The sequence below is a fragment of the Neopelma chrysocephalum genome, unplaced genomic scaffold (genome assembly GCF_003984885.1).
Source record: "Neopelma chrysocephalum unplaced genomic scaffold, ASM398488v2 Primary Assembly neopelma1_42b, whole genome shotgun sequence".
NCBI classification, from domain to species: domain Eukaryota; kingdom Metazoa; phylum Chordata; class Aves; order Passeriformes; family Pipridae; genus Neopelma; species Neopelma chrysocephalum.
Window position 1 is genome coordinate 5,349,116 of NW_020897701.1, and position 144,179 is coordinate 5,493,294.

The 144,179-nt window shown below is 38.7% G+C and overlaps 1 protein-coding gene across 1 annotated transcript; it reads left to right on the forward strand.

Annotated features, from left to right (window-relative positions):
- Positions 1-30,661: 30,661 nt before the first annotated feature.
- On the forward strand, positions 30,662-32,224 carry LOC113964655 (collagen alpha-1(XXV) chain-like). The gene is made up of 2 exons (XM_027677164.1): positions 30,662-31,474; positions 32,024-32,224. Exons 1-2 carry the CDS (start codon positions 31,082-31,084, stop codon positions 32,222-32,224), a joined length of 594 nt encoding a protein of 197 aa, XP_027532965.1. The 5' UTR covers positions 30,662-31,081.
- The last annotated feature ends 111,955 nt before the right edge of the window (positions 32,225-144,179 follow it).

Genomic DNA, 144,179 nt, shown 5'->3' on the forward strand with positions numbered 1-144,179 from the left:
AAGAAATTGGTTGGAAGTTTGTGCTGTTTTCTTGCTGTTCCACCTTCCAGACCCAGCTGGAAGGTCTGCCATCAAAACTTCATCCTGGATTATATCAGTTTCTGGTTGCTTTTTGGGGGAAAGGAAAGGGGATGATCTTAAAACACATATACACTTTGCAAACAGATGGAAGACTGGGTCCTGCTACACGCAGCACAAGGTCTACTTTAGGCACAAGTTGCTGATATTACTTTGCCATAAAGTGGGTGCAGATGTTGTTGGTGAGCAGAGGAACGTTGGAAACCTTTCAAAGGAAATGCATTTAAGGATGGATTTGAAGGAGGAAGTGGTGCGAGCTTTTCACGTGAGAAGTTATGATGAAATGTTTATACTTGATCTATAAATGACAGGACAACATTCAGAACAGTCTCACCAAGCAAATCACAGGATATCCGATCTGCAAGTGTCAAGCCTGAAAAGTCCCTTGGCTGCTTGTGAGAATTTCACAGTGAATTCTTACAAAAGTTAATCTTAAATGTGTGTCCTCCTTTGGAAGGAGGATTAACAGTGCTCCTAGGAGTATCAAAGTTGAAGACGTACTTGAAGCCTTTTCTAAGAAATTAATTTCAAAGATAGCACTGGGGAAATGGAGACCCTTTAATGTGCAGATGATGGTGTTTTCAGTGCCCATCAGAGCAATCAGGAGCTTCTCGGAGCTGAGTTTGGACAATTTTCCTTTGCCTTGTAGGACTATGACAGCACCACTTTATCCTTTCCAAAAAAAGCATCTTTCCCTAGTGATTAATTTGCAAAAGAAAAATACATGGGCTGATTGAAGGAGTGAAATAAAATGTAAGAGGAAGTAAGGAATTGGAACAGTAAACTAGAGACTCTGGTCAAATCCATTCTTCCCAACTCTGCCATTCTTCACTGTTTACTTTAACTGCAACCCACCACAAAGTTCAGCTCGGTGTGTATAAATTATAGGGAGTCTCTTCTCTATTTTTAATACACAGATGTATCTAAACATATTTTCACAGTAAAGGGGGAATTTGGTCTTAACAAATGCTCTTAACATTAATGGAACCCCTGCTTCTCTGCCCTTTAGTTGCCTTGAGATTCTCCAGATGGGGCCAGATCCTTGTCTCCTATCAGTTTTCTACTGACCATTTAGCCAAGTGAGTTACTGCAGGCTCATGCAAACAGGAGAACTGCAGAACTGGGCCTTTTGGTTTTCTGCATGTACCCCACTGTGTTGACGATTAGTCTTTTTAAAGTCAAGAGAGATGAGATAAGAGCAGTAAGCTCTGTTAACACAGCCAAGCCGTGTATGGACTTTGGGTGATCCACTCCTCTTAAATCACTGCCTGATTCCTTCAATTACTCAAAAGCCAAACCCAGAAACTAATCTATCTATGGCCAAAATATTTTTGTTCCTAAAAAAGCCAGACAGTGAGCTCCATATGCAGATTTGGGGCACTTTTTGCTGTTATGATTTTAAGGTGATGTCTTCTGAGTAGCTGCTATTTCTCATTGCTGTCAGAGCAGACTAGTAGTTCAGTCTGTTGCTGCTGGCACTGTTCCTTGTTGCAGAAATAGTTTATTTGTATAGGTTTCCGATTCTTCATATGTAGGAGAGCTAATGCATTTTATTCATTCTTCTTCTGGCTGAAGGTGGCCAGTTCTCATTCTCCTTTTATAGTCTGCATGTAGTTAACAGCTACCAACTGCTCTCACGGAATGAGGATGAGGATTTGTAGTAATTCTCTCCTCTATTACCACAAAGAGCTTGCTGAGTCTGTGCCAGGTTCTTCAGAGCTACCCCACTGTGATCCCATCACTTGTGTTTCAGATCCTTCGGTCCCTCCTTCGCTATGTAATTCTATGCACTTGCTTTCTGGCGAGCTCTCTCATCAACATGATACCAAGGAGTGAAGCTATCACCCTTCACACTAGGGTTTTTTATGGAGAGTTGAAAGAGGCTTTCCTGATTTGGCAGGCCAGCATCTAAAAAGTGGGAATGTTGGCAACTTGCTCCTGGATTGGGTATTCTGAGGAAAGTAGCTTCATCTTGCTCTTAATTTTTATGCCTTTTACAGTCACACGTGTATGGAGTTTTACCTCTTTTCTTGGTGGAATAGATTAAGAACTGTTGATTAGACAGAGACTGCACCCGAGTTGGTTGAAAAACAGAGGTCAAGATTTTTAGAACGTTTAGGAAGATGAATAAGCAGCATGCTTCCTTCGTAATTGTCTTAGCTGCTAGAGCACAGAATGTATGTCATTTGGGCCATTTATTCTCATTCCCAAGTATGACCTTTTGAGCTAATTTTAGGTACTTCTGAAAAAAAATCTTGGCCAACTGTCAACAACATAATCAACAAGCAGAGAAGTTACTTCTAAGTAGACCACCCTGAAATAGTTCTGCTTTTGCTGGCAATTTATACCATTTCCTGCTGGATCTCTCCCTTGAGCAGAATATCCGGTTGGATTTATTGTGGCTTCACCACAAATATGGTAGCAAAGTTTCCTCTAAATTTTCTCGGGAGGAAGGAATCAGATGCAAATGAGGAAATAAGGTGTTACAGATATCATACAGCTTGTTCATAACCTTCTTTTGAAAGAAAACATTTTCCACCATCTTTGAGCCCTACTTTTTGGATTCTTTATCCTTCAGGATAGCCAAACTCTGCTAGGGGAAGCTATTCAATAAGAATATATAACATATATTCTGGCCCTGCACAAAATGGGAAGGCAGTGTATCTCGGTTGCAGTGGAAAAAAAATATGCTTTTAGAAGATATTTACACTTCTGTGCTACAACTGGGAGCTGCTCACCTTCTTTTATGAAAGACAAAAGAGCACTGAACTCCTAACCAACCCACAGGATGGCTCTTAGTACAGATGTTTCTGATGCTTTAGAGCAGGGGTACTCCAATGGGGCACTCTGGCATGGGTGAGGATTTTAAGCACAGTTTGCCCAGATCTCACTGAGGTTTCAAACTGACGTGGGAAATTTTTTGCTATTATTGGTATTTATTGCCAGACCTTACAGGTCTCCCAGGGGGCAGCTGCAGTTCACTGCCTCAGTCCCCAGCTGTGGAGATGACATGTTCTAATTTTCCAGGAACCAATCCTTAGTAAAACTAGACAGCTGGCCTTGAGCTCCTCTGTTTTGGGACTCTTCTTGTGGGTGAGTGTTAGAAATGTACCAATATTAGTTTCTCAGGGATCATGAAGAGTTTTACCATTTTGTTAAAAGGTGATAGGTTTTGTAGATTAGGTCCTGAAATATAAATTTAAACTCTACCTTCCACAAGGTTTTAAACAGCGGTGGACTATTTGCTTTTTGATGAGTATCATGCAGAGGCATTAGTATTAAGTGTTGAGGCTGATTACTGCTGGATAGGAAGTCTATATTAAAGGAAACCTGTGATGGAAAAGTTAAGTGTCAGATGACTGGTATTTGGTGCTGGCGCTGAAGTAATAATTAATGAAAAAAAGTGGGTATACAAAGAAAGCTATAATAAGTCCCATGATAATGAAGTTTAGTACTAGTATTGTGCATATGCATACATTATGCTCCATGAGCTTCTAGAGCTGACACAACCACTCACAGACAGAAAAAAACTCCACTAGTCGAATGTGAGGATTTACTTTCAGTACTGATAGAAATTGGACTTAAGGTGCAAAATGCATGTACATGGGAAAACAGTGTTATTTGCACTAAATATTTTTACAGTAGTGCATGTGAAAAAATAATGACTTTGTGCTGTAAGGATAGGTGAGTTTAATAGGAAAATCACGCAAAACATTGCCTTCAATTAAATTGGTCTTCCAGACCCATGTACAACTTATTTTGTTAACTGCTTTTTAACTTTTTTCTAGCCTCTGACTAAATAAGAACCCATTTTGGTATCTTTTGAATCCACAAAGCATCAAATTTGAATTTACTTCACAATTTCATCTTTCTTTTCTACTGATTTACAGCTTAGTTATAAGTAGCAAACCCATTCTTGTCACTATTTATTTCAGTTCAATATTGCGGTGCATGTTTCAGGTTCCCACTACTCTTGCCACTCTACATGAAGAAAACAGACAACAATCTTTGCAGGAGTGCATATCCCAGTGTAGAATACTTCTGCTAATGTGATTCAGGTGCATATATCCATATGACAGTGTAATAGGAAGGGAAGGCATTCTGTTGGCTGATGGTTTTTGCTGGCTTGGTGAGACTGCAGTGGTTTCCCACTTTGTTAAATTCTTAGCTGGTGTTTGAAAGGAATGCAAACTCATCATTCCAGAGGTTATAGGAGAAAAAGAGAAAACTGAATTGTGTCATAATGAATGGCAGTGCAAGCAGCAGGGTGAACTACTGAGGCACAAACTCGTGTCAAGTCAGCAGACACATTGGGCTGAGGCAGTATTTTAGATTCACAGTTGGCTACAGATTATTTGAGAGCCTTGCTCCAAAGACTGGAAATGCCAAGAGGCCCCTGAATGAAATGCATTTGGAGAAGAAGAACTGTTCAGAATACTGGTCGCTGTTGGGATCAAGGATATGTTATTAGCAGGTCACTGCTTCATTTTCTGGTATAGACAATTGCTCTTTTGGAGGCATTTCTATTCCTATTTCCCCTAGGACCACAATTTTGCCTTAAAGAAGGGTTACTGTGTGCACAGTTTTAAATCTAAGAAAGAGCAAAATACATTGAAATTGTAGACCTGTTAGAAGGAATCATCTATTTCTTATTTTCAAGGAGTTGGGCTCATTTAGGTGAGATCTACATTTGTTTTGTGAAGCTAGGAATGAGATGGGTTTAGACATACTATATTTTGGTTAATTTCTTTCTGAAAGATCAATTCTACCATCTTTAGATATGTATTGTATGGAGTAGATTTAATTAATGTAATAAATTAATTTAGATTTCAAATTGTTATCATGTTCTTGCATTGAGAATAAATTGGAGAAATGCATTAATCAGTATTAATTTTCTGTCTCTAGCACTGTAGGTAGCTATAATACAATGCTGGGACAATGGTTATTTCCCTGAAGTTTCTTGAGATCCCATGGCTGCATTGTAATCTCCTCAAGGTTTAACATGCATTTACTAACAGCATAAGTTCTAGCCACAAAGCATATGATTAAAAAGTGCTGAAAGAAATGTTGATATTTAATTTCCTTTACATTAGCATTGGCATTCTAAAAAGAAATAAGACTTAAGAGTTCAGAAACTGAACAAGCAAAAGGAAGAGCTGGGGAAAAGCCTCAATTTTCTACCGTGCATTTGATTTTACTTCAGGGAATGTGATTTACTTATGTGTGAGTAGTGAGGAGGCAGTGGTACTTCTCTCTGAGGATCCTAGAGTAATTGTGCCCTGCTCCTGGGTATGCCATTGCCAGACAAGTCAGTGGCAAACTCATTGCATTTCTTTTCTCTGAATTCTCTCCAGTTGCGGTCTGAAGCAAGCTTGGCTAAGCAATAGGCAATATGATATCCACATATGTAGCCAAAGCAGTAAAAGCTGGTAGGAATGAGTTAATACAGCATGAGTGAATAATGTAGGTGAAATTGAGGTCTCTGTTTTGTGATGCCTGTCAAAGTTGACAGTGGCAGCTAAATCTTAGCTGCCCCAGCAAGCTGACCTGCCTTTTTTTTTAAAGGCTCTTGCTCCTGTAGCAGAAGTGATGGAGCAGGAGATGTACCTGCTCCTCAGCAGCAGTGCACTGCTCAGTATTTTAACATAAACTAAAATCAGTAGTGCTTTAGGTTGATATATTGAGTTGTGCCCTGCGGTGTCAGTGGAGCTGACGTGTTGCCTGCTATGCTGTCTCTGCCATTGGGGCAGCAAGTTTTGACCAAGTGACAGAGAGGATTTAAGGGGTAGCAAACTTTCTGAATGTCATTGCTATACACGCTGGGAATTGTGTACCGTATTACTAAACTGGGAAAATGTAAACTGGTGGGAAAAAGAGGAATATAATTGCACAAAATCCCTATTAGTGCCATATTAGAATATTATGGCAGTGTTATATTTTCACAAGGTTCCTGCTATCTTTGACTTTGGACTGTAATTTAACAGCTTGAAATCCTATAGCGGAATTCCATTTGAATTTTGGTTTCCAAAGTCACCTGGCAAGGCTATTAATTTACCACACTCTTTGCCATTTGTTTGACTTCATCATAAGTGTTCACAGCATTTTGCAAGGATACCAAATGCAGGTCCTAGATCCAAAGGGATTATTATCCAACAGTCAGACCATGACATAGAATTAAATCAAGGGATGGATGCAAGACTTTTTCAACAACATAGTAGACAGCTTGCCACAACCGCATTATCTGAATGAGAAATGTTGTGGCTGCAGAGGATCTCAGGTGAGCTCAGGAAGGAATGAGCTGACCTTTCCAAACTACAGACGTTCAGCAATGGATTAACCATTTCAAGAAATCCATCTGAAGACCCATTGTCTGAGAGCTGCAGAAAAAAGAGAGGGCCCCAGAGCCTGAGCAGAGACAAAAGATGACAAAAATATGGCTCACATTTTTTGTACCCATGCTTCACAAAGCTTTAGGGATCCCAGAAGTTGAAGGCTCCACAAGAGAATAAGCACTGTTCTTCCTTCAGACTCGAATTAGTACAGAAAGGACTTCCTCCTTGCAATCATTCCCATGATAGTGAGTCTCCACTTTTGGTCAGTGGAGACATAGATGAACAAGCAAATAAGGTTAGGTAGGACAGCGAGAGTGAAACTCAAACTGCAAAGAATCATATTGCCTTGTCTAAGGGCATTAACAACCGTAACGCTTAATGCTTAAGCATGGGATTTATTTTGCGTTTCTTGGAGGTGTACAGAGATCTTAGCAGTGCCCTTTTCTGCATTTGAAATTGAACAAAATGAAACTAAATGCAGAATACTTGAGATCCAGTTCAAAATGTAGACTGGGGTTAGTGTGGGAAAGCTAAATATAGACAGTGTCTCTAATCAGAGTTGGAAGGCCAGGAGTGGAGCAGTGTGGCACACAAGATGCAGAAAGATATTCAATTAACCTTAATTCAAGTTCAAGGTTTCAGTCTGTGCTGCTTTGCTGGCTGAGAGTGTGCGTCAAAGTACCCATGATATTTTGGTGAGGGCATTGCTATCTGTTGAGATTTTCAGAGCCCACATCTAAAATCTATTTTTAGACTTCAGCTCTTAAAGGAGGAAAAAAAAGGGCAAGCTAGGATAATTTTCTAACAAAGTTTTAGAAAAATATTCATTGCTGGGCTGACAACGTTAATGGCCAGTTATGGATGAGCTACAAACCCCAGAAAATGAGGCTTATAAAGGAAACTGCAATTCAACCATGTAACGATAGCATTGCAGATGGGATATGGTAACACACAGCCATTCCTTGCCTGACAGAACTGGCTGTCTCAGAGTTCTGAGGGATTTACCCACTCTACCCATCTTCTCTGAGCTGGAAGGGAATCAACAAATATCTTCTTAGATGCTAAACATCAAAAATGTCAGCATATTGAGTAGTATCGTGGCTAATTTCAGGCCCGGAAATAGGAGAAGTACATTTGGAATAGACTGTAAATAGTTGCAAACTGTAGAATAGGTTGCTAGGAGAGAGGAAAGAATCAGCACTTCACTGGCTTAAACCATGCCCATAAAAAAGGGACAGATGTTTCCTATTGGAGCATCCCCTTATAAAACAGCTTCATCCCTGCAAAGCAGCACACTGGAGCTTCTATATATAACTGCAGCACAACACACCATAGCTGGGGGTTTATAGAAGCTTGTTTATTTGTAAAACATTAAGGGTAAAATCAGATAGCTAAGAGCAGGTGGGATGTCTCTTGATAAGCACCCAATATTTCCAAGCACACTTCTTTTTTCTGCCTTCACAGAAGATGCTGTTGCATTCCTGTAGCCAGTGATGGTTGTCAGTTTTGATTGCTACTTTTTGCATTTATGGAAAAGCATCCAGAAGGTTGAGATTTAGGCCATCCAAGGCCAGATAATTGAGGGCTAATGTAGTCTCCATATCCTTAAGTCTGTTTCCATGCACAAGTGCATTATGGTGTTTCATTACCAGATCATATAACAGTGTGATGTGACAATGTGACATAGTATTCAGCAAAACAGGAAATGTTGAGAAACTTTTCTGTGTTATTCACATCAGCAGCTTTCAATAATAAAAGTGACATGCTCTCCATGATGGAATAAGTACAGATGCATTAGTATTCCTCATAGAGCATCACTCTTGTCATTATGGTAATGACAGACTTTGCGTGCTTAACCTATCACTTATAAAAAGAGTATGTTTGTTTCTATGGAACCAGATTGTTCTCCTCCCACATGTACTCAAGTAAGTGAGACAATTCCAGGATTAAGGGTCTCAGTAATGTCAGTAGGATTAAAGCAAACATTTTTTCAGAAGTGACTGGGATTTGCTAAAAGCCTCTTTCTTTAAAGTGTTATTTTTGATGCATTCCAACAAGCACAGTTTTCACTAGGTTCATCACATACTGCAGTGCCTCAGCTGCAAAATCTGGATCCAGATTCATAGCTGGACCAAAATCTCAGGTCTTCTGCCCTTCACAGAGACAAAAGAAATTGTTTTATGACAGCCGGACTCCCTAGAAGTAGGAATAAATATCGGGACATCAGGACTCCCCTTCCAGATATGGTCTCAGGTACATCATTTTACTCGTATTTCCATTTCACCATTTCCAACAAAGAGGTAAATAAACTTTGGTATGTGGTGAAAGGGAATCATATCTATAGGATACCTGAAACATATTAGCATATCTATATTCAAAGACATATTTGATGATATAAAATATTACACCACAGAAAAAAAATTTTCCCTGAGGATACCTTCCCACCTTTATAAAAAAGTCCAGGCTTATCTGTTTCACAAGCATCCCCATTCAATGCTTGTTAAGGATTTCTGTCTACCACGTTGCATAGGCAGCCCAGTCCCAGAGGCATCAGAATTTGGAAATGCTTTCCCTGACTGTAGTTGGCTTGAAGTGCCCCTTGCTGAAAAAGCACTGCTGTGTAATCAGCAGGGGCAGGCAGGATGGTGTTCGCCAGGGTGTGAATTCGCAGCGCATTAGCTGCTCTCCATTAACTCCCATAGTAAATGTGTCATTGTGCTCACAAGAGCATTCTTAGTACCAGATTAAGGCTATCCACACAGGAAGCTAGTGTGGAGTAGCTAGGGCTGTATAAATTCACACCTTAGCTTAGTTGGCACTAAATCTCCCCCTGTAGGCAAGCCTGTTGTCTATCCACCTACTTAACTTGTGTAGCTTGAAATGCTGCTTTTTCTCAGTTGCCTAATTTCTGGATACATCTTCCTTTTTTTTCCTCGAAAGTCATTTGTTGCATGCTACCCCCCAGGCAAACTTTCAGTTCCTGCAGCTGCTCTCACGTGTGGCACCAATGGCCTCTGAGCTCTCAGCACTAGGTTGGAAAATGCGGATGATGTAGGCTGAATCCTCAACTTAGACCCACTGCCATATTTCCAACTGCTGTTGGTATTCCCTCTGTGGCCATCCTTCTCCATCCTCCATAGCCAACTTCATCCTCATCTGCCTCCTCTGCAGGCATTTGTAGCTGACTTGCATTAGAGCTGGGTGGGAAAGGCAAATCTTAATGCAAACTAAGCATGAACTCACTGACTTACCCCATATTCTGGGAGCAATGCAAATCTTAATGCAAACTAAGCATGAACTCACTGATTTACCCCATATTCTGGGAGCAATGCAAATCTTAATGCAAACTAAGCATGAACTCACTGACTTACCCCATATTCTGGGAGCAATGTGCTCAGGAGACCATGTGGAACTGTGCCTAAGCAGAGCTGTTATCATTTACTTACTTTTTTACAATAAGCTTAACAATTCTAAATTGTTTGAACACCTTTGGCTGGGTGTAAAGCTATCCATTGTAACACAAAAATGCTAAAAACTTCCCTTTAGCACCTGCTCTGCCTCACTGCTCACTTTTATGCTGTTGCTCAGGCTTGATGCCTGTTGGTTGTAAGCTGCTTGGGACAGGATTGATGTCCTTTATACTTCATCAAGGTCTAGGAGAATGGGGGACCCCTATCCTGTTACACGGGGGCACAGCTACAGTACAAGTGATGGTGATTGTGATTACAGCTGACAACTGAAATAAATGGCACTCTGCAAACCTTGTCCACTTCAGCTGCTTTAATATGAAGGGCAGAGAATACAACCATGATCCCAATGTTGAAAGCTAGGATGAAACTGGTAGTGTTACAGTTGTATTTTCCCTCCCTTTTTTACAACCAGATTATACATCTTATTGAGAATATTTTCCTGCATGTTTTGTGTTATGCTTTTGCACTCAATGGTGAAGGAATGCAAGAGCAAGCATAGCTTTTCTACACTTTCTGTCTTTCCCCCTTGCTAAAGTATGTGGGACTCGATGTCTAATCCATACAGTTTCTAGGGCAGGCTACTCAAAGAGAATACGCCATTATTAATAGAAGACATCACCGAAATGCTTGAACAATGCCCCATTGTGAGAATGGAGAGAGGTTGTTGATGGTTCAGCTCCAAGCCTTCAATTCCCTCTGCTAACCCCACAGCTGACCCAGGGGAACCTTTTCTCCTTTCCTGCTACCCCTCTCTCTTCTTGAAGAGTCTTTGTTGCCTTTCTGTTAAAAAGGGTCCTTGGTGTACTCATTTGCATGGTGATTTGCACTTCCAGCTCACAGCTAATCGATAGTGAGGATATTGCTTGAGTTCCAGAAATAAACAGCAAGGGTCCTTAAATATTATATTCAAAGATATGCTTTGCAGAGGAGAAAGAAGACTGTTCCACATCTGCTCTCAGCTTCTGCACTGTACCTCTTTCAAACACAGGATTATTAATGCAGTAAGTGGGAAATTCTTCTCAAAATCCTCTCTGAAAGCTTGATGAGGTGTGTGCCCACTTCCCTGTAACTCAGGCAGGATTCTAACTTTTTATCACAAGGCCATCAAAAATAACAGATTTTAGGGGAAGTTGGAATCATTGCTGGGAAGTCTTATTGCTCCACAACCACAGATGGAAGGCTCTTTAAGATGGACACCTTGTACTGATTTCCTTGCTGAAAACCTTCCTAAATGCAGATTTTGGCTTCCTACCCAGACCTTTGAAGAAATTGCTCTTATAAAATCTCTCCTCCCTTCCCTGAGAGTTTTCTCTCCTCCCTTCCCTGAGAGTTTTCTCTCTTCCCTTCCCTGAGAGTTTTCTCCCCTCCCAAGCTACCAGTGTCTCAATGCAAGTAAGTTTAGCCAGGACGTTTAGCAGAGCAGATATTCCGAAGAGAGTGCACCTAATTCTCACTTTTGACTCTGCAAGCCTGTACTCAGGCAGTAAAATTACAAGCTGCCTTAGTCAGATGCAGCTTTTAAACAACCAAGTGAAAAGTGTGTGTGTGATGATTCCTAGTTTCTGGTTAGGTCAAAGTAAGTAAGATTTATGACGGTCTTAATTTTTAATTTCCACATTTCAAGTAAACACTTATTACTAGTTTTGTACACAACATGATAAGTAAGTGTGTTTCTGAGCTCCAACAACTTTAACTTCTTTGATAATATTGGCTATTTATTTATTTTTAAAATAAGTATAAGTAGATTAACTACTGCCAATCTGAATGTTTGGATATATTGATTTGACAGGTTAATATTGACCCCTTGTCTTGGTCAATATTTGCCTAAGAGGATATTAAATCTTAGTGTCTGTTACAAATGTCAGTATATATAATGTAACTAGAACAGAAGAAAATTGTAATGCTAGAAGTTTTATTAACCGATAATGAAAGTTTGGTAAAACTAATTATTTTCAGGTTAAAGTCAAATTAATCAAACCACTGGGCTGCTTTTCTAAGAGTGGTCAAGCATCTTGACCTGCAATTTAGAGATGCTTAGTTTCAATTTATCTAAGTTTAATAAAGGAAAGCATGGGGGCAGAATGGGAAAACTCAGACAAGATGTTTGATTTATAGTTAAATAAAATATTTTGTTTAACCACAGATTAATATATTTGTTTGGATGTAGGAGAAAAGCCCACTGAAGGAACAAAGAGAAAACCACAATTCTTTTCCTCTCATTTTAGCTAAGAAACAGCAAAAGTAATGCTCTGAGGAGTGCTTGTTACTGCATTTGTTAAATTTCACTGAACATATCAGGTAATTTCTCTGCATTATGGTAGTCTAATTTAGATTTTAAGAAACTGGGGGAAAAAAAGACAGACAAACATTCATCTCCAGGGAGGAAACAACTGATTCAGCTGCAGCCAGCTGTTTTCATACATTTAACAGAGTACATTCCTCCAGAGCTCCCACACTGCTGACCTATAAGAGGTAAGTGCAAGGAGCTTCTTGACGTGTTATCTTTCCAGGCTAGACACAAGGCTGTTAACAACATGAAAAAGGGAAATAGTTTCCCTTGTTCTCATTGCTGGAAGACTCATTTTCCTCCTTCTAACAGTTTTCTCACAGCTCTGCCACGTAATAAAAAAGGAGATGACACTGATCCCCATCACACATTCCTCCCATTTCTCTGGACATAGGTATTTAACAAAAAGGAATGTTCCTCTAAAGTTTTGCCTAACTCTTCTCTGAATTACTGCAGGACGGCTCATGCCATTCCTCAGCTGTTGTCTTGTTTACATAGCATGGTTTAAATGGACATTCCCATCATGGGACATATGGAGCATGGATGTTACATACTGCATTCTAGAATAAGGCTAGTTAAATCCCACTTTTATGGCTTGAGTTTTTAAGTCCCTGTGAGACTTTGCTGCAGGAGACTGACAGGAGGGACAGGTGTATCGTGGTTTCAGCCTGGTGACAAGTTTTCACATTCAGCTGCATTCTTCCAGCAGCAAAGGGCCGAGCAGCTGGCAGCCCCCAAGCCTCCTTGCCTCTGTGGGAATGCCTGTGGCAGGGAGAAGAATGTGCTGTGTCCCTCACCCCATCACGCAGCCGCATTGCAACGCAGGCATGGCTGCTGATGATCCTGCTTGTCAGGTGAGGCCTCCCTTGGACACAGCTCCAGTTACCCTTATTTACCCTGAATGTGGTCCTGACTTCCTTACCTGGAGAGATGCTAAGCACTTTCAGGCAATGAGCAGATCTCATAACCAAGAATATGCAAAAATTATGGTTTCCTGAAATCAGATCTCTTTTTGGGAACAGAAGAATTTTCCAGTCTTGAAATTGGATGGAGACTAGACATAGTCATGTTCCCTTGCTTGCTTAAACAGAGATTTTTACAGGAATGAATTACACCAGTTTTTGCAGGATATAGTGTTGAGAGGGCCCTTTTGAAGCCCATTCTGCCTATGAGTGAGGTTACTCCATTAAGTGAGCATTCCTAGATGCAGACACCCTTTATGTGCCTATATTAGGAAGCTCTTTTGAGGAATAGGTGTATTACACAACTGAGAAAGTCCAAAAGCAAATAAAGACTGGGGTTCTATTGACTGCATTGCAGCTAGGGCAACTAGTTTGGACTCACAGGCTGAATTACACTTCGTACTACATGGATGCGTAAGGGAGGAAAGTACATCCTCCCCACTCCCTCTCTCTCCCTCATGTTTCATCCCTCATAGTCTGCAGAAATGTTTCTTCATAGCTCAAGGGGAGGAGTTGGCACTGCTGGCCAGGATGAGACATTTCTGTAAAAGCATAAAGTCAGAAATCAGCAGGCTAGCCATATATACCGGCTGCACTGCCAAAGCAGACATAGAGAGGGCTCCCTGCACTGCACTTCCCCCAGCTTTCACCTGGGCTGTCCCTCCTTCTCTTGTGCATATTTGTGATGCTATGGCAGTGAACAGGATGAAGTGTTGCACCAAATTCCTATCCTAACTATTCAGGCTACAAACCCAGCCATAGGAAAAGTAGCCAAGAAAAAGCAGAAACCAGTCACCTTCTTTGGTTGTAAAAGAGGAATGGTGTGAGAATCCAGGGTGAAGTTCCAGCCCCAGACCCCATCACATGGGCTATAGCCAGCAGGCAAACACTATTCAGTCTTTCCTTGCAAGATATGTTACAGGTACTTCTGAATATGAGCTATTTCCTCTTTTTTGTTTTCACCTTTGAAGGTCACTGTAAGGGTGAGCTGCGTCATTGCACAACTCAGGAAGGCAGGTGCTACAATTGCCTAGTCTTAAAAATCAGTCAAGAGCATTTGCTCTTTTGCAAGGAGAGCAAGCATCTGGAATCTTTTTTCTTTCACAGTAATCTCATTTGCTGTGAAATGATTGAATTCAGATTCCTGAATTTTCCTTGAAGACTATCTGTAAGTACCAGACAGCTGATCTGCAGCAATCTAGAGGGTGAGGGATATATAAATCTCCTTCATTTGTGGCCACCTTCCTCCCACTCTCCTCCAAAATCATATTCTCTCCCTCCCAAGAGGAGCAGCAGTGACTGATGCATCCATCCAGTGGCAGGGAGGACAATGCAGGTCTGAAGCTGTGATGTTGCTTGGTAACCACCTGCTGAGAGCACCAAAGAGCCAGGCACTGTAGCCCGTGGTGTCTCATCTCTCAGACAAAGAGGTGCCTCACAGCTGGCCCTGAGGATCAGCAGTGCTCAAAGTGGGCCCCTCCTGCGCAGCAGTTACCTGCTGGGCCATCTGGTCATAGCATTTGAGGAGTTTGGCTCCTTTTCTCATCTCTGCAATTGATGTTGTGCCCTTCACACATGGCTTTGGAACAGTCTGAGCGCAAACCTCTTCTGCACAAATGGATAAGGACCTGACCCTGCATCCTCAACACCATGGCAAAAGGGCTCAATGGCTCAAGAACTCATTTATTTATGAAAATATTCCTATTTGGTTACATTTATCATATAACTTTTCATGGGACTCTGTTATGTGCTATACTTAAAATACATTTTGGGATTCTGACATATTTGGATTTGGTCAGATGTGGTGCTTGGCTCCAGATCAGAATATCACTTACATTAAGTCTAGTTGTGGTATGAAACCCTAGACTAGGATTTGTATTCAAACTAAACAATACTAGAATCCTGCAAGCAGTTCCTGTAAGAGCTCGTCTATATTTGGTGGCTACCTGAGCAGCTGAGGCTTTAAATAAAGCCAGTACTGCTTGCTCAACTTTTACCAGCATAATCAGCAGTCTTGTTAAAAAGAAAAAAGAAATCATGTTTTGTTTGAAACCTAACTGGAATACAGGTTTTTCCCTAAAAAAAAAAAAAAAAAAAAAAAAAAAAAAAGGAAAATTTGGCCACAGACTTGGGTTCATATCCTGGAATTAAATGAATTTTTCTTTCTAAGACTTTCCTTTCTCTATGATTTTCTTAGCGATGAATAGGCCAACAACTTAAGGGGAAGAAGAAACATGACCAAAGCAACATGAGTATCATGTATCTGATGGTGTTGAACACTGATACCAAATTTATAACTGTGCACATTACTGGCTTAAAACTCAGAATAAAAATCCAAACCAGAATCAGAATGTAGCAGAACATTTATTTTGGCACATTAAACTTGGAGGCACATATTTAGAACAGCTTGCAAAGGAAGAGTCACACCTTTAAAAAACAAAATGAAGCCTGTGCTCACACCTCACGTGTGAAAACTGGACCTAAAAGTAACATAACGGTTTCACTACGTTAAGCATACTACAGCATATGGAGCTATCAAGAACTTCCTTAGTTCCTGGAACCTCCAACCCATTTAAGACCTGTTCCTTGATGTGGTCCCTGCAAAGATCCAGGGCAGGACCACGGGTGCTCCTGACACAACACTGACACTGTATAGGCTTCAGGGGCTTCATCCACAGCCACATCACCCTATTTTGTTCCAGCAGGGTGGTGTCCAGCCTCTTGCATCCAGACTGCCAACCTGAACATGGTAGTGGAGGGTAATCAGACAATTCATTGAAAAGCACACTCCTGGTCTAAGCTAGGCTGTTAACTATGCCCAGCCTGATGCAGTAGCAGCTGCTTAGCACCTCTTATTGTTGCTCTAGGCAGGGGCATTGCTGAAAAGTGCCCCTTTCCCTTTCTACCTCTCTGTTGGTGATCTGGTAACACAGTAAAAACAACTGATTCCTGCCTTCTCTCTGTATGCTCAGTGCCACTGTACATCCTGTCATGTTAGTGGAGCTCTGCATGTGCCTACAAAGTACAGCAGGCAGTATGGAAATGGTCTGTGCTATTTTTGACAATTACACCATTTTATTTAATAGTGCACTGACTAAAGACTCTCTTGGATGCTGTAGATAATCCCCCCATATTCCAGTCAGGTAAATGAGGAGTCGTCATCTTGTTTCCTCTTGGTTCTCTTCCCCTGCGAGTGCCACTGCCTGTGCAGATACATGGGAGAAATGGTCCACACGCTCCCTGCTCAGTGCTACTGCAAGGGGCCCCATGCCTGTGGGGCCAGAGGGGAGATTCCTTCCCACACTGAGGTCCTCACGCTGGCCAACAGGTCAGCCATGACATGGCTCTGCATAACGTTAAGACACACCCAACCCCCCTCTGCTTCCTGATGTTCAAGAAGAGTCTGCCTGCCTAAGTGTCTACCTTAGAAGGTAAGTCACCTGTTTCATCAATGGGAAAGCACAAATCTGCCAGGTCTTCATAAAAAAAGTAATGACTGGCTCTAAATATTTGAAGTACACAAACCCAATTTATTTTAAAATTCACTTATGCTCTGAGCCTTTAGTATTCACATTTTCAAACTCTTCTGAGATCTGGAAGGCAAGAACTCATCTCTCTGTCTTTCTCCCTTCTGAAGGAGCTGCCACCTGCGGTGCTTGCAGAGAAGGACCAGGGGGAAAGTGTTTCACTCTGAGACATTCCCAAATTGCTGGCTACACAGCCCTACTCAACAGCTAAAGAAAGCACACACAGAAGGAAAGTAAAGACATAAATGAAGCCCACGGAGGAAGCCCATGATATGAATGACTGTGGTATCTTTGACTTCAAGAGAAATAGCAGAGGCCAGGGGCAAGTCAGTGTATTGGCCTACAGTGATGGCTCACAAAGCTACTTCCAGAGTCAGTTTTCTGTGGGCTGCCACTCTACATGTGCAAATGGCTGAGGTGCATGGGTGCTGCTGTGCCCTGTTTGCTGCAGAAGAGCTGCCTGTGGCAGAGCAACCAGCCAGGGGCAGCCCTGCAGCAAACAGCTGCGGCAGTTTCAAAGCGAATGTGAGCCAAAGCTCTTACTTTGTTGGTGCTCACAAAGCCACTGTTAACAGGAGAGGATAAAAAAAAAACAGACTAAGAAGCAAACAGTAATGTGGTAATTTTCCCCTTAGCACAGGGACTATTACTGGTGTTAGGGATGTGTATGGCTCACACAGCCCCTTTATTATGCACACATTTTAAGTGCAACCTTGCATGATAAGGTCCTTGTTCTCTCACCCTCTCCTGCTGTAAGTTTTCCAGATGGAATGATACTTTCTTTAAGCTCTCCTTCATTACACTATCAGCTGCTTCTCTCACCTGGGAAATAAAGGTTAATTGGCCCTGTGCAATTACCAATTCATATCACAGGCACACGAGTTAGCCAAGATTAACTAACAATCATTGCAAAAACGGCAATGATTAAGCTAGAGATGCCGTATAATCCTCACACAAAGCTAAAAATTGTGACCAGCATACTACCCAGGTAACTGTAAACTGTGAAGTCATACAGACGTCTTTGGAAGCTACCTACAGGCAATTAAAGTCATATATGATAAATTGCAACATCTTCAAAATCTCAAGTATTAAGTGCCTTCATTCTGAGATTTCTACGCTATGGCTAATATATCCCCAGATCATTTTCTTTAAAACTAAACTGCATTCAAGTGATCTGTCCTCCTCTGCCTTGATATTCTGTTTCACTTTGTTAGCAATTAGAACTATAGAAAAGACATCTTTAGTCCAGAACTGATTTCCAACTCATTTAACAGTTCATTGTTGTATAATGGAAAAACAATTGAATCAGAGGCTGAAGCTAAATGGTTCATCTGAGTACAGAAATGCTGTTTATTATTTTGGAGATGTGTAGAAATGGCACTTGCTAACTCAGGCTACCATTTCAAGAAGAAAACAGCACAAGAAGCTGGGTATTAACTCCTAATTCTGCCTGCCACAAGCAGCATCACTGCTGATGGACTGAGACTGAACTTCATAGGAAAACACTTCCTTTCCAAAATGGACTGACATGAAGCCATCTACTCCAACAGGGCTGCCCAACCCTACAACCCACAGCACTTCTCCATCAGTGCTAGAGCTGTAACTTGTGAAGTACTTAAGGATGAAAGATACTGTGAAAAAAAAAAGGTTGTATTTTTTGAGCTTAAAGAAGGCTAATAAATAAGTAAGTCTTTATGGTAGTCTTAGAACATCATATGGCTTCGGGCAAATACATGTTCCTTTTCAGATCAAAACAGAGGAGAAATAGTTTTGGTCTCTGAATGGAAATGGGTTTAGACAGGAAGCAAACAGCATCTCTTAAATGGAAGTAAAAAAGAAAACAGCACAAAGAGCCATATGCCTGTCTTCCTTGAGAATCCTCAACAAGGGAAGGAGGGAGTCTTGTTAGAAGGGTGAGATGCAGTCTATGCTTGTGTAGACAGGGAAATAATAACTTCAAGAGGTGAGAAATGTCAAAGAAATAAAATAGGTATGGTAAAAGAGGTGTTAAAGAGGATTATTTTCCCTCAATATATTCCCTGAAATCCTATTTAATATTAATGAGACTTGAATACACAGCTCATGGGGAAAGAACAGTGATCTTTGTGGGCTTAAATAGGATCTTACAAAATTCAGATAAGCACAAGACATAGCCAAAACAAGTTGCTTGAGTTCTAAAAAAATGCAGACTTCAGATGCACAGAATAAGCCATTGGTAAAACAAAGTAAGACCAATAAAACAGATAAAATAAAGAGATAGTTGGTGTGAGAGCCATACCCTAAACTCAGGTAACTTCCTTGTCTTTGGTAGATCTTATTGACCTGTAGCAATGGTATTAGATATGTAACCCATGAGGAGCTCCTGCCAGCAGGTAACTGCAAACACATACACATTTTCAGCTGCACAGCACTCTAAAGAGTGTTCCTTCCCCTTTTTGCTATGCCATGTGATAAATCCTATGATGAAATACACCTTCTTGCATGATGTTTCATATAGCCACCATCAAAATAACTCAAGAGACAGCATTGAAAATATTTGTACTGAGCTACAATTCCTCTGTAAGTGTTTAGGAAGATGTAGCAGGTCAGTCTTCAATGGGTGTTTGGTGGTAGAGCTCTGTGGAAACCTACTGAGCTGGGATGGGGTGGCATTGCAGCAGCAGTCAGAAAGGGGACAAAGTGCTGGAAAGAAGTATGCTGTCTCTAAAGCGGGAAGATGAGACAAGCTTTTAACTGGAGGAGAATCACAGGAACCACAAGAAGAAACAATGAAGGTGGGACATAAACACAGAGGGTGATTAATTTCAGGGAGTCCTAGCTCCTGACTGTAATAAATCAATACATGTTAGCATCAAGTATGGAAGAAGCAACATTCTGACAGACACCTCAGGAAAGCTGATTGCTCCAGCATGCCCCAATTCACAGGGGTATGAATGGCAGCACTGGAAGGGCTACAGAAGTAAACCTGCCCATAGCTTATGTGCATTTCTTTGTCAATATATCTTTTCGAATCAGTATCTAGTGGGGAAAAAAACCAACAAAACCCAAACAAACCAGCCTCCAGATGAAATCACTGAGAAGCAGAGCAGGAGTTTGGTTATGGTGAGCATGGAGGAGCAACTAGCCTGCATCACAGCTACCTAACAAAGAGGCTACAAAGACCTTCAGACCCTCACATTGGTCCAGGAAGCTTTACATTATGGTTGTAGTTCATGAAGTTTAACAGCTCATTTATGGTATGGTTTCAGAACTCTTCACTCTTTTATAAGTGTATGGGACTTTTCCTATAAACATGGATTGAGAAGGCGGCTTTGGAGTATTTTTTACACATTGTAATCACATACAGGAATGCTATCACTTGCAAAAAAAATTATATTCCCTCTCTCTACGTGTGTGTACATATCTATATCTCTATCTATATATATATATCCCCCATTTTATTTTAAGCATATGGGCTGATATTCCTGTGGGTAAATCACCTATAAATTAGTTCCAGAACAGACACATTAATAGAGACTCGAGTAACTAAAATGTAAAGTACAGCTGAGGAAACCTTGGCAGCAAATATTTGAGCATTGCCAGAAAAAGTAGATTCCCACCTGACAGCCAAATTTCATTACCCTTTTGATGAGCAGTATTACCAGTTTGATTTGGTCTTAGTAACTTTTAAGTCTTTCTTACCTTCTGGAGATTAAGGTATTGTTGCCTGCAGTCATAACACCTAGAACTGTGATGCTGTCAGGTTACAGTGGTTCAGTCAGGGTCAGCTGGTCTTGATGCCCAGATGGGGCATTTCCCAGACACCCATGGGGGGTTGCAATGAGGCCCATCAGGAGGAGCACACATGCCAGCCTGCCAGCACTGTTTCTGTGTGCACCACTGCTACCATGCTTGTGCCATCTTTTCCCATGTGGCAGAAAACAGACAGGTGCTTGCTCAAACCCACTAAAGATTCCAGGAGGCATTTTATAGAGGAAGGAATTATAGATGCCTATTTGCTGGTTTCCTGAGGGAAGCTGCTTTGATGCCGGATTTTATATTCATCATGAAGATCATTGGAAAAGGTATCTTCACTTCCTTTCCGATCTGTTTTGCAAAGCATCTGCTATGTTTCATGCAGGCTACAGCTGATTTCTTTGGAAGGGAGCGATTCCTACATAGGATTTACACATGACAGCAGCAGGCAGAGAGAGCACTGAGGGGCAGGCTTAATCCTCAGCTGTGCTCCAGCTGATATCAAAGAGCTTTTATATTTAATAAGTCTCAAGTACTTACAATATCACAGAGGACAGACAAGTATAGAAAAATACAGCAGAACCAAACTATCCTCAAGGGCAAGATGAAACAGAAAACTAAGAGTCCAAGATTTCTTAAATGAGTAGAGGTCTACATTCAATAAAAATGAAAAATTATACACAAATCATCCTGTTGTTTCAGGAGGATAGTTTATCTAAATATGATGTCAGGCAAAAACCACTGGAACACTGATGTTGGGTAGGTATGTGTCAGAAAGCAGACATACAAGTAAGCACCCCGAGAGAGGACTTCTCCCCAAACCTTTTTTTTCCTCTCTGTTTCATCCAGGAGAGCAAACCCCCAAAAGAATAGAACCCTCTCCAGAGAGCCTTTCTGTGCTCTGCAACTCTGGTCACCCACCTGGCATTCCACATCAAGCAGAAAATACTTCAGCTGCAGTGATGAAAAACATTCCCTTTCCCGCCCCACTGGGGGAGTGCTGCTCCCAAAGCCCACTGGGGAAATGCTGCTCCCAAAGGCCCCTGGGGTTTGTTTCTGTCCTCTAACACAAAGACTGTTTTAATTTTAGACTTGAGCTGTCATTAACCAGAAACATCAGAAAGACATGTTTTCAGAGACATGTTTCAACCAACCCAGAACAAATCTCACAGCTGGAAGACACTCTTCCTTAAGTCCATATAACACTTTCTTGATACAAGACATTCCCAGCGCCATGTGCAGGGCAGTCTCTCCACATGCAAGAGGCACCCTCCTCATCTTGAGATCTATCAAGCCCAGAGAAGATATCTTCATCCTGTCCTCCAGCTAGCTGGTAAAACATAGCTTTAAAGTTCCTATATCTCCTCCCAGTCCCTGTATATATAAATATCTTTTGTGTCACCATTATAGATCTTTTATGCCCTTCCCCTTTTTCATCCATAGTGCTACCATCCCACCATCAAAGCATGTCCATTCTCTTCTCTCAGTCCTACCTCTGCTTCATCAAGAAAGAGCATTTAGGAGCATTGTCCTCAACTATAAAAGACCATAATAAATTCCCTTTATTCATATTTCCCACATTGTTGCTTTCTGCAGTGTTAATGCAAGGTTACCCTTCTCCTCCAGCTTTCTCCTTTATCAACCCTCACCATTATACACATTTGCTGTCGACCTCATATGACTGGTTGCCAATATATTCCTGCTCACCTATAAAGACAGTGTCTCTCACAACTCCCCTAGAGACTGAGACAGAGAGAGCATTTAATGCATATGTAACTTGCAGTTGACTGTTTTTGACAGTGCAGTCTTGGAAAGTTAAAGGAGCAGGAAACTTTGTTTTGATGTTTAAGCAGACATCTATAATGCAGCAGCGCAATTTTCTGGAAAGCGTACATGTGGAGGGCTCTGGGTGAGGAAGAAGCATAGCGGGGCTGTGGAAAATGGAAGCTCTGCAGAAGAGATCCAGGACTAGGGAGCATGAATAATACTAAGGATGGTAAATTAAGAGGTTACCTGGTAGTCCCTTTCTCCCTTATGTCAGTACTCACTGGGTTTGATCTCCATAGCCAGCATTATCATCAAAGACTTAAATTTTCTTACAGGCACAGAAAGTAGGGAAGACAAAACAGCTTGACTTTACCTTTGGCATAAAAATAATACAAGTAGTGTAAAGAATATGACAGCTACAATAAGTCTATGACAGTAATTTAAAGAATCTGAGTCCCTGAAGGTTTCAGTAAAGTCTCTGGCAGCTGGCGGCCTGACGGAGCTGAGATGATGCAGACACAAGGCTGGGACCTGTAATCCCAAGCAGCCGGGCTATTTTATTATGCTTATTCACATGAATACTTGTGAAATCTACAGATCTATGGATTCTTTAGCTGATAATGTCTCCTGACTGGCTTCCTTATCTCTCTACTCATGGCAAGGAAAAATGTCCTAAATGTTCATGATAAGACACTTTTCTGACCACCAGCTTAATTTTTAGCTCTGCAACTCTCTGAGGCTGTGCTCAGACACCTTAGATCCATAATTTTCATAATGACAACCTAATTTTTGTCCAGATATTGCACGTATCTTACCCCATTTTCCTTCCCTGATAATTTCACATGGAAGAGATTACAGTGCTGTTCATAGATGAAAAGACATGTGAAAGAGACCTTTAACACTGACTTTTGGAACCAGCCTCAATGGTTGACCATCCCTTTCCCTAAAAACCATCCTTTTGAAGCCTTTACAATTGTGCAGCCTTAAGGAATTGAGCTTTTTTTCCCCCTTTCTCTCTGTAGGGAGAACAAGAAGCCTAGAGAGTCAAAAAGCCAGGAGCTCTGAAAAGCCTGCAGACATCTACATGTGCTCCCACTCTGCAGAGTGGCAGATTGAAGCCTATTTTGCAAAGAGAGGGAAAGTGACAGCTGAAAGATAAAACATGGGGATAAAAGGTTTGAGAAAAGGATGTCCCCTAAAAAAAATCTGAAAAATAAGTGAAATCCATAATACACACTTCTTTTGCACCTCACAGTAACCCTGTTGTGTAGGTTTTGTCATGTACTTACAGGCAGCTTAAAATGTACTTCGTTCTGATCCAGAGAATCTAAACAGTTGTTCTGCAGACATAGATAAGCCTTTAAGAGAAGGGTTTTCTGTTTGTTGGTTGTTTTTTGGCATGGGTTTTGTGCTGGTTTTTCCCCCCATACCTTGGGTGTGATGCAATTGGGCATTTTTATCTTCCTAGAATCTGAGCATGATCAGGAAGGAAAGATTTTTCTTTGGAAAATTTGCATGAACAAGCAACAATTTCCCAGAAAGCTTCAGTTTTGTTCTTCAGAAGGGGATTAAAATCTTCAGCTGCTAATGGCATAGCATTTTGAAAACGGACTTGAATAACTGTGGAGGGGACCAACTGATAGAGTTAGTCATATTAGAGATTAACTCAGAAGAAAATGCAAGAAGTAACAAAATTGTGATTTCTGTTGATCCAAATTTTACCTGTTTGAATTTTTTGTATTTTCTCCAGAATCTATCTTTAGCAGTGGCTGAATTCTGTTTGTCCTCAGAAGACTAGGAAAAATTTGTCTGAGATAAATAATCTTTTATTAAAAAAACATACGCTTAGTTTTTATCAACATCTCATTGAATTCTGTGACACAGGAAAACAAATCTGAAATTAAAATTAGTTTTCAGACTTCCCTTTCAAGATACAATAGCTTTGAGAGTGATGACAAAGCATTTGGATAACTGACTTTTTTGCAATTTGCTGAATGATGTGACACTTTTTTCCTGTGATGTGACTGACTGGGGAGGTAGTAATGAGCATTTAGACATCTGTTCCCACATCTAACTGAAATAATGAGAGATTCAACAACTGATTGGAAAAGACAAATCTCCTGAGCCCACCATTGCCTTCTTCAGGCCTAGCAGCATAAAATAGAAACATCAAGTGGATCAAAGAATCACTAATAGCATCAAGAAGGGAAGCTGAAGGTAACTGAAGGTAACTGGACATCCTGATAAGGATAGGATAGGATCTTAGTAATTTGGTTAAACAGGGAGAAGGACATGGCCTTGAGCAGAACTGTGTATGACAGTGTAAAGTGAGGCACTGATACTCACATATGCAGTGCGTATAAGAAGAAATTTTATTCCAGATAAATTACTGGGAATATACTAATTCCAAATTGGGGAAAGAAAATCACCAGACTTAATCTATTTTTGAGTCACTAGGAGGACACCGTTCACTGAACCAAGGGAAGAACTCCTGAGGCAACTAACTCCCTTTTTTATAGTCCAGAGATTTTTCTTCTGCTTGCTTCCAGTCTCCTTTCTTTTAATCTGGTAATCAAACCTTTCTCCTTCTGTCTTCTGCCTTTTCTGATTCCTAATTGTTTGTTCCACAATAATGTTGTCCATTTTTGACCCACAATGTCTGTAGATTTCAGAAGCTTCAGCCTCTTAAGTATGTAAATCATTGGCAGTGCTTATAGAAATGTTAGTTTATCTACATTATAATGATCCTATGATTGCCAATGTCCTGCACTGTCCTGTAGGACCTTTACATTTCTAGTAACTTTGTGTTGGGGCAGAAAAATGTCCTCAGAGTTACTGCTGCCTTTTTCAGAGGTGGTTTCCATTGAATTCTCTCAGCAGTACACTCTTTATTGTAATAATTTCTCTGAGAAATATAATCACTTCTTGAAAATAACTGCTTCTACTACAAGAAATTTCGAATTAACAAGATGAAGGAAATTTTCCTGCTGTATAATTAGATTTTTGTGCTGGATCCTACATCTTGACTTTCATGTTGGCATTTTTATATCCTTCAAATCAGCACATGTTAAAGTTTACTTCCATGACTAATCTTATTGATTTGGATCAGACTACACACATGAGTGAAGTTACATGTTAATATAGGACTTTGCAGGCTCAGAAACTCTTAGTCCAAGCTTTGTCCTCCCAGCCTTTCACCACAACTCATGAATTCCACTGGTGTTCATTCATATACAAATAAACAAACCAGGGAACCAAGGGATATTAATTGGCCTGGAGCCAGGGCAAGGATATCTTTTCTTTCAGTCTGAAGTTCTCAAGTCTGGTCTCTGTGTCCTATTTCTGATGACTGCTCTCCCTTCAGTGAAATTCTTCCCAAGCATCAGCTTCATTTTAAAGCAAGTATTTGAAGCTATGAAAAAGGTAAGGTAGTTGGTTTATTTGTTATGAAGTGTTTTGTAATACATTCACATGAAAAATACTCGTGAATTTTAGTAAGAATGACATACAGGGTCTGAACTTTGTGGTGACTCAGTCTTAGGTCTAGCAGAGCTGGTTTCATCATGTTGAAAAAGGAAATCCTGTGAAATATATTAAAATCCAGATGCAAAGGGTTTTTTTATCTTTTTATTTTTAATATCAGGTTTGCCAAAATACCAGTAAGGTTATGGAACTAATAAACTAAATCCTATGCTCATGTGACTCAATTACCTCTAGTCTGAAGATAAGTCGGACTTAAAATTCAAATATATGAAGTGTTTGTGCAGTAGATGTGAAATGAGTATATCTAAGTATTAAATCACAAGCAAGTGTTATCCATCTGCTAAGTATATTAATGTACTGCATCATGTATACTGTAATGTGCTTATATTAAATTTAAAGTGACAGAAGGCAATCAATTTGGGTATTTGAAAGTGAAAGCCTTTTCCAACTTTCTTCCCAAAACAGTGAAGTAAGTTGTTTTTCTGGTGACTCTGTGCTATCTTGGCAAATATTATGAGCAGCTCAGTGAGAAATATCATACTACCTAACCTGCCAGAGAGCTGAGAAGTGAGGCAAGTTACAGAAGTGCTGGATTCTGCTTCTACCTTGCATTTTACCAGTATAAGTATATAAACTCTGAGTAAAATCTCATTTAGGGTGCAAGATGCACTCTAATTCAAAGGTCGAACTGAGTAGGAGAGAGATGAATGAAGGAAGAAGTAGAATGCAGATGCAATTCAAGTCCACATATAATGAATAATATATAAGCTCTGTTTGAAAGCGGGAACCTTTGCAAAAGAACGGTTTGCATAACCATTATTAACCATTCAAGCATTTATCTTTGTGTGTGTCACCTCAGTTCTAACACTTAAGTTAGAATCCTACTTGTATTTATTCTCTGTCTTCTGTCTTTCCTGATCATATATGCAAAATATATCACAAACTGAACATGGCTCGTTGTTTCAGGAGATGAGTGCTTGTTTTTCACTGATCTGTTTTTGCATAATTTTAATCACAAGTTTATGTTGTATCTGGTAAAGAAATCCAGTAGTCGACTGTGCTTTGGTCAGCCAGAATATAGCATGCTGTAGACATAAAAATATGGAAAGAACTCCAGACACTAGCTCTGTCTGATGGAAAATTGTTATCTGCAAACACCATCCACATCCTCAAACACAGACCTATGAAATGCAAACAGTAGCATCTTGTGTCAATACCTTTGGCTGGTCATGCACAAGATCTGCTGAAATGTGGCCTTTAGAGATTTGAATCTTCAAAGTGAGAACACTCCCCTCCTGGTGGGAAGCGTGGCCGCCTCAGGTCTGTGTGCATGAGCACTTCAGCAGACCTTACTTAAAATTCTCCTCCTTTTGCTACTATTGGAGTTGGAGTGCTGTAGATCTGCCATTTCTTATACTCTACCTGTACATGCTAATGGCCAGTTCAAAACACCTGGTGTACAGTTCTTATTTCAAGCTGCTATATTCTGGCTATCAGATACAAAATAGGCTTTTAAAGCATTTTAAGTGTTTTGTAACCTGAACTTGCATGGTATATCATCTTAAACGTGACCAGCAACATCTGAGATACAGTTCCTTATTGCAAGCAGTTAAATTACTGCTTACCCATATGAACTGCCATCTGGTTTACTCCCGGAGTAGGAGTTTAACTCCTTAAACCAAGTTACCCTCTCTAATTCAAAACCTATAAATCTTCACCAATAAAAAAGGTAAAAAATAGTGGGGTTTTTTAAGAGACAGAGAGAGAGAGGGAAAAAAAAAGAAGAAACCCAGTTCTTTCATTGCATGGATAGCATTCTCCAAAGTGCTACAGCAATCTGGTTTTAATCTTAGTTATGATCCTAAGTAGATGCCTTCTTGACTCTGGCATCATCATGGCTGCAAAATAAGAAGCAGGCTCACTGGCAGTGAACATATGCCTGTCCTGGATTCGCTCTGCCTCCCGCTTGTGGAAAGCTGGCAAAAGCAGCAATGCTGTGTCTTAACAATTTTTTATCCAGTTTTTTGTGTTTATGGGACAAGCTTACTGCATAGCTGCTGGTTGTCCACTTGATGGTATCAAGTAACAAAGCACAGGAGGGTATGGCTGCTTAATGCTCTCTATTCGGGCAGACGTGACCGGAGATTTTTATAACAGGTAAAACAGCTGTGTTATGTTCTTCACCTACACAAACAACTCCTGTGCTAGATTTAATCAGACTGTGCATAATTCAGCTTGCTGCTCAGATTCCACAGTCCAGTCTAGTCTATTCTGGACCAACCTTGCTGTGAAGTGGACAAATAATGCCTCCATCAGGAAAATCACCATGGTTTTTCTGTAAGAAGAGCACATTATTAATTTGCATTTTCAAAGACTTTCTGTTATCTATTTCTGTGTGAAAACACATTAGGAAAAAAGCTACTGGAGATAATTTGTTCTCAAATTCTGTCACTATCAAATAATTTTTAAGCATTTTAATAAACTTTTATCTGACATCTTTCCCAGAACCAAGCTTTAGCAAAAAAGAAAAATGTAACTGTAAGCTGAAGCAAGGAGGAAGACTTGGCACTGCTCTTTTTCCTCTCACTTTCCTCCATCATGTTTCTCTTTGTCTGAGGATATGTGTGAGCAGACACGCGCACACACAAGAATGAACCTCGTCTTTTTCAGAAGTGAGACAAGGTAGGGCTAACATTTCTCCCAAGTGTGTAGAGGTATAGCTACCCATTGTGAAAAAACCATGAAATTTCTTGGATATTTTAGAGTTGTGCTTTTCTGATTTGTCCTGGACAGGATAAAAAAGGTTTCTTATCATACCTTTTCAGAAAAAGAAACATCTAGTATGAGATTTGTTATTCACTAGGATAACAGCTTTGCATTGTGTCCCACAGAAACATGGTGATCTGGCTCCTTTGGCAATCTTTATGATGTCAAGTACATGTAAATCTAATGTAGGAAGGGACTTGCTGTCTCAGGCTATTTAATTTCTGATGTAGAATATGCCTTGTCCAAAACAAACGGCATGATGCGGGGACAGAAAGATGCTTGGGCAGAAAGACTGCATCATTTGGCCAAGCAAAACATTGAGCCAGGTCACACTGACCTATGGTTTTCTGGGCCCCATATGGGGCACTAAAGCAGCCAGAGGATGTCCATACCTGCCCTGAAATAACAAGAGCTGATCTCGGGAGGAAATTTCACCCTGGCCTAGATGGGGCAGCACCCACTTGCATACCATGCAGGCAGCAGCAGCGGGGTGTGGGCAGCCATCCTGCCCCTGGCGGCCCCTCACTAACCCCCAGCATAAAATGACAATCATATCCTGAGGGTTTGCAGTGTTACTTTGCTGGATGTCACCTCGAGCAGGGCTGAGTAATGGTGCTGGCTACTAACAGCAGGGGGTAATGTGAAGTGCTGGAGCTGGCGCCGATGGCTTCCAGCGCCTCGCGAGCCGCCAGCCACTACGAAGCAGCCTGGGCACTGCTCATACCATACTCGGGGAGCCCATGCTACACGCCAAATAAGAGCATGTGGGTAGTATTTGTTTTCTTCTGTCAGTTTATTAATTCCAAATATTATTTCATCTTCTGATTGCCAACAGATAGTCTGTGAGCAAGTCCTTGTTTTGAAAAGCGCAGTTGTTATTCACAAGTCCTGATCATAAGGTATGTGCTGCTTGGGGGAATTTGTTTGCAAACTGTTCATTGCAACTATTAACTGTTTATTGTGAAGAAACTATCACCTAGGGCTATGTAATCACAATTTCTTCTCCCCGATTAGAGTCCACAAAACTTTTTGTTTAGAAAGAAGAGAAAAATTATGAAGAGTAAGTGACTAGCTGTGAACTTCTGGTACACTCTATTCAAAGTTCAAGTAAGTATAATGAAACCCACAAAGCTTTTTGGATCCACATCTTCATGGCATTTGTGACTGCTTGAACACTTGGGAAACAATAGGTAATAAAACTGCACAAATATGACTCCATAAGGAAACTTGATTCATAGTACAAACTAATACTTTTAGTCTTGTTTGAGAAGTGCCATAGTTGGACAAGTCTCTTTTTCATCTCGTGAATCCTGTAAGTAGTCAGTATTCACATGATGCCAACTAGGGTGAACTACACGTTTCTTTGATGTCTGGTCCTGCTTTGAGAAGTTCCCCTGGTTTGAAAAGCGTACTGAGCACAAGAGATGTCACACAAAAGTGCTACGTAGGAGATGCACTGTGGTAATGCCAAGATGAGAACCAAACTACAGCAGGTCAATGCAGCATTTGGAATCTTGATAAGAGGCAGACGGGGAAGGACCAGAAACCAATAAGCTTCCCATCAGGCCATGCGTGCAGTTCCTTGGATGTTAGTGGTTCCTTTCTATTCAACCAAACCAGAAACAATGAAAACTGGCCAGTATGCATGGAAAAGTGAAGAAGCAACTGGGTAAATAAACAAGCAGAAAGAAAACTGGCTAAAATTAAACATTCGCCATACAATGGGGAGTTAGTGCATACTGCTCCCTTGGAAGCGAGCCGTTGAATCGGGTGCCTGCGCGCTCGCCGGGAGCCGGGCTGCTGAGTTACACACGTTTATCCTCCGCGCTCTAAAAAAAGAACGGGACGACAGGGAGCTCCCGTGTTTTATGCCCGCACCGTGGGCATTGACAGCCCGGCCATAAACCGCCGTAAATTAGCCCGGTGTTCCAGAGCTTCCCCCGGCGGGGCCGGGCGCCCCTTGCAGCCCCTTCCCTGGTGCCGCCCGCCATGGGCACCCCCTCCCGCCCCCAGAATCTCGGCGCCCCTCGCCCTCAACATCTCTGAGCCTGGTGCTCCGCGCTCCGCACACACATTAGGCACGGCGAGCCCCCCGCGCTGCCCAGGCAAGCCCTGTGCCTAGGTGAATAAATTATGCTGATGAGGGCGGGAGGTGGGCCGGCGGGCGGGGGCGGCTCCGCGGCTGACAGCGGGGCAGCGCGGGCCGCCTGCGGGCTTCCCCGCCTGGCGCGGCGCGGCTGCTGGGCGCCGGCAGGCAGGTGGAGGGGCAGCAACAAGTCCGCCGGCGGCGGGGAGGAGAGCGGGAGCGATTCCCGCCCCGCGCCTGAAAACCTCTCTGACAAGTGGCAAACCGCTAGCAGAGCACGCTGCTCCTCCGGAGGGCGGGTGGAAGCCGCGGGGGCTCACCCCGCACCCAGCCCTGCTGCCGGCTTTTGGCTCTTCGCCACCTCCCCCCCCCCCTCCCGCCGCCGCCCCCGCTGCGGGGTGAGTCGCGACCCGCTGCCGGGCGGGGTGCGGTGCGGACTGCGGTGCGCGCTGCCTCTCCGCCTTGAAAGTGTGTGAGCCCCTCGCGGGCTCTTCTTCTACTTACCGCATTTTTTTTTTTGGTGTTATTTATTTTCTCGTACTTTTTTGCCTTATTTTTGTTGCCGCTGTTTGTAAACTAATTGCCTCTATGGGGGGCGGAGGGAAGGAAATCAAAGCTGCCGCAGCTGAAGGGTGTGCGAGCACGCTGGGGAAGAGCCGAGGAGCCGCAGGACGGGATGGCAGCGGGAAGCCCGGCGGCAGCGGGAAGCCCGGCCTGGGGAAGCCTGGCTGCGGCGGGGAGCGCTGCCCGCGGCGGGCCGGGCCGCTCGGCTCGGCGCTGGCTGCGCTCCTCTCAGCGCTGGCCGCGGCCTCCTGCGTCTACCTGGGGGTGCGGACCAGCGACCTCCAGGCCAGGGTCGCGGCCATCGAAGGCGCCCGAGGGAGCTTTTCTGCCGCCGCCCCGCTCCCGCCGCTGCCTGGCTTTTCCCTGGAGCAGCTGAACGCGATGATGCAGGAGAAAGTGGAGCGACTTCTCGCCCAGGTGTGCGGGACGGGGGTGGCCGCTCTCGGGCGGTGTGCGCGTGCCGGGGATGGGAGATGCTGTGTGCGGGGCGGCGGGAGGCCGGAGCGAGCTGCTCGGGCGGGAGATGGCGGGGAAAGCGGCGAAAGTGAGCCCGCATCCCCTGGGGGCGGCGGGGCCGGGGCAGAGGCGGGCCGGGGGGCGCTCCAGGCTGCTGGAGCGGGCAGGATGGGGTGTCGCGGGGGACCCCTGCGTACGACACCGGCGCTTTGCTCATCTGTAACTTGCCGCCGTCCCCGCGATTTTGGACCGCGCGTGTCGAGAAGGCGAAAAGGCGGGGGCCACTTGCGGCGGCAGTGGGAGAGAGTCGGAGGTGTCGGGCTTGGTTTTGTTGTTGTCGGGGTGGTGAAGTCAGTGAGACACCTTAGGCCGAGTCCAAGCGGAGAAGCCATCGCTGGCTGCGTAGCCTACGGAATAGCGGTACATCCCAGCTTGCGGCCGCGGTCGGGAGCGCTGGTTGTGGCGGAGCTTGCTCGCCGAGTGCCCTCATGTTGCTTCTCTCGCCCACAGAAATCGTACGAGCACTTGGCAAAAATACGAGTAGCTAGAGAAGCGGCTCCAGAGTGCAACTGCCCACCAGGTAACAGGCACAGCTTGGAAATCTCTCTCAGGCTTGTAACTCTGCGGTATTTGGTGTTCCAGGTTTTTCGAATACAGATCCGGGGAATGCCTCTTCAGTCAACAGCAGTTCCTTGGGTGGAAAAGGTGTAAAGCCCAGAATAATTTGTTTGCACCACGGCACCGGGTTGAAATTAGTGCTACTTAAAAACCCCAGTTAGGCTGGATGTTGCCAAACAATAAAACTTTTGAAGAAGTTATTGATCTACTTTAGCGAGTTGAACTATATTTTGTCTTAAAGGGGGTAGTACTGAATCAAGGCATTGTGTGCTCAACTTGGGAAGTAGAACAAAAGTCCCTAGGAAAAATAGTAACCAATTTATAACATGGATTGAAGTAGATGAAGAGTCTGTTGCAAGTTAGCAGTAATATATATTAAGAGCTTTTTCAGTCTCATTTTTCTGTAGTCTTGATTGAAAGCGGTTTCCTTAGGAAGGAATTGCAGGTTTCTTACTGAGTGTTTAGAACTGTGTGTGTTTATGCAACCAGAGATGTTGCTTGACTTTGGAAATGGGCCCTCCTAATACAGCAATCAAGTGTTCATACATTCACACTGTAATGTTTCCTGTGTTTTTTGTGCTCCTTTTTGATAGACTGATAACTGTCAATGTTGCTTTAGATTTATAAACTTCTAATATGTACCAAAGTTCAACTAGCAGCTTAAAAATTAAGAAAATAATGCCGGTGTTTCACAGGGTGATGCAGGAATGCCAGCATCCCCTGTGTGATGAAGAACACTAGATGAAGAGTATGCTTTAAATATCCTGTCACTCTGTATGAAAAACAATCTCCTTTACAGGTGGAATATCGACTTTCAACAGGACTTAAGCTGATTATGCTTGCCAGAAGGATGTGAGATAGTACTGTGTATATCACGAAGGAGCTCTTCAAGTTTAGGATTTAATTCCTGCTAAACTCATCAGTCTGAAAGGACTACTGAATCTCAGTGCTAAAACTGCTTGCAGTGGTTGGTACAGTATTTTGCTGATGATACAGCTGAGAATAGAGTATTTACTGGCTGGTATAGGAGTTGCCATGGCTATCATGAAAAGGACAATATGTATGACTAGGTGTGTTTTAAAAGGGTGCATAGAATTACTCTACTCCCAGCTAGTTTTGGTAAGGAACATTGGTTTCCTGCCATACTATATATATTTTTCCCCTTTAAGGCTACCATAAGCAAACTGCGTTGACCTTATTTTTTCTGTTGTTTAACTGCAATAAATTACAAGATTCAAGTTTGTGCACTGAAAATGAGGGTTACTCATCACGTTGTTTGCAGAGATGTATTCTGTGAGCCAGAAATGTTGTTGAATTAGATGCTTAGCTCTTCCCCTTCTTCCTTGTTTAAATCCATCTGTTATGATGTTTTCACTTACTGTTTTCCTACTAGAAGTCAATATCTACCCTTTTATTGTTGGTGTTATGCACTGCTTTACTTCCCCACTACCACTAGAGCTCCACATTATACCAATTTTTATCTGACCTTTTTTCTTAAGAATTGTGTTTTATCAAATAAATAATGAGCAACAGAATATTTCTCACATGCATTGTATTTTGACTTTCACGTAGCAAGGATTTTTAAAGTGATTTGGGAAACATTTTCAAGGGAGCAAGTTTTGTAAGACCAGGAAAACATATGAATCATTATAAAATGAAAAGAATAAAATGCAGGGAGGAGGGATTAGAAATGTGATACGGAGCTTTTCACCTCTCAGTAGCTGTTTCAGTTTGGAAGCAAGTTTTGTAGTGACTGAAAGATGTTGCCATATGGTAGCCTCGTTTTGCACAGCTTAAAATGAGTTGATGCTCTCATGCTTGTTGCCAGTGGACAGGTGTCTACCTCAAAATGGCATCGTCTTGGGAGCCTTGTCTGAGATCAAGGGCTGACTGGCACCACCACCTGAGTACAGTGCCTTCCTGATGGCAGGCATTAGGCAGAGCAGGAGGGGACAGGGTGAATAAATTGTTGTTTTTGCATTTTGTTCACTTTGTTAGAATTCCTTTTTTGACTGCACAGGATGGGCTTTTGTTTTCATCCTTAATGCTGCTACTACAGATTGGACTACTGTGTTCAAAAAGGCATTTGGGTTAATAAGAAAAGTATCATGGAAACCCAGTGGTTTTTCTGTTGCCTGCTATTTGCAAAGCCAAAGAGTACATTGCCTCTTTACTTCCCCACATTGGTTCCCTTTTGCTGCTTTATTCTGCTCAGCTTCTGCATTTCTTTCCTGGGTTTGTGTAATACATGTGTGTTAGTGAAGAATTTGGAAGGACTTGACAGTAGAGAAGTGATTTTTTTGAAAAGTCACAGTGCTATGAGAAAAGGTCGCTACTCAATGGCCACCAAGACAGTTTCCAGCATCCTGCTTTTTAAAGAAAAATAAAGATTATTTAAAAGGAGGTTACATTGTTCTCTACCTAAAGAAGATAAGGAAATTCAATCTGCAGACAGGAGGGTGAGAATGTGGCCTTTGGTTAAGGATTAAAGTTATGCAGCTGGCATAGTTCTCATTAGCTTAAGATGTTCATCCCCTTGCGACTCTCCATGGTAGGAACCTGCACATTCAAAGGGAAGTGGGGTTGAATGGCTCAGATACCAATGGGAGCCAAATTCACAAGCTCGTAGCTTGCAGAGTGGTCCACATGCAGCTTCTTTTAATTCAACAGTAGCCTTGAGTTTTATCTGTAGTGACGAGTGATCACTTTTCTCATTAAAAACTTCATTTTCACTAAATAGGATTTTTCTAATTCTTGTTTTCTATTTTCTTATAAAAGAAACGTGAGGTGATGTTAGAGTTTTGATTTTAATGTTGCAGGACTAAAACCAGATACCAAAGATTTTGTAAATATTTAAAAAATTACAATAGCAGGCATTCTTTCTCTTCTTAAAGCAGAGTAATAAAGTTTGAAAAGTAAATTTGTGCTGACATTCCTCCTAAATTACCTCAGCTCTAATAAGAGTGCCAGCATAAATCTCATGCTTGAAACTGGTGCTGGAGTCACTGCTGATAGTTGGCCTTCTGCACATGGGACTAGGGGGGGCAAATTGAGTGGCTAAAATTATTTTAAGCATAATAAATTAATTATCCTTTGCCAGATGTATTTTTTATTGTAAAGTAATATTTCTCTACTGTAAAAGATGAACAGAAAACATAGGTGTGTAGGTGATTATTTCATACTTTTAAATCTTCCTTTAAATGGCTGTGGGAGCATAATCAGCCCTTATGAGGAACAGTCAAGCACCATGGTGGATACTTCTTACCAAGTGCCAAGAATTACACAGTTGTGGAAAGAGTAACTCCTACAGAAAGCACAGGGATACTCCCCACTCAGTAGAGTTTTAAGAATTTTTTTTAATTATAGGTTCTTCAGATTTTCTCTTTCCAACATCATTCACGTTTATACCTAGGATGTAGAATTCAACAGAAATGAACATATGCTTGCATGTTTTAGTGATCTGATCTTTTATATGTATTGTAAAGGTCAAGTTCTGATACTTGTGGTCATGGGCCATGATGTCTCATTGTGTAAGCGATCCTCAGAGCCTGCTCTTGGAGTCAGATAATGTTGGCAGGAGTCAAATCTATTAGTAAAAGAAGTTCAGGCTTGGTCAGCAGGAAGGCTGTCAGGTGATTATATACATTTCTGCATGTCCCTTTTGGCCAGTGGCCAGTTTTAGGAAGCAATTACATTTCTTTTTCCTCTTCCCTTTTGAGGAAGACTTTTATAATTAATTTATTCCTTAAAAACCTGAGTTTTTAAAATTCTGTATTAACAAAATATAAGTTACATAACATAAGAGATGTCTTTTAACTCTAACTATACAAGACACTGTGTACATATTTTCACTATAGCTTGCACGTAAATTTATGGGGCTTGTAGGCTTTGAGGTTTGCTTTAGGTTTTTTTTTTTTTTCCTTCCCAGAACATTAGCTGAATTTCAGTGCTTGGTACCTGTCAAGGTTGACCACAAATGTGCTTTTGTTTTTCATTAGTGCCACAGGTAATGTTTCTTCCATTGTTCTTTCTCTTGTATTTTTCCCTTCAAGAAATGTGTATTTTTCTTGTGACTTCAGTGCCTTCACAGACCCCTTCCCCTTCTGTGGCTTCAAACCCTTTCCAGGCACAGCCACTGTCATCATTCTTTCTTAGCCAGCTATTTTGTGCTGTTTTTGTAATCATGTCATCTTGATTCTCTTGTTCCAGTCTTAAAGAGCTTTATGGTTTGGCATTTGAAGTACCTCCTATTTCACTATGCAATTTGCTGCTATCAGGTTATAAAGCTTGTTTCAGTGTAGTTGTGTGCATACAAACCTGTTCATTCAGCAGATAAAATGCCATAAGCCAGGGTTTTTTTTGGGGAATATAGAATAGCAGTTGGTCTTATTCTGGTTATAGTAGTTTTAGTGGGAAAACTGTGTTCTACAGCTACAGTTCTTCAGTAAGATGATGAATCTGCTATATGTATTTTGATAGCAACATGGAGGGCAAAAGTCAGTGTATTAGCATCACAGTACTATTTTTGTCGTCTTAAGCATCTAATGTTTGTTTTGACATGCAATGGAAGTACAATTTAGGCACTCTTTCTTATTGCCACATGTTCCATAGGGACTGTTCCCTGGAGCATTTCAATTAGTGAGGCTGAAAGAATGGAGGAAAAATCAATTTTGCGGATTAAAAGAATCCTGAAGTAGGTATCAGCAGGGTATTACTTTTTAATTTTTTTTTTATTATGCTTACAGTGAAGCAGTTCTGTAAAGACTGAAGAAGCAAAGAAAAGAGAAGCTGACTTAAGTGTTTACCAGTAGTGAGACCCAAAAGAAATTGCAGATAGGTATAGAAAGTATCCAAAGTGGTTTATTCCTGTTACTTAAAATTTCAGAGTGTGCTATCTGAACCTAGCTCCCAGCACTACTTATTTCTGCCATGTCTGTATCCTCTATTTGCTGAATGCAGTTTTCAGCTCTAATTTTGTAATTTTTGTGACAGGTCTCCGAGTTCTCCTTTCATACCTTCACTGGCTTGATATTTTTCAGTTCCTAAATCGAGATGTTTATTGATGTGCAGCAGCATGCAACCTTCTGGGTAGTCTGTTGTCTTCTTTGGATGACTGATTAAAGATACTGTTTTGTCCTCACAAAATAGCTAAATATATTTTATTGGCTAAGATGTGACCTTTTAATTCCCTTCCCTCGGGTAAGGAGGTAGGGTGTGCAGCATGATGAATGAAACATAAAGGGGCTCAAAAGAGAACTGATTGACAGCAGACTGCACTAGATTTCTGTCTTTTGTTATATTATTGATCTTAACAGTGTTGTAGCAAAGGTTGATTTGACTGCAAAAGTGTTATTAACAAAAGGTTTTTCTAAGTCTTGACTTGCATAAATTGTAACTTGGCAGTTTTTGTCAACCAAGGCATATTAAAATGAAGGTTTGATTATCTGCATTAATTGTTCTTATATTATGTGAGATTAATATTATATGTGTTCTTATACTTCCTTGTATGTGGCAGTGGTCCTTCTCAAACTGCTGAAGTGTCAAAGCAGTTCAAGTACTGTGAGTGTTGCAGTGGGAGAAGTGGCCATTAAGCCCACTTTTGGAACAATGCTTCTAGTGTGTGTTGCTGCTTTTTTTTTCTTGTTCTTGTTTTCTTTCTTAAATTGTGAAATATATGCATATTTCCTTAAAGATTCTTTAAAGGTTATATAGCTGAGTTCTGTTTAGCAATACTTTACTCCCTGTCCCTTTCCTTAAAGGTTAGTGGATTCTTGGGAATGTATTGCCAGAAGAACAGCAACGATATACCTGCATTACAGCAGGTAATCATCCTCTTTCTCACTCCTTTCTAAATTTATTGGCTGCAGCTTACCTGTCTATTTTGTCTATACTTAGCACAGTAAAAATCAGCTAAATTTGAAAACAGCATGACTGACAGAAGCTGTTTTTAAAGGGCTTTTTAGGTTACCAGATAAAATGTATAATTAATATGTTCAAGTTACGAACCCTGTGAAACCATCCATCTTGCTTTATTGCATGCAGAACTTGAGCCATGTTGCAAACTGCCGCCTCTTTAGAAAGGCTAGCCTACACAGAGCACCTTTCCCTTGCATTGTTTCAGTTGATTTCCTAAGTCAGCCAGAAAAAAGGAAATCTGATGGCTTACTTAGGTCTATTAATAAGAAATAAGAAGGCATAGAATACTAGAGGTGGGAAGAAACATTTTTGACTCTATACAATTAAAGCTGCAGGGTGCAGTTACATGTCTGATACAGACACTAGTGAACACGATGCTGCAGGTTTGTTTTTTGGAAGCTTGTGGACTATCCTGTTTTTACGGGTTAGACTTAAAGTAGAGCGGTGCCTGCTTACATTCATCTGCTTGGGTCTTTTAATGAGATTAAGTTCAGCAGAAGCAGCTGTTTGTGAGAGATAATAAAAATAAATGTTAGGACAAATTTTCAGAAGAGAACGCCCAACTTGAAAGTGCAAGATTGGTATATACTTTTCATGTAAATACAGCTTATTTTTTGCCTCTGTAGACTTGAACAACCTTAGAAATGATGGTCAGGTTGATACTTTAGGAAATCATCTTATGCATGCTGAAGCAAACGTATCTAGGCCATTATTGTCAAGTATTTCCTTCCATGTGGTTCACAACTGCAGTGTCTAGTCATTCACGGCTCAACAAGTTGTTTGATTTGGCTTTATTTTGTGATTAAGTGCTGCAGCCAAATAGTCTCCTCAGTTAAAAATGTTCTGCTCTGTAAATAGGTAAACACATAGTGCAAGAAACTGCTAGTGCATAGATGTGCCTAAGCTAAAATAATCTACTGTTGAAATGTTTCCATAAGTTGCCTAGTTTTTAGCAGACAGGCTACAATTTCCTTATTTGTGAAGCAAACCACTTGTCCCGTCCATCGTGTTCATGAAGAAAACCTGATCATTGTGCTCTCCTTAAAACAGATTTTAAAATATGTTGAGGGACAGTTTTATCTATGATGCACACTATAAAATTTATCCTATCTGCTCTTCTGTCTTTGTGGTTTTTTTTTTTTGTTTGTTTGTTTTTTTTTTTCGTTTTTGGTTTTTTTTTTTTATGTGCAAATGTATGCTCATAGGAGCAGGCATTTACATGTAGCTGTAAATATTGCATGCATGTTTGTAGAGAACTGGTTTTTATTGTGCTTGGAAAGCTTTGAAACAGATGATGATGCCTAGAGAGCTTTTTGAAGAAATATGAAGTTAGTATATACCTGTGTAAATCTTTTTACTGGATTAGAAATATATGTTCTTGTGATTATCAAAGATATGATGATGGCCACTTGTAGGGCAAAGAAACAATAAATGGAGTGAAGAAAGAGTGTAATAACAGACCTGATAAAACTGAGATGTTACTTTTATGTTAGAATGTTCTGAAAATTAATATAGTGATTTCAGAGACTTGCTTAGGCATACTCAACCAAAAAGCAATGAAGCTTTTAAGCAATAATATTTTGTCCTATGCTGTCTTAAAAATTGATCGAGAAGTTGACAAATGTGAAGAAAGTAGGGTTTTTTCGTGAGGAAATAAATGGAGGTCTGTTAAAATCAGTGCTTTTAGTTTGGTCTGTCTTAGGCATTAGAATTATCATCTTAGTTTTGTTTGTTCATGAGTATCATCTTGCAATTATTGTATTGGGCAAGTATATGAGAAGATTTCTTGAATAATTTGTGTAGGGTTTTTTGGGTTCTTAGGAGTTTAAAGTTGGCGTTTTAGGAAAATGACTTACAGGGTTTTTTCATAGATTTTTACCTTTGCTGATATATCTTGTTTGGGTTTACAATGGAGAGGGATCACAGATTAACAGGTTCTTTGGGAGGTTGAAAAGGAGACTGTACATGGAATAATTATGGACTTAAGTCTCTCTAAGTAGCTTCCCCTCCTCTTCTGTGACTCTTCCACAAGCTCAGCTGAGGAAATGTTGAGGAGAAGGGTATCAAATGATCTTTCTCTTTGATCCTTCATCCTCTTTTTAATGCAGTACATTGGACTGTATAACATAGCAGTATGATGGTTTTCATAGTTTGTCACACTCTCCCCTATCTTGGACGCACAATAAGCTGCCTGCCAAGTCATGGTGACATATCATAGAACATAGCTCACTGTAGCAAGAAAAACCTGCATAAAGCCAGGTGGCTAATCCATTGCTTTCCGCTGACTGAAATAATGGGCTTGTGGAAGGTACTACTTCAGTCCATTGATACCTGGATACTTCCTATGATAAGCAAAGATTTGGGGGAGGGAAGTGTTTTATTTTCTCTCTTTTTTTTTTTTTTTTTTAATGCAGAATGAAATAGCTGATGAACTTGGCTCTTCCTACCCTTTTAAATAATTTTATTATTCTTAGGAGTAAGGGGCTGTAGAGTGAGAGCTGCAAATATCAGGTAAGGAAGACTGTAGAGAATAAGTAGTTTTAAGACCTTTGCTGTTCTGCTATTTGCAGTTTATATCATCTTAAGACTCTACCCCGGCTTATTTTATTTCCCATTTGAGTATTTTCAGTATTCCTTCTCTGAATATAATAGCACAGAAAAAAGTCATACCAGAAGTATATGTTAGAGGTTTGGCTTATGAATTAGGTTTCTTCGATAAGCATAATCTCATTCTCAGTACACTGTGCTTAAGGTTATGCTGGAAAACTACTATTTAAAAGATCTTTTCTAAAATTGTTGGGGGAAGAGGGGTGTGTGCGTGTGTGGTTGAGAAACACAGAAGAAATTTTGAAACCAGGCAAATATATTGAAAATTGGAGACCAAAATTTCTTATCAGAGAAGACAGCAGCAGTGACAGATTTGTCAGATTTGTATGCATATCTGAAAGCAGAACAGCATCCTGTAACTTGAAGGACACTACATAAACTCTCTGAAAAGATATTTATGTGGTCAAGGTAGAGTCTGTAAGAGGAAGAACACAGCTGGCTACAGACTAAAGCCTTGCTTGTGCTGGTAGTACTAGTTGTGTTGCTAGGAAATGATGTAAGGTTTCTTATATATCAGTGCTTCAGCTGGATGACAGTAGGGTCTTCACAGAGGACTGCTGTGCTGAAAGTCAAAGTGTATAAACTTAAGTTGAGGAGGTATTTCCTTTAGCTGGTATCTCTAATAACTCTTAATAATATGAGAACCAGCTGCTTGAAGGCACTTCTCTTCATCTCCACCCTGTGCCTTACTCTCTGAGTAAGCTCCTGTTCCGATTCTCTTGATCTTCTTAGAGGAAGTCTTGATACCTGAGCATAAGGATATGGCTGCAGGGGATTAAAAGGATAAACTCCATGACCTGTGTAATAATATTCTCTTCTCCAGTCACAGAGTTTGCATCCACATGATGCCCAGTGGCATCGCTAATACTGTCCAGTGTTGGCTGGAGACTCTCTGTACTGTCAACTCTTCTGGAGCTTTTTATCAAACGCTCCTTTAATGTTTTCAGCACCACTCCTATTCTACTGGTTACTGCCAGCTGAAGGAAGACACATGTTGAGTACTGTCACTTCAGCTTGACATAGAGATGATTAGTGTACTATTGCTTTCATACCCTTCGCTTTTCAGACAGGATAGCCTTCTCAAACTTCTGTAAAAATACTTTCTAACTCGTAATTTGGTCCTTGTACCAGGAGATGGGCTCTGTGCATGCAGACTCACGTGTAGACCAAAGTGGGGTCGTTGTTAAGGTGGTCCTTATGGCAGTGTGAGCTTGAACTCTGCTTTTATTTGTTCTCTGTCCTGGTGGATGGTTGGTAGCGGATGGTTTGTGTGAGCTCGGGGAATGGCTTTAGTTGGCACTTAAAATGCAGTGGTATCAGAGAAATGCATAATGATGTTTGCTGTAGCTGTCCATGTGTGTTTATGAAGAAGTCACAGTTCAGTAAGGATCATCTTGAATATCTTTCCCAAGTGGTTCCTGTGAGTAGGCATGCAGAATACTGATGAACCAGAGAGGCTGAAAGATGCAGTGGTATGGCATCAGTTTAAAATGAACCAGTGCTTAGACAGCCATTGTCAATACTTACTTGGAGTTGGTGTCTTTGTAATGATGACAACTGTGTTTGTAGAAGGCTGGAAAGGTTTCTCTATGTGAAGATGAAGTGTTTTTCCAGTGCAGCAAGCGTGTAAGTGCACTGTATTTCTTTAGCGTAGGGAGACTAGTAAAGAGAGATTAGTAGTTAAATCTGACAGTTGCGGATTTCACTTTAGGACAGTTTTTCATAATTTCTTAGTTTGATTTCTGGGCTGAGCCATGTCCCAATGTGTGATAGGAGGACTTTCTTTTAACACATTCAATTAAGAGGCTGCACATAAACTGTTAGAGTGGCCAGTTAAAAAGAAGTGTGAGCCTTGAAAACTGAACCACCAGCAGTAATGGAGAAATAGAGCAACACTGAAATCCTCACTTTTTTTTCATCTCTTAAAATTGATTTGCTGCTACAAGGTGGTATTTCAATGTATTTGAAACAACTCCAGTCCATTTTAGGATAATAAGGAGAAACTAATCTATTTTCAATGTGTATTATAACAACTGGAACACTCTGGGAACATTCTGGAAAAAGCTCTCTCATGGTAAGTTTAAAGGAATGCACCTTAGAGGAAATATTGTGCTTAATGAATTACAGCAGGGGCAACTAAGTAACAGTTCTGTATTGTGACTGTATTCCATTACAGCACTGTAAAGGTGGGATAGAATGTCTTCATATTTGAGTTCTTGCATCTGTAAAAGAGAATGGATGTAAGGACATTAACCAAAGTCTACAAAAGACAAAGTATTCATAATTTTGCATAAAGTTACTGTTTTGAGGAACAGAACTTGCTTGCCTCTGCTTTCTAATTTTGGTGATCAGCTCTCTGTCCTCCATTTTGATCCATACTAGAGGACATATTCAGCTGGAATCATCATGTGTGAACGTAGTTGCCAAAACGTAAACTTGCAATTATAGAAACCTTTTGGGAACTTCTTTAAAGTATGTTTTAGTTTTAAAAACAGTCCCTGAAGATTCTTCTTAATTGCACAGGTGGGCAGTGTCAGCTCTAATCAACTATAGATAGAAGTAGCCACTTCTGCCACCACGATTTGGGATATCTGAACATTATTTTACTTTTAAATGAAGGTATGTGAAAGGAACTTTTAACTGGAACTCTGACTAACAATAATTAGACCTGATACATGCATATATATTACTTCAGGCACATTAATAATCCTGAGTATTTTAACTGAAATCTGTAGTTACTCTGGAATCTGAGAGCTAAGTGTGACTTCAGTGTTGGTTTTTTCCCACTTATTTTTTTCCCTTTGGGTCCTTGTGCATGCCTGTTTATATGTGCAGCCATTACCATCTACTTTAGCTTTGATATATAGTTCTCTTCCATCATACAAATGCTATTTTTTATCCATTTACCGTTCAACTTATTGTTTATTCTTTCTGGTCTTTGAGCAAGAACATTATGTCTTTATCTATTTCTAGGAATACAGAATTAGTTTTATAATACTGTAAGAGTATTGGCTGCACTTGGGGACAATCTGAACAGTAAAAATTATTAAATGTATTTATCTTCCATGGAGAAGTTACATACTCTTGCATGTCGATTCATAGTTTGCAGACCAATGAGTATTTTTCTGAGGATTGTTGATTCTTTAGAAGTTATTAGATAAGACTACTAAAAATCTTACAGAAGTGTTCAGAACATCATTTCTGAGGGATAGGGAAAAAAAGACCCATATATACAGCTGGACCTTCATCTTAATTTCCTTACCAACATGACTGAAGTCTGCATATGCATGCGTGTTTCTACTCAAATAGATTTTCATACTCTGACAAAACATGATCCCTCAGTTCAAGTCAGTCTGTTCTTTTAACTCTGTGAACTAGGTCTCCCATTCTCCACTTTCCTGAGGCTGTGCTTAAAAAGTCATTATTTGCTTAACCCAAATGTTCCCTTTCTTTTCATCAAGCTGAACAATTTAAGTGACAGCAGCAGCTTCTGGTAAGTCTTGCCCCTGAGACCTTTCACTGTTCTGGTCAGCCTCCTCAGGACACTCGAATGGTCTGATGTCCTTCTGCTAAGGTGCACCAAACTGCACACAGTCCTCAAGGTGAGGCCCCACCAGTGCAGTGTTGAGTGGGACAATTGTTTCCCTCATTTGGCTGGCGATGCTGTGCTTGGTGCACCCCAGGTTACTGTTGGCTCTTTTGGCTGCCAGGACTCACTGTCGACTTGTATTCTAATTGCCATCAACTCAGACTCTTTGATCTTTCTGCAGGCCTTCTCTCCAGCCTCTTGTGCCCCAGTTTGCATGTATAACCAGAATTACCCTGTCCCGGATGGAGAATCTCACACTTGCTCTTGTTAAATTTTCAGCTCTCTGGTCCATCCAGATCTCTCTGTAAGGCCTCTCTGCCCTTGACGGAGTCCACATATCTTCCTTGTTTAGTATCACCAGCAAACTTAATGTACATTTGATTCCTGCATACAGATAAATTGTAAAAACATCAAAGAACACTGGCCCTAAAATTAAACCCTGGGGAACTTCTCTGGTGACTGACCAATGACTGATGTGACCCCATTTACTAAAACTCTTGACTGACTCATCAGCCAGTTGCTCACACAGTGTATTATGGACTTGTCTATCTGTTTCATGGCTCAGCTTCGCGAACGAAGATTTGGGAAGGGCTCAACCCACGTTTGTTACAAGTGTGTTGATGGCTAAAAAGGCCAATACGAGACAGGCACGTCTGGTTAACTCGTCTGTCTATATGCTGGATATTTTGTCCAGAAGGACAAGTGAGAGACAGTATCAAAACCTTTGTTAAAATCCCAACCCACCACATCTCCTGGGTTCCCTTGGTTAATTACATGGGTGACCTTGTCATAAAATAAAATTAAGTTGGTTTATCAGTACTTTACCTCATGAACTTGTGCTGGCTGTGACCAGTGACTGCATTGTGTCTTACATGTTTTTTCAATAACTCTCAGAAATAATTACTCTCCGTAATTTTATTGGGCACTAAAACAAGACTGACAGGCCTGTCATTACCAGGGTCTTCCTTACAATCACTCTTGAATATTGGGACAATTTATGCCAACTTCAGCCAACTGGGACTTCTCCAGACTCCCAAGACTGTTAGAAAATAATGGAGAGAAGTTCCACAATGATATCAACCAGCTCTTGGAACACCCTGAGAGGAAGGCACCATAGATTTATAAGCATCGAGTTGAAGCAGCAAGCATCAAACAAGTTCAGGTGGCTGGGAGTTTATTAACCCCCCAGTTATGATTTTCTTTCTTGGAAACTGGGACTCCAGAGACCATCATTAGTGTTGAAGTGAAGGCAGCATTATACATCTCCACTTTGTCTGTATCCCTATTTGTCAGGTGACTGACCTCATCAAAGTAATGGACCAACGCTGTCTCTGGTCCTACTTTTGCTGTAAACATATTTTAAAAACATATTTTTAAAATGTCCTTTTTATCCCTCACAGTGCTGGCCAACCTGAATGCTAGTCAAGCTTTGGCTGCAAGAGCTTTCTCCCTGCACTGGTGTACAGCACCTCTGTAGTCCCCCTGTGTTGCTTGTAGTTGTTTCCGATGTCCATACACTTCCCTTCGAGAAAAAGATCTGTGCTGAGCCAAGCTGCTGAAGTTGTCTTCAGTGTACTTCAGGAGTATGGTAGCAGAGGGTACAATACCTCAGCCTGTGTTGTTCAAGAAATATCCATAGTCAGAAGAAAATCTAGTTGTCAAAGACTGAGATAAGTAAGGAGGAATACACCATAGTAGAGAGGTACCTGGTTTCTTCATAGAGTTAATGAAGAAGAATTAAGAACTGACACAGTCCTAAGAGGAAGAATAGTCAAAGAAGCTTCTAACGCTTTTCCATACAGCTTTTCTCTGCAGCATCTGGGAAAGGTTACTTTAGGGTGCATTTTGGTATTCTAGGAGTTATCTCAGTGCTTATTGCTCAATCTGAGCAGTGGATGACAACAGGATATGTTGAAGTGTGAACTGATGAAAGGGCTCTTCAAAGCTTAGCAAATGCAGTCATATCAAGAAGGAATAAAGACTAATACGTCTGTGGGGTGTCATGTCTGAAGCACATCTAAGATGTGTACTTGTCTAAGATATCTGGATTTAGTGTTTTAAGGGATAGATTAGCTGGAGACTTGAACAGTGGCACAAGGTGGGGTAAGTGTCCCTTTTTTCTGGAGTGTCTCCTAGATGATGCATATAGGCAAGTAATCGTTGCACATCCTCAGCTTCTGAAAAATGGTGAGCAGGGAGAAGGTACAGCCTGCATGTTGTCCTTCTGATAGAGGGTGTTACTGTGCTATGTGGTGCTGACAAGGGATTTATAGAAAGATGAAGTGGGAACTAGTAGTAAGTTACTCTCTAACCAAGGCACTAACTGTAACTCTTCCAATTCTACATTACTCTCTTCTGGTCTGACAGTAAGACTACACAAGCAGAAGCATGAAAATAGTTCATGTGCTGGCTTCCTTTGTGTTGAAAGCAGTGTTCCTTGAAACCCAAAGGAACTGTCGCACTCTGTGTGCTATATATTAGAACATGTTAAATTGTCAAGACCAATGGTCTGTAGAGAAATTGATGTTGGGGTCCTAAAGGTGTATGGGTGGACTTGAATGATTTCAAAAGCAGTTATTATCCCTCCTTGTTTGATCATGTTGCTGTGAGTGCTTTCTCTCTGTTTAATTTCCTGCTCGTGTAGAGCAGGAAGGACAGCAACTAGGGCCTGAACTCTGATCCCTTCTGTAGATTGGCATTGTGCTAGAAGCAAACTTTAATTATAGTCCCAGATTTTTTTTTCCCCAGAAATGTAGTTTATATGTTTGGCTTAGTTATCTGGTGATCACATATTGCCATAATGTTTGTCTTTTAAAGTGTGGGACTTGACAGAAAAAGAGTGGTGGATGCAATATTATCATATTGTTATTAATCATACTTTGAGATGAACTGGAATTGTTTAACTTAGTTACTAATAACAGCACTTGGATAGGGACTAATGCAGCCAAAATTTTTCTGACTCTTTTGGAAAATTCCTGCAAGTTCTAAAGAACGTTAGCTCTCAGATGAAGACAGCTTTCCCCTCAAATTGCCATCTCCAGCAACACTGTTTAAAGAACACTGAAGGTAATCAGAGAGAGAATGTTGGGGCATTTGAAAGATGACGAAGAGGGGTACTCATAGCTCTGTATTGAATTGTGTTCGGACACACATCTTTTTGTTAGTCTGTGATTCATCAGCTCAGTCTAAACCCTATGAAGCTGCTGAGTAAAGTGGCTCAAACATGACTTTTGGTGACAGATAGCCATCAGTATAAAGTCTGCGAGGAATTTATAGTGATCTGTGAGGAGAGGTTCATGCAGGTCCTTTCCATGGCAAATGAACAGGTGGCTTTCTCCACTAGAGATCATATGTAATACGCAGTAACAGCAGCCCTTGACTCCACACCAAGTGAGACTGCATGGCTGCTTCATGATGGGAGCATACACTTTTCATAGGTACAGCAAAGGGACATTTACTTATTGCTACTTTCCTTTTAGCTGCTTTGTTGAGAGAATAAGACTGCTCTTTTGTGAAATAAAATAGACTTTTTAATAAAAAGCTTCATAAAGGATGACGTATAAATATATACCTTCTAAATAACTGACCCCTGTTTTCTTTCTGAAATGCAATCAGAAGGAAGGCTAGAACCAGTAGTTCCAAATCTCAGATGTTTGTGTTTTGATAAAATAAATTATTTTTTTATTTGTGCTGTCAGATGATCGAACTGAGTAAAATGACATTTTTTTTCCACAGAGGAAGTTAATTACATACTCTTTCATTAGCAAAGAAGGTACATAAATTAATTTTCCTAAACATGCTGCAAAATACAACTACTAATGTACTGATTAGCAGCTGGCAGCTCATATTTATTTGCATTCATTGACTATGCTGCTTTTTACCTTTCAGTTAATTTTCAGTTGAGTACTAAATATGATCTTATGGCATTAGTCTTTCTAGAGTCTAAAAATGCTTCTTGGTTTAACTATGGGGAGAAAGAATTGATTCCTTACTCTGCTGTCAGCTAAGAGCAGTTACAGAAAAATGGGGTGGAAGTCAGTAGTATTTTTATGCCTACATGACATACAAGTCAGTATGATTTTTTTTCTTTTTATTTTCCACAAGTGGAACATCTCTTATTGGGGTCAGACACAGTATTTTCTAGTGATAATACGTTAATATTGCTTTTATTTGCCCACTCGCTGTGTGCATTGGGAGTATGAGTAAATACAAATCCTGCTGGTCTACTTAGTTGCCAACAACTGAACACATTTAATGGACATAATGATTAAAAATTTTTCCCAAAAGATGAACTGTTGGATCAAAGTGTACTTAGGCGTGTTTTTAGCAATAAGTTCTCTTTCTAAACTGTTCTCATATTTAGTATATTTTTCAGTGATTACTGTTCAAAAACTTGGAATTTTGGTGAGGATATATGATAGTGTATTATAGATAATCCATTTTTTTTCTTAAAAATATCACTGAATAGACTATCGATGGAAATTTTTTTAAACAGAACTACTAGCAAAAATCTTATACCTTTGGAACTCATACAACTTTTATAAAAAATTTGGAACTTGAAAAATCTTACAACCTTATTTCCTAAGAAAGGTGATGGAAAACCACAGAAAATTTGTCTGTGAACAAATACCTCTCTTGATTTTTATGAAGTGAAACTTTAAGAAAAACCCAAACAAACCAAACCCGAGAAACCCCCTATTTTTACTAGAAAGATTTTCATTAAAAATTTGATAGATGTCTGAGTGAAACAGGAGATTGACTATAGGCAAAAAAAGTGTCCCTCTGTGCTGTACAGCATTACTAAATCCTTGTGGTCTTACAGGATGTCAAGGGAGCGGAGGCATAGAATTAATATGGAATCCAAAGTGATTTTTCTCTGGAGACATGGTCTCTTATTATTTGATTTGGTAGAAATATTTTAATTTGACTTCAGTGAGACCTAGATAAAGTTTCAGTATTTCATATAATGGAATAATTTACAGGATTCTTGGAATATACTGCAGTCATTGAAAAATATTGGCCTTTATTTATTGATGGTGTCTTTTGCTTTTTTGTTGTTGGATGGATGCATGTAGATGTACAGGAATTATCTTACTGATGAATCCAGCATTAAGATTTTATGCATTTAATGCCTGGTGACAGAGTAGTACTCATACTGAAATACTTTATTTTGAAGGGCTGTAAATCTGCTTTGCACAGTATACAAGATCTGGGTTGTTACTGGGCTTGATTTCGAGTACGCTGCACTTACTCAAAACCCCTTATACTGTTACTACAATATTTAACAGCTTAAAGTAGCTCAGTGCCTTGTTCTTCCTGGTGTACCTGTGGTACTCTACCACTACTACACTTGTTAGACTGACCTAAATTTTGAATTTGAAACTGTATTTGTTTAAGCCAATTATAGTTCAGATATATGGGAAAAAAGCAACTTCGAAAAAGTGATTTCTGTGTCTTCCATACATGAGTCTTGTTTGCAGATGAGAGGGGTTTTTTTCTTTCTATTTGGCAGCACTGCAGCTCATGCTAACAAGTGAAAACCAAAGCTATATTCAGTGTAGTTCCCTTCTCCCTGCCTCCCACCAGGAATCACTTTCAATATTAACACTTTTGAAGTAGTGCTTCTGATGAAACAGGAGGCAGAACAAGCCATTTGCACTTCTGCTGTTTATTTGGATTCTAGGGGGATTCTTCTTTGCGTGTAGAGATGGCTGTTGAGATGTAAGGATATATAGGCAATTAAGAAAGCCTTGTTTAATAAAGTGAGACATTTCTAACTTACTTTCTTCTTTTCCATTAAAATAATGATTGGACTGCATTTTCTAGGATGAAGGTGCAAGTTCCCCAAACAGATGTATATTGCTGTTGGCTGGATGTGTTAATAGGGTAGGTATTACATGTATATGAGGTGTTAGGTCCTTAGCTACTTTTTTGCCTGTGTAGCCATACAAATATATTGGTGCACTCCTGTCCAATTTTGGCATTAAGAATTTAGATTAGCACTTAAATCTCCACTTGTCACATGCAAATTTTTGGGGTTTATAGTCAATCCCAAGCTAAGTGAGAAATTACAAAGAGCATGCACATATATCAGAACAGTCTATCTATATGAAATGGTTCTTTCTCTCGTTAAGGTATCACTTACAGAATTTTGTCGTGTTCTGGGAAGCATTTAAATGCAGACATGGCTCATATGAGGAGAGTCCAAGCACAGCTACCACCAACATCAGAAGAAAGCCTGTAGGTAGAAGGGAGTTTGAATACTGATGTGGTTTAGATTAGAACAGACACAACTGAGGGGAGGAGTAAGGTTTCAAAGACTTAAAAGGAAACTACAAAAAAAAAAAAAAAAGAAGGAAAAGTAAGTGGTGTGATTATTTCTTGTTGTCCCTGCCGAAGGCACTGTAAGCAGTGGAACTGATTGTATTTGATGGCTAATAGCATCTCTATCACAAGATGTCTTTAAGGACAGACTTTTAAATATCTGTCAGGGGTGATACAGATAACTTTTGCCTTTACTTTATGGAAATAGACTAGTTGATCTTTGGAAATTACTTCCAGTGTTGCTTCTCAGTTTTTCAGATCTTAAACACCCTGCAAGTTAAATATGGTTTCATTTGGATATCATTGCTTCATCAGTTCCTTTCACACATGCTACTTTTTAGAACCCCAGGATTGGTTCTCTGCCGTCTTTATGCTTGAATTCAATTTAAAAGATAGACTACCTGTAGATATAGATGATATCAAAAATGTATATTTTTATTTCCTCCCACATTCAGAAGGGAGAGAGAAAACTCAAAAGGTGCTTGTACTGCTTGTGTATGAGAGAAAGGTTCCAAGGAGGCAAGAGATTTTGGCAGTACTCTTTTCATAGAATGGTAGTATTGAAATCTTGCAGTCAGATGATTTTATTTCAAGAAATTCATAGCTTTTAAAGTTCAGGGGTAATTTTATGAATTGCCAAGATAAAACTTGAAAAATAAACTCTGCTGCTAACTCAGTTGGGGGGGGAAGGGAGCTGCTTTCGGACGTATATTTGTTTTAGTAGCATAGTAAGTAAATTTTTACAGACCTGCTTGCCAGTGTTCAATTTCTTTCTATTCGGCCTGTGTGTGGTTTTTTGGGTAAGAATTTTTACTTTGGTTTCAGTGAGGCTGTGTGTTTCTTCAGTGATATTTTTACACACAAGTCAAGCAAATAGAGCTCTAATAAGTACTTGGTTGGTAAGTTGTTCAGTTAAAAAAGCAAACATGCCACAGGAGATATGACAGCAAGTTAATTTTCATAGTGTTTGTCTCTAGTGTGCTGTTGCTGACTCAATATGTTATGGTAGTGTTTAGAGGAACTGTATAAAGTTATTTCTTTTTTTTAATTATTTCTTTTTTGGCAAGGTGTGTACTGAAAATGTGATTGCTGATATGGGAGATGTACTTCTAAAATAGCCAGTAAAAGATGATAATAGGAGTTAGGATACAATATATCTCTGAATCCTCCATGCTTCTGAAAGTGTTAGGAAATGTGTTACGGGAACACTTGAACAAGCCATCCTTTTATGTATGTATAGAACGTGGAATGGGTATGCTGTATTTCTTTATTCCTCTTTCCCCACAAACCTTCTTTACGTCTTTTGTTCTTCACAAATTAATTTAGGTAATTGGGAATTTTCCTGCAAGATTCAACAGAATCTGAGTCTGATGTGTTTTTCCTCATTTCTCCCCATGTCCTCCCTAAACTTTTAAATAAAGTTGGCATGGTTAGCTAACTGCTGGAATGGTGGATGAATGCTCCTTAGGTTCAGGAAAACTGAGGGCCTCACAGCAAGGGGAACCTCTATTTGGTTTGAGTCAAAGTTTGATCAAGCTTGGTGCTTTCAGTGCCTTTTATGAAAAAAGCTTGCAGTCAAAAACATAGTACTGTTGGCATCGTTTCTGTGTATATGAGGTGGCAGCAGTGATTAAACAAACATGACTTTAAAGTGTGCCTGAATTCTAAAAACTGACTTGTAAATCAACGCCTCCACTGACTGTTTATTCCGTATGTGTATGAAGACATGAAGTATAACAGACTTAAATAGACTTAAGAGACAAAAAATATGATTATTCCTAGTCCTGTCAGCATCAGAGTAAGCCAGCTACTGTTTTTCCTTACACATCATCAGAATTGTTTTATGAGTTACAAAGCTAATCGTTCTTACCTGTGCTAACCCTCATAAGCTTGTGTTGCAGAGGTCTTTGCTAATGAAATGACTGATACATTTGGACTTACACAAGCTTTATCATAACAATGTGCATGAAATAACAATGATTTTGTCTGGTGTTGTGAGTTTTAAAATAGGTTATAGACTGTGGGGGGGGTTGTGTTTGGTTTCTTTTTTTTGTTTTGTTTTTCTTAATAACATCTGTACATATACTGCTATATTTTTTGGCCAGTAGCAAATCTGCAGAAAGACATAAACTGGATACAAATGTATATATGTGTCAGTCAGAAACAAAAAATGGAAAACATCACTGTTGGCTGTGAACACCCAGTAAATTTTCACCAAAACACGCCTGCAACCTCCAGTATTTTCTTCTTGGAGTGATGTTCAGGTAGAGGTGATGTCTTTAGTGGTGTGCACTTAAAGCTTAGCGTCTAAACTGGTATCTAACATTATGCTTTAAAATAACTTTCACCTGAACTAAGCAGTTTAGAGGTGGTTGCTGACTGCTAAAACTTGCTATTTGTCAATCAGCCAGCACATATTTTTGAGAAATTGTACTTAAATTGTTGCTTCAAACTCTAGGGATCGGGATATCCCTATAAATCAAATAAGCACTGTTGTGTGCACATATAAAATGAAGCATTAAAACCAGTGTCTTAACAATAGTCGCATTTCAGACCTGGAAAATATATTTGGGGATTTCATTAACAATCTGCAATTTGAAAGCTGGATGCCAGTTTGTAGACTAGCCTTTCTATTTTGAGAGTCTGATAAGAATGATAGTTTGAACTTTTTTGTTGCTAATGATTATGCCATTGTTATTTATGCTTGTAAATGAAGGTTTTAAAGATGAAAAGAGATGAAGCTTCAGAGGCAGCTTCTGGGACTTCATCCTCAGAGGAGTAAATCCAAGATTGGGGGTGGGTCCTTGCAGGACCCTGCTGTTCCTCTCATGGGTTTGGTTTGCTTTTCAAAGGAGACAACTGTATATATTACATTAATTAATATATTTTAATAAGAGGAACAGTATTCCCACTAGTTCCTCTGAATTAAAACCCTTCATGGTAACCTTGGACAAAAGAAATGCTGTAAATGTTTTTATTACAAGTGATTTTGTGCAGATTTTATGCGGTTTTCTTTACCTCTCTTTCTCTTAAAAGTAAGATTAACATTTCTGCAAGAGAAGGCCTCCGTTTAGCCTCATTAAGTTTGCTTTTTGGCCTTGGTACCCCTGTGGTGATGGGAAACTTGTCTGTAGTCTTTGGGGGATTTGTTAGTGTGAAGGGGAAAAGAGGAAATGCCTTTGTGATCTAGATTCATTCAAATGGGAAGGTGGCTATTTCTCTTCTATGAAAGTGCAAAGGCGCATAAAAATTGCTTGAATGTATCAGTGAGGGGCTGATTCTTGTAACCAGTGGATTATAACGTATCCTTAAAATTTAAGCAATTTAACTTCTTAAATGAGTGATGTAAAGGCATATCTTATAGCAGCACTTGTTATTTTTCTATGATCTTAGAAATATGGGTCTAAAATAAGGAACTTCTTAATTATGTTGTAGCAATTTCAAAAAAGTAAGTAATGATTTTCATTAAATTGCTTTGAGAGGGTTTTGTAACTGTCAGCAGTTTTGGTGTGGTTTTGGTGTTTGTTTTGTTTTGTTTTTCTCTATATAAAGAGCATATTGTTGATATGAATTTGAAAGATTTTAAAGAATGCAGCAGTTACTTTATCACTTAAAAGTGAAACAGTTTCTCACATAACTAGTGTGCTGCAAAGGAAACTTTCATGTCATCAGAAATTTTTTGGGTTAGGAAATCTTGGTTGGTGTCACTAAATAGTCTCCTAACCTCAGTAAATATAATTGGCAAAAAACTGCTAAGGGAAGTTTTGAAAGAGCAGTCCTAACTGCTTGTAAAGGTAGGACTGTCTTCCTAGGAGACAGATGGTGTATTTTCAAACACAGTACTGAATTCTGTTACCATTCTGATTTCAGTTTACATTACTAGGCAGTTCTTAAGGTGCTATGTAGAATAGATAACAACAGAGACCAACAAGTGATATATAGGTATAGTTTTATGGACAGTGTGTTTATTCCTTTTAATATTACCATAGTGCTAAAACCAAGATTTTGTTGCCCCAAGGAAATAGGAAGACGAGTGAAGGGAGAGGCAGTCTCTGTTCCTGACATTTGACAATTTCAGTGTGAAGAGGAAAAGCTAAGTTCAATACAAACTCAGGAGAACAATATGTAAACAGTGTGGCAATATTAGTTGATTTAGAATCATAGAATGGTTTGTGTTGGAAGGGCCCTTAAAGATGCTCTAGTTCCAATCTCACTGCCATGGATAGGGACACCTCTCCAAAGACCAGGTTGACTTGGAGCCCATCCAAACTGACCTTGAACACATAGAGGGATGGGGCATCCAGAGCTTGTCTGGGCAGTCTGTTCCAGTTCTTCACCACCCTCACAGTGAATAATTTTTCCCTAATATTTAATCTAAACCTACTCTCTTTCAGTTTGAAGCCATTCCCCCTTGCTCTGTCACTACATGCTCTTGTAAAAACTCCCTTTCCATCTTTCTTGTAGGCTCCCTTCAGATAATGGAATGCTGCAACTAGGTTACCCCAAAAGCTTCTTTTCCAGGCTGAACAAACCCAATGCTCTTAGCCTTTCCTCATAGGAGAGGTGCTCCATCCTCCTAATCAATTTGTTGACCCTCTTTTGGACTTGCTCCAACAGGTCAGTGTCCTTCCTGTGCTGAGGACAGTCAGTTGATCAAATTAGCAGCATAAGTGCTATGAAGTTCTTTTATTTGGTTACTTTGTCTTTGTAGCAGCAAAGTAAAGGGTTTGTCTTTTTAAGTAGGACTTTAAGAAAGATAATAAGGAAGCAGACCTTTGAAAATATCTTACAAAATGGCAGGATGGATGAAGCTGTTTTAAAGGGTGCTGTTTTGAAAATCAGAAATAGTGAAAGTGGGCAGACACTGCTGTTTGTTCTTTTGGTGTTGAGACTGATGTTTTGGAGGTGGGATTATTTGGAATGTGGAGGAACTTGGTTGGTAAGCACTGATCCATTAGAGAAAGGAGTGCCGACAGAGAGAGGGAGAGACAAGAGACTTAGGCATAACATTCCATACAGGTCCTCATATATGCCTTGAATCCAGGATGATGTGCAAACTATGCTCCTGAGTGACCAAGAATTTATAGACTGCTTTTGAATTGGGAGACGTGGAGGGAAGTCTTGTGATGAAGGATCAGGATGTCTGTTTTTATTCTGAGTTAAGAGATAAGAGATAGCTAGGTAGATGCTAAATGTTATCCCTGGACGCTGATATGACTTCAGTATGGAAATCTCCATCTTGGTCATACTGTTGAATTGGAAGAGTTGGAAACAACTTGGAGAATATTCATGGAGGTAGAAATAGTAAGGAGCAAAGAAAGAAAACAGAGGCTCCCTCAGCCAGCCTGGCTTTAGGTGATACAAATATTTCAGCATCCTTTGAACTGAACCTTGTTCTTGAAAGTTGCCTACCTGTAACAGGTGGGTGCTTTACCCAGTTTCATGGGTTTGGTTTGTACAACTTCTATGTTTTCCAAATACTCATTTGGAAATGAGTATTTGGAAATACTCATTTTATCCAGTATTTTAATTGGATATAATAAAGTTACTACTTTCTGTATAACTTCTAATTCTTCTGAAATGCTACATGGGCAATCATTATAATGCAAGTAGGAGAACTGGGATTTTAAATATTGAGAGATGGTTGGATTTCTGAAGCTGTTCTGGAGCCTGCTTCTCACTGACTTAATTGAAAAGGGTACTAGGTGCTGAAATCAATGTAAGTGCAAGTCCTTACAGTGATCATGTGTGTCAAACATACTATCAACCTGCACTTCAGGAAGTCTTCCATCATCCCCATATCACCATTGGTGAATCAGAGCTCAAATCAGTCCAACAGTTTAATTACCTAGGCAGCCTCATCTCCTCGGAGAGATAGACAACAAGTTAGCCAAGGCATACAGTGCTTTCAGAAAACTCCACAGAAGAGTGTGACGAAACAAACACTTGAAGAGAAGTACAAAGATCAGTGTTTACAGAGCCATTGTGCTGTCTGCTCTTTTATATGGATCCAAATCATGGATCATCTACTGCCACCACCTGCGTCTCGTGGAGAGCTTCCATCAACGCTGTCTCCGTACAATCCTAAACATCCACTGGTCAGATTATGTGACTAATACGTCTGTTTTGAACAAGCAGCAATCACAGCTATCGAGGCCATGTTGCTGAGAACACAGCTGCGTTGGGCAGGGCACGTCTCCAGGATGAAGGACCACCGCCTCCCTAAGATCCTGCTTTATGGTGAACTTGCCACTGGCTGCCGCAAGAGAGGAGCCCCGAAGAGAAGATACAAGGACTCCCTGAAACAACATCTCAGCCTTGGCCATATTGATCACCATAACTGGTCTGCTCTAGCCTCCAATCGGGAGGTCTGGAGACACACTATCTATAACGCTGCTGATGCTTTTGAGAAAGCACACAGGATCACTCTTGAGGAGAAAAGGCAATGCAGAAAGAATCATGTCTTGCAGAATATACCACCTAAGGAGTCTTTCTGCTGTGCCTTTTGCAACTGGACATGTCTATCTCATATTGGCCGTTTTAACCACCAGCGTGCTTGTAACAAATGTGGGTAGAGCCCTTCCCAGATCTTCCTTCATGAAGCCTAGCCATGATGATGATGATGATGGCAAACACATACAAAGCATTTAAGTGTGTGTGTTTGTTAAACTAGAGGCAAGACATAAGAGACAAGTATCTGTTTTTTCACCAAATATATGAAAAGCACACTCACGGTTACCCTCATTAGTCTTATGCATGACTGAAAATTGCTATTCCTTTGGCAGTGATACTGTGCCTGTAGCACAGCCCAGTTGTACCAGACTTAATGACAGAAACATCAAGCCAAGAGCATTTAGTCTGGACTCTGAGTATTTTGGACTCTTTCACTTCCAAAATATTAGAATTGTTTGTGAAGGCAAACAAAAAATAGCTGCACGGATAGAGCATGGTTAGGCCTTAAAAATTCTGGTTATTTAATTCAGGTACTAGCATGTAATCAGGCTCTGCTGAGTAAATCTCAGCTCTCTCCATCTTAGTGACACTGTTCAAATTGAAAATGTCAAAAATGTCACCATCTGAGCATAATGCATGAACATGAAACTTTAATTACATTTCTTAAAAAATGAGTTTACAAATGATCAGATTTGCTTGGAATTATGATGAAGTCTTATTGCTGTTCAAGACCATAATGAATCATCAATTTGTTTGCTGAATATTCACACATACTTCATGCAACACAGACAACATGATTTGCTGTGAAACAATAGAAGACATTTATTATTTGAAGATAGAATGCACTTCGGAGGCTGAGACACAGTGATGCATAGGCACATGACTTCAAACCAGTATTTCAAGGCCTGATTCTGTAGAACAGTTGCACAAGAAGAAAGATTTGGGTTTGGGGGTTTTTCTTTTCTGTTTTTGAAGGGTGCAAATATGGCTGAGCTTTGCAGCAGAACTGCAGTACACTTACTCCTTAAATTTGAACTGTAGTGTTCTCAGAGAAGGGTGGAATAAGAGGATTTGAAAAAACTATAAAGAGTTGCCCACCCCCTGCAGACCTCAGATCCTGCATTTATTGCAAGAAGTATTAAAAGCCTCTAAAAAGCACTTTTTGTATGAGAATGAAGTTGCTGTAAGACCTTTTGTGAAGATTTATGTCAGCATGTTGGGTTTTTTTTCTTGGCTAGGAACTGTCTGACAGTTTAAACTCACCAATTTCAGTCTAAATCTGAGTTTGGCAAACCTTCTTTGATGAAGAATGTGATTTGATTTCTGAGGTGAATTTCGGAGAATTTGAGCCAATGTGTATTTTTAGCACAATATGGTATTTGCAGCTGAGATTTTTTGTTTGTTCAAGCTGGAGTTTGAATCCAAACTCTGGGATTGGACCATAGCACATTAACTCACCCCAATCTGAAACAAATCAGCGCAATTATAAGGAACTGACATGATTATAGAAAAAACAAAAGACCCAAAACCAATACAGAATTTTTAGAAGGTCTTACTGGCATTTCATTACACCTAAAGTGTGTGGTAGCTTCTGATACTATTTTGGGAGAATTTTCCTGAATTTGCTTTACAAGAGTATTTTCATTTCCATGAACAAAATGTGTCTGAGTTATTTTCATCCTGTGAGATGAGAAGTTGATGTTTTCAGTGGGGGTAGTAGGGAGAGACTGCTGTGAATAAAGCCTAACAAATGAAGATAAGCTAAAAGGGAAAGATTGTGACAATGACTTGTCTTGTGCTTTGTGAACATTCAGTTTCATTCTGCTTAACGTTTAAAATTGATCATGATAGTAAGAAAGTTTAAGGTGCTGTTTTTTCTGAATTTTGACTGATTTTCCTTGGTGTAGTGATAATTCCAGTGCAAGGGTCATCGCAGGTTTCTCATACCTCTTGAAGTGCCTCAACGTAACCAGTGCTTTTGAGAATGTTCCTCCACAACTTGTGTGTTTGCTTTAAAATAACTGAATGTATTGCAGGAAAACTGTTTGCTTTATGTCACTGTCATGAATGTGATGAAAGGTCCTGTAGAAGTACCCAACTGCATACACAGAAAACCTTCCTCAGCTAATACAGTTACCTTAAAACAGAATGATGCACTTGGAGTAGTGTTTCAGTGAACCAGACATGTTCCATGTAGGACTATTTCATTGGTCCCAGTTCTGGAATGAATCTTTCTCAAAAGTAGGATGTGTTAATGGTAAATCCCTCTGTGTGTGTATCTGTCTGATATGGTTGCTAAACTTGATATTGTTTATAGATAAAAATGCTGCTTGTGAATAAAAAGGAAAACTCGTATTACTGTAAGCAATTCCATATAAAACTCACAGGTTGTAAAGCATATCAACAGGCTGCACATCTAATCTGGTGTCATTGCTACCTGATGCAATAGTTTGTCTCTCATAGAATATTAATTACGATATTAACTCAGGTGCATGAAATTCATGGGCATATGTTGCATTTTCAAGTCTTAGGTTGTTTTTCTGAGCGATGATGAAAAGCAGGTAAACATGCCTCTGCTCAGCCAAATTTATCCGTAATGGTCTTTTGGCTGGAAAGGAAAATGTGTTAAAGTTGAATCTTATATACAATTATGGGTATGATTGGGTGTAAAATGAGGACACTCAAAGTTAATGGGAGGGGTGGGGATACAATCACAGTACCTGCTCAAAAGAAAAAAGATAAAAGCCAAACTTAAATAAGTTTTTTTTTACCTCCTTCTGCATAACTGCTCCTGACCATTTGCTATAGTACTGCTACTGACTGATGGGATTGCAGAAGGTCACTAAGTGATCTGATTTTGCAGAAATGCCCAGAAATGAAGAGGTGCTATCCTTTTTTGTGTTTGTGTATGTGTTTCTGTACTGCCTGCTAGTGAAGAATAGTTCTGTTATTCCTCTGAAGTTATGTGAACTTTGGAAGGAGAAAAAAAGTCCACTACTGGCAATATTTTTTTGGAACAGTATGTCTGTGCAGTAAGTGGATTTGCTGTGATTCTTATTGCCCATACTAATACTATAGCTTTTCTACTGGTTCCAGATGTGTAAAACACAATATGGAGTGGGAGGAGGAAAAAGTATAATGAAAAACTTCTGGATTTCCGTATCATAGACAATTGCTGTAATTTTGCAAAGCAAGCTTATGGAAGTTCATATAATATTTAATGGAAATGCAGTTATTTTATTAGATCTCCTCAAAGAATATAGAGGAAAAAAAAAGCTAATTCTGGACCCTCATTTGGGCCATGTGAGTACTACTAGACAGTTGCCCATAAAAACAGCTTGCTTCATATATAAAAAAGAAGAGATAGATCGTAGGTGAGAAATTGTTGTACTGTGGGTGGAAACTCACCTGAAAGGATTCCTGAACTATGAAACCATAGAGAAAGCTGATGACAGTTATTCTCCTTCCCTTCATGCCCAGTTCTCCTTGTGAAACCAGAGTTCACTAGACTCTGCTCTAAAAAAGAGATGATTATCTTAATTCTTAACTGATTGCAGGTAACTGCTAATTGTTCCTGATGCACAGAAAGGTGCAAATGTTTGTGCTGTTGTCTCTACATCTGTAACTTTGGAATATTGCCATGTGTGTCGACGGCATTAGTCTGTTAATTTGCCAGAGTCTAAAATTGAGCCAAATATACATGCTTCAGGAAAACTGTTGATCAGCAGTTTAAATATTTAGATTAACCCGTGCCTTCTGATAAAACAAGACAAACTCATTAGTTTCCACAGCGGTCAGGCTTAGCTTCAAGAAAATTCAATTGTACATTTCACTAACTAAAAGCTAAATTGAGTTGTAGAAACAGCTATAGCATTTCATCAAACATGTGGAGAGCTGGGAAAAAAATTACTTTTTAAATCTTAAAATCCCTGAGAATCATGTGCTTTCTTTCCTAGTCTTTGAAGATAGATCTACTTAGGTTTTAGATAAAGTTTTAATAAAATATAATTAATAATATCTTTTTAATAAAATAATTAGATACAAAAAGTATCTTATATGAACTCCTCAGCTTGTTTATTCGTGTAGGATCATAACTGTATAATCGAGTTAGCCACTGCATGTGTGTTTTACATTGTAGAATAACATTTCATATTGTTAATTGGGGAAGGGGAAAAAGTGTCTTTTTGATTTGTGTAACTGCAGGTGCATGTTAATAGCTTTAAAATGCTAAAACAGAACTTGAAAGTGTTCTTAATGATAAGGTGATTTCCTTTTTAATTGCATTTCAGACAGAGGGCAAAAGTTTGTCTTTGAGTTGAATTGTGAGGCAGCTTTCAAATTAGGTTTAAATAAATGTCACTTCTGAAATGACAGATGACAGGACTCTGTTTATCATTATTTAGGCAAATGAGGCTGGCTTAGTGACACAAATCTTAATATTGGATTTATAGGGGATAATGCAAAAAACCTCAAGTGACACTATGAAAAAAATGATAGTTAATAGTATAAAACTGCAAAAGTTGACTTGCTTAGAAAATAATTTGCCTGTAAATGAGATGCTTTTTTTCCTTGAAATATGTGTCTTGAGATGTTTCAGTGATCAAACAGACTTTCAAAATACTTTAACCTAGCAAATGAGGGAGCTGGATAAAGGGTGCCTTTCAGATTAGTTTGTGTGAGATGTTTCCTACCTTTACTTTGACAAAAAAGAGGGACCTATAGGAGGTAATGCTTTCATCACTTCAAACACATTATTATTCTAACCATCTCAGGTAATACATGTGCTCTTAAAACTGAGTCTTGGGAAAAAATACGTAATTTTTTTACACTTTTTGTAAATAATGTAGCATACAGTAAAATAGCCATAGTTTGTCTTCATTAGCATTCTGTGTGTTAAGCATGAATTTCACTGTATTGACTAACATGACTCCAGGGAATTTCCTTTATACTTGTTGGTTTTACACTTCAAAAGTGATTGGAGTCCCAAAACCATTTCAGAAAGCAAAGTGGCTGTCAGCATCCTCTCTGAAGAGGAGAAATGAAGCTCCTTGTTGTAAGAGGTGGTGTGGGCGTGCAGAGGGTAGGGGAGACACAAATTAAAAAATAAATTGAAATTATATCTTAATATCAGGGGTTGGATGTTATATTTGAATGCTCTGGGTACTGCCAAGCAGTTATTTCAATACATTTTTTATGACATACACCACAATAGGTTTTGAGATGTATGAATTTTCTGTAAGGTTTTGTAGGAAATTGCTTTAGGGATGTGGCTAAAGTAGATTGAGTTATGTTGGTATGGCCAGGTCCTTCACTTTGCAAATGTAAAATTTCAACCCTGATAATGAAAAGAATATCCAGCTACATAAAACACACCTAATGCAATAATTAAAAAACGTGCTTACTTTTAAACATTTTAATTTCACTTCTAAACTCTCTCTCCTGTTTTCTTTCTATATTCTTTGTGGGAGATGAGAAAGAGGTGTTACTTCTGGTAGCTTGTTGCATAACCTTTCCGTGAAAAATAATTTTCCCATCAAGTTCCTTGCCCTCATAGAAAAATCTACTGTAGAGAAAAACAGAGACTTCAACTCTTGGAAGGAAATGGGCAGTCTTGCCATGAAGGAATGAATGAGGGTGTTCGAGTCATCAAAGGGCACTTAAAGACAGTCTCTAAGTCACCAGCAAAACAAAGCCATTCTTTGGATCTTGGGGGTTGTGGGAGTCTGAATTTCAGGTACCACTGCTAGGGGTCTCAAGTGGAAAAGTTGTCTGCTTTTAAGAAAGGAAAAAAAAAAATAAAATTTGTGCTGTAATTGGACATCAAAGATTGGCTGAATACCTTTACTAAAAGATTGTGTTTCCATGAAAAATCAGTAGGTAGTATATGGATTGTGTGTATTGCAGAAATATATTTTATAGTTTATTATGAGTGAATTCATTTGCATCAGTTTGAAGTGCACGTAGCAGAACAATCTAGACAGCACAACATCATTTAAGAGCACTGACCTGTAATTTTTTTTTTTCATGGGAAGGAGGATTGAGGAAAAATCATTAAGCAGGACAGTCATTACCAAGGCTATCATCTGATTAGTGCTGAATTATCAGATATTAGTATTTGAGGTCACATCTCCATTTTCAGAGAGTAAAAGCATCCAAAAATCCAGTAAGTATTTGGCAAAGTAAATGAGAAACAGTTTATCTTAGATGTTTAGTTGGAAATTTTTAGTGGGGTACAAGTGCGCTTACAAGAATATTAAAAAAAAAAACTTGAAGAATGGCTTAAGTTAAAGGCTGGACTGAAAACTAAATAATGTTTTTCATGCAAATGCATGTGGGGAAGCAGTTTGTTGCTGAGCATTACAAGAGAGTTATTGGGATGAAGAGACTAAAGAATTCCCAGGGTATTGGATATGGGTACAAGTTGTATGTCTGTTTATTTCTGTACTCCAGAAGTGCCATAAATTTGTTGCAGGTTTAATGGGGTTTTGTGTAGCCTTTTCTCGACCTCTGTAGCAGGAAGGACTTGGAGATTTTTCTTAACTATACATGTGTGGGTTCTTCTTCTCTGCAACTTTTCCCCTTTTGTTTTCTAATTTTCTGTTCACACATCCATTTTTGTGTAATGGAGTTGTAGAAACAATTACTACAGAAGCATATTACTTGGTGTATTTTTTTTTTAGTGATGCTCAAAGAAAATATTGATAAAACAGAGTTCTGTTTTTGACTGGCTGATGGACTTTGACTGAAGTAGAATTACACTGCAGGGGAATGAATTAGGGGTAGAAAGTTTAAATGAGAGTGTGACAACACGTACAGATTTGTGTGTCAACTCAGTATTTTCCATTCCTTTTGATGGAGTTTTTTTCCTATTCTTTCCAAGGGTCCAGGCAAAGCAGCTGTTTTATGGTTTGTATTTAGGATAGTTTATTAAACCAGTCAAGCTTGCTTTTTGTACACAGACCCAGACATCTGCCACATCTTTCTCTCTCTGTCTCTCTCTCCCGTGTGTTATGGAAATCATTTACCAAAGAAAGCTAGGTCTTTGTGCCTCCTGAAGCCATTTAATAGTCTTCTTGGCAATGATGAGCAAACCTGTGGCCATCTTTGGTAAGTATATGAGGATTTCCGTGCGGATGTATTTAAACCTACACTTCATGTTGGTGTATGTTACCTTAAGGATAATTGGAACTATCTGTGTGTACAGGCATACTGGATCATATTGTATTAAGGTTGTGTAAGTCCAAATAGTGTTTCTATTTGTGTGTGGGGTTTTTTTGTTTTGTTTTGTTTTGGGTGTTTGTTTTTTTTTTAAGAGCTATGTTCTAAGCAAAGGGTGCAAACAGAAAATGGGGGGGGAGTGGGACATAGGACCTCAGAAACATGTAAAAGAAGAGTGGTCCTTGGGGAGCATCATGATGCCTTGTTGTCATACCCCACATAAAAAGGTATGAAGGGAAAGTCACTGGGGACCAAGAAAATGCAGTATGAAACCCTGGCAGACACTTGGCAATGAAAATAGAGGAAGTCTAGAATTAGAAATGTGGAAAGAAGGTAGAGGGTGGCAGAGAGAAACAATTAGAAGAGACTGGCTGAGGAGAAGGAAAGATAATAAACAGCAGAACAGGAGAAAAAAAGATTAATATACAAAAAAGCCATATGTTAATGGTAGCTTTACATGCAATTTTCAGTATATAAACCTTAATTTTAAGAAGTTACTGGGAAGAGCTCGTCACTCATTTTGACAAATCAGGTGCCTTACTCTGAGACACTGAAATGAGATTATGCACCTAAATTAACCCATGTTCACAGTTTTGTCACTGAAACAGTGCACAGCTGAGGGTATCTAATCTTCTGCAACTTTTGTTTTTTACTTTTGTTATGATTCTCTCAAAGAGTGATGCTGACCTAGAGATTGGGGTATGGCTGAAATGTTAATGTTAACTCAATGTAATTTGAAAACTGAAATTATTTCATGAAGCTCAAAAATAAAGTGAGGGCAGTATATGTACATTACCAAGAATATAGAATTAATTCTGCAAGGAGAAAAAAGTAGTTTCCTGGAGAAAATTCTCCATTCAAGAAAATATATAGAATCATAGTATAGTTTGGATTGGACAGGACCTTTTAAAGGTCATGTATTCCAAACCCCTTGCCATGAGCAAGGACATCTTCCACTAGAGCAGGTTGCTGAGAGCCCCGTCTGACCTGACCTTGGCTATTTCAGGGAAGGGGCATCTGCCACCTCTCAGGGCAACCTGTTTCAGTATTTTACCCATCGTAAAAAATTTCTGTCCTATACCTAGTTTAAATCTATCTTCTTTTAGTTCAAAACCATTAACCCTTGTCTTATTGCAACAAGCCCTGCTAAAAAGTGTGTCCCCATCTTTCTTACACTCCCCTCTTAAGTACTGAAAGTCTGTGGTAAGGTCTCCCCAGAGCCTTATCTTTTCCAGGCTGAACAAACACAACTCTCTCAACCTGTCTGCATAGGAGAGGTGCCCTAGCCTCTGATCATTTTCATGGCCCTCCTCTAGACACATTCCAAGAGATCCATGTCTTTCCTGTGCTGAGGACCCCAGAACTGGATGCAGTACTCTAGGTGGGGTCTCACCAGAGTGGAAAAGAGGAGGAGAATCACTTATATTGAGGTTTTTCAAACTTTCCGGTAAACTTTTTTGTAAACAACCAGTGTCTCTTTCTTACTGTACAATGTAGTTTGAGTATGTTTATGTGGCATGTTAATAGCATTGTCTTTTTGGTGTTCTTCTAGATAAGTATATATATTTTGTTTTAAGGGGGAAATATCACACATGCATAAATGAAATCTAGTGGGCCTTTTTTTTTTTTTTACATTGAATAGTGTTAGAAAAGATGAACAAGCAATTTGACTGTATTTGGGGAGAATATTGCATATACCTGCACATTCCCTTTAGATTGTAATTGAAATTTAAACTTCATCTTAAACAATGTACTGTAACTAAATAGAGTGTAAGTGCAAAAAGTGTACTTTTTGTACAACCGTGCAAAAGGTTGTAGGTATTTTCAACATTTGCACTGCAAAACACGTGAAATTATAAAATTAATTTGGTTCATATTGAACTAAAGATAGTGTTCAATTTTTGCGTGTTTCAAGGTAGCAAGGCAAAAGTGATGCTTCATTTGACATGAAATGGTTTGTCTGATAGAGGCAGAACACTTAATATTGGACACTCTGTGCCCAGGTGAATAAAAATGGAAATTTAAACTGCTGAGAAGGCATCTCCTTTCATCTGGTAGCTTGAGCTTTGTTTTAGCTACCCTGGAAGTGCCAGGTGGAGCCCAGGTTTCCTGGGTATCCACAGTACTCTGACTCTGAGCTATTTGGTAGAGGCAACAATTCCAGCCTCTGAGGGAGGTTTTGTGACACTAGCTCTTAGTTTGTTTTTTCCCCAGATGAAATTAGTCAGTGAATATGACCTGGATTCATTAATCCTTTCAAGCTGGCTGAAACCAGGTTTACTGAAGAAAAGCCTGCCTGCTTGAGCCAAATGCTCTTGTCTCGATTGCATATGGAGAAAAACAGAAAATAGGTCTATGAAATAGTCATAGATTCGTAAGATCAGCTCCAGCATCCCTGCCATCCTGTTAGGAGGGGAAATGGAATTGAACAGCCTCTTATCTAAATTTCCCACACAAATTCTCTGGTGTAGCACATGGTGTATCTAATGCTGAAAGCGCTGTACTGTTGAGATCTGAATTTGTTTATTTAGGTTCAGCAGTTTGCTTATCCTGCCACAGCTGATAACTTCACACTTGAACCTTGATAAGCAGAACAGGAAATATTTTAAATCCTGTGGATATGAAGAATGATAGTATTGCTCTGTTTCGTGTTAGTTGATTAATGGAGAATTTATTTTCTTTTTGAAGTAAATAATTTAATATAACACACTGAGTTTGCAGTTATATTCTGTGGAGCTGTGTCTGTGTGCACATGTGCACATATGTGTGACATAAATATTATTCCCCTTTTTTCACAGACTGTGTGCTAGGATCAACTTCTCAGCTAAGAGCAATTGAGATATGTCCAATTTTAATGGTACTACATGGTTTTCAGTCACCTGAACTTCTGTCTCTTAAATCACTGGCTGTTGACTTAATGTTCCCTAATATGTAATCGAAGCTTAGCTTTTGATTAGTGCTGCCACAAGATTTTCAAGTGTACCTGGTTGTTTGTATGTGTCAGTATGGTGGGTAGGTACCAGGTTACAATAACTGACATGCAGATGTTTGTTTTTTATGAATGCATAGAGCAAGTATGTGTGTGTCCCTGGAGCCATATAGAAAATATGAGTCTTTCTGTGATAGGAAAAGAGGCTGACTTCCTCATTACATCACACAACCAGTCACGTTCATGACGTAAAGCCTTGTTCCAGTGCTGTGGAGATCATACATATTTCTGTTCTTCTACCTTCATCTGAAATTAATTTATGGACTTTAGAAGTCTTTTATGTGTAGTCAAGTGCATATTTTCTTCTAGATCAATGAGAATCCAAGCTAACTTCAAGGAATCCTGTGGCACAACTAGGAGTAGATGACTGTTTTTCTCTGGAACTGCAGTATACCCTCTCCTCACCTGAGAATGGGGACAGGTGTTGCAATTTTTGAGAGAGAATCCTAGAAGAAGAGAAAGGTGGAGCACCAAAAAAATCCCGTAACTATCAGTAGACAGAAGGCAGAATTCCCACCATCTTTCAGTAAAGAACAGAATAGCTTTACTCTTGTGGCAGTGCCTGGCTGTATTTTTATGTGGAAAATTCTTTAATGTTTACACTTTGTCATAGACCACTTCTGTGGCTCCATTACAACAGTAAGGGTGTAGATAAACTTTTCACCTGAGTACGTAACATGAAGCACGCCACTCTGTATTTGGCACTTACGTAAGCAGTTGATTTCAAAGTGTTCCTATTAACTTCAAAGGAAAAATGTATCTTTTGATGTATACTTACATGCTTAGGCATACAAACTTTGGCATCCGAAGTTTTTAAAGAACTACATTGTCACTGACATATATAGTGCATATGTATATATATATATATATATATATATGTGTATATATATATATATGTGTGTATATATATATATATATATATGAGCAAAAAGGTCTTACCTTCTAGAACATGCCTAAACAGATTGAAGACAAAGTAGCTGAGTGTGGAAGGATAAAGCTCCAGATTCTTTTATGAGCAACGTAGTCTCTTATAGGGACATCAGAAAGTTCTTTCTCGTGGCAGGAGTCAAAGAGAAGGCAGGCATTCTTGATGTTGAAAGCCTGCTTGTGTGTTTTATGTTGACCTTTTTCAGGAGCAGTCTATCCATACATGAAGGAATGCGGTTGCTGACAAGTTTAATAAAGTTTGTCTGAACTGCTCTAAAAGAAGTAGTTACAGGTAAAAAGTTAAGATGCATCATCTACTTTTTCCTCACAAATATCCTTCTCAAATTTTGTTTTCTGGCTACCATTGGATGTAAATTAAAGTGATTCCTACCCCCCTCTTATTTTCTTTGACTTAGTAACACTTGTGCAACAAATTCTGTTGCAGTGAATTCCATTTGACCCAACCCTGAAAATGTATGATGTGTGCTCCAGAAGGTAGCCTGACTAAATTTAATAAATCAGTTTCTCTGCATTAGCTAAGATATAGAGAAACTGAGACATCTATTCAAAATGATGTCTTAAGGTCATTTTGTTTTGCAGTCCTGTGTGATGTGGCAGTACAATGTTACTGTAGCTTTTTTCATTTGTTATATTGAATGTATTTTTGATATCTCTTATCTGGTCAGAATATTGAATTGAATGGAAAATGTAAACATTTAAGAAAAAAAGTACAATTGTAGCACAGAAGTCTGCCACAAAATGCATGCTCCTTAAAACTTTGCTGTAATCATGTGGAGAATCAGTTGATTTCTTCTGTTTAAATATTCTTGAAATGCTTTTAATGTTTAATTAAGGTGAAAGCATTCAATACTACTATTCAATACTACTATTACTACTACACTGCAATCTGGAATGAACTGAAACTACTTTGGAAAAATATTTCACTACATTACATATGTATGTGCTTTGCACTTGTCTTCATTCCTGATATGAAATGGGAAAATGGACTTCAATTCACACACAAAAATTAACAAGATTAGATATAGCAATGCGCTCATAAAATATTTTATTATTAAATAGACTATTTCAGCGGGAAGAGACCAACAATGACCATCTAGTTAAACTGCCTGACTACTTCAGGCCCTCCCCCCCTAGCACATGCCTTGCAGTCCTTTCACCAGCTTTGTTACCCTTCTGTGGATGCATTTGAGTACCTTAACATCCTTCCTAAATTTTAGGGCCCAGAAAGACACGGTGCTCCAGGTAAGACCACACCAATGCTGAGTACAGTGGGATAATTGCCTCTTGACTGGCTGGTGATGCTGTGTTTGATGCACATCAGGATGTGGTTTGCCCTCCAGGCTCTCAGGGCACTGATGACTCATGTTGCCCCTGCTGTCAACCAGCATCCCCAGATCCCTTTCCCCAGGGCTGCTCTCCAACCAGTCCTGTCCCAGCTTATACTTGTGCCTGGCATTATCCATCCTACCTGCAAAATCAGGCATCTTTTTCTTATTCATTTTCATGCCATTAATTACTGTCCAATGCTCCAATTTATTTAGATCCCTCTGCAAGGCCTCTCATTCCTCAAAAGAGCCAACAGCAGCTCCCAGTTTGGTATCATTAGCAAACTTGCTAATGGTACCTTCAACTCCTGTGTTCAGATCATTGATAAAAATATTGAACAGAACTGTCCCTAGAATTTAGCCCTTATGAACACTGCTGGTGGCCAGTCACCAGCCAAGTGTTAGCTCCAGGTATGAGGTATTGATATAATTGCATATTTAATGAGAAATAATGTCAAAATATTTTTGATCCATGTAGCCAAGTACTTCTGCTCATCTGTCCAGTCAGATAAACTCTGTTGTTTGCTAAGAAAGTTTTATGATCTTTTTAGTGGCTCTGTTCTCATTTGCACTATTTTACGAGGGCTAGCATTGGCCAAAAGCACAACAGAAAAGCAGCATTGCACAAAGGTTGTCTGAAAGTCCTTTTGCTGCTGCTCTTGTGTTTTCTCTCCTATGCCAAAACCAGTTATATCCTGATAGAGGCTAGCTGTTACAGTGAAGTGATCCTCCTGGGGTTGGTAGAAAGGGTACTTGATTTATATGGTGGTTAATGGAGCACAGGAGAAAGGTCAGGAAAGATGAGGGGGAGCAATTGACCTAAATTTGCTTTTAGAGAAGAGAGGGGGAAGTATTTTTCCTCATATTTAACCAAAATTGAATTTATTCAGTATGTATAGCCATTGTGACAGGAGTAAGAGTGATGATAATTATTGTAGTAAGTATCCGAAGTCTGAATCATAGTATGTTCCAGAATGCTTTATAAAATATATGTATTTCTTTACTTAAATGAGTAAGCCAACTATTTTTCTGTGGTCTTACAGATGTATACAGGTAGATAAGATCACATGTACCAGGATTAATTCAATGCTTTTCAGTGGTAAGGGTGATGATCATCTCACGGTAGTGCAGATTGGGCTGTGAGTGAGGTGCAGTGGCTGTCCCGAGGAACTGGGTGAGTCCTTGGCAGGTGAGGAGGCCTGAAAAAGGCAGAGGGAATTTTGAGTGGGAAGGAGTAGAGGACCAGGCTTTTTGGAGTTAGGCGCTCTTCTTTATGGAGTCACGTGGATGAGCATGAGGACTTTGCACAGTGTATAAACCTCTCCTCTTGCATTCACTGGGCCATGGACCTACTTTACACCTTGCAAGCCACAGAACCACAGGTTCCCTGCTCTGCCCATGAGCACTAGCATGCCCACACCCTGAAGACCTCACAGAAAGCATCATCCATACAACCTGCCTCTTGAGCTGCTTGGGAGGAAAAGGGATGGGGTAAAAAGAGGCTAGAGCCATAGCTGAGTTCTCCTTTCACAGGAACAGAAGGGCATCGGGTAGACAGGGAGGGTCTGAGGCAGGAAGGTAGTAAGTGTTATGACCAGAGAAGTGGTGCTTCTGTTCCTGGGGTTGCTGGGAGGTGAGTAAAGATGACAGTTATTCCTGCTGTGGAAAAAAAAATAAATGAAAGAAAGTAACTTTGAATCTTAAAAAAATGTTTTCAGTTCTGTAGCTGTGAAGAGTTTAAATTGCACTTAAATTCCTACCTGACAAATGGCACCCTTACCATTTCTAAGTTTGCCTGTCTCGCTTTGCCTGCAGGCCATGCTGCAGAATGGCTTTAGTAGGAACTGTGAATCATCAGTATTAGCACTTGTAGCTCTCTGGATGCTCTGAGGAAGTAATAACCCAGAGGAACTGTATGTGAGGTCTCAGGAAATCATAGCATCTCAATCTGCAACCTAGGTCTTTCGTGTAAGATTATATTTTTTAACTCTTGCATTGCTAAGAAGATGCATTTTCTTTTCTAAGATGATGGGAGGCCTTGAAATAAAGACCAATATGAATTTTTGAACAGCTTGTTTTCCTAACGTATTGTCAGATGTGCTCTTATCTGTGGTTCATCCATAGTTCAGAAGCAATTTATGACAATGTGTCCCTTCAGCTTTTATGCTGTAGTGATGTTCACCCAAATAGTCACCTTCAGCAAACCAGAATTCTTATTCTCTCCAACAAACACATTTTGTATGGTTTTTTATTTATGTGCAACTACCTGGTTACCGATTCAAGGAACAGAGGTATTGTTATCATACTCCCAGGACTGTTATATAAGTTGTAAGTAAAACAGAACAGTTTTCGTGTAAGTTGTTTTCTTTCCATGACTGGTTTGGATCATACTGATTGCAGTTTTTTAAGGCAGAGGTGTTTCCCAGAATGACAGGGATAGGTTGGTCATGTGATAGCTCTTTACACAGTTTCTTTTATCTAGGTCTCAGTTTACAAGGATCTGAAACTGTGTCAAAAAGTGACTTTTCTGCCTAGTAAAAATGTAACAGTCTTAGCGTTGCAATAGTCTTACCGTTCATTTGCTTCATTGCTGTCTGATCGTTGAATTGGAATGACAGAAACAAACTAAGTGTTTTTAAATCTTTCCTAGAGCTGAGGATGTTGAACAGGAAGGATATTAAATGTTGGGGGTGAGATTATCACTTAGCACAGATTGGAGTAATGTTACTGAAGTCAAAGCACCGATTTACACCTGCTGAATGTGTTTCCAGAGCATTGACACTGTGAATAAGGGCATGAATTCCTCCACTGCCTGGCTTCTAATTCTTAATAAATTTTGATTTACAGATGCCAGCAAGAGGATTTTCTACCTGTCAATACACTAATTCTCATGAGCAGTAACTTACTTTGAATGGTCTTTCTGTTAAAAAAATTGTGATAGTTTAGTAGTTTAGGACTAACAATCTTTAGAGCCTTTGCATATTCAAGTTTTAATGCAAACTGGTGAAGAGTTTCATAGGATGTGTACTATGTATTAGTAGCCTCTTAACTTCCTGAATTTATGAAATGTACAGGTCCGGTGGGCAGTGATGACTGTTGGCAGAGGCTTTTAAAAACATCTGGGAAGTTACAGCTGTACTGGGAGTTTTAAATCTCAGTTGAAAGTGCCCCACCAGCCTCAATTTTTTGGCAGTCAGAGGGCTACAGATCTGTTTTTGAAAGAAAATTGCTTTTATATGTCTTTTGTGTAGTATATTTGAGCATTGCACTAAACCATTTTTGTCAATAACAAAAAATGTCGCTGGTCATATATAGGCATCAAGTAGCACTCTGACAGGATGAGAAGTGGGTGCCATGCCAAAAGCTCAGGTTCTTTGAAAAGACTAATCCCATTTTGAGTGTGCATTCACAGCAGTTACAGGCAATTTTTATGTATTATTCTACAATGACCCTTTCTCTTGAAATGTAAACTGTTAAAGAATTTAAATGGAGAGTAGAGTAATAGTTTTTAGATGACTGAAAAATAACAGGTTGGTAACGTTATTAACTTGTGTCAAATGGAAAACCTTGACCTTTATTGAGACTTTAAACTGTGACTGTGGACTAGAATGTGCTTTTTTGACTAGATTGTGCTCGGGTTGAGAGGGCAGTGCACAAAGGAAGCTCCAGGGACACAATCATGTCCCAGAGGCATAACCTGTCCTTGGTGCCACTGCTGCACTGAGTCATGTCTTAGAAAGGTGCAGGGAACTCCAGAGTTTGTCTTAATGCAGGTGCCAATGCTGCAGCTACACAAAATACACTCTATCTCCAGGTAGAGATGCACACATCATTTTACGCCAGATCTGGAGGGAGGCCCTGCTACGAAATCCTAGCATTCAAGTAAATCAGGAAGGCTGACAAGACATAGAAATAAGGGGTGAAGCAATATTCTACTTTCATGGAATAGCCAGAGGACCAGGTTTCATAGCAGGCATATGCCATACTTTCCAACAGATTACTAAGCACAAGGCTAATTCAGGTTCTAATTTTTATTGTCTAGGTTCTGGTATACATTGTGTATGAGATCCTTTATCTCCTGAAGGATTCCAGTGGTTTAGTTTGCACTTACATAGCTGTCATGGTCTAACCTCAGATGACAACTCAGCCCCACACAGCTGCTTGCTCTGGTGGGGTGGGGTAAAAGAATCACAAGAGTAAAAGTGAGACAACTTGTGGGTTGAGATAAAGACAGTTTAACAACTAAAGCAAAAGCTGTGCATGTAAGCAAAGCAAAACAAGTGTCACCACTGCCCATGGATAGGTGGGTGTTCAGCCATCTGCAGGAAAGCAGGGCTTCATCATGCATTCACAGTTACTTGGGAAGACAAATGACATCACTCTGAACCTCCCCCCTTTCTTCTTATCCCTGCTCTATATTCTGAGCATGATGACATATGGTATGGAATATCCCTTGGGTTAGTTGGTCAGCTGTCCCACTGTGTCCCCTCCCAACTTCTTGTGCACCTCCAGCCCCCTCGCTGGTGGGGTGGGGTGAGAGGCAGAAAAGGCCTTGCTGTATAAGCACTGCTCAGTAGTAATGAAAACACCTCTGAATTATCAACACTGTTTCCAGCACAAATCCAAAACATAGCCCACACCAGCTACTGTGAAGAAAATTAACTCTACCCCAGCCAAAACCAGCACAGTAGCACATAGACTCAGTCCCACTATCACACTGATGTAATGAAGGGTGGTTGTACAATGTACTTGGAAATAGTGATTGCAGTTCCGTGAAATACCCTGGGAGATAATAGTAAAGTGGAGAACAAAGGTAGGTGAATTTTGTGTACTTGGGAAGTTTTGTACTGTGGTTGTGGTTTCTTTTATTATCAGTCTAGCAAGTTTGAAAATATGTTATCTACATGTGACATAGCTGTATTGTGAGAGTGGAGTTACTAGTTATCAGTTGTCATATAACTACTGCAGAGTGCCAAGAGTTGTGAAGAATGTAAGATTCTACTTGAGAAGCATTTATTACCCAACCTGACAGCTAATATGGCCTGAGGAGTTTGTATTAGTACTCTTTTTTTTCTTTGTTATGGAAAGTCATAAATTTCTCCATATTTTTAATAAGCACAAGAAACCCCCTAAAAATTGCGTTTTACACTGATGCTGGACAGTCTGTTGTACATAACTGATGCATGCATGTGTTCTGTTCAGACTTCATACAGTTCTGGGCATAGTGTATGTTAGATATTGCTTGTCCCATAAGAGAGCAGAAAGGTATGTTAAGCCCTGAAAAACCAGTTCCCAAAGGCTATTGCGTATTTGAAAAGAGCTGAAAAAGAAGTAATGGCGTGTTGAGAGAGGAAAAAGCTGTCATCTGGAGGTGGAACAACTGGTCCCTGTTTCAGCCCATCATCTTAATTAGTTACCTGAAGCTAGAAGCCTAAACCCAAAGATACAAATATCTCCCTGTTGTGTATCCTATTTCCTCCATTTTTACTTTAGTGCTGAGCTTTTATATCCAAACACATATTCTCGAGTACACCCAGGAGAGCTGGTGGTTGGGAATTGAGTCTCAGGAGGCTACAGGACTGAACACTAGTTCTGCATTTGTAGGTTCTATCAAAGCCTGTAGAGTTGTGAGTCTTCAGATTATTTCTCTCTGGACCTCTGTTAACTGTTAGCAAGTCTGTGACATTGGCAGTGTTTGGGAAGCAGAAGGCATGTCTGTCTACATTTGGATGGAGCCATATCCTCTCTCACTCCAGTGGTCTTTTACTTCCTCTTTCTCACTTAAGACTGCAATTAGCACTGTTTTATGACTTTGAAATATTAGAAGGGGAAACTCTGATAGGTAGTAATGTAGATGCTTGAACTTTTGGGCAACATTCTTTTAATGTAGTGGTGCTGTCAGCTGCTTCTTTGGCTCTGTCTGCTTAATATTTTTTCTCTTGGTGTATTTTAAAAATGAATGCACACTGAAACCAAGACATCAAGGTTATTTTAGGTCTATCCTCAGTAGAATACCTGGATGACTTAAAGTGCTTATAGTGCTTTGTTCTTCAGCAAGAGGCAGAAGTTTTAAGGGTTGCCTTTTGGTAGCCATTACCCAACAGGATAACTAAGTAGCCATCAAATATAATATATTACAATAGTTCTTATTTTGTGGCTACTAACTCTTGCATCTAAACCCATTCTAAATGTGAGCAATGAAGAGAATCTCCTGTATGGTGTCTTCATGAAGGATTGCCTCAGCTCTGACTTTGTTTGTCAGGCTCCCATTTTGTGAAGGTCTGTTCAACTGGATGCCTGCCACTGTGGTTCAGAATGCATAACTTGCATCCATGTTCTAATACAAGCATGACACTTACTAAAATTTTATTTTCTGACAGATAAAACTGCAAGTTTCTTTCCAGTGTTAAATAAATGTTAATGTAAATCTTAAATAAAACTGACCTTTTAAAAAAGTCCTACTTATTTTTTAATAACTTGGAGTTTAAAATCAAGTTTGCCTGTAACAGAAACTAGCTCAATATACTGGCAATCTGATCAGCTGTAGACTTCTAACTTGAGGTGCTTAAGGCTGTGTTTATGTACTTTTCTTTAGAGCTGAAAGTTGTACTCTGGGCACTTGTACTACAGAGATACCTTTAATGTTTGAGGGACAAAACTTGGATAATGAGAAGGTGATATAACAATAATATAAAACTATTTTTTCATGAGCAGGGCAGAGATGTTACAAAAGTTCAGGATGAGGATGGTGATGAGAAAACTAGCTAGCGGTGTCTTGAGTGGGTTGTTCTGGATGCTGATAATACTGAAAGAAATGAAAAGTCATTGATAATTTTTATTGTACCTTAAAAATAACTGAATATTATACATTCATCTTTTGTTGATTTAATTGTGAATGCCATATCTAATTTTTGTAGTATTACCTCAAACAAACCCTTTTGAAGTGACTTAAAATGTGAGAATGTTGACATACGAGGTGTGAAAATAAGTTTTTGCAGTGAAACTATTCTCCCTAATGTTAATGCAGCATTGTTAAGTGCAATAACATTGTAGTATAATACTGCACCGGTGCCTGGTAAAGGTTGGGTCAGGTTTATTCTGCTGATCTCTGAAAATAACAGTCACAGTTGCAGAAAAATGTAGTTCTTCAGTCCCATCCCCATTAGCTATGTGGAAATATTCCTATAGAGTAACAAAGCTTAGTTTGACACTGAGCTATTTCATATGTAGGAAAAGGAGCTCCTATGAATTTTACTGGGCTTGGATATCAATGAGATCTCATTACTGTCCTTACATCAGTGCATGTTAGTCTAATGGTTAAAGAAAGAGGATCCCAAGCTACCAAGACAGTAAATCTTCATAGCTTACTATTGAAGACATCAGTTAAAATCCAAGTTTAGGAAACATAAAAAACCATGGCCTAATCTTCTAATTGGAATTGAATTTCTTTACTGTCTAATTTATTGCTTTTGGAAGATCTAAACATTGGCTACATTATTCGAAAGTGCTGGATTGGTAAATAGTAATAATAATGATAAAAAAAGATAAATACATTGTCTGAAGGAAATAAATGTGGTTTCTTTTTCTTTGGGGAAAGCTTTGTTGATCTGGAATCAATCTAATTATTGGTTTGGTTTTTTTTTTTATTTGTTTTTGTTTTATTTTAAAGCTTGGTAAGAGTATCTGTCAGACAAAGGTAATGTTTTTTAACATAGCCTCTGCTGTGCTTGTTCTATGAAGTACAGAGTGATTTCTATTACTAGATCTAATTCTGGTTAAAACACGTAACACTTCTTTCCCTTTGTTTTAACAAATAAAAAGAGGAAAATATCCACATACTATGTCTTAGCACAAAAAAAACCCCAAAACCCAAAAACAAGCCGCAGTCCAGGATGCTCAAGAAAAGATACCAAATCTAAATTCTTCAGGCCTGGTCTCTGATCTCCTTTTTTTTTTTTTTATATGGGAACACAGTGTTTTACCTATTAGTTTTGTGTCCACAGAGGGTATAACTGAATCTTTTATTAGTAGGCCAGTACTTTCTATGCTGAAAACAATACTTGTTGTAACACAGATGAATCACATGGAAAATAACAGAAAAAAGAAACAGTATCATGGTGTAATTCCTTGGATCATATGTAATCCTGCCCTCCTGTCTCAAAAAGGGTGTGCTAGAACTAGAAAAGTCATAGCAAGGGGTGAAAGGCTGACCAAAGCTATGGGGCTTGTTCTATGTAAGGAATGACCAAGACTGTTTGTACTGAATGAAGAGCATATATTGCTGTGTATAACACCTCAGTTGATCCAGAGAAGATGAGTAGATAATTACAACTTGCTTGTCTCCTTTAATGCAAGGTCAAGTGACTGTCACACAAAACTCCCTTGCTCACAGTAAGCAGAGGTAAATGACTTGTGTGCAGTGTACAGCTTGTCTGTGTAAGTCCTTGCCACAGATAAAGGATGCTGATGGTGTACATGGATTCAGAAAAGATCTTTATGAATTTATAAAAGAAATACGCTTCAGAAAATACCTGAGATGCAGTGTCACTGGGACAGTTTTCTGAGAAAATACCACTGTGCTACTGCCTTGTAACAACTATCCCCAAACATCAGCTGTGGTCTGATAAACAAATTCTTGTAATGGCTTGAAACTAGTGAAGTATTTTCAGAATTGCATGGCACATTTAAACTTTTTCAGAGGTTTAGAAAAGACATCTATATCACTGGAAAAGCTACACAGTCAAATTTGAAAAGCTGCATTTCGCAAATAAGTTGATTAATTTCAACTTTATATGATGCTTTTTTACTTAGTGTTTAAAGAGCATTGCAAAAATGGGTGAGAAATGTTAACATGGGCTGCAGATGTAGTTCCTAAAGAGGAAAGGATCAAACCTTTTTTCTGCCATCCCATGGACTGACACAAATTGCATAAGATTTACTCTATAACAGAGGTTTAAAATGATCCTCTAGTTTTAGCTATATAGGTGTCTTTCTGTGCTAGGGGCTGATTTGGTCAGAAACAATGCATTAGTGACATGAACTGTCAAAGGAAAAAAGAAAACATTATTCCTATTTATGCCTCTGATTTTTTTTTAAATTTTGTTTTTAGAAGTGGTTTTTGCTTAATAATAGGGCAGCAGTCCTATTTGTCTTCCATACAGAGAAACTATTGAAGTACCTGGCTTAGACTTCTGCTTAATAGTTGCGTATATAAATAATTTTGTATAACTTGAGATAAGTGTTGACAGGAGCCACATAGATGAATCTCTGGTGAATTAGAGAAGTGTTGGATTTGCAAGCTTCACATTTGAACTTAGTAATGGAAATTGTGTTAACATGTGTGAGGTTAACTTAGTGAGATACAGCAATTACAAGATTAAAACTTCAGTACTGGGCAATTCAGCTTTAATGTTGTAAAATTCAGTGTTTGTTCTCTGTGTGTTTTCTCTGTGTAAGTTAAATGTTTGAATTCTGCTTTCAGAAGCGATGTCTTCTAGGATGGTGCAGAAAGAATGCATCTATTTTTTTTTAATAATGCCATTTGTAATGTACAGAACCACAGAACAAGAGAATAAAAATGAGGTGACCTGCTATGGAAGAAAATTGTTAGATACCCTAACAAGTAAAAAATTATTTTTATCTAATAGTTTTATTCAGGGGTACTGCTCATGTATTGCAACAGTATTTCTTTTTCTATATTTGGGGGAGGGGAAGAACCTAAAAAACCACCAAACTCCCTAAAACCTACCCCCAACCTCTCCTGTACTTCTAGGCTTTTTCAGATGACACTACGAGCTGGTTACTCCCATTTATTTAAACACACAGTAGTACCATTTTTTTATAAATCAAAGGCAAGTCTGTCCTTCGTATCCCCAAAATAACTTGAAAAATCTTGATCTTTGAGGTCCTAGAACAAGGTGGAAAGTGAGATAGGACTTTTTTTTTTTAATGAATGAGAATTACTAGTGATCAAAAGCCAGAAAGCAGTAAGTTTGTAAATGTTTCTCTTATTGCTGTATGGCAGCATGTACTGTTGAGGAGTTGCATGGCTCCTGAGTTTCTAATTTTTAATTTAGATATGTTAGGTGTTAAAATGGAAAACTACATGGTGCATAAATGTTTCTGCTTATTACTACCACCAGAATGTCATTGAGCAAAATTGTTTAGCTTTCTTCTCACCCTCATCTAAACATTGATGGATTTTAAAATCTTGATTAGATGTTTTTTTTTTAGGAGAGAAAACCTAATTTGAGCTGTTCTATTACTTTGGTTCTTTTCTTCCTTAGAAATCACACCACATGTTGAAAAATTTTGATTCTCTTCATTTATAAATCATTGGGTTTTCTCCTGTTGAATGAGAGATTTAAAACAAAATAGTAGTAATTAAAAACTGGAATATATCTTTTGATCCAGTGAATTTTTGAGCATTTTCTGCCCTTCAGTGAAAATCAAATGACTTTCTAAAAGATGCACTTTATCTCCACTAGAAATTATGGAGCTATTCAAAACATCAGTGGGAGAAATTAGATGGTTAATCATAATGCTTTCTTCCAGGTTTCAGTATCTGAATTTGTTGAAATTACTGCGCTCTTTGTCAGCCAGTTCAGTCAGATTTCTTGAAAAAGTTCACAGAATAGACAATAAACCATCATAACAGCCATAGTAACATAGTCCTGGGACAGAACTCCTCCCAGTGATGCCCTGATTACAGCCTGAATAAGGATTTGCTTTCTGGAATAAGACCTAACAAAGTGTGAATTGTGCTCCATAAATGCATTTCCAGTGCAGAGTTCGGCAGGAGGTCAAAGGATGAGTGCCATTCACATAAATATGAGTGTGAAGTAAAGGAATTAATTTTGGTTAACTGTGCACAAAGGAATCAATGGAATTATTAATCCCAGCAAGCTATTCATGGCTATTTGCCGTTATAATAGCTATAAACTTTTTTTTTTTAATTGAAAGGAGAAATAATTCCAACTAATGAAAATCTGGAATATTTTTTTCAATGCACATTTGAATCATGTTTTCAGAAGTGTGTGACTTTGGTTTGATAACAAACTAAGGCTTTTAGTGTGACATGTTCAGAAAGTAAATGGGAGGGATCTTGAAAATAGAGTTTATTTACTTGAATAGGTGAAATGGTGCTTTTAGGCATAAAGGAACCTGCTTGACTCTTCCGCTGCAAAGTTGGTGTATGATTTCAATTTATGCTGTGATTCTCTTCATGGCAACCTTAGTGTAAACTAAATGAATCCTGAAGGTCAGTTAAATGACATACCTATAATGACATACCTCTGCTTCTCTGTCACATTTTAGTCGCTAGATCTCCCATTATAGCTGACCTGTGTGCAGTTCTCTGAAGCACAGGTCTACCCTTAAGTAGGCTGTTAAGGTGAATTTAAAGTGCAGGGGTTTTTGTCTTTAGAATGGTGCCTGGATTTAGGAATGGTTCACTTGATTTAACCTGAGTGTGCTAGGGCACCTGAAATGAGACTACATTAACATCTTGTCTGGCAGTAATTGGCTGCATAAACAGTTTGTCCTTTCAACTGACCTGCGGATGAAAAAAAAAGTATTTGGAAATGTGTAGCAACTTGCTGCATTAGCTGGGGAAACTCAGTCCACAAAGAACTGAGTTGTAGGCGTGTAATTTTACCTTGAAGGTACCATTATTTCATTATGTATAGCTTATTGGACTTTACTGTTTTGCAGATCATGATGATGCCTTTTTATAACTGGACATACTGTAACCTGTATCAGGCCAATAAAGTGTTGAAAAAACTCAGGGTTAAAGAATGATGTGTACCTGCCCTATGGAAGGGAAAATTGATTCCATCTGCTCAAATTAAATGTTGATTTAGACCTCATTTTCTGAAATGTAAACCATGCTTTTGAAAGAATTGCTTGGTAAATACTTTAGGTTTTATTATATGGATTTAGAAATAAATTGAAGAGAACTTCAGGTCTGCCTTGTCTTCCTCTGGAAAAGGTTTCATTCAATTGTATTTCAATATAAGTATGTACAATACAGCCCCTTTTGTCAGCTCAGCACTTTGTATACCTGATTGAGGGCTATTAAACTCAAATTTGATGCATTGGCAGAGTTAGCTGAGTCTTGTTTAACATAATTAAAATTCTGTGGTCAACTTTTTTCCCCCTGCATTCCGCTGCCAAAAAAGCCAATGTGTGCTGTATGAATGGCCTTTGTAGACGATCTGTTTGTCTCTACTGAACTGCTTTTGTTTGTAGTGGATGTCTTCTGTATGGTCATTTTTGAATGTCTCTTCAGTGTGAGTTAAACTGCTAGTAGAAGTACCTAGAGTGATCTGGACATCTGTTCAATCTCAAGGAGCCTTAAGGTTCAAACAAGGGTCTACTGAAGAACAAATCAGTTAATGGTTAAGACAAAATGTAGTGACTCAAATAAAGAAACCACAGTTCACATAGCTGACATCATCCTGTAATATCTCCCAGACAACACTGTGCTTTCTAATGTATTTGATCCATTTTTTTCTTCTGTAGACACAAAGATTTCAATTGACTAGAGTGCTCCAGAGGCCAAATTCTCAAAGGTATTTCAGTACTTAAAGGTATGCATAGAAATTTCTTGGGATTAAAAAATAATGCCTAGGCACTTAATTCCCATTTGTGATTTTAGGGACACTGATTTGCATTCCTAGATACTAAAATACTTTAGAAGTCCAATAGGCAAGAAGGTCTTCCATTTTTCTGTGAGGACTCTCAAGCACATATTTGCCTGCTACACAAAACATCAGTGTGGAAAGAGGTGAGAAAAAGAGTGGAAGCTGAAGAGCTGATGATGTTACTGAGCTTGTTTACCAGAGTGAGTGATCCATTTGACATGTTTGGTGCTTGTTTATGGAGATGTGATGGACAGGATGAAAAACTGGCTGTCTGATGTTTAAAACATGACTGAACGCTTGATCTCTGACATTCTTAGTGCTTATGTTGACAGCCAGCGTATGGAGAGAAGTCTCAGACATTCCCTTGCAGCACAATCTCCTATTGGATACCAGAATCACTTATGAGGCTTTTACCAGCTTTTTTCTTGGACGGCAAAGATTGACTGTAATTTTTTGCAGAATACCCCTATTCCCTCAAATGTTCTGTTAGTGTGCACCTATGGTTTTTTGTTTGGTTGGTTGGTTGGTTTTTTTGTTTGTTTGCTTTTTTTGGTAGGATGGATTGTATCCTTTGAAAAGAAGATTTCCTGAAAAGGCTGTAGGAAGGTAAAAATGTGGGACAGTTTCTTTCCCAGTAGCCTGAATATATTAAAAAAAAAAAAGGGGGGGGGGACATCTGAGTTAAGGTATAAAAACTTCACCTGTTTTTCTAGCTACCTTCTCTATGTTTCCCAGGTTTGCACTGGCTATGGCTGGTTTTCAAACAGCCTCTGAAGAAGTTCTGCTGCACAGAAGTGTCAGCCTTGGAGAAATGCATGGTTTGAGAAGAGTACTGCCTGTGTGTCTGATGAGTAACTGTGTGGCCACGGATTACCCTAATTTATGTAGGATGGGAGTCCTGTTATTATGTAGTGCTTTAGGAAGTCAAAACTTTGATCAGCTTTTACATTAACTTTGTTGTGATTTATTATGATGTAACTTGTCATTTAACATCCATCGTTATTGGAATTAAATGGAATGTGATTTTTATGAAGGTTACTTAGCCTAATAATGCGTCATTGTGGTGGTAATGATTAAGTCCATGTCTAGGCAGTACAGAATGCAGTCTTAGAGCAATGATGAGTTATACTCCATACAACTATCTGGAAAATAGCTTAGGTATCTGCTCTAAATGTTGTAGTGATATGAATATATTTAGAACTGAATCAATATTGATGGCTATTGTTTAGTAATCCATTATGTTACAATCTCTTTATGACATGGGTAATATTTTGTATTATGAGTGCATTTTTAGAGCCCTATAAACTTTTTTCTTACTTATGTCGTTAATAACCATGATGGTAATGAACATGTAAGGTTTCTGGATATAATAAAACCCTTGTCAGAAGGTACAGCGTCTCAAGGAGACAGGAGGAAACATCCAGGAGGAACCTGTTTTCAGTATTGTCTTGCTTCTTTAGAAACGAGGGGTTTGCTGGTTTGATATTGCATTTGGTGTTGAAGAGAAAGTGCATTTAGGGAAATATGGTTTTTATTACAAATGGCTTTGCATATGGGAAATTGGAAAACATTGTTTTCAGTGATTTCTCGCAGTAAATCTAAATGCTGTGGGGAAAAAACCAGATGAGCTATCAGTTTGGCGTTCCTGTAGCAAATCTGAAGGGAAAGCTCAAGTCACCAACGCAATGTGGAACTTACCAAAGCCCAGGGGATGATTAAAGCATTTCAGCAGTATTTTGCTCTTAGTCCCATTATTCTTAGGTATGTCTTCCACCTAGCTATACTGATAACACTCTAGGAGATGTGGTGGTGTGCATGAGAAGGATACTGGGAAGAAATTCTAGGGAGAAGCTGAAGAATATATCAGAGTACGTGGTCAACTTTGGTGATTTGTTTAGGGCTGCTTTAATAATAATCATAATGAAGTTGATGAAGTCAGTCTTTTTATCCTTCTAGTTAGTAATATAGTAATAGTCCTGTCTAGCAAGAGAGAAGTTGCTTCTTTAAAACTGTGACTCTTGCTGTGAATATATGTGCTGTCATCATCATGGCTAGGCTTCGCGAAGGAAGATTTGGGAAGGGCTCTACCCACGTTTGTTACAAGCGCACTGGTGGCTAAAGAGGCCAATACGAGATAGGCATGTCCGGTTGCAAAAGGCACAGCAGAAAGACTCCTTAGATGGTATATTCTGCAAGACATGATTCTTTCTGCGTTGTCTTTTCTCCTCAAGGGTGATCCTGCGTGCTTTTTCAAAAGCATCAGCAGCGTTATAGATGGTGTGTCTCCAGACCTCCCAATTGGAGGCTGGATAGACCAGTTATGTTGATCAGTATGGCCAAGGCTGAGATGTTGTTTCAGGGAGTCCTTGTATCTTCTCTTCGGGGCTCCTTTCTTGCGGCAGCCGGTGGCAAGTTCACCATAAAGCAAGATATGTGCTGTACATTGCTGCTTTCTGTTGCTCTGCTGGCCATGCCCAAATTGCTAAACTTGGTCTGTTTCTGATCTCGTAATTGTTACAGACAGTCAAGTCTCTCTTCATCTGTGGGTGAAGATAAAAAGTACAAGATATAGATGGATATAAAAATTGTCTTTTAAAACTCAGCTCATGTCCATAGACACTGCCAGCTCAAATAAAATGCTGTTGTAGAAGCAGCATACCAACATTCTTCAACTAAGGCAGGTATTATGGAGCTAATTCACTGGGATGTGCATATCTCATTCTTCAAATGGTCTGAGTATTTTTTTATTTATTCTGAGTACAGAATTTTTTCAGAAATTCAAGTACAGCTTAGACCCACCAGTAGATTGGACAATGTGTGGACATCAGCATATGTATTGAGAGTTCCCACCCTGGGAATATGTTGATATGTTCAGTCTGTGGGAGGGTAATGCTCATGGATGTAGTTTTGAACAGTTATAAGTATTATTCTGTTTACTTCAGCAGCAAAGCACAGGTAATTTCAAGTTTACGATGAAAACAGATAGTGAAAATCCCGAGCTTCCTGAAGCTTAGCTTTTGTCTGTTCCCTGTGGGTCTGCAGAGTATTGCAAGGGGAGCAATATGGGAATGTCTACTCCTTTCCTTCATTAGCTGTATTCAAAGTATAGCAGCTGTGAAATAAGAAGGGTAGATAGAGTTCTGGTTGGTTGAACAGCCTTTGATTATTTCCCTTAATAGTGCTGAATGCTGTATGATTCCAGGTCCAGCTCTGAGATTCGGGAAATGTAAACATAACATTTGGTGATTGGATTCTATCAGCCTCATATGGAAAAAAGTAACATCAAAACTGCAGACCTTCTCCTGAGGAGAACATATAAAATAGAATAACTTATCCCATGATGGACTTTGTAAGGCATTAATTAGCTAGAAAACCCCAATGTGTCCTAAACATGACAAGCATGAAACATGATACTATTGTACAGCCTGTGCATACAGAATTGAACTTTGGTGAATTTCTGAATAAATGGTTCTGTGTATACCTTCACCTAAGTTATTCCAGGGTGCTGCTTTTCCAGTTATGTTCCCCTTCAGAAATTTTCCTGGTATTTTCCTAGGTATTTAGCAGCCAGAAGCAACAATAATAACAAAATAATAATAATACTAACTGTGACTAACCATGGAAAAGGACACAAGAATAATGGTGCTACAATTGCAATTAGAATACCCTGATGGTTACAATTTGACTTGTAATTATAGTGATGCCCTCATTGTAAAAGGCAGCCTTTTTTCTTATGGGAAGGACATAAATTTGAGTTCTTCTCATTTCTTATTGGAGCTCATTTATATTTCACGTTTTCTTTTCTTGTGAAAGGAGACAAAATCAGAACTCAGAAATGAAATTTTAAGATATATTAATTGGTAACATCTCAGTCTTTGGAAGGAGGCATATGGTAACTTTATGTTAAAATGCAAAATGAACGGAAGGATATACAGTCCAGTTGGGAGACTTAGGAGCTTTTCACGGATGGTATAGCAGAGCTCAAATATGAGCATGTGTAAGAAAGGGAGTGGCAACTTCAATAGTAAGACCTTGAATGTCCCTTTTGCAATTCATGCAGGCACTGATATTATTTACATCTCTGTAACCATACTTTAGAGCTGTGCCAAGATTTTTAAGTCTCCACCCTCCAGCTAATTGATTATCTGATGTGAGCTCCTTTGACTTGGCAGTATCATATGTACACAGAGTGAGGTACAGGGGCAGCTGGCTTACTCATTTCTAATTTCAATGTTTGGCAGCTTCCGATATCAGCACAGGGCATACTGAAACACTTGGCACTTCACCCAAAAGTAATGAAGTCTTTCACTTAACCCAGTGTGAGGGTAAACAGGATGTTAGCCAGAGTTGCTTTGGTGTCAGATATCAGATTAAGGATAAAACACACAATAATTTATGGAGTGAATTAAAAGTTCCTCTTTTACTATTCCATTTTTTGTTTACATTTTAGTTAATCCATTTATATGTTTTCTCTCTATATAAGTTGTAAATTATTATCTGTATAGGACTACAAAGTAATTGAAGTATTTCTTTAATATAAATCTGTGCACTTGACAGATTGAGGAGATGATACAGATCTTCCCTCATAATACTCATGCTGTGGCTTCAGAATTCTTGCCTAACCTTGTGTTTCTCAACTTTTGCTTCTGTAGACCCTTGCCAAATTTATTTTACATGAAATGCCAATATAAATTATGAGAGGAAGAGTTATGAAAAGTATGGATGCATGTAATGGCACAGAACAGAATATGGGCTTATCAATTAATGAAGTATTTACCAGTACTAATGAGAGTTATTAATAAAGTACTGGCAGAGATGATACTTAAAATTGCTTTGTAATATAATTGTATTGTTGAAGACAGAAGGCATAATTGGTCTAATGTGGACTTCCAAGCATTTGGTAGGGACCTGGGGTATTAATTTAGCTGTAGAAGATGCAGTTAGTTCGGGAAGTGTATGTAACGAAGTGCCCAGGGAGACAACAAAATTGTACAAGGATATGTAGTGTAAACAGAATTCTACAATTCTGTCTTCAATGAAATTTTATGAATAAAATTACCTCAGAAATACAGATTTTTACCTAAGGAGGAAAAAAAATCGTCCACCCAAAAACTTTCAGAAAACCATATATAGATGAATTGAATGATCTTCAACACTGGGATAATAACATAGAGATAAAACAGTCTAATTCAAAGCAAAAAGTCATGCATTTGGGAAGTAACAGTCATCATAACTTCAACTATAAGATGGGGGGCCAGCTGGGGGAATCACTGGAAAAGGAGAAAAACTTGGGTTTTATTCAGTCAGTGAAGGACTGAGCGTTAAATGTGGCATATCTGCATTTAAAAAGTAAAAAAAAAAAAATTAAATCACTCCCCAACAAACAAACAACAACCAAAAAAAAAAAAACCCAACCTCGCTCTACAATCTGGAGAGAAGACTAATGCCATTGTTCAGGGTATTGCCAAAGCCTTATGTGGAATATTATATCACCATGTTCAAAAAGGTGAATTCATGCTGGAGCAGGGGCATACAAATCACTGTAGGGAAGAGAACTTGTCTTACGAGAATCTGAAGAAGCTGGTTTCTTTGGTCTTGCTAAGTGAAGATGAAGAAAAATGCTTCCTGCCTGTAAACTAATTGAACAGGGCTATTCACCAGGGAAGAAAAAGATATTTAAGCTCAAGGAAAATGTTGGCACAGGAACAAGGAGGTATAAACTGTTTACAAATGAAATAAAGCAAGAAACCAGGAAACTCTCTGTTGAAATTAAGAGTTTCTACATATTCCTTCAGTAGAAGTAGGACTAGGAAAAATAGGCTAGCTGTACACAGTAGATAGATCATCTTATGACAAGGTTCCTGGGATCCCTGAGAAATTGCATGTGTTTGACAGAAAGGTGTACTGAGCCAGATGAGATCTTTTGAGTCCTGTATTTTTTACTGTGAAAGTTCAGGTATCTGTGATCGACCGAGCTTCATTTCTGTGATAAGTCTAAACAGATAAATACCTGTCCTCCTATGTCTGGGGTAATCGCTGATAAGCAAAACAAGCAAACAAAGACCTCTTAGGTTTCAATCTATTTCCAGTGTCAAATGTTTTCTTCGTCTCTGGCCTTTGTACAGTGTCTACTTTTACATGGCCTGCAGCCAGATCTCCTTAATCTGTGATTTCGTGACCTTACACAGTTAGCTTGGTAGTATACAGCTGGGAGGTTTCCAGGAAAAAACTAGTTTTTGGTAGGGTATATTGGCACTTCAGTAGGTGGCACTCTTCACTTCGGGTCTCGTCTTAAATCTGCTTTTTCCTCAGGAATGAGGAGGTTGCAATTTTGCCTGTGGCCTTGGCTAACTTCTGTTTTGTCAAGTGTTGTTTGTTCTCCCTGAATTCCTCTCTGTGTTGTTTCTATGCTGTGAATTTTTCTTCCGTGAAATATTTGGATTAAAATCATGCTAACACTGGAATTAGATCAGAATAGGACCCAATAAGTGGGACATAATTGACCTCCTCTTGCACAAATGTACATCTTGAAATAGCTCAATGGTTTCCATTAAGTTGTTCCAGATGGATTTGGGTAGAGCTGAGCTGTGGTTGTCATTACTCCTAGATAACATTTTATATGCTGTCCAGGCTGCCGTGATTGGTGCCACAGTATTCAGCCTATGGTATACCTAAATCTTCATGTTGGTGGTCTGTAAAGGAGCCAGCCCTGTTTATCTGTGATTCCCCTTACGCATGAGGTCTTGGTCTAATGTAACTTCACAGGAAGGAAAGTTTGCAGTTAAGTTGCCTTTAGAGCTCCCTAAGCACACTGGCTCAACTACACCACTTCCTCAAGCTCTAATGTTTTGGACCATGGTTTTTCAGTTCACCTTTTCAGGAAATGTAGTAAGTAAAATATATGGCTTTCAGAAAACCCCAGAGAAAGCCAACAGAATTTTGCTGAAATCTGTACAAATCTTGTCCTATCAAAAGAAAACTGATGCGCACCCCAGTTTCCTCATTGAGCATTTCTTGAGGTTTGGCCTCAAATGAAGTTCTTGATCCCTTTGCTTGACTCCCACTTACCCAGATAATTATGTTTGTCTGCCTTAATCATTGGTGATCTCCCTCTGTAGTTGGTTCTCTATTAAAGGTGCTTTCCACTGAAATAGGAGACGGGCAAAAAAAAAGGAAAAAAAATTAAAACAAAATAAAAAATGTGGCTTCTTTTGACTCTCATTACCTTTGACTTCAAGAAAAGTTAATGTCTTAACTATGTTGCCTTCTCTTATGTTTTGACAATATTCTACATCTTGCTAGATGCCAAAATATAGATAATAAAATAGGATTTTAATCTGGGGGCACTTACTCTGTTTTCTATTTTCAATACAGTTTGTAAGTTAAACTGTTTCTTCTATTTGTCTAAACCATTCTTCTGGTTACAGTCAATGATACAGGATCTTCTCAAGCTTTGCATTGCAGTTTCAACCCTGAGGCATACAGCAAATAGAGTGTGATAAGTTGTGTTGATGAAATAGCCATTTTTCTTAAAAGGATCTCTCCTACACTGCTGCTTGGTGTGTTTTGTGTGTTGCCAAGCCGTTTTCGTGAAGATGATAGCATGAACTGAACTGCATTCTGTGAAAGAGAAGACTACACTGATGACAGCTGCTGCTACAGTAGTATTTCCATTGATCTGTAATAGTATTTATCTTGTTCAGAAGTTCTTACTTCTGTCGACTAAGAGGAGACTAGAAAGAGAATATATGACTTGAAATAATTGTACCTTCTGACATGGTTCTAACTAAAAATTTTCGGAGGTTTGTGCCTTGAAGAATGCCTGTCATTATGTGAGACTTTGTTTTGAAAGGCATCGTGTTCTTTCTTACTCACTTTGCCTTTGTCTCATCAGTTATACTGTAACTTTTTTTATCTCCATATCATTCATTTTATGATGGGATTAGGTTGATGACATGAGAGGTCAAAATTCTTTAATCTTTCCCCTCCTCTCAAGCTCCAGCTTTATTTTTGGAAAGGTTTCTCAGGTATCTCTGCACTTTCACCATTGATAAAAGCAACACAAAATGTGTTGCTTGCAGCATGGGTACAAATTTTGCTGTGGCAGAGGAAATCTCTCCTTGGCGTGCCTTAATTTACTGTAACACAGTGACAGTGGAGTTTAGACTGTATCCTTGTAGCCCTCAACTTCCATACAGAGAATGTATTACAGCTCTCTTGTGACTGATAGCTATTGTAGCATACACTGAAAACATGCTGACCTTTAGCAATTCCCCCTCTGACAGAACAAAGGGGATGTTTGTTAATTCCAGCCTGCTTAAATTCTGCATTTGCCTTTAAGCTGTTTCTGTGTTTATGTGTAGATTTAAAACCTTTAGAACACATTTTTAAGAACTGACAAAAAAGAAACTGAGTTTCTAGGACAAGAATATGTACAGAACAGTAGAAAAATAACCAAGTAATTTTCATCTGCATTTTTTAATCCTCTGCATTAGTGTTCATTTAATAACATGGTTATGTGAGCAGCCCCCTCTTTAATGCTGTCAAAATATTTTGTCTCTCGTCACTCTGACTTTTGGATTGAAAAGATGTGCTTGCTAGAAAAGTGTACTTACATAGTGCCCTTTGCAAATGTTTGGCCAGATCCTTTAGCATTAAGCAGGCAACTCCCCAAAAGTACAATGTCAACTCTGCGACCATCTTCATATCCTCTTTAGATGACAATTTTATAGTTCTTGCCTTTCAAAACCCCTTTTAGACCTTACAGAAGTTGCTTCTGTCTTTACTGGAAGTTTTAATCAAGCAAATGTGGATAGAAAAGTAGTCTGTCTTGCTTTTAAAATTACAGATAAGTGAGGATTGAATGAAATCCTTTTTGAAAGGAGTGGCTTTTATTTTAGGTGTTTCTTATGCTAAGATGATTAGGTCTGCTGGCAGTGGGGGAAAAAAACCAGTGAATTTGTATCTTCTCTCTGCGGTGTAACCTTCTTGGAGCACTGAATTATAGCTTGTGTTTCCTTCAAACTCTTCAGAATCTCACTGGAATCTCTCTTGCTGGACTGTGCTTTTCAGTAGATTGACCTCTAATCAGGTAGGTTTGAGGTTTTTAAAACCTATTTTCTTGCAGTGCTAAAGGTCTCTTAATAATTACAGTTCTCTTGGAAGAGAAGTTAAAATTAAATAATATTTTTTATCACTTGTTTTCTAGATTGAAGTTTATTTGGTTGCAATGGATGAATTTTGCTTTCATTTAGGGCTCTAGATATCTGAAGTAGCTTGAGTTGCTTCTGAATTGGACATGATTAAGTTCTGACTGCAAACTAGAAAAACTTTCTCATCATTAAATCAAAAGTCTGGAATGGTCTTCTAATTAGAGAGTGTTTGGTTAAAAAAATCCGAAAGTGTTTTGAAATGGGGTTTGTTAAGTACTGATGATAACAGTACAGCACTGAACTTGACCTGAGAGGGCTCTCACATTCTTGTGTTCCTAAATGTGTCCTGCTGTAGCTTGAAAGTACAACTTGACCTAGTTATTAAAGTAAACTGCTAACTGGAAAGAATGGAATTATTCCATTTCTCAAGTTTTGGGGTTTCTGAGGTGTGAGGAGATGTGCTGGCCTATTTACTTAAGAGCTCTGCTGGGTGCTTTGTGAATGACAAGGAGACTGTGCACATCTTCACAGCTGCAATAAGACAACAGGAAGGAAACTTAAAAAGGGAGCTTTTGAGAGGCCTGAATATTTCCAAGTAGCAAAATGTTCTTGCATTATTTTATATGGAAACAAAATGCTATTGGAGATAATAACTAAATACTGTTGAATATAGCTGTATGTATATATATAGCAGTAATTAATAGCTGTTCCCTGGGGGATTTTAAATATGCAGGGAAGTCTGACAGTAGTGCTTTATAGTTTTTCAGATTCAGAGGTGGAATAGGTAGAAGTTTCCTTTGCCAAGGGCTATATATATGAACTAACCCTTCAGGCTGGTTAGTTCCCTGGAGTTAAAGTGACTCTTTTGGCACTTTCTATATCACATCATTTGGGTAGAAATAATGTTTTCCCAAAATGTCATCACCAAACTGGTTGGGTGTCCTTAGCTGATTTAGCTGTCTTGAAATTATGTGCTGGAATATTGGCCAGAAATGTGCTTTCAGTAGGTATGAAATTGCACACAGTGGTTGCAGCTATCTATTCTCAGATATAGATCTGTTCTTGCACAACTGAAGATTTGTTAGCTGGATTAAAAACAGTTTCTAGAAGTAACTTTTATGTGCAGATGTACACACAGTTTTGTTGACGTGCTCATTTAGTCTGTTTTTAGACTCCTAAGAATTACATAGTTAATATACTTCAAATAGTATGTGAATAGTGAATATGAATGTGCGAGGCCATAATTGCATGTTGGTGATTGTCAGCTATTAGATTTGTAGCACAATGCACAAATGTTTGCTAGATAGGGGCATGAATAATCAGGTGGTATTTAATGAAAGAATTAGATGAATGATTCATCAGGCTAACAACACCAAAATAGCCTGACAATTTTTGTGTTTTAATAACATGTTGATATTTTGAGTAGTAGTTCATATACTGGACAAAGAAATCAAATCTAATATCAAAATCTGTCTTCAAAGTTTGACAATAAAGTCTAAGATTTGAAAGGTGATTTAGATTAATCAGAGTTGTGCCTAAACTGTCCTTGGTTTATTACTGAAAAATAAAAACCTCAGAGTTTTATTAATCTGCTTAGATATACTGTTTGGTGGAAGGAATGTACTGTACAGGAAATAATAATTTCACCTGTAGGTTCCTCTCTTTGTTCTTTAACCTTTTTCTGTACTTGTATGGGAGAGCTGTCTAATAGCTCCAAGGTATATGCAACAACTTCCCCTTCTGTGAAAGTGGAATGCACTGGGACTGTAAGTTGTATAAAGGTATCCTGTGTTCCCAAATCTTCATTCACGAAGCCTAGCCATGATCCTGTGTACCTCACTGAAGGAAGCTTAACTTGCTGGAGTTGTCAGTTGTATATGCCTAGATGGCACTTCAGTCAGTTGCATATAGTACATAAATGTGGGTGTTAATTCTTCCAGAAGATATGTATTTACTATGCATATGGTATCTATAGAAGACATAATTTTTGGGTAAATTAGATTTCTTTCTTCAGAGTAAACTTTTGGGTGACAGCCAAGCTGTACAGTCATCTCTGTGTTGCCATTTTTACCTCACTAAGGGGAAAGGGAAAGCTGCCTGCCTGTACACACTGTCAGTTTTCCTCTACTACTGGGTATGCATACCAGGGTCTCCAAGTTCAGCTTCATGTCTTGGTAATCCAGTTTATGTACAGCATGTGTTCTGTTTACAGTACACACTAGTTTATCTCCCCACCTGTACTTCACTCCCAGAGTAGTGCACTCATCTAGCTTTGAATAGGTGACTCTTCTGTACCATCTGCTCTGGGTAGGAATGAGTATACACCAAGAAGGAAGAGGAATCAGCTGCAAAGATGGGCACTAGTCCCCCTGCCCCCCAAGCTTAATAATAAAAAGAATATGGACAGAAGCCAAGTATATTATGTACCAAATTCACTTCCTCTGCAGAATACACTTAAATGAAAAACATCTGGAGTAGCTTGTTGAGTTGATTTTGTTCTGTGCTCTGTCCTGGAAATGGATTTGTTTTCAGAACTGAGCATTCTGCATGTTTCTTGGTGGATGCTAGTAGGCCTGGAAATATCGCAGCATGTGGAACCCGGTAAAACATGAATTTCATTTGTTTTCCTTGGCTTCTGTGTGTCATGATGTGTTCAAGATGATAGGGCCTGGAAAACTGTAAATTTTAGTAAGGTCTCAAGTATGAATCCTGAGCCTTGTCTTCATGTTGTAGAGGAAGTCTGGTAGTAGGAGGAAGGCTGTTCAGCTGTGTCCCTGAGGGTGTACTGTGCAGCCTATGTTTTGTTTACATTAAAGGTATGCTGACAGAGCTGCTGGCTCTAATATTGGACTTAATAGTTTTGTTTGGGTTTGCAGCTGTGTCTTGCTGCCCTTTCACTCTCCCTGCCTGCAGCTCTTCACACAATTATGTACTGCAGCAGCAAATCCCACGCCAGTAAGGATGCTGAGGCCAGGATTCTGGCGTATTGTCCACAGAGTTTGCCAGGCAGGTTGAAAAGATGGCGATAAGTGGATGGGCATCTGTGTGCTGTCACCGTTTCATGACCATTTAAGGATCTGTGAGCTGGAAAGAGCCATATGACTGTTTTTCCTTCAGCCTTTTCTTGAGAAAATAGGGTTGGGGAGGGTGAAGAATGGGGTTCCTCTGCCCTATTAGGCTATGTGGTTCAGAAAAAAAAGGAAAAAAAAAGAAAAAAGAAAATTTAAGAGCTTAGAAGATCAGCTTTTCATAAGGAATATGGAAAAAAACCCAAACCCTGAAATACTGTGACTTCACTTTCAAAAAGATACATTAAAAATTCAAACACTAGTTGCTTAATACTTGTATTTTAAGAGATGCTGCAATGGTAATGGATTGTGTTCCTGTTGCACTAGCTGCCATGAAACCAAATCTATACCCTGTGCAGTGCAGAGTGCTGCTCTTCAAGACCTTGCTCGTGCAAAGCATGGCATCTGTGGGGAGTTCTTTGAAAGGCACAGTCTTAAGAAGATAGACGAAGGTCAGAGGGATAATGAAAATTGCTAGGGAGAGGGGAGCTCTGGCTTTCTACGTGCTGAAATACATATTGACTTCCTCCAAATTTTATTTGAAGAAATGACACTTCCTGGGGGGAATTTGAAGTAATTTTTCTCTTTAGTGGCATTTTCTGTAGCAAAATAAGTACTTTTTAAGTAGGGTAAAAATGTTGTACCATAAGCCTCTCGTGTGAGTCATGTGATACTACTCAAATATGAACACTTTGAGGTCCAGTCAGCAGGTCAGATTAAAGCACAGATTTCTCCATCTACTTATGTGGACCTCAATGCAAAGTTGACTGAGGTCACAAGTGAAAGCCAGTTTGCACGTCCATATCCTTAATTGGTGGTCGCAAGTTACTACGTTTGTTGAAATTCAGTTCCCTGTTTTGGAGTGTATAGGATTTGCCAACATCTAAATAGATAGGAATTGCATATGACAGGGAAAAGCAGTGGTGTTGCCAGAGAAACTACACGGAGTAGCTTTCACTTGATCAGCTCTTAGTTTCTGTCTATTGCTATAATTCCTGGAACTTTGAATAAGGTATCTTGTCCAGCTTATCCTGATAGATTGGCTGTTTTGTGTTTGGGGTAGTCTTTTTATGTTGGTCACAAAGGAAAAACAGATTTAGGGTTTGGGCGCTGAAGGAACTTCAGAGTCTGCTTGTTAATTTGTGAGTACTTGGTTTCTTCAGAACAGCAGCTTAAATTCATTTCACTTCTCTCTGTTTCTTGTGGGTGATAAGTAAAATCTCCCTAAGGGAGAGAGACAAAGAGAATGAAGACATCAGGGTTCACAACCTCAGCTGCTGAAGTTCAGCACCCAAATCTGGTAAACTAAGATTCTCTTCTAAGTTTGCCACAGGGTGTTCTTCCCACCAACCTATATATTATAATTGGGTATTGCAGTGATCTGCTCCGGTCATGTGAAGAGTAATCAGAAACATGACTTCTACTCAGCCTGGTAAATCTATTGAACTACAGTGAGACTGAGCTCCTCCACACTTGTCCAGTTGTCATTGCCACACCACTACAGAGAACATGCAGAGTAGTTGACAGTTGGGTTTCCTGTGGGATGGCTGCTGTCTCTGCAGACAGTTAAATAGGCCCAATACCACAGTTTATCAGCTGTGTGTTGCAAACAAAATGATTTGACTGGCTGATTATAATGATAGATGGTAGGGCAAAGACACAGGTCCTTCTTGCTCCTCAGTACAAATGACATTGGTTCTCACTGTCTGTAGCACAAGGAGTCCTACTTGCTCTCAACATTGTCACCTTCTCCACACCTGCATGGGCACAGCCCTCATTCCTCATGACCTAGCTTCACGGGTTCTGCTAAAGCATACTGAATGTAGGCTATTCAAAAGCCCTATAAGGCACGAGGTCTGCAGTCCTGCAATGCCTTCTAAGTTTATTTTTCTATCCTGCTATAATGGCATTAGCTGCAGTTACCACTTACAGATTATTGCGATGCAAAGATGTTTTAATGGCCGCTCAGCTGGCATTACTTGGAAAAGCCCCAGTGCTGAAGTGACATGGCACTAATTTGTACCAAGTGTGGATTTGGCCACTATGCTCACTCTGGCTTTGAGCTGGAAGCTGTCTGAAGTGTGTTCTTTCCAGATTGCAAAGTGTGGCATTTCTCCATATCATTAAGCTTAGTAGGTCTAGTGGGTAGAGCTCTGTTTACAATAGAGCTCTGTTTACAATAGAAATTTATGTGGAGAAGATAGGGTCAAAAGAGCTGCAAATACGAAATAGAACTTGAGTAATGGCCCCTTGTGGTTTTCCTGTGTAATCACACTATATTTTTCCTATGTTTAAACTATGGGGAAAAACAGAAGTCAGGCTTCTGTTGGGATGACTTTTAAAAATTCCTTTCAAGCATTAATTTTGAGTTTGTTCAGCAAAAACTAGTTATTTTTCAGAAGCATGGGTTTTGGAAAAGGCTTGAATAAGATATGCTGTAGAAATCTAGAAAAAGATAATTTCAAAATTTAATAGCAATAAAGTGTGCTTTATTTCTTAAACTTAGAGAAACATTTATCTAATTCTTGAGTTTTCTATACCAGCTTTTTGTTCCACAAGGAGCTTCTCTTAAAGTGAGCAGGGGTTGATATAATACTGTGTTATCAAACTTCAGTAGTTATCTGCTTTGGCAACTAATTCAGCAACTTGCCCCAGTTTGGATGGGTGCTTAATCACACTGCTAACTGTAAGTCTATAGTAAATCCCACTGCTGTTATTGGGCTTTTTACCACCTTGTATTATGTGGAGTTACGAAGTTCTTGTACTTCTAAATATGTTTTTTGGAGATTGGGTATTATCTCTTCAGACTGCAACATTACTGTTTTGGCATGGTGAATTTTTTAAAAGCACAAGATATTAAGCACAAGATGAATATTCTAAAGGAGGAAGATTTTTTTGTTTCCTTGTAGTACTCTAGTGTTTCCTGTAATTAATCTGCTTACCTGGCTCTTAAACAAATGAGATGTGCTATGACTTATTTTTGGCACAGGCACAGCATGATTAGGAGTACTAGCTGTACACTAACACTTGATTTGGCATTCTGGCACCCTTTGGCTGTTTGTGCAGCTTCAATGACATCCAAATTTTATCCCAGAAGGGTCAATTATACCCACTGGATTTGTAAGGGAGCCCTGTTGTTTTATGTTTGCAGATAGTTGGAAGTTTCACTCCTCTGTGTAGCTTCGAAGTAGGAGTAACAGACAGGAAGGCAAGCCATTAGCACAGTATCACAGAATCATAGAACATGCTGGGTTGTAAGGGACCCATCAGGATCATCAAGTCCAACTCCTGACTCTGAGCAGGACACCTCAAGAATCACATGTGCCTGAGAGTGTTGCCCAAACACTTCTTGAACTCTGTCAGACTAGGTGCTGCGACAACTTCCCTGGGGAGCCTGTTCCAGTGCTCAGTTACCCTTTCGGTGAAAACCTTTTTCCTGATAACTAACCTAAACCTCCTCTGACTCAGCTTCATGCCATTTCCTTGAGTCCTGACACTGGTCATGAGAGTGAAGAGATCAGTGCCTGCCCCTCCGCTTCCCCCCCGTGAGGATATCAAAGACTGCAATGAGGTCTCCCTTCAGTCTCCTCTTCTCCGGGCTGAATAGACCAAGTGACCTCAGCTGCTCCTCATAAGGCTTCCTTCTCCAGACCCTTCACCATCCTCATGGCCAACCTTTGAATGCTCTCTGAGAGCTTAATATCTTTCTTATATTGTGGTGCCCAGAACTGCACACAATATTCAAGGTGAGGCCACACCAGGGCACAGCAGAGCGGGACAATCCCCTCCCTCAACCAGCTGGTGATGCTTTGCCTGATGCCTCCCAGGACACGGTTGGCCCTCCTGGCTGCCAGGGCACAATGACTCATATTCAACTTGCTGTCGACCAAGACTCCCAGGTCCCTTTCCACAGCGCTGCTTTCCAGACTCTCATTCCCTAGTCTTATACAGACAACCATGGTTGCCCCATCCCAGATGCAGAATCCATCATTTTCCCTTATGGTTGGTTATTGCCCAGCCCTCTAATTTGTCGAGGTCTCTTTTCAGGGCCTCTCTGCCCTTGAGTTGTGCCTGTTTAATCTTTGCAACAGCATGCTGTTCTACCTACCCTAACTCTGACTTTAGTGCTATGAACAGGCTGATGGAACACAGCATTTCCCAAAATTCAGAGGCCTAACTGGCTATTGAACCCCTCAGGGCTATTTAGATAAAGTATTCAACCTTAAGCTCTCAAAGAACTTGCTCCCAAGAGTATACAGATTTCAGTATCATAGGAGGGCAGAAATTTGCCTTTTAGCTTGTGGCTTAGGGTTGACTAACGTCTCATTCTGTTAAACAAAAAAAAAAGCCCATCCAGCACTGATTTTGTGCATTTCAGCTGCTCTTCATATTGCTCAATGTCTTTAACAGATAGTTGCTTGCAGAAGGACTAGACAATGTAGAAATGTGTCTCTCATACTTGCAGGTAATACTGTAAGCATGTGCCTAGTTGGAGCCTGTGGTGAAGAGGTCTCTTTACCCAGAAATCATACCCAGAACTATCACTGCTTTGGGAAATCATCTTGTACTGAATGTGGAAGCTGCATTTGACATAGTGAAGTGTGGCTCTGAAGTTGCTATATCCTGATCCTTTTGAGCTTTCCAAGTAACTCTGATTTTTCCCCAAAGCTTTGACATTCAAGGCTGTCCAGTCTGTGCTTTAAGTAGCCATGACTGCTTTTAGTTATAAAAATAGCAGTACTACACTTGTATAATAGACACCCAGGGACTGTGTACGAGAGTTACTTTCTGCTCAGCCCTGTAACAGCATTAGAATGGGGATGTGGTCCTTAGATTACATGCCAATACACCCATTTTATTCCAGTGCCAAAAAAGAAGAGAAAAAGCCCTAGGCTATCTTATTGATAAGCTTCTGAAAGCACCACCTGACTTGCAGAGAAGTATTTCAACAGGTATTGTGGACCTGTTAGTACAATTTCCAAATAAAACCAGACATTCTTAAACTAATAAAATGCATTAACCACTTAATATTTAGTTCACTATCAACCTACAAACAATATTCCTTGAAGTCGTACTGCTAAAATTGTACTACTGAGACTTTTGCTTGGTCACAGGCCCACAAAATCCAAGAATAGCACAGCTTGTCCTTTCTGGGGTGTGTCTGAAAAAGATGGGACGGGGAAAACATTGTAACCTGGCTGCTGCAGAGATAACATGCTTAATCCTTCCAGTTTTGCCAGGGTTTGGTTATGGTCTGTCTGGAAGAGATCATTGGAGGTTCCCTTCGGAAGGCTTTGATTATTTTGCCACCTTTACTCTTAAAAAAGCTAATTTTCTATACTCATAAAGATTCGAAGAAACTGTTTCTGCAGTGTCTTCCCTTTGTAAAAGGGCACATGGAACTACTGTCTCACACGGAATCTGTACCCTGCATCATTTTAAAAGAAGGTACCATCACTGAAGCAAAATCCAGGCAGCAGATTTGGCATGATGTTGATGCAGAGTTTCTTAGGGTTAAACCCTTTATTTCTCTCTCTTTTTCCTCTGACAAGGTTGGCAGCTGAGAAAATAGAAGTGTTGTACAAGGCCTCCCATATCTGTTAGAGATGAGGTCACTCAGCAGGTGAACTCTGAAGTGGGAATAGGATCCAAGGAAGCAAATAGAGAGATAGAAAGAAAAACCTGGCCTCACTGATTAGTTGGGAAATGAGAACTCAGACCTCAGGGGAAAGGCCCACAACTTTCTTGCCCAATGTTTTAAAGGAATGAGAGAATGCTGGTTTTGTTGGTCTTTCTTGGCGTCTTCATATCAGCAATCTTCATCTGTTTTCCCTTAGTACAACAAAAATCCGGCATGGTATTTAGCCTAAAATGCTTAATTTATGAGCACTCACTAATTAGGCAGAAAGTCTGACAGCTTTTTTTTATTTGCTTTTAATTAGCTCATGCATTTCCTTATCTCTGCAATAGAACTGTCATGCTGAAAAAGCCAGACATGAATTGAGTCAGAAAATTAAGTGGAGCCTACTTTTACCTTTCTTTCATAAAAAGGATGTGATTTTAATGTAGAACGGGACCAACTCCACATAAGTACAGAAAGGATAAGGAAGGCTATAACCTTTGTAGTTCACTCAGAACTTCTGGTAGGCTCCCCAGTGATGGTTGGTGGAGCAGAGGTTAGCACCTAGCATGCAAGATAAGATTCTGAAATCCTGAAGTAGCAGCAAAAGCAACAATTCAACATTCTGTCTAAACAGCCCCCTTTACCCTGCTATACTTACACCTTTACTAAAGAGATGGAAAAAAGGAGGGGAAATATATGTAACCATTTGGATTTTTTCCAGTTGTTTTTAGATTTTCAGCAGATGTGATGCCTACATAGCAGGTCAAGTCTTACTTAATAGAGTATCAGAGAGTGATGCTAAAAGGGGAGAAGAGTTCTGTTATGAAGGTGGTATAGGGAAGTTTGAAACAGGATTTAGTTTCCGAAGTCCCAAGAAGCTGCAGCAAATGTTTGGGATTGTGACAATATATCAGTCTTGGATGACCATGAAATAACCAGGATGAGACCAGCATGCATACTTTTAACCATACAGGGCTTTGAAATCCATAGTGCTGGTTGAAGATGTCCAGACTGTTGTTGTGTCAGGTGCAGATGGGGCCAGACAAGGCAGGTTGTGTGGAAAGCAGTCTATGATGTGGTGGAAGATGTTTTTGCCAGTTTGGAGGAATTTCAAAATAGCTGTCCAGTCCATGAAGCTGCTTGGGTACAGATGGTGACTGTTGCCTTTGGTGGTCATAGCATTGCAAATGCTAACTTGCAAAGAACAGAAGTGTTAACAAGGTGTGAGGAAATGACAGAAACATGCTTGCAGGAGGGTGGCAGAACGTGTTTCTGGTTTGCTGAATAAGAAATTTTCTCTTGTAAATGAAATAATTCTCTAATGTAAGCAACAAGTTAAATCATGCTGCAACATATTAAAAAAAATATCCAAAGAGTTGTCAAAACTAAGACAAAGATTCCTGGAACATAATTTGTGGAACTTTGAACACACAGGCAGTTGTCAAAGCACAGCGTGTAGTGGAAGAAACGAAACAGACTGCAAACACTTGTGTTATGTGTGTTTGTGTGTGTTTTTTCTACTTTTAATAGAACGTTAATTCAATGGTCATTCTTGCTGTTCTAATTGAACTTCTATTACAGTACCTATTCTGCACACTATACACTATGACAGTCCTCTGTGGCATGTGGAAAGATTGGAGTAGTTACAAAACTCTGGACAGTTATCTGCCCATGTCTATTAAAGTGTCTAATACAATTGCAAAGCTTGCTATGCCTGAGTTAGGGTAATTCATGACTGTATGCCGAACTGATGCTATTCCAACAAGTCGTATAGAGATGCTGAGAGCGCACCTACATCCCCAGCATAATTTTGTGCCAGGGATTTGCATCAACTCCAAAGCATCTAAATATATTTTTCTGCTCTTCAGAGTTGCTGTTTACACTGCGTTTGAACTTAGCAATTCTTCTGTTGGTGCCAACTGTTCTGACAAATAAGGCTGGTTTTATTCGAAGTTTCTTCAATTAAAAATTGCACAAGGTCAGTGTATTAAACATTAAAAAACAACAACGACAAAAAACAATCAAACAAAACCAAACGGCCTAAAAAACCCAAAACACAAAAAAAACCCCAGGCTCACCCTTAGGTTTAAAACTCATTAAAAAAAAAAAAGTGACGTCATGGCTAGATTTTTGACAGTATTTGGGATCAACAGACTTCAATTCTTGCAGTTAAAGATAGATTTGTCAGAAATAATTGTGTGTAGGAGGGCAGTTAATGAAAGTATTTTTCAAATTAGACTAGTCTAACTAGTTTTAAGGACTTGAAGTAATGGCATACTGTGGCATGATGGGACCTATCACAAAAGCCAATGTCCTAAATATTTTTTCTTTGCCTTTTTTGAAGCACCTCTTTGATTCACTTCTACCTTCCTGGGTGGATGGTGTTGGTGATATACTTCCACAGAAAAGCTAAAAGGAAAATAAGGATAAGTATTGTCTTTGAAAAATTTTGGTGCATAAATTTAGTCAGTAGTGCCCTTTATCTTTGAAAGAAAGCTAAGTATTCACATAAATACATGAAACCTCAGAATCAAGAATATATTAAATGTACTTAAAACATTATAGCTACTGTCATCAGTCTTGTTGATGTGGATGAAAACAAAGTTTTAAGTTGGCTTTACTTCTTCTTCCTTTTGCATTATTTATAAAGTTAGGCCTGATGATGATTTTGCAGTCTGTGTTGGTAGTAGATGCCTTTACATTCTGCTGGCACCATCATTAAACAATGAATTGTATTATCTGGCACACCAAGCTCTGAAGTTTTAAATTATTCAAAAATGTTTTTGTTGTGAGCGGGCACATTCTCATTAGCATGTATCTGGTCAACCAGGCTGAATCAGTCATGCAGGGAAAATTTGCAAACTGCCAAGCTTGTCACCTTCTGTTAACTCAGAAAAGAAACTTGGCCTGAAATAAGTCTCGACTGGGAAGTGTGTGGACAATATTGATAGCAGATGGAACCCACTCCATTGGCTCTGAAGGAACTCAGTTACTTGTTGATGGGCTAGGCTGAAGAGCAAGGATGTGGTTAGAAGATGATTTTGTTATTTATTGAAATATGCAGAGATAATAATAGAACTTGCTGCCTTGTATTGATGAAGAATAACTGTCCAAACTTTGATGTAGGCACCTGTCACTGATTGACCGAATACAAAGCTCCTGTGGAGAAGTCATGGGAACAACTGTGCTCTGTGTACCTAACTCCTTCTTAAAATAATTTTCTGGGATTGAAGAGAATATTGCTTGGTGTTTTTATTGCTTTAAATATGAAAAAAATCCCTTTTATTTTCATAACTTCTATTTAAAGCAAGCATTTACATCTTTATTTTTGGCAAGGAAACAAGAGCACAGTAGCCAAGTCTAGCTTTCATTTGCATGAAAATTGAAGGCGTCACAACTAGGAAACAAACAGCAAGGCTCTTTTGCTTTGGTGCTGGCTGTCATGATGTATAAGGATATCGATGCATTCAGTATATAGGATGAAATTTTGGTTGTCTTGAAATCAGGAGGGTTTTTACAATGATTTAAAGGTGGAGGAAAAACAGAACTTCATCCCAGAGATAACTGTCCCCAAGATCTCCAGGATTTTCAGCTAAAACGAGTTGTAAGGATGATGAGAGAGTGGTGTATGTGTAAAACAGGTAATACTGTAGGATAGAATTTTGCTTTTTACCTGGTGTTTTGGTCTACTACGAAGGAAATGGTGGAGGAGAGTAGAATTTTTTTGTATACCACATCCTTTTTTTTTTTCTGCTTCAGATTTCACTTGGTAAAGCTACACCTGCAAATAACTGAGACTTAATGCAAGTTTGATGGCTGACTCTGACAGAGCTTGATGTTTTATCAGCAAATTAAAGCATGAAATTTAATCTTTATTTTCCTTCAGCAAACAATATTTCTGTGTTGCAGAATTGTGGCAGCTGCCCACAAATGAATCTTTGGTCTGTTGTCTAGACTGTGCTTAAGCTTTTCTTTCAGGTTACATAGGGAGCAATTAAATGCTTTTTTCCTACAGCAGTATCAGGGGCTATAGTAATATTTTTCAGGGCCCTGATTAGTATCACAGGAGACTGAAAGCTATTTCAAATAAGCCAAGAAGTTTTTTAGGGGTGGCCTATATAGGTAGGAACCAGGTCACTTGTTCAGAAGTCATAGAAAACCCATGGAAGGCAAAATGGAAGAACTAAAGTAAGGCTGTATATCCATGAGAGGGAATGGCTTTGCAATTGGCGAAGAGTGGATATTAGGCTTGAATTTCTCACCCCATAATACTTGTTTCTGTTCCTTATTCATCAGTTATAATACTGTAAAGAAGCTGAATGGTACCAGAGAAACAGCCACCTTTGTAGTTACACACTTCTCTTTACATTTGGTATAGCCTAACAATATGCCAGGCCTTGACTAATTTTTTGGGTCAACTAGCAACTGTGTGTATATTAATATATATATTATTACTATTTTTAAAAAGTATTCAGGTTATTTTGCTGATCAACCTTAGATGCTTTTTTTGCTGTACCCAAAATAGAGCATAGTCATCACTTCTCAGACACTGCAAATGATTGTTATGGAGTATTTCAAACGGCAATCTTCCTGAGTTGGAAAAAGAGTAATATTTCATAATGGTGATTTGGCTGTCTAAGGTAACCTCAAATCTGAGCTGCCAAACCAAAGTGGGTTTTTAACAGGAGGAGAAAAATTTGAGGCAAAAAATTAGCAGAAAGCTTGTATTAGGTGTCCATACCAGAAAATGTGATATTGCTGATCATAATTTGAAAGTAAGTAGACTATTGCTATCCTGAAAGTCAATACTCATAAATAGGATAGCATCAATATTAGTTCAATCACTTAAGCCTAATGTAGTGGTGCACATATTTAACACCATAGATTTGTGTTGCATAGTACCGTTAAATGTCTGACTAATGTAGTCTGTATGTCTCCTGGTGATTTTATACAGAATGCTGAGCAACTGATCACCTATTACAGCTCCATTGCCTTGAAATTAAATTAATGCTGGCAGATGAACAAGCAAACAACTTCAGAAAAAAATCATTTATGGACTTGGGTTTTTGTCATTCCACTTTCTGTCCTACTTCTAAGGTCTAGGAGCAGAAACCCCAACTATGTCAAGGCAGCAAATGGCTGTTCAGCTAGTGGGTGGAGTGAGTAGTGTTCTTGGTGTGTTTCAGGAGAGCATGTATTAATATTTTTCTAGAACATCATGAGATTTTTTTTTTCTAGAACATATCAGTAACTTCGCACGTAGTAAACACTGTCAACTGTGCTGCAGCTCTGTAGAATGCTTCCATAGCATATGGATATTGAGGAGACCTTATAGCATGCAGTTACCTATAATGATGAGCGACCACTTTTTTGGTTTCTGAGAGCTAAAAAGCCATGTTCAGGATTAATTCCAAGGGGTTTTAAATCAGAGCGTGTAAGAAGTTGTGGATGCATTTGTCTTCTTGTACATATGGTTACTTGTAATATCTAGTGCTACTTCTTTCAGAGAAGCACAAAATTTATAAAATAGGTGTGTGAGGACTCATACAGGATAAGGATTAGGCTAAAAATCAATATTGTGGTTGAACTGAGTAGCTCAAGTACTTAACAAAGGAGGTATGTTACCATTATGAAAATGTCATGGATGGCTAAATCTTTATTGGATATGGGAGTACATAAATCAGAAGGCTCCTCTGACCTTTAGTTTGGTTGTAGACCTTTTTGTTATATTAAGAATAAATATATTAACAATATGGAGAGAATAAAGAAGAGAGAACACATTTTGCTACATAAAATAACATGACTTTTTCATTTAAACATCAATCATTCTCAGTGCATTAACTAGATTTTATCAGATTGTTTGACCTTTACTGTCAAGGGAGTAAATGTAATTTTACTTCTCCGTAATGAAAATAACATCAGGAAATATATGCAAGAATGCTTGTTTAATTTCCTCCTCCCTACATTCTTTCTCTGGAAAATTATGAACTGTTATCTCAGTCCTGTGAAGCATATTTTGCTTGATCTTGACTTTAAAATATTTACTTCAGAATAAAACTAATTAAGTTGGTATTAAATGAGGTAAACAAATTTGTATCTTTCACTGTTCACTAACTGGAGTTAAACTACTACTTTGTCTTATGATTGGTGTTTATAGATTTATGTGTGTGTCCATATATGCATTGTATCTTTAACACATTAATATGAACAAGATAGTTTAATTTACCATTATGTAAATTAAACTAAGTGATGATTCTGTGTTCCACCACTAAGTTTCTGTTCCTGCAAAGGAATATATGTGATAGAACTAGAGAGCAATCTGAGAGAATATGAGAATGTTTGTCTTGGAGCAATTTAGAGAATCCTAAAATAAAGATAGAATTAGAACAAAAGAGGAGAATATTGGAACAGTTTCAGGCTGTTGAGAGAAGTGAAGTGGGAAATTTGGAAGAGGAGATACTTTTGGAATAGACAGATAATACTAAATCTAGCTAGTGATAATGAGCAGCAGACGTGTTACCAAGTCTTATATTGCATGGTCCATCAAGAGTGGAAGCAATGAAAATGATCCACACCACTCTTCCTCCCAGACACCTTTTTGGAGAGTGGTTTTGCAGGACCAGCCAATTACCAGGGAAGGCAAAATACCTGTTCGCTAAACATGTTGCAGATGCAAACTGGGCAACTTCTGGTGCTAACAGGTAAATGAAAAGTGCAGGAAGAACAATTTAGATGTTGAAAGTTTAGTTCTGAAGTAAAACGAACATGTTGTAAATAGAAGTTTGACGTGGTGATTTAGTATTAGTTGGCAAATATGTGGTGCAGAGAAGACGAACAGCTGCTTAATGTACAAATGTAATATATCCTACAGAGCATATGACTTAGAAAAACATAGGAAAATGAAAAATGTAGAGTGAACAATTAATATTCTGTCAAATGCATCAAGTGATCAAACTATGTCAATTAAAAAACCACAGAAGTATGGTATTGTATTACTAATTGTGGTGGGTTAGCACCAAAATTCCACATCTTGCCACACTCTCCCTTACTCCTCAGTGGGATGGGAAAACTAGGAAACAAACAGAAATGAGAACTTGTAGACCAAGATAAAGGCAGGGAGATTTCTCGGAAATTGCTGTTATGGGCAAACCAGGACTTGACTTGGGGATAATTAACTTGCTACCAAGTAAATTTGATTTGGGTAGTAAGAAACAAATAAATGTTAACCATCCCCTCCTGTCCCCCCAATTCAATCAACATCAATCCTTTACTCCACACTCCTCTACCTGGCCCGGGTGGCACAAATGGGATTTAGAAGGGAATATAATCAACCCACAGCAGTTCTTCTCTCCTGTTCTGGCCCTCACACTTTTCTGCAGTTCTGGCATGGGTCCTCTCCAGAGGCCATTTCCTTCAGGAAATATTTGTCTGCTCTGGCATGGCGGTCTTCCATGGGCTGCTGTGTCAATATCTGCTCTGATCAGTTCTGTGTAATTCACTTAGTCCACTGTATTTGGACTTGATGATCTCAGAGGTTTTTTCCAACTTAAGTGATTCTGTGAAATTATCTTCTGAAAAACTGGAAGGAAATATGCAGTAGGGAATAGAGTTGTTCATCTTCAGTACATTTTTTGGTATTGTTAGTATACCCCTATTTTGTGGGTAAGTCATAGAGGGTGAAGGAAGACTATATTGTGTCAGAGGGGAGAGAGTTTTTGTATTATTGTAGATATATTATAAAGTAAGTGTTTTGGGCATTGTATTACTCTTTGCTTTACTGTTTTATTGATGACAGAAGGATTCATAACTCAAGAGAAGTGTTTCACCTTAAGCGAGTTATGTGGTCTTATGGTCCCTTGTGTATGTACTGACGAGAGTGAAAACACTGACTTGCAGGCACTCACTATTTTATTCTGCTTGTCACTCGAGACTCTTTCTAACACTCCAGACACTGCACAAAACTTTGAGAAGTATTAGTTTCAATTTTAGGATCGCTCAGCTTCTATCTGAGCTGCACTTCGTAGACTAGTTTTCAGTGTGGAATGGTTGCTCATGTGGCAGCATATTTCTGAAAAAGCTCTGGTTTATGGACCTTATTTTTGCTTTTCTGTAGATACCGAGCTGGAGGTGACATGTAGCTGGGTTGGTTTTGGAAGATACAGGAAGTGTTTGATTTTGTCCTGATCTCTCTTATTTCAGTAGGGTAAACGCCCTTTTATAGACCAGGGACCTGCCAAGTAGGAGCAACCTCAGGCAGGGTGCTCAACTTTCCACTGCTGCTTCTTTGTGTCAATAAACTTAGAGACTGCAACATGGTATGATCTCAGCCAGCTTTCCTGAGCCCCATGACACTATAGCCCTGCATGTCCTCTGTCTGTATCTGTACAGTTGAATGGTTCCATGGGAAAAGAGAATGAGAAGAGTTGCATGATGGTAGAGACAGAAAAAGCTTTCTTAACAAGAGCTTCAGAGGGTATTTAGTTGTATATCATTTGTTGTGATTTAATTCACAATGGAATAATTACATTTGTAGTTCTAGGTGAGTGCCCGTCAAGCCTTTTTATGATATCATGGCACTAAATGTATTTCTTCTCTAGACTAAAGATTCCTCAGGACTTAAGACTCTTGGTCTTTTTATACAGATTAAAATCCTGAAGAGTTTATGTTCTGTGAAGAGTGTTCCACATCTCAAGAAGCTACACTTTATGACTATCCCCCTCTTCTACTGTGTAGACAGGTATTTCCAGCAGAGAAAACACTGTTTTTTTTGTAAGCCTGCAGAAGTAGTTAGTGTGGACTGCATTTGTGAAATGTGGATGTAGCAGATGGCAGTGTACTACCAGGAGAGTATTTGTGGCTGGGGCTTTATGGTCCCTATTTTCAGGATTAATTTAGACCTAAAGGTTTTCTTCCATAGAGGTAGAATAGGTTTAGTAAATTGAGTCTTTGATATTTGTGTTTGCCTAGTGGATGGTATATGGTACATATTCTCTTAGTCAGCGTAAGGTTGGTAACTCCAAGGGAAAAGCAGTAAATTAATAATAAATCAGTGTAGTCTGTTGTCTGATGTACATCGAGAAGAGATTACTGGATGTGAAAGACGACTGTACCAATGTCCCCCTCTCCTTTACCAAAATTTCTGCTCTGATTAGATAGCCACTTCTGTCTCTGCTGTGGTACACCTAAATAAACCCAAATAAATTCAAGAGGACAAACATATTGGTAAACTAGAGCTTAATAATTCAATTGAGAGCCAGAAACAGAAAGGGTAACAGAGTTACAGTCAGCGTACTTATGATGCTCTAGTTTTACTGATTTTAGAGTCAAAATCAAGGCATGAAAATGGTGCTACCATTCACTGAGAAAGTTGTGTGTGTGTGTAGGAACTAAAGAAGGACATTGCAACAAGGTTGGCAAGAAGCAGCTAATGAGTTACAGCTGTATTTAAGAGAAAATCTTTCAGGTTTTGAAAATTAGCTAGTGATGGATGGATGGAGGCTGTGGCAGTTGACATAGCAGTGGTGCCAAGTGAAACACATTTGTTACCAACAGGGAATAAAATATATGCTACTGAAACCTTTTAGCACAGCTTGTAACTTAATATAAATAAAGTATATTTTAAAATTATGCTGACAGTCATTCCCAAGAAACAATTTTACTCCCTTTGATTCTTTTCTGCCCCATCCCTTCTGCATCACTTTTTGCATACATATGTGTTTGTGTATTGTTTTAATAAAGAACTATGATCAAATTTCTAACTCTTACATCCAGGCTGAGGAGACACTGCATTCAGTGATATGCCTTAGGTATTAATTAAGCTTCCAGACACACAAACTCTCTCAAAATGTTGAAAAGTCACCATCCAGTTGGTTGTGGATTAGCATTAATAGTCCTAATAATTTTTTTTTTTTGGTAATGTAGAAATGCCTAGAAACTCTAGTCATAGGCTACTCTTTCAGACATGGTGTGAACATAGCACAAAAAGGTGGTAGTTGTCCTAGAGAGCTCACAATAGAAGTTCAATCCTGTTAGATTGTGTTGGGGTTTTTTTTAACAAAGGGGTATCTTGTATTGTATTTTGCAGAATTCTTCTCCCACACCCCTCCACACACCCCCAGTCAGAATAGGATTAAAAGAGTAAATAATCTAATGCTGTCAGACCTTTTATTTCATCACTGTTGCACCTAAATTTGAATTTAACTCCTGGTTCATGCACTGTGATTTGGAAAGATGGATATAGCAGGCTAAAACCAATTAAGGAACATGCTCAATCTCCAGGGCTTTGGAGGGGGAGGAATAGTAGACAGAAAGGAAGAAAAAGTATTTTTTTTCTCCTGTACTACTTGATTGTTCTTTTCATAGAGAAAATGCATACGTAATTGAAGGAGTAAAATAACTGAAACCTGACTTCAACTCTTTAATAACAGATTGAATTTTTAAAATGCTCTGAGATACTCAGGTTCTGTCTAGTATTTGTAGTGAAAATGTGAAAATCGAGACCAAAACCATAGCAATGATCAGAGGCTTTTAAAATCTTATTCCACAGTTGGATTCTGTGTGCTCAGCAGCTGAGATTATTCTCTGTTGGTAAACATATGTTGAATTTGAGTGGATTGATAAAGCTCATGATTAAGTGCTGCTCTGCCATCCAGAAAGTTTCATGTGGAATGCTGTCAACAATATCTGTCTACTAGAGACTATTAAAATGGTACCAACATATTTTCTCAAACAAATCCCTTAGCAATATAAATGGGTCTTATGCTCAGCAGATATTAAAAGCAAATCACAAATAGATAGAGTGAAACCTTTGAAGAGGTATGACTGAGCCTAGTCTACAATAAATCTTTATATTACTTACGCTTTGGATTGCTGATTTACGTCTGTGAAAGTACTACATAGAATACTGATTGCTGTAATAATACAAATGATCCCTTTTTTTGTAGAATTTACTTTGCAAGAAAACATAAGGAAATATCCTTTTTACACAAATGAGCATGTCAGATGACCGTGTGAACATAGAACTGCATATTGTGTTGGCTCCAGATCACAGGAATGCTGCAGGCCTAACACATTCAGCATATTTGAGCTGTGGAAGTGAGCTTGAAACAATTACATACAAAATTAAAAATGAGATTTCTGTTCTTGGAGAGAATACAGAGAATGATAGTGAGTGCCCCTAGTGTGATTAAACAAATGTGTCCTTCTTAAGGTTTATATCAGTTTACGGAGCCATGAGAATTTGTAGTGAATGTGACTAAGGACACTCTTGGGAAGACAGAAGAATCTAAGAACTTGAAGTTTCATTTGAGATGCTATTCCTATTATTCTAAAAGTAAAGATGTAAAGGGGCGGGGTGTGCTTTTAGCCAGATGCCAGCTTAGGTGGTTGCAAGCTCATAATAGTGTCTGCATGTCAGCAGTTCTTGGAACATTTTATATGTAAAACTTGGTGGTGGATGGGAAGGAAGGATGTGATACAGGGAGGAACAGATTTATTGCCATATTCTGCCACCATTCATCCTTTGTGGTAATAGTTAAATACATCTGCTGCTATATTAAAATAAATGAACTGATTTACCAAATGAGCCCTAAATGTTCCACCTAGAAAAGTTAGAGGGTAAAAAGGAATAAAACATCATAAAATGCAATATTTTATGAAAAATGAAGACTAGTTGATGCTGCTAGCGAAAGCAGAGTAAGATGTGTTTTGTCCTACCTCCAGTACTTCTGTTGTGACCTTTTTGCAGAGGAGAGAATTTTAGATGCTTTGAGCACTTTGGAATGGGGAATAGAAACTCAGTCCACCAACACTAAGAAACCAGTTGACAGAAAGAATAGTAGTGAGTAATGACTCAGAGCAGTTGAAAACAATTCTGACATTCTTTTTCATTCTGAAGCCAGTTTTTATAGAGCAGATTTAATCCGATATGTGAGCCAATTCATATAGACAAGTTTGGAACTACAGATGCAAAAGAGAAGCAGAAAATGTCAAGAGTTTAAACTTTTATAAAGGTTGACAAGATAGAAAAGAGAGAGGAGTTGATAAGGGCAGCAGTCTTGAAAGGATACCTTTTAAGCAAAGATTTTCTGAAGATAGTCCAGAGATAAAAAGCTAATTATTAGGAAAAAAACCCCAAAACATAAAATGAGTAAATCTTTCTGAAAGAAATGGCTATTTTTACCTGCATGTAAGAGCAAGTAAACATTTGCACTTTAATGTTTTCATTTTCAGTTTGAGTGATTATGCATAAAGACACTACAATTGCATTAGCATTTTAAGGGTTCAGATTTCTAAATGTCGCTTTCCCTTCCAAAAAAAGGAAGTGCATCCAAGGGCTTCTTTTGTTATTAATTATTTTTAATATTTGTTATTTAGTTAGAAGACTGTAAGATCTATCTCCTGACATAACCTGTAAGTATTGATCAAGGTTAAATAAAACTAAAAAAGAAAATGAATGAACTATTTTTTATGGTACGTAGCATCGTCAACGTTTGTCCCAGTCAGGTCTGAGTGGTCAGCTAACCTTTACTTTTGTAGACTGCTTAGCATTTTTCTGGGATACCTTATTCACTGGCCTCATAGGAAATGAAATACTGAATTCTTGGACTGAATGCAGTATTTCATGATTCCATGTTCTAACTTTTGCAGTGTATAGATTCTCTAATAAGCTCTCCAGGTAACCTTTTTAAAATGAGTTGTGGAATCTCTAACTCAGAACTGTTATCTCCATGGATATATGCAAGTGAGTGTTACCAGTGGCCTCTCTGACTTTGAAAAAAAAAAAAGAAAAAAATTAAATATTTGATTGTTGAGTAAGCAAGTAGCTGATACCCAATTGTAGTAATTTGTTCAGCACTTCCAGAGATTTTCTACCCAATACTTCTGGATTTCTAACAGATTTTACCTTTTTTTTTTTTTTTTTTTTGGAAGGATATATTCCTTCTGATGCCCTGCTAAAAAAGGAAAGGTATTTTGGAGATATTTGCATATGGTCATGAAGTTGACTGTGGGACTCCTGTTATAGGATATGCTTTCTGACAACAGTTATATTGTTCTGTAAATGGAAGAAACCCTTACCTTATCCTAGGCCATGAAACCTTTTAATTTGCAATCATCCTGTGACCTAATGTTCCCTTAAGGCTAACAGGTCTTGTGCTCAACCTTCATACTGAAAAAGATGCTTAAAGAATTGTGAACAGAAATGTATCAGACCTGATTCTGAAGTCCACTGTACTGAAATACAGCAGATGTGAAGTACAGCCATCCATGCAGATTTAATGCCCAGTGATTTCAGATCTAGGAGCTGTCTTTCTGTTCACCAACACACAAGATGAATTCTATAGTTAATTGCACAATTATCTGTCAACTAACTACATGTTAACTTTTTGTGACTAGGAAAAACCTGTGCTTTACTAAGATATTCGGGGCTTCGTCTCTTAAGTTTGCCATCCCTTTGCAGATTAGAGAAGTTATGACAGTGAATAGGGTGGCATTGCCAGCAAACTGTCACTTAATGGTAACTTTAGCAACATCCTGTCAAGAAGTTACTGAGTGCTTTCTTGTGCTGTGAACTTGTGAGCAACAATATATATAAACTTTGCCTTTGTTTTGTTAGAGTAAAGGTTGGTAATTCATAGCTCTGAATTGCTCAGTTTTTGGCATGGCAAATACTTTGGGCTCACAGAGCAGATTGCTAAGGCTGTCAAAACAATAAGAGGCAATTGTCTTACTAAAGAAGAACTTGAGAATGCGTGCTTAATTTTCTAACAATTACAGCTTGATAATGATCTCTTCTTCTGAAGACATCTTCCTTGGAATTCAAGTTTTTGCAAGCGATACTGGGATGCTACAAGCAAAGCTCACTACTTTGGATCCAAAGTTCAGTATAACAAAGAGTTATGAAAGTCACCTTTGCTTTGCAGGTGGAATATATTTTAATTATGTGTACCTTTATTCCAAGGACTTTAATTTGAATTCCTAAAATACAATCAGAAATGTTTCCATGTAATTCCCTGTTACAGCAAAGAGGATTAGAAGTTGAAAAGTTATCTGATATCTGCAGGTAATAAAGCTAATTGCTTGAGGCCTGAGGTGTTTTTGATTGAGCAATTACTCATTTGGCCTAGCCTGAGAAAACCATTCATCATAATGACCATTTTACAGTGCCTCCTTTCCCTTATGGGCTGGACCGCAGAGGTCATCACCCAGTCGTTCAGGTCAGTGGAAAGGTCACACGTCTCCTCTTGCTTGACTGTGGGCCCAGAGTGCAAGTTGACACTGGGTTAACAAATGGCCACTCTTCTCCTAATTATAGGAAATGTGGCCGGATTGTAGCAATGGGTAGGAACATACAGGCAGTGTCTGGACCTGTGGTTAAAAGCTAAAACAACAGTGAGTTTCCCTCTCACCTGAACCAACCTAGAGTTTCCTAAATTACATATTGTTTGGCAGTTGCTTCATGTTTTGTATACATGTGGTACAGAGAGAATATACTCATAACAATTCAAATTGCTCATAGTATTGTTTTTTAGTTTGTTTTGAGGCTCTGATCCCTTGAAGATTTAAATATAATTATTTTAAAAAATTGTCGAATCATGCCATTAACAATTGGGTTTACACATTTATACTATCTGTGTAATCAAACGTGGTGTATTCATCTTAATATCTTTATAACAATTTTTTTTTCAGTAATAGACCTTAAAAGAGTATATTAGTCACATAGTATTGATGAGTATAGAAGGAGCAAATAATATATTATAAGCATGATTCAAAAGGAAAGAAATCTAAATACTGCTTGTTTATGAATCTGCGTCTGAGATGCATAACTTCGTGTTGGGTTTGTTTAAGCTTCTGAGTGATAGAAACATATGGTGGGAGGAAAAAGAAGCTCAAGATTTTGAGTCATCTTCTCAAGGTTGATTAGATGATCCCTAATCCCTAATTCCCGGGGACCCCTGGTGGCCTAGTGGTTAGCATGCAGGACTCTCACTGCTGCGACCACGGGTTCAAATCCCAAGTCCCCCGGGCAGATGGTAGCTCGTTAGCCCTGTGAGGCCATCCATCTATGAGAAGGTCACTCTAAACAAACCTACGTCCTGAGGACCTCACTGCCATTGTCCAAGCTCGCTTGGCCCCGGCAGATGAACCTTGTGCCTATCATCATCTTCTAGGAACATAGCTTTCCAAAAAACATTCATAGCTTGTAGGGTCCAGTGCTGAGCAAAGTAATGTGGAAGCTCGCAGTGTTAGAAATGTGTCGTAAAACCGAATCTTCCTGCCTTGAGCGAAGTGTGCTAAGGTGGCCATGTAGAGACAGCGGGAATTGTTAAGCATTTAGATAGAAGTGCTGTCAGTATGTGGGTGAGAGCACAAATTATGTCACCGACTGCCAGTCTCCTGGTCACGTGGTCAGTTCCAGACAGGACTCGCTTAGGACTTGAAGTGAGAGCTGACTGTGTGCTCTCAGTGCTGGTGCACCATATGCTGCTGATTCTGATCCTGCTACTCCCCTGTCACGTGCAGTTTTACTTGTACTTGGCTTGTCCTTTTATTCCCTTTACAGCAGTTGGCTGATAGTTAAGACTGAATTGCAGTTTAACTTATTATACTCTTTGGAGAGCAAATACAGTATCCTGTCACCTGTAAATTGCCTCAGCATGATGCAAGTTGTCATTTCAAATGGGAATTTTCCTATCTGAAAGGAGATGTGTGGATTAAGATTTCTTTCATTACCTTGAGAAACTTATAAAGCCTTTTTTTCTGCAAGGCTTTGCAGGCTCTGCAAGGAGGAAATACATTTGCAGGAAAATAGGCTGCAGACAATGTGTGTTATCAGGTGCTTTGAAGCATAAAAATAGATTTGCCAAGATGTATGTATGTGTATGTATATTTGCCTGTCTACGTATGTTTATGTACCTATGAATCAATCAGCATAATTTTCATCTTTTAATAACCTTGCAAGCTTGCTTATGAATTATAATCTACCTCTTACTCATCTAATTCACTGAGTTTACTGGCCAGCCTGACTGGCTTTCACTTCACATCTGTTTGTGGCTCTGACAAGAGCAACTTAGTACTATTTTTACTTCAGTGAAGCCAACACAAAGCAGAAAGGCAATGTAATGAGAGTGATTTTTGCATAAACTTGTGATGCAAATTTTGTGCAGGTAGCTTAGACCCAGTCTCCTGTCCAATAGCTAGTGATTTTTATTCTGTGCTTTACAGAAAAACTAATGATTTTGCACAATGAATATACAAGTTTCTCCCACTATCTGTCTCAAGTTATAGAAGTCTTTGGAGTTATGTTTAAATGGGTCAGAATACACATCAGTTGGGGTTTTTTTGATCCAAGTAAAAACCCTGTGATTTAGGACAGTCATTAATATTCACAGGATGCTGTAAATGTAACGAATGTTTAAGGAATGGGGGGGTGAACCTACAGTTTTTTCACAGACTAATTCATTGCTTTGTGGTTAATGGTTAAGTGAAAACTTTTCCTCTGAGCAATCCCATAACTTCCTTTAGCAGGTGTGTGTCTCAGTGAAAACTCCATATTTAGATCCGAGTTGCTGCTATTTTAGTGTTTTCCATAAGAAGCCATGAAGCAGTTCTGGTAGTACTTTTCCATCCCCAGCATATTCAAATTCAATGACTGCTACTTTTTTTTCTTGTGCATAATGTATTGTGCATTATGTATTGTATTAACAAAATTTTTATAACAAGTGAATTTGACTTACTTCTCAAACACTGGTATGCATGAGTCACTCTCTGCATATGGAAAGTCTGTGGTTTTGGGTTGTTTTTTTGGGGGTGGGGGTGTGTAGGGCTCTGTTTTGTGATCTTTTGTTTTAAAACTGTTACTCGTGCTGCAGTCTGCTGCATAGAGCTTCTCCTCTGCTGCTGTTTTTCTTGTAGATTGTTCTCAGGCCTACCTGACCACATTCACTGTCAGTCAGCTCATAACACTTGCATGTAGTCAGAAATATTTCACTTGCAAAGACCCTATATTCAATAAACTTGTAATTCTACAGTCGAAGATGTAGTTTTCTTACTCCTGAATAGGCTCTGTGTTTACAGAAGTGTTTTCGTTTCTGTGTTGTTGTGGACTCAAAATCAGACTTGGAGTCTTCTGTCTTTACCTGTGTTCTGGAACTACTTAAGTTAGAGTGCACTCATTTTTCCCAAGGCTTAGGCTGTATCTAGGCTTCATGAAAGATAACCAAGCTAGCTTAAAATCTAGCAAGCTGAGTAGAGTGGTCTGTGCTGTGCCTCTGTGCAGCTTCAGTCATAAATAAATAAATAAACTCTCAATATTTAGTTCTTCACTACTAGTGCAAAGCTGCTTGTATTTCCCGCTATTTTCTCCTGGTTTTCCTTCTTGCTTCTGTTTACTGGAGAAAGAGAGACATCCTACACAGTGCAGCTGCCATGTTTCTTTTACTGCAGAGACAGGATGAACAGGACTGTCACTCCATGGCTTGTTAAATGTTACTGTTTCTTCCAGTCTCCGCATCTCAAGCTGTTTCTCTGTTCTCCAGGTTAACTTGTTCCTAGCTTTTAGGAGTAGTTAGTCTTTTGGTTCTGCATATTTAATAGTAATCATCTGCTAATACTTAAGTGCTTGGAACTGCTGAATGTACCTCATTTGTGCATAAATACCTTCTTCTGTAATGCTGCTCATATACTGCAAAGAAATTGTAAATCCCATTCTGTTCTAGACACAGATTTTAAAGACTTGTGCATTCTTATTACACGTATGGTGAGTCAGCTAGAAAGTCAAGCAATGCCATCTTTCAATATAATGCAATCAAGTGTGTGTGCAATTAAGTCCACAATTAGAAAGAACAAAGTTCCTAGATATGGCCTGCATTTCATTTAAATGAGGCCACTTGTTAAAACAGAGATCTTTGAGATTAGAATGCAATGAAAAAGGTTTAATTTTTTAAATATGGATTCGTAATTGGATATACAGTCTTCCACTCCTGGGTCACCAGTTCAAATCTATCCCAGGTCAGTAGTCACTGAATCCTGGTACCATCTAACAGCTGGCGGTTTATGTGAAATGAGTAGCCTGTCTTACTTCAGTTTGTAGTGAACAGGTGTCCACATTGCAAAAAAGTTACTACAATTGTTAGCTTAGCTGGCGGTCTTTCTATGGGAGCAAAACTCTGTGGTGTTGAAGATTTAAATTGCCCTGGAGCACTTAAAAAGGATTTCTCCAAATTGACATTGAAATGGGCAATTGAAAGTGGGCAAACTTTCTCAGATTCTTTTCCTAAACTGCAAATAAGGGGAGCTGGAACACTTAATATGTGACCAAGATGTCTGTGTCAGAAATTCTACCTTTGTAAAAAAAAAGGACAGCCTAATATAAGTATCTAAAGATCAGAAAGCACTTATTTATCAACATATAGATTTTTTTCATGTTCTACAACATAGCTATTAAAACTTGAAAAAGCCAATGAACTAAAATTTAAGGGCTTTCCTTGATATTGTCTCCTGTTCTGTGTTGTTCTCATCTGATACTGTCTCCCACCCCGATCACTTTTCACAATCCCAGTCTTCCATGAGAGCAAAGCTACAGTGATATTTGAGCATGCTGAATAGCAGGTACAGAACATTAAAACCTGATATTTTCAACAGATATACACCCTGCCTGTAGGTGAGAGAGTCTTTGACAGATGAAAATCTAAAAAAATTACAATTAAAGTACTTAGTCATAGAGATGGATCATTTAATAGTTTTGTCTTGGTCACTCCTGTCCCTCAACTTAGTAATGTGGCATATGGCCTGTGAATTTTTTAGAAGCTTCTTTTCCAGTAAAGCTCCCGTTACAGTAAGGAACCTCTTCCCTTTATTCCCCTATTACTTTGTCCCATTGAAACAAACACGAGATCCAGCACTTGAGGCGGAGCACGTGGTGCTGCTGGAAGAGTTGGCAGGACCTGTGTGTTCTCAGGGAGCGTGCCCTGGCTGACTGAGGCAATGTGCTGCTCGAGCCAAGGCCATTGCAGGGTTTCAGCAAACATCACTGAACTCTGCCCTGCCTCAATCACACAGCCATGGGGATTCATGCACCAGGACTGGTGTGCTGGGGAAAAGGAAAAATGTCATGAGGACATGCAGTGAAAGGTGGCCTCACAAGGGCACAATGTTACTCAGTTTTTCTTCAGCCTAACAGGTGGCTTGTCAACATAACTGTAATTTTATATAGAGGTATTCAGAAGCTTTAGAGACATAGACTATGGCATTTCAGTTATGTCCATGCCTTTGATACTGGCGCTACAGTGTTGGGAATGGTATGGCACTATTTAAACTCGGTGTACGACAGTGTTGGCTACACGATTGTGTGGCTGGTGCCAGCTCAATAATTTCTTGTGTCAATGACTGCTCATGCTGTGCATGTAAGGGCAGCTGGAGTAGTAAAGCTTTGGTTTCGCAGATTTGTTGATAATATGGATGAACACCGTGTTGCAAACATCACAGTAAAAAAGCCTCTTGCTTGACGTTCCATCGGCTGAACATAGGAGTTTAATAAGTAGATAATTGCACATGGTTTACTTGTTAACCATTGTTAATGGTTCTGGTCCATGCAGAGTGTGTGCTCTATTTTTGTTGTCTCTCAAGAGGTGCTATATTACATTCTCTGAAATCTTTAGGAAGAAACAAGGACACTTTTTTGATTTGAAGAGTAGTTTAGGAGTATTTTAAGCCCCTGGATTAGAACAAGCCAACTAACTTAAAATCTGTAAGATTTCTTCAAATTAATAAATAATACTATCTTTTTTCAGTTTTTTATTTTGACACATGATTTCTTTCTCATCACATTTGGTCTGAGTAGCTCTACTGGCTTTCTTAAGTTGTATCAGTATATGTGAAGAAAGAGCATGAGCGCAGATAAATACTTTCAGTTCTGCCACGTTTTGATTCCCATGATAGCACCAAGGGTCCTTAATGTGTTAAAAGTCTGCTTATGTCTCTGTAAAAGGAATTGATTAGCAATGAGCCTGATTTTTTTTTTCGTTAAGGTGAATAGAACTTTTTGCTGGTGATGTCAGAGGCACTTGATACAGGCTGTGCTGCTGTGCTTTTTTTATGAAGAAGAAACTGTGGGATTTATATTCATTACACTCTGCCCATCAGCCTGAAATAAAATCTTGTTAATTTCCGATTTCTGCCTGTAGATGAAAATATAAGAGAAACAAGTACTGATCAAACTGCTCATCAATATTTCTATGGCAAACCAGTTACTTGTCTTGGACGGAAAATTTTCATTTAAATTTGAACTGTGAATTGCCTTGTTTAGATGAACATTTCCCAATGACGTTTATTTAACTTAAATTTTTGTCCGCTATTTAAGAGATCTTGTGTGGCTGTTGTAGCCTTAAAATCATGTTGCAGAGGAGATAACCTTCTGTAGTAACATCTAAATGTAATAACATTAGATTGCTATTTTATAGTCACTGAAATAATAAATAATCAGTTGTTCTAATGCTTAATTTTTTATTTCATTTGCTGTCAAATTTTGCTTAGTGAATTGCTGATAGTCTGCTATGTACTCTGTAGTTGCTTCTCTCCTTTTCACTTGCAGATGCCTCCTCTGATGCCTTGAAAGCTGTAAGGAAAACAAAGAGGAGTGATTGGTTAGGTCTTCCCTAGTGTTGCTTCCAGCCCTAAGAGCAGGGAAGTGGCATAAGCAACACCACCAGTTTGAAATGGAATAACCCCCAAACACCTCCTTCAGAGAGGAGGAAAAGACTGGGCTTTCTTTGGATATACTGAGAGCAAAATGAGGGAAAAAGAGCAGTGTAAGGATATATGAAAATAGTCAGAAAAGTCAATCATCCTCTCTGATTAGGACACCATGATGTTTCTTCTTGTCTGTTTAAAGCACCCTATTAAGGAGCAGGAATGCCAAGAGGGAGTATTGAAGTCTGTGCAGTGCAGCAGGGCTCAGTGCTGTCTTCTTACACTCTTTGTTCTGCAGTTGCTCAGCAGTGCAAAGAGGAGGATGCTGAAGTTGCACCCCTGACAGTGGGTATTCTCTTCCCTCTGTGTGGAGTGGCCTGAGCGCCCAAAGACAAGAATCCGAACTGCTGAGCAGGGGGCAGAACAGAAGACTCATTTTGGCCCTTATGATATATGGCAGGTTGGTGATAAGTTTTAGGTAACCCATTTCCTTACACATGGAAGTGTTGGAGAATTTGTGTGGTGTTTGCAGTACAATGAGTAGGATTGCTCATTGCTATGCTAGTCAGACTTCTTTGTCAGAAATCTAGGCCTATCCTATTCCCACCATAGCTGTTGAAACCTGGAGCTTTAAGTCAGCAGAGATCAATGTTAATTTAAGAGGTTAAACAATATGTCAGTTAACTAATTTGGGTGTTACAGGAGTAGAATCATTACTTCATAACTTCATGCATATAATAGCAGCCCTTTAAATGGAATAGATATGATTTTCATAGGTGGTCATGCTGGAATTACTGATGATGTTCAAGAATAAAAATCTGGAGGAATACCAGTGTTTCAGGTAAGAGTGTGGAATGAATGATCTGTTGTAGCTTCTGTTCTCTAACTGATCAAACTGATACTTTCCTCCATAAAAGAGAATATTGTATCTGGATGTTTTGTCTTGTGCTAGCCTGAGGTATAATCTTTGAAGATTACTTCAGCTTTTGTGAAAGAAGAAAGTCTGCCAAGTGAAGAGCTGTGAACTTAAAAATCAAACCTCCTGAATTGCTGACATTCCAGTGCAGCAACTTCTAGAAAAAAGGCACTGGTCAGCACTTAAGAACAGACAGAGGGCTACAGATTCATAATTTATCTGGGAATTGACAGAAGACTTACTTCTTTGAATGCTACTGCAGTGTATCCCACTAATACAGGAAATAATTTACTATTACCAGAGCAACCAGGGAAGGTTGAGAAAAGCAAAAATGCACCCCAGGTGTATGCAATCCTGTGCAACGTGCTCTAGGATGACCCTGCTTGAAGAGGGAGGTTGGACCAGATGACCCACTGTGGTCCCTTCCAACCTGACCAATTCTGTCATTCTGTAATGCCTTTTATTCAGTCAAAAGTGGCTCCCTGTATGCACCAAATCTAACGTACGAAAGATTATTACAGAAAGAGCTTGATTCCTATGTTAGTAAAATAATAAACAGCAAGCTAAGCAGTAGTAACTCTGTATTGCCACTGATTTTCTACTCAACAGATTGATAAGGACTTCTGCAACTCTTTGATAATGGTTGAAAGGATAGTAACACCCAGTCTGTATGTATGTATGTATGTATGTATGCCATTCAGCTCCCTCCACCTCCAACAGTCCTTTCGTCTTATGCATCTTCTTGGTGAAGGTAGGAAAGGGGGTTTGCTCTTGTTTGTAAGTTTTATGTGTTGGGTTTGGTATCCGTGCCTGAAAAGTCCCAAATAATATTGAACACATTATCACCTTTTCTGTGAATTCAGCATTTCATATAGACTGTCTTACTTAGTACCTTGTCTCAAACTGTATTAGTCACCTAGACTGTTCTCAATTGGGATCATTAGTGGATTACGTTGCCATAAATGTACCGTAGCAAGTGTTTCATGTGTAATCACTGATAGCAAGTACATCCTACACAACTGTTGAAGAAAAAATAGGCCTTATTGTCATAATCAATTCAGCAGAAAAGGGTACTATTAAGGTTTTTTGACTTTAGTATTTTTAAAGAAGACAAAAATTTACATTAAAAACTTTGAAAATAGTTTAATGTTATTTTAAAGGTAAAGAAAATGCTAGGTAAATACATGTTTTCTTTACCTTAGTGAAAACAATGACACAGTTCCTTGTGCAATTGGTTAATATATACTGTCATATAGTGAATATTATATGGGTGAAAAATGACAGTGTAGAAGGACAGAAGAAAGGATGGTTGTCTTCACAACTCAGCATCTGATAGATTTGGCTTTAAGTGCATTGTCTACAGATCAATGTGTTTTATTGAGAATGGGGAGAACCTGGGTGTGTTGCTAACTTCCACTTCAGCTCAGGAGGCCATTGAAATTTAATTTATTTTCTGATATTGGTGACCTAGCTAACAAAAATTTCAGTCTGTGTGACTATATAGTTTTCACAGACTTCTTGTCTTGGTCATATCTGAAAAGCTAGGAATTTTTGATCTTAGATTTATCAGTGTTAGCCTTTAACAAAGAGGATTTTGTAAACAAAGCTGTACTTAAATTCCTGGCGGCAAACATGAATGAATGCTTGAAGTGGGGATTTGACTGGAAGGTCATGAAGACATTTTTTGGCTGCTGAACTGCATCAAGTAATCTGTGTAGGTTTTTGAAAGATGTCATCTGTGCGGTGCTTTCATCTGGTAGTCATGTTAATAGTAATAAGAATATTATTGAGAATACAAAAAGCGAAACTGAAAACATTTTGGAAAAAGAAAAATTAGGGCTAGAAATTATTGTTAACTTCTTAAACATGTTTCTCACTGTGTGTCTGCAGTGTAGTGTGTGTTAGGTCTTGCTTCAAGAGCTGTGTCCATCTGATACTCTTTTAATGTCATATCTAACTTCTCTCATTGAAACAATTTTTCAATGTCTGCCAGGACTTAGATAAAAAGGTGTATAACTGATATTTTATATACTTCATTTTGTCTTTTACTTGTTCACATATGGAGTCTACCATTATATGGATACTGTGCAAAATCCTGTCTTGCCTTTTGTAGGCCAACTCGGCATCTCTATGATTTGATTATTGGAGTGGCATTGCTGGCAAGATGCTGTTTCAGAAAATTGAGTTGAACCGATGCTTATGTCTAAAGCTATCTGGGGCACTGTAATACTTCACATTAGAGCATGAATGTGATCGAGTACAACTTCAAGGTGCTTGGAATAGATCACAGATGCATGAAGATGCCTAACTGCATTGTTCCTCAGTTGGTTGATCTTTAAATACTTATAGGTCAGTGGAAATGAAGATATGTTTTAGTCTTGTCTGTATTTTAGTCCTGGGAAGCTCACTTCAAAAGCTAGGTCTTAAAAGGTCTTTGCTTTTATCTTGAACACACAACCCCCTTCAGAAACTTCCTTTATCTTTATGTTTCAATTGACACCTACACATTAGGTTAGCCAGTGTACTAAATGGTCATGTCTAAATGCTTCCCTTTATGTGTTTCTAAATGTATTTTTTTTCAGAAGGGTCAAATTAGAGCTTGTACTCTCTGGCTGTGGTAGTGACAACTGACAGGACCAGCCCAGTTCTACCTCTTCAGGCAGACCGTCAGAAAAGCATCTTTTTAAATGTAACCCTTGTAAAATTACTTACTCTGAAAGTGCACCTGCTAGACATGTTTGTGTTTACTTTCCCATGGACTCTTTTCTTACCTTATATTTAAGGGATTTTCTGTGTTCATTTGGTGAGATCATATAAAATATGATGGGTTTTTCAATAAAATTTATGAGGGTGAATATGAGGAGGGGGAGGGTATGTATGAGAGAGAAATAAACAGAGAATGGAAGGGATAGGAAGGGGATAGTTCTCTGAAATTTGTAAATGTTTTCATTTAGCCACATACAGAAGAAGAATACTTTCACTTTTTTCCTATTGTACCTATTTTCCTACTATGCTACCATTCTGAGCAGAATTGCTTCAGAGTATTATGAATGCATGTTGTGAGCAAAAGTAATAGTATCTTAGTTGAACAGATCCAGAGTTAGCATTCGAATTATTATGCAGTTCTAGGATCATTTAGTGGAAATCCAGGAGAGTTTCTCTGGGTATGGAAAAGGAGAACTAAGAGTAGAATTTAAATCTGGAATTCATATATATAGTAGTTTTGTACTTCAGCATATGTTTGAAAATATGTTGATGAAACTAAAACCATATAATAGCTGGTTCCAAAAGAGCAGGCAAGGTCAATGGAATGCTTTTTTTGCAAGGAATGCTTACACATATTCTGTTAGTCCTTACAAGATTCATGTAGGATCAAAATTTGCTACAAAATGCTGCTTCACTTTTCTCTGTAGCAAGGACACTTCACTTATGAATTACAGCTGTTGAAACCAGCTCTTACAATAACCAAATTTGGTGGGGTGGCAGGGTGTTTAAAATTGATACCTAAGCCTGAATAAACTTTCTGGAGTTCTAAAATTTTTACTGGATTATAACTTGTTGTTTTATAGCATGGAAAGTAATTTATGGCAGTTAAAATAAGTGATAAATGGGGGTTTGAAATGTGCTGCTTTCTCCTAGTAGGTTAGGGGTTAGATGTGGAGGACAGACAAGCTGTACAGGCAACTCAGTGCTTCTAGTTTGAAACAAACCAAAAAATGAAACAGACCAGTTGTCTCAGAAGAATCTAAGAAATTGCTTCGAGGGTCTTTTTTTTTTTTCCTAGTGTAAATTTTAATTTTAAAGGTATTACTGCCTTCTATGCTGAATTTCCCAGCCTGTGACCTCTGATAGCATCATCCAAACTACGAATTGTGGTCTTTAGGTTTTTTTAAATGCCGTCATAGTATATTAGATTCTGTCTGGGGAAAAAAGATTTTAAATGCGTTCGAAGTTCATCCTGTGTGCTGTCTTTCTCAGGCGGGGTGGTTTTCTAAGTGCATGTTGTCCGGTCTTGTTTAAATTGATGGAAGAGCTAGACTTTTTCCATTTTCCTTAGTAATGAAAGTCCATTCGGTGGCTTTTTCCTTATTTATCTGTAGCCAGGAGCCTTTGTGGATTCAGTCCTTTATGATAGGTGTTAGAGAAGAATCACGGACGGACAAACAGCTGGAGCAGTTTCTTGTATTGATGGAGGATGACTGTGTTAGCCTGCAGTGGAGGTTGAGTAGCCAGCCTTGCATCCTGCTTTCCATGATGCAACTAGATATCAAGTAGCTGGTGCAGGCTATGTGCTCTTGAAGTGAAGGTCTGTACGTTGCAGAGTATCGCATCCAGTGGTGCCCTCAGCAAACTGCTGAAGGATTATTTCAAGCCTATTCTCAGTTTGCTTTACCAGTAGTTTCAGAGTCAATTTTCAGACCCTAATGAGGCATTCATATTATTTCTTCAAATGCAAGCTTTTCTGCTTCAAAAAAATACTTGATGGATGCTGCATTTTTCTGGATGACCTTTCATTTTTAGTAGGCCAAATGGGCATAAATAATGAAGCACCATCATTCTCACTTCGGCATAGATTCTGCAGAGAGAAGCTGCTGATAAATACCTAGATAAATACATTTGTGTATGTTAGGGCATTCACAATAATATTTCAGATGAAGTAGCAGATGCAATTGACTCAGTTTTATTTGCATTGAGTTTTGAGGCACTCATGTAATTTAGTTGCTTTATTGCGATTAAATGTTTCAATTCTAACATTGGTGTTACTTATAATACTGATACTGGGAAGTACAGCAGGGGACGTAAATACTTTAAGAATTAAATGATTCACTAATAAAACTAGTAGTTTCAATATTTTAATAGTAACACTGGTGGGATATCAATTATTTCAAAATGGTATTTGATCTGCTCTCCTATGTATTTGTTACAATTCTTAGTCCCTGTATTACTTAAGCTAGTGGTATTCTTTGTTCTGCTTTTAAATGCATACAGTGAAGTCTGTGAAGTTCAAGGAGTTTCAACTAATTTGACTTTTTTCCCAGTCTAACATTATCTCTAGGATATTAAAAAAATAAACAGTGACGCTAATGAATTTTCCTCTAAGTTTATTATTAAAATGATTTCCTAATTGCAAGTAATTATTATGCAGCCAGTTTTACATATATGGTAATTATGCTTTATATTAAGCTTTTTATGTGTTCTAAAACAAACATGCTTCAAAGCATGGACCATCTCTAAGTGCTAACTGGAAAGAAGCATCATATGTGGAATAAAGTATCTTACCCTGTAAAATGTTTTCTAATTATATGCTGAATAACCTAATTGATTAACAAATGTGGGCTGAATATGACTTAGTACTAACTTAAGATTGTTCTCCAAATACAATATTGACCCCCAGCAGAATCTAGTCTTGAGTCATTGATCCTCTGATATTGTACCTGGCAATATTTGTATCAGAATGCTTGCAATAATGCCAAACATCTTCTGTGTTCCCTCATCCTAAAGATCCCATCCATCAACTTGTCACTGTCTTTGTATTAAATAAAGTGAATTGATGAAGATGTGGAACCTGAACACAGCATCAGGAGCCAGTAGCAGTTCTAGTTTTGCTGTGCAAAATGGCACAGACACGGGAACTTAACAGGCTGTGGTTTTTCTGAGCAGGTGTCATAATTACTAAGGTGGGTACCCGCTGAGAACATCTCCCTCTGTCTGTTCACACACACTGTCTTTGGCTTTACTGAAATTGAATTAAAAAGAGATATGATAGGACCTGGACACATGCTGAAGTCAACAGTCATTTATCTTCTGCTTGTGTGATTCCTTGAGCTGTAGTTACGTGTTTTCTTAATCGCTTTTACCAAATAGGAGCGTCCATTGTCAGGACAGGTTTAATGCAGGCAGCTTCTGCCAATCTGCCTCAGCTGCATTGCAGAACCACACTTTCCAGGACTCTGAGCAATTCATTCCTCGTTGCTCAGGCTGCCAGTAAACTTCAAATTATGATGGTGGTTTTTTGTGAGGCTAACAGGTGTTCCTGTGGAACTGGACCACCAAACCATTTGACAGTAAGGAACAGAAAAGAGTGGATTTTACTCTATATGTAAATTTAGTGTTTATACACCGTATTATGAGTTTTCCAGAGAATTTTTTTAATTGATACAGTAAAATGTTTCAGTTGGATATGTAATCTGTGTAAAAACTATAGGGCTGAACTTGTGTGACAGACTTCCTATTTTGTGAGCAATTTTCCCCATGTAACACATTGCAGGAATAGGTTTGATACTGGGAATGCACAATAGTCATGAAAGGCCATTTTGTAGCAACCTACCTCTTTCTTCTCATAAATTTTCCTGGTGCATACTGTCCACAGCAATGAAGACCAGTACATATGGACCATGCAAAGAGATGTTTTTGTGAGGTTTCAGCAAAGGGAAGGTGGCACATTGCTGTCCACATTCTTTCTCAGATTCCTCCATTTTGCCCAAGTATGGAATGGGGGACAGATTGTCTCGTGGTTTGGGACAGACTTTGATAATACATGGCCTTGGCCCATGGTGGTATAAACCAACATCTGATAGCATGGTGTTCTAATGTTTGTTTAATTTTATCACAGCATTGCTATGGTATTTTGAATGGGCTCTTAATTGCTCTCACTGCCCTCTCGTGGACCCAGGTTATCACTATGTATTTACGTCAGCCAAATGAACTGCATGCATGAGTCAGAAAAAGTGCCTTGAGTATTCCTGTCACATTTGCAGTATGGTAGAGAGAGCTGGAGGAGTCCTTGTTTGGGTTTCAGAGACCTGTATGATTTATGTCTTAAGTTGTGGTTGGCCATATGGAGTATGTTGTAGTGGTGGAAGATTAAAATATTTGCTTTTTTAAAACCTTCCCTCTGTTTCTGTAGGTAAGAAAGATTTCACAGCCTGACAGAATTTAATTCAAAAACTCAATTACTTGACAACTAAGTTGCCATGAACAGCTTTGGGTGCTGTCCCATTGATTCATAGCTGTCTGATAGGAAAATACAAAGTATTTTGAATGATGCTGGAATATGTCACAGTGAAGTCATTTAAAATTGAGATTGATACCTGTTAGAAAGTTGAACAGTGCGTGGCTGTTATTGAATTATTTCTTTGGCATTTCCAGATCTAGTAATTTGGTTTAAGGGAGTTTGTCCACTGTTGTCCTCCCTATGCCACTTGGCAAACACTTGTTTTCAGAACATGAGACTGTAGTTGATTACTTTTCTTTAGTAAGGAAACAGAGAAATCGGTTTCGCTTTCATTTTACCTACCCTGAAAATTGGTGGAGTAATGCTGATGTCATATGGAACTGGGATATCGCCACAGTTGGTAATGTACTTTGAAACCACTAGGTGTAATATATACTGCATAATGGTATGTATATGGTTTCTAGTCAATATTAATATAAGCATTTAGATATTTGTCTGTGACTTTAGCATGCTGTGAAGGTTGCTCCTTGGAGGCTTGGTGTAGACTTACAGAAGTTATTTCTTTTTTTGGCATTTAGTTTCATTTTCTCTGCTCATTCTTTTTTTGAACTGAATTATTTCTGATGCAGGCTGTTAAAATAAATTAGAAAGTTGCAAAGATGTTTCCTCAAGTACATATATTTATCTTTTTGCCAAACAAAGTACTGTTTCATAGATTCACTCCTGGGTTTTACCCCACATGTAAGGACTGGGTCATAATTCCTTGAGTACACTGAAAATGGGAATTTTAGATGTCTCAAAAGAACTCTTAGGAGGTATTAGTTGATTAAGTGAGTTGAGGAGAACTGCCAAAGACTTTTGAAATTCAAGAAGCCTAAAAATTTCTTTTATTTTTAGAACTGCACTGGAGCGAGCCAATTTTCAAAGCATTTGTATCAACATTGATCTTGAAGTAGAGAGTTATATTATTTTGATGGTCTATGAATGAACCTTTGTTTTTCACAGCTTTTTGTATTAGGTTTTAATTTGAGGTGAGCAAAGACTATATTTTGTCTTTCCCACCAGAATTCATCTATAAATGAGATTGCAACTTATGTTCTGATATATATAGAATATCATTAAATGGAGGTGATTTAACAATATTTTTATCATCTTGTAGACCAGTTAAATGCTCTTGGGCATGCTTTGCTTTGTTTTGTTTTTTCCTTCCTGAAATGTAGAATTTGACTGTCAGAGATGCAATTTAAGTGTTGTAGTGCTTTATTGCAAACCCTTTATCTAGTGTCTCACAGTATCTTTATTTCAGATTTCTTTGTGTATAGTGCAGACATGCATTAGGTACTATTGCTAGGCAGTCGTTTGTTACCCGCATGCCTGCTATACTCTGTGAGGTTTGATAAGGGAAGGAATGTTTTGACTGGACTATGCAGCAAGAGTGCTGAATTTTATGCTCAGTGTTTGTGATCTGTTTGGTCATGCAAGCTGCATGCACCTAGAAAACATCAGGTTCCCACACTGGAGAAACTTGAGTGGTGAAATGATCGAGTCCTAGGGCTATTAAGGGACCTCTTTTGATTTTAAGTCCACACTAACTTAACTATGTGAAGTTTAACAGTATATGGAGGTGTTCTCTTTGACTTCTTCTCCTTTTGCACTGTGAGTGGACTAGGGAAGCTTCTCAAATAGCAATCTGCTGGTACTTCAGCATAAGAAGAATGCACTTTGCTCAGTTGCATACCTGAGTCAAAGTTCAAGTCTTTGACTCAAAGACAGACACGAACTTCCCATAGAGGTTTTTTGCTCAGGCTGAGTAATCAGTACCTCCATGCTCTCTGATTTAAATCTAACTTAGATATAGCAATATGAATCACAATTGCTGCTGTGTACTCAGAGTTGCATGGGTCTCTTAGGTTTGCAGTTTTGTTATTATTCCTCATAGATCTTTTTAAACAGGAAACATACCACCCATGTGTGTGTCCTAGTGTTCTTTTTCTATAATAAGAAATGCTCGTTCTTACTCTCTCTCTCAAACCCAGATCAGCTACTCAAGCTCTGTATGGTGTAAGTTAGGTTTGATTGATTCCTCTCTATCTCAGTCTTCCTCAAATTTTGCCACAAAATATTTGCACAGACAGCGTCGCAAAGGCCAAAAAGAGTCTTGTTCAGAGCAATCTGTCCCATATTATTCAGACAGTATGTATGAGGTAAGCATGTCCTTGTGTGGGTTTTTTTTTATAGATTTTGAAAATTTTCCCCTAAAAAGGGAGAGTTTAGCCAGAAACATCTGAGCAACAGAAAAACAATGTTTCAATAATCAGTGTAATGGACATGGCAGTTGCAGAAGAGATTTAAGGGCTTACAGATATGTTAAAAATCACCAATTTGCAAAGTTCTACATTTTTTATTTCTTTCAAAATAACACACCTTTGTTTTTCTCCTGGGATCCATTGTGGCAATGTGATATTCTGATCTCAGAGCCCTGATACTTCAAAAGACAGTTTGATCTGTATGCTATTAGATCCTTCTTTGCATTCTTCTCATATAATACACTGTTGAAGGAACTACAGGACACTTTAGATCAGAGATGTATTCTTTAAATAATAAAAAGGGAAAAAAATAAATACCTTCATTGAAGCAAATAATCACACTGACTTTTGTTAAGACAGCATATGTATAGAGACAAAAATATTTTAAAAAAACATTTTTCAGTATGTAGCATTTATTTTACCATAAGTATATAAAAATTGCAGACATCCTTAATCTAGATTTACCATTCTTTTTTTAAGTACTTACATATCTTCGTAAAAACTATATGCATGGCAGACTTTAATTACAATACAATAAGTTACGTAAGAAAATGCCTTTTTTTATTTTCTCAAATAGCTTTACAAGTAGTCCATGATCTGAGCATCACTTTTATATGTTACCATTTATCTGTATACCTGTACTTGGCCTTCCATGTACACATTTTCAGTGAACTTCTGAAGAGTAAACCGGTTTCATTATTTTTGGTCAGGATTTGAATTCTCAGGACAGCACAGTTCACACATGGTCTTGTTTTTGAAGCTGTAAATCTCTCTGGAGTGATCTGGTCTCTGTGGCTTTCACTAGCTGAATGGAACCTTGTTTCTTCTGAGCACTCTTTTGTGTTGGTTTTATCATTATGTGCCTCTTGTTTGTTCAAAGCTTCTCAAACACAAAAGACAAATTTTTCTGTGGGACTATTCCATATGTGAGAAATCATTGATGAGAAATCTTGGTTTGGAAAAGTGTGCATATATTTTAAGGGAGGCAAAATGAAGGAAATTATTAAAAGAAACTCTAGGCAGAGCAAGTACATGGAGAACTCTCTGTGTATTTAAGGGCAACTGTTGTGTCGGGACATGGTATGCATCACTGCTGCCTCTTGACAGGTTCACCGTGGAGAGACACAAATTAAATTCTTTCAGTTGCAGTTTTGAAGCTAAAAGTGTTTGACTGGTTCAGCCCCTGAATGGTGTTTAAGGAATAAAGGGAAAAAGAGCAGGAAGTTCTAATTGGCAAATTACTTCTTGTTATTTAGTTTGGCTTCCAAATTGGAAATTACGATAATGAGGAGCTTTGTGGGACTTGCCCTTGAAGAGGACCAGGCAGCTTTTTGTTCAATTACCATTTAATGTGAAGATATTCAAGGAACATATTGTAGCATTTAAGCCATCACTTTCTATTAAACAAGTATTCTAAAGTAATGATTTTTAAATCCCTCTCTGTGGATGGCTTTTGTGATTTTAAGATGTCTAAGTGAAGTGTAGATTGCAAACAAGGGCTAAAAGGATTTTCTTGTTATGTAATATTTAGCAAAGTGACTTTCCATATATTTCTCAAAAGTCATAAAGAATACAGTTTTGTATGCAATGATATGAGAACTTCACGTGAACATTAATCTCAGTAACTGTCAAATTGAATATATAAATTTTATATGTAACTTTCAGTAATTCTAATTTTTATTAGTTTTAAAATTTATCAACTATGAGTGTTTTAATTGACTGAATTCAAGATCACTGAGAAGGATCTGATTCTGGAAATATATATGTTAAATTGCCATTAAAATGTGAATTTTACTTTGCAGATCGAGTCTTGAAACTTGAACTGTTTGGTGTTACATATATTCACAAATACAAGAAAAAAAGTCTGAAAGTAACAAAGAAAGGATATGTAACAACTCAGTCCTCTGAGAAAATACAATGAAAATTCTTATTTTTTAAAACATGCTACTGGTAATAGGTTTGTAGATATTTCTCTCTTTGGAACGGAGAAAATCCTGTTTATGGGCCCACAGACAATGGACTGGGATTGTATTCCGTGACCTGCTTTCATCCTCTTTTGTGCTTTCTTAGTGTAAATGACTCATTCCATTTTTTATCTTTGAAATATCTGTCTTTGCAATCTTGTCTACTTTTTATTCTGTAGAGCAGGCTGCAGACTTGCTTGGTAAAAATCTAAAGGTTTTTACCTCCTGGTGTAGACAAATTAGTTATCAAATTCTGTTCAAAATCTAAAGGCAGAAAGTCTTTAGTGATGATGCTTTAAATGGACCACTAAATAATTTTATGCTATTAAGAACCATTTCACACATGCACATATTTTCTTGCTTATGGTTCTGTAATTGACCCCTCTTGTTAAGTTGCAAGCTCAGAATAAACAATCCTAACTAGCTGACTTTTCACTTTTCAATGTTCCCATTAATTAAGATGGTTAAGTAGAATTCTGGAAGAGAGTTAATTTGTTCAGCATGTTTCCTTCTGAATTGGTTCCTTTCAACCCCAAATTTAGCCTAAAGCAAGTGCACTTAATACCGTTTTTTAAAACCTCTTAAAACAGAGGCATGTGGTAGGAGCACAATTCCTGAACTCTAGCAATGATGCTGGACACTGTTCTCAGACTGTCTATTATTGTTTCAGTATGAGTGGATGACCAATGGATGATTCATAGTCTCACCCTCCTGTCCAGCACAGAGAGCTGTTTGAGAGCAAACCCACAGGCAATTTACTCCATGGTTTTTCTTTGGCTAAAGCTGGTCCAGGAACAAGAAAACAAATTCATGAAAAAAAAAAATTATTGTGTATGCTGTTTTGTTACATTTCTATGTAAGCATACTCTGTAGATCAGTGTATATACAGATTTATATGTACATTCATGTATGTGTGCACATATATGGTACTAATGAAGGAAATGTCAGCAGACTATAGTAGTAAAGTACTTCCTTTTCTGCAATAGTAGCCAAAAATATTCTTTGGAATTAGCCCCTTCAAAAATATGGTACTTAATATCAAAGTTTCATAGTAAGGTCATGAATGGATTTCTAGATAACCTATGCTGACCTCTTCCTGTATATCACAGGCAATGTATTTTACTCAGAGACCGTAGTGAAAATATTTAATTCCTCTGGAAACTACATGCCATAAGCAGTAAATAAGAGAGACAAATGCATTGGTAAATATCTGAGTTTTCTGTATTGCCCAGGTTGTATGGAATATATCCCAGTGGCCGCAGGGAAAACCTCTGTTCTGTACTGGAAGAGGGAATAAGGAAACAACCCAAAGGCCCTTGCTCGTCTGAAACAGGGGAAGTCTTTTCATATTGAAATTGTCTGGTAATCAGTAATGCCTTGAACATGTGAACTGGTCACATACCAGTCAGGTATCTCAAAGGCAGATTCCTACTGCAATTTTTCAACAGTGGGTCACTTCATCTTCCATCTGTTTTGTGAACCTGTGGCTGGTCTCTGATCGTGCTGGGGAAGGCCTGCCCAAATGGCATGAACTGACCTTGCCAACATCTGGCTGAAGCCCTGAAGCATGAAATTCAGCCACACTGAATGTTGCAAAGTCTTATGAGTATGTGGAGGTCAAAACAGCTGATCTTTTTCTCCCCTTTTGGCAATTGCTAGACGGAGATAGGCAGGGTGTGTCATAGATCATGAATTATCAAAGCTTTAAGCGTCCCTGTACTAGGGCCCTTTAGAATTAGGCCTTTGTTTGGGTTTGGTATTTTTTTTTCTTCCAGGAAGTAGAGGATAAAAATGTCTTAGATATTGAGTCTTTCTTAGAAGATTCCTGCTAAGGTCTTACAAGGTCTAAGATGAATGCAGATAAAAGTAAGGATGAGCTTAAGTAGCCCTTGTTTTAAAATACATGAGATATTTAGATAGTGTGTGAGTAGTTAACAATTTAATTGATCTTGGCAGTTCTCTGTACCAAATCTTAGTGCAGTCTTGAATATGAATATGTTCTGCTAGTGGAGCACGATCGTAGTTAACCTGAATGACACTAAGGACAGAACATAAAAATACTACTCAATTCTTCCATCTAAGATGTTACTGAATCAAATTCCTGGTGATATGGCATTTCTAAATTTTTTTTTTAATTGATACATTAGTTTTTGTTTCAACAGAAAGCAGCCTAAATAACAGTGGTATGCATGTGTGGGTTTAAGTAATGCTTTACCATGCTTTCTAAGCATAGCTGGTGTAGACATCTTGGATAGTGTATGGAAAGCCATGCAATCAATAAGCACATTGAAACATCTTTCCTGTGCTTTCAGATAGCCTTGTGACTTTTGCTAAAGGAAGGAGATTGAGCTTATTAAAAAAAAAAGAAAGTTGTTAATAACTTAATAATTATTAGCATTTTTTGGAAGAAAATATATTACGTACTGGGTGCATTTTTTTGTAGACGTGAAAGGAAGAACAAGGACCAGTGACAGTTAATATCACAGAAAACTAAACATAAAGCATAAAAAAAAAAGAGTCATTGATGGTTAACACTTTTAAGAGCAATGGTATATCTCCATTTCATTTGTCATATTTTTATGACTGGGTGCCTGTAAGGAAAATGTCTTATAGTGAAATATGTTGCCAGTGCAGAGGAAGTTATCCAAAGATGAGTAATATGAAATAACTGTCTAGTTTTAGCACTTTAGAAACACAGTATGCATAATTATTTTTATTGTGCTGTTTGTTTTCCATTGTAACTTCCTTTCAACCCAAGAGATGATTGTACTATGTCTTGACAGTAAAATAGAATGGGTAGAAAATTGATATTTTAATACTCTATTTAATAGTCACATGCCCCATGCAACTTTGGTTCTTGGTTTCTCTTCAGAACTAATGCGTGAGGAAGATGGGATATTTCATGTTTTTGCTGAAACAAAGGTGAAGCAGTTACATCATTGTCATCCTAGAAGAGGATTTCATATCTCTTTCACATAATTCTGAGATCTGAATGCGAAATGCAGTAAGCAAATCATCATCTGTCATTGTGATGCTGTTTTTGAGAGGTTCATAAAAAAAGTTACTACACTTGATTCATTTATATATCTTTGTCCTATGACTGTTATAAATGAAAATGGCTAATTCTTCTATCAGTAGTCCTACTGCAGCTCTAAAAGCACCAGCACAGCAAACATTATAAATGGAATTTCACAGGGGCAGTGAAGCAACAGCACAGTCTTGTACAACAGGCATGTTATTAAAGTGAAAAAGCTGTCACTTGTAATTTATTGAGTGAAGTGCACTACAGTTTTGGAGTCAAGAGGATAGTTCTTAGTACACCTTTAATGATACTGTATTATTCTCCATGAAATCCTAACATTTAAACTGCAATTTGCCACATAAGCTTCTGGCAAGGAGCAAAGGTTCAAAGGAAGGAGCATAACACATTTTGTGCCTCCTGTTCTGAGCAGTACACATGTAGTCACAAGCTGCTGAAGAGCTAGATGAGAACAGCAGGGGAACTGAAATTGTGTAATAAGGGGAATGTAGTTAGACTGTTCCTTCTTTAGGGTGAATTAGGTCAGAGGGGCAAATACATGCTATGACCTTTTTTGCTGTAGCAAAAATTGTGCTTCAGATAGCTTGAGAAGTACTTACTGTCCACTCTAATCTCAGTCCTTCCTTTTTTTTTTTAAATATTGCACAGATGAAAGAAAAATAGCAGGCATTTAAGGCATTTTAGGTGCACTTTAAATTAGTGTTGTCAAATTGATACTAAATCTTGCTTGAATTCATGATGAAACTTTTCTCCCTCATGCTCTTATATGGATGATGCTCTTTGGGATGATAACAAGGGATGTTTCTGGCATACATGGAGATTTTAATTAAAACTTCCATTTTGAGCTGCCTAATTTTTCTCTTCTGTGGATGTTACTGTTCCCACCATGGGATCAACAGGAGGGCAGCGAATGAGTCTACTTCTGCAACTCAACTGTCTGCCTTAAACTGCTGCTGAAGATGGGTTTGGTCAAACATCATGTCCACATTATTACTTCATGTTGAGGGTTTTTTTTCAGATTCATTTTTATTTTGTTATGAATATTATGTATTTTATTTTATTTCTTTATTCTTTTTTTGGTATTATTTATTTTACTTTTTTAAATTGTCTGTCTTATTTTTATTTGCTATGTCGCTGAGAGTAAATTCCCCTTTCTTTTTATCGTACATCTTCATTGAGTTTATATGTCTAGTAATAACCCCTGAATATAGCCATAGCTTATGGAAAAATAAGTTTTCTTAATAATGAATTGGCTAAAGTTTAATCTGTTTTTCTACCTATGATTGTTACACTCTGAATATACTTATTATATGAAAGATAAAAGCATTTCAACAAATCAATATCAGGAATAAAGTTTTTCTCAGGTTTTCTGTCATAAGTCCTAAAAGGTTGTGTGGCTTGATCAGATAGCTTGCTAGATAGAAGGAAGAGAAAAGAGTATTTTCTTCTTGGAAAGCAGGAAAATCTCATTGAATAACCTCCTCTACAATTTTTTTTGAGATTATTATATATATGTATGTATGTAAAAGGAACTGCAAGAATTTTAAGTCCTTTTAGGAACAGGCTTATCCATATTTCCTGGAGGCATGTGGCAACAAAAACAGTCATGCAGCAGACCTGTACTTACACAAGATGCAGGAGTCAAGAGCAAAGCAAAACCCCAGACCAACGTGGTATATACCCCATGGAAGAGTTTAATTGCAGGCACATTCCACCTGTGCAGACACAAATATGTCACAGATGTAGAATGCCTCCCTGTGTTATCACCATGTGAGTTTTCATCAGCTTCTGCTGACCTTTATGTCACTAGCGTTGCCTAGTTCTTCATGAACACCAAATTCCTCCTCCTCATTGTACTTTTCTCATGAACCATAATTAGCTAAGGAGTAAATATGATACAATTGGATAGTCCTTTGTTATCAGTCCTGAAGGTCCCAACTCAGCCTTGTACTGTATGTATCTATAAACTTAAAAACACAATATAATGTTAATTCTCCCATGCTTTCCTGCTATCTTTTAAAACTTCTTACTCTTGAAGTGATATACATTGTGTTATAATTATTCCCTGGATTGCATTGTTGTGCCCTTGAAAAACAGCATTTCTATTCCATCATTTTTTTTACCTCTTAAGACTACCGTCTGATTCTCTTCCTCACTTTCAGGTTTGACAGACTTCTCAAGAAAACTCACTTTTAATTTTTCAGTCACAATGTAATGCTCTCTTGAATTTTCATTGGTTTGCAATTTAAAAAACTGTAAAGGAAATACTGAATGCCATTCAGAAATACAAAAATGATATTTTATCAAACACAATGAAGAATGTCAGTTCTATGCAGTAAAATATCATAATCATTTTTACAGTGTCCTGCATAAATAACAAAAAAACCCAAAAAACACATGTATTCTAAAGAGCCAAACAGGGCCAAGCAGGATCTCATGTTTCAGAGCATCTTTACAGCATTTCTTCAGTCTCCTTAACTGCATTTTTCCATAGGACTCAGATCAAAAACAATTACATTGGCTTTATTTTTTAAATTTATTATGCTGGTTTTTGCCTTCTGATATCCTCTTTGGCAGTAGAGAGTGAGAGTTCAAAGGAAGATAGAGCTGTTAAAGCAGGTCTTAGTGATGCAGAAGAGTTCAAGATTGAAATAGTTTTTCTTTCTCCTACTCTAGTGAAGGCATATAAAGAAATTGTAGCATGCAGCATCCTGAAATGTCATACAGCTTTGTGTATGAGCTTGTGATCATTATGTTATACTGATACTGCTAAGAGAAAGGAAAGGTGCCAGGACCTTTAATATTAAGGATCTTACTGTTCACATTTTTTATCTCAGTTACATTGTTCTTTAGGCCACAGAGTTTTAAAGTGAGCAAAGTTTGTAAACTTTGTAAAAGCTTTTTAGGACTGTTGAGGTTTTGTTCTGTGTGTGTGCATGTTCAGACAGGTTTGCTTATTCACATCTGTATGTCAGTACTTCAAAGTGGAATTGATTTTAGACAGAATATAGATGAGATAATGGAGTTGCCTTCTTTTTTTTTGACAGCTCCTTACTGGCATGTAATTGCCCAATACCTTGTTGATCGATTTGCAACCTGAAGTGAAAATGTCACTATAATGTGAAGGCTGTGTAAGTCCACAGGTAGTAAGGACAGTTCTTTTCTTCTGATAACAGGCCATATAATTTTATCTAGTAAATACATATTTAGACAACACTTGATGGCTAAATGTAGCAGTGTACCACCAAAAAAAAAAAAAAATCCATATGTCTTACCCATAATGGTTAATACATCTCACGTAAACATTCATACTTTCACCTTTTTCCCAGCTCTTGGTTCTAGCCATGCATTTCTCTGCTAGAGTAAATGGCTGTCTAATCTTAGGAGTCTGTTCATGTGTAGCTACTTATAAACCATAATCAGGTCACATCTTAACCTTCTCTTTGATAAAATAAATAGATTAAGTGCTTAAGCTTTTCACTCTAAGGCAGATTTCCAAGCCCTGACTAATACTATTTAGCTGTTCTCTGAACTGTTTCCAAATTGTCAGATTCGCATTTTAAAATTGATACTAGTGCTGACCCCTTAATTTCAGTAAGGATCTAACTAATGTTGTATGAAGTACAAGCATTACCTCACTAGATGTATAAGCTAGAATTGTTTCAACTGCAGCATCTGAGCTCTTGGCTCCCCTTGGCTTGGTTAGTAACTACAATCACGGAGGCCTCTTTGAATTCAGAGCTGTCTATGATAAGGTTACCCTTGTCATAACATTGGCACTGATTTGCTCTTGAAGACATGACTTTGCATTTGGCAGTGGTCCAGGTTTTTCTGAGGAAGAATTTATCTGTATACAGTAGTTGGTTCAACCCATTTTCACTCAGTACCTGGGAGCTGAAACTATGTCATAACAGTTGGGGTACTCTACTTGCTGAATAATACTAACAAATTGATTCAATTAAATCCAGAGTGCTGGAAAGTTCTATGTGTGATCTAAGCAAATAGGATCTAAGAGGAACCCTGCTGATGGTCAGGCTTGGGAGATAGCTGAAGCCTGTGTTGTATTTAAAGAAAACTGAAATATAAGGCTAACCCCCACAATGATAAGTTCTCATTCTTAAGTGAAAGGGCTTTGTAGTTGCTAAGTAGAAATTCTACATCAAGTTCAGCAATAGTGAAAGAAGTTTGTAGATGCCTGGTACTGGATATTCAGAAGCTTTAACGTTGACCTTATTCTGCTCGTATGGAGTTTGTGCTCAGCTTTAGAGATGCTTGTTGTTGTCAATGGCAAAGGCAATTCGTCAGGTTCAACATGGAGCATCCATGCATGATAATTTACTCTGCTGAGAAGTGCAGAGCTCCATGCCAAGAGGGCTGTATGGAGTCTTACACCCACAATGGATAAACTTAGAATTAGCTCCTGTATCTCTACCATCTATGTTTTGCCCTTAGGCTCCTTTGAAGGTCCAACCTGTGCTGTAATTTGAGAAGAAGTTGTTTCTTCTGGCATTTAGGCAGTGTTGAGTTCTTAAAATCTATTTTTAAATGTTCAATAGTTATTAAAATTTACCTCTTTGAAGACTTAATATTGATGCAGGGTGGGCAAATAGACATCTATACACAAGTACACATGCAAATATTTACATGCATAAATACACACATGCACGCAGTGCATACTTCTGCAAAACCCACTGCTTTTCATAGCCAGTAGCACACTAGGTTTCACTGAGCCATTATAATACCAGTAAGTCCCACAGGCAGCCTTCTGTGGAACTGTTATTGTCATAGCACTGTGATTATACTGTATTTGATATTCTTGGTGTGGGCAGAGGTGGTAATGACTTTGAAGCAAACACTTATGGTGTTTAGTCAGCTGTGTATTTAATGTTATGTATCAGCATACCTTATTGTTTGAAGATTTACATTCTTGCTGGTGCTAACATTTAATGGCTTGGCTTTAAAAGGAGATACATGTAAGCAAAGCATATTCATAGCCCAAAGTTGGAATATGTATGTGAAATATTTGTGTGCTTTTAATTTGTTGAAGGAGGAGAAAGTTTAACAGTTACGGTAGTTTAACATTAATAGGTCACAACAGTGTCCGACATGAAGCTTTTGCAATGTAAAACTGAAAAAGATAAAGCTGAATGTATTGATTTGTTCAAATTTCATCATCATGCAGAATTGAGGCATGGAACTCTGTCTCCCTGCTTATAGGGTCAAAACCAGAGCCAGCAGAGTTTCTCATCATCTTTATTGAAGGATTTGTTTGTGTTGTAATGCAATTTCCCGAGTTTTCCCTGGACAACTTGGAGGGAAGGATATATTCTCAGTTATGTAGCTAGTAGCAGGGAAATACCAGTATCAAAAGTATCAACAAATTTTTGAATATAGGTGCAGTGATCTATGCATTACCATCATTTGGATGGAAGCCATGATATATTTTTCTTTAATTATTTGTGAGTGTACTAAGTGTCTTGTGTGTAAAACTGAGTCTCTGAACTATAAGATGGCCACCTTTTCTAGTATCTCTTTATTGAAAACTTTAGTCCTCTCTCAGGGAATCAAGTGAGATGTCGCTAAATGAAACATTGACATTTTGATGATGCAGAGCTGTTTTCTGTGTTGATTAGCTGAAAGCATAAAATTTTACTAATTTACACCATTTAGCCCTAAAACGCATTGAAGTGATTGTATGCTGGGATCTGTTTTCCTTCCTCGGAGTGAGCTGGGAAATAAGGGGTGCCATAGATGTGGTGAGTGGCCTGTTATGAAGAGGTTGAGGTGCCCAGGTGCTGCTGGGGATGTGAGCAGACTAGCTGTAAGCAGCATGGTGAGGAGCTGGGGGTGCATCCCTCTACCTGGTACCAGGCTGTGACTTGCCTTGTGGCTTTAGAAAGTGGGGGATGACTGCTTTTGGAACCGTGTTATGAACCAGAGCAACATGCAGGTAGATAGAGAAGGGCCAGATGAATCTGAAAGTAATATTTGTTGCAGTCTTCAAAAGAACATGTGTTTTGTATGCATTTTTTTGAGATATAATAACTTTGGGGTTAATTTTTCTGGACCAGTAAGAATTCGGATTTAAAAATATGTATGTCTTGCATCTGGAGGAGTTGATTGGTCTCTGCAGAAGAGAGAGATCCTCTTTATTACGACACTAACTGACATTTGAGGCTTGTTCCCTTGAAGTGATACTAGTGAGGGGAGAGCTGCTGGAGAGTTCAGAGTTGTAATTAGTGGCTGAAGCTTGTTGGCTTTGTTTTATTTGTAGTTTAATTTGCGTTTTGCTGATGAACTGAGTCTCCTGAAGACGATTTAGCATCTTGTACTTCTGAAGTGTGCTGGCTTTGTCTTTCTGGCCAAAGACTCTGTCCTCATCCCTCTCCCACAAAATTAGGTTGTATGTGAGTGAGTAAGGCAATACTACCTTTCAAATGCAACAAAATTCACTGGAACAGAAATAAAATCCTAAAATGTTTCTACTTGTCAACTTAAACTAGTTATAATGAAACTTTATGTAGTCAGTGAACAGCTTCTGAATAATATCTGAGTAAAACTGAGTAAAATGCATTCAAAATTGTTTTAAAAGTCCTGCAAACCACCTTTTCCATGGCAGCATGTTCAGTATGTACCACATTTTTTCTGACAGAGGTTTCCATAATAGTGTTACATCCTGAAGGAATGTGCTCTCTTCCACTGAGGGTAAGGTACATGTTAAATAGATTATAAAGGAATAGATTTTTATCACTGTGTTTATTAGTCATGCCAATGCATCAAAATGTTTCCCCTAATAGATAGGTCTCTGGTTTCTCTTCCTTCTCACCTCCTAGGAGCAAACAAGGAAAAGTTAAGTTTACAAACCCCTTGGATGTACTTTATGGAAAAGGAAAACTATTTCCATCAACTGCACTGTAGCTCTTCTCAGAAAGTATGATCAGCTTTTTTTCTATCCTTTCTTTTTCTCAACAGGATACCTTTTGCTTACTTTATCCTAAATATAGTCTGAACTGTAATCATTGAACTATTTGTTCTGAGCAGCAGCAGTGGAGAGAATAATATGGCTGATTTGCACATGGATTTCTTACTCTTTTTCTGTAGTTATGACAATTTACTACATGAACTGCATTTGAAATGTAAGCTTTAATAGGGTCCTTTATGAACCACCCGAAACTCTGGATTGGTTAAAAAAAAAATACTACTCTTCCACAGAAAATTATCTTCCTCTGCTCTATGGTAAATAAGAATACATGAAATACTTGAATAATGCTGTTATACAAATAGCAAACAATACTCTCTTACATAAGTATCTTCTCTAGAAGTAAAGGGTCATTTTGAAATGAAAAATATGTAAAGTTAAAGAATAATTCACTAACTCTACTAACTAATAGTTCTACTAACTCTACTTCCTTCATATAGGTTCCTCTGCTAAGAACCTTTCCCTTTTGGAAGTCATGCTCATCATAATGATAACTTCTGACTTTACAGATGAAAGAGATAGGCTTTTTTTTTTTTTAATATGGAACCTAAGGTTAATGTCCTTGGACTACTACATGACAAAACAGGAGTAGTAGTAGTTTAAGTGATTATGGTAACTCTAAAGGTTACCATGAGGTTTGATACTTCAGTAATATAGAGAAGAAATAGTGAACCATTTCTTTTTCTTTGTGCTTCAACAGATTATTGCCAACTTTTAACACACTGTTCCTGAATGCTCTTTTCATTCTTTTTTTAAAATAGTAAGATCTATAGAACCAAGTAAGTGTTGTAACAGTAATAATAATGATAATATTTGGAAAACCTTACTCAGATTTTAAGTGGCAGTTGGCACAAGGCAAAGTCTACATGCTTTGGTACAAAAGTTGGTCTTAAGTGCTTTTAATATAAAATACTTTGCATCACTCAAGGGGCTTCAGAGTACACAGTGTATGATCATATAGGTCTTACTCCAGAACTTTATTCTCAGTAGAATTACTTAGGGCTTTTCCACAAACTCTCTCCAAGAAATCAGAGAGCTAGGTAGTGTACTGCCCTGTACACTACCTTATCCAAACCACAAATGCTGCTTTGCTTCTATCAGTAAATGGAGAGAAGGCACAGGACACATAGAGATCTGCAGCTGAGGCTTCACATCGTGTTTACTTAGTGCTGTTGGGTATTCATGAAAAGAAATGGAGCCACAGAGCTACCATGGTCTGACTGGCCATACCTGCTGGCATGTAGGGCAGGTAGGACCGCATCATGCTCATCTGCTTGCTTCTCATGCTGCAAATAGCCGAGTCAGAACCATTATGTGGCACCTTGAGTTACAGCTGTGGTCTTG

Coding starts and splice junctions, on each gene's coding strand:
- LOC113964655 (XM_027677164.1), top strand. CDS start 31,082: ATGGGGGGCGGAGGGAAGGAAATCAAAGCTGCCGCAGCTGAAGGGTGT. Junction 31,475..32,023: donor TGGAGCGACTTCTCGCCCAG/GTGTGCGGGACG, acceptor TCTCGCCCACAG/AAATCGTACGAGCACTTGGC.